The sequence below is a fragment of the Ixodes scapularis genome, unplaced genomic scaffold (genome assembly GCF_016920785.2).
Source record: "Ixodes scapularis isolate PalLabHiFi unplaced genomic scaffold, ASM1692078v2 PGA_scaffold1__304_contigs__length_218370807, whole genome shotgun sequence".
Lineage (NCBI taxonomy): Eukaryota > Metazoa > Arthropoda > Arachnida > Ixodida > Ixodidae > Ixodes > Ixodes scapularis.
In genome coordinates, this window is record NW_024609846.1 from 150,301,123 (window position 1) to 150,445,301 (window position 144,179).

The 144,179-nt window shown below is 47.2% G+C and overlaps 2 protein-coding genes and 1 non-coding gene across 3 annotated transcripts; 2 read left to right on the plus strand and 1 right to left on the minus strand.

Annotated features, from left to right (window-relative positions):
* Positions 1 to 6,483: 6,483 nt before the first annotated feature.
* LOC120846971 lies at positions 6,484 to 89,568 on the plus strand. The gene is made up of 2 exons (XM_040218884.1): positions 6,484 to 7,103; positions 88,549 to 89,568. The coding sequence occupies exons 1-2, from the start codon at positions 6,484 to 6,486 to the stop codon at positions 89,300 to 89,302; spliced, it is 1,374 nt and encodes a 457-aa protein (XP_040074818.1). The 3' UTR covers positions 89,303 to 89,568.
* Positions 89,569 to 127,768: 38,200 nt separating this feature from the next.
* On the plus strand, positions 127,769 to 128,971 carry LOC8033917. Its single transcript, XM_040218883.2, has 2 exons — positions 127,769 to 127,961; positions 128,374 to 128,971. Exons 1-2 carry the CDS (start codon positions 127,786 to 127,788, stop codon positions 128,969 to 128,971), a joined length of 774 nt encoding a protein of 257 aa, XP_040074817.1. The 5' UTR covers positions 127,769 to 127,785.
* Positions 128,972 to 142,966: 13,995 nt separating this feature from the next.
* LOC115330410 lies at positions 142,967 to 143,129 on the minus strand. Its single transcript, XR_003920273.2, has one exon. It is a non-coding gene; the product is annotated as a U1 spliceosomal RNA (small nuclear RNA).
* Positions 143,130 to 144,179: the final 1,050 nt, after the last annotated feature.

The window sequence follows — 144,179 nt, forward strand, 5'->3', positions numbered from 1 at the left end:
TTCCGACATGGTGCGAGTTCTTTCACCAGGGTCAGGTTTACGCGGGGGGGGGGGGGGGGGGGGGGACGTTTGCGTCGGGGGGTACCGTCAACTCTTGAGAGAAACCAGATGTGTGGAATGCCACGTGACGTGGTCAAGGAGCGTCAGTGTGCCTTTATGTGCCAGTCTTGAAAAAGGTCTGTCTCAGGCCGAAACGTCGACCAACTTTACCTATAATATGTTTTAAAAACTCCAACAACCGTCTCAGGTGCGTTTTCTTCCGTATATACATAGGTGAGGCAGAGTAGCTTGAGAACAATGGACCGGGAAAATGTAATAAGTCAGAGATCCGTACTTGCGGAGTTGCTATGCTAGGAGTTTATTGCATGTATTTCGACAGTTTCGCCGAGAGGCATGTATGACATGTATGCCATCTCCTGACGAAGCCGAGCCTCTCGGCGAAACTGTCGAAATACATGCAATAAACTCCTAGCATAGCAACTCCGCAAGTACGGATCTCTTACTTATATATATATATATATATATATATAGGGTGTTTTTTTAAGTTTAACGGAATTTTTGTTTTAAAACGATGAAGGCTAGATTAATGTGGTCTGCGCAGGTGAGTTATACGGCCAGGGGGACATAATATAGGGTACTAATCGTAACGATCAGTCGGGTAGTTGGTCAAAATTTGTTAATGAACTTTGTAATTAATGAAAATAGAGATATAGTTTCAATTAGAAACTTGCTCAGCGTCATTCAAAACCACTAAATCAGTAATTTTCCTTAAGACTTTGAGCGCGTGAGAGGCGTAGTAGTGAACCAAAGTTAGCACACGTGGAGCAGGTACAAAGCTAGCGGTTGCGGTAAGGCGCCCACGCAATTTCTCCGTCTCTTATCTAGCCCCAGCCTTGTACCTGCTCCACGAGCAGTAACTTTAGTGCACTACTACGCTTCTCACGCGTTCAAATTCTTTCTGAAAATTACTGATTTAGGGGTTTTCGATGCCACTGAGAAAGTTCCTAATTGGAACTATATGTCTATTTTCATTAATAGAAAAGTTAATAAACAAATCTTAACTAATTAGCCGACTGATCGTTATGATTAGCACCCTATACTATGTCCTCCTGGCCTATAACTCACCTGCGCAGACCGAATTAACCTAGCTTTCATGTTTGTTTTTTAAATTCTGTTAAGCTTAAAAAAACACCCTAGATATATATATATATATATAGGTGAAGTAAGGAAAATATAAAAACGGTGGACCAAGAAAAGTTAATAAAGTGAAAAATGCGTAAGGTCAAAGTTACTGATTCGAAGTTCATTACGGCATTTCGAGCGGGGACCGCTCTTCATCAGGTGAAGAGCGGTCCTAACTCGAAGTTTATTACGACGTTTCGAGTGGGTACCTCTCTTCATCAGCTGAAGAGCTGTCCCCGCTCGAAACGTCGTAATGAACTTCGACTTAGTAGCTCCAACAATACGCATTTTTCACTTTATATATATATATATATATACAGACTGTTTTTTTTATACATTTGTTTAAAAAGAAACGTGAAACCTACACTAATGCGGTTTGTGCAGGTGGGTTATGCGGCCAGGCGGAGATTATGGGGGTGGCTAATTTTTGCGATAAGTCGGCTAATTCATTCACATTTGTTAATTCACTTTTAATTAGTGAAAATAGACACATAGTTCCAATCAGAAACTTGCTGAACATCATCGAAAACCACTAAGTCAACTTTTTTTAAAAGGATATCACGCCGCGGCTGCATTTTATGGCATTCTGTCAAAACGCTCCATTTGGACGCGTTTCTAGATTTCAGTTTCTTATCGGAGCGCATCTTTGCAACCCCGGTCCTGCTCCCCGGGGATCGCGGCGCCAAGCCACCCCCTCGCCTCCCTTGCGTGGTGCTGCTTTGCCTGTCGTGTGTATATATAAGTTTACTTTTCCTGAATAAAACTAGTTGAAAGTTAGCGCCTGTCCTGTATACTTCTTGTCCTTGTCTTTTTTGCGCTATTTCATGTTTTACCAAGAATGGAGGGAAGTAGGGCGCACGTGTGTTGCGCGTCTCAGCCACTGGGGAGCAGGACCGCGGGCGCGGTTGATGCGCTTCAATAAGAAACCGAAATCTAGAAACACGTCCAAATGGAGCGTTTTTACAGAACACCGTAAAATGCTACTCCGGCGTTATGTCCTTCCAAAAGTAGTTGATTTAGTGGTTTTCGATGATGCTCTGCAAGTTTCATATTGAAACCATTGGCCTATTTTCAGTAATTCAAAAAGTTAATGAACGAATTTTGAGTAATTAGCAGACTTATCGCAAAGTTTAGGCACCCACATAATGTCCGCCTGGCCGTATAACCCACCTGCACAAACCGCAATAGTGTAACTTTCACGGTTTTCAAACAAATCTGTAAGAATAACAAAAAGACTGTATGTACATCTGTGTGTGTATGTGCTTGTGTGTGTCTGTGTGTGTGTGTGTGTTGACGCATTTTATTCAACTGCGGAAGCACATTTTACCTCCCTGAACACTCTAACCAATGCAAAGTGATTGATTATTATTATTGTTATTATTAATATGATTATTATTCATAGTATAGGATCATTATCTAAACATGCCAGCGGGAATTCCTGCTCTTCTTTCTGAAAATCTATAATAGACACTGATTAATTGATTTTTATTTTTGTTTTTCATGATTTGTGACAGATGCCAATCGGCCACTCCCGCAAATTTTGAGAACATCCGGTGTCTTTGTGAGTATTACACTTCGAACGTATTTCCAGCAACCCTACACTGTGGTTTTCCCCAGAAAGGCATCAGTTCGATTACCAGCTCGAAAAGTTTAAAAACCCACCTTCCTGTTTAGCTAGCAAATTCACTCGCTCAGCTGAGAGAATGTTCAGTTCAGTCACCATAATGGCGAACTAATATTTTTCAGTTTGTCCAGTTTTTATTATTATGAATATATATATATATATATATATATATATATATATATATATATATATTTTCTTTTTTTTTTTTTTTTTTTTTTTGCTTTTGAGCTATTTTGGCAGTTTCGCCGTCAGTTTTGCGAGTTACCTTTCTTAGTGTGTACATTTTGTTTTCGATTTTTACAAGTTCTATCAATTTGACTTCCAATTTGATCATTAAATAACAGCATGCAACATTAAAATTGTGCTATAACCAGTTAGAAGTTTTTCGATAGGGTATGCCGATGATTTTCAAAAGATTTCCAGCATGGTATATGTTAAAGAGATTGTCCGGTGATATTCAGAACTTACTAAGTTTTGGCGCTGTTCACGGAGAGGACGCCTCAATGCGGTAAGATATGGTATTTATATAACTAAAATAACCCACAATATTCGTTGCATAAATATGAACATCAAAACTAACCTTCACGCCAATTTTCGCAAGCATGCATAGCTGGTCGTGTCGTGACGTACTGTCAGAGATGGTAACGTCTGGGTCGTGGACGTTGACTTATTTCCTGTTTTGATCAACGTGGGTGCTGGTGCGTACAAAAATCATAGCCGAAGAATTAAGCCCCCCTCAATGCCGTAAATTTTGCATTTCTTGGAACGAAATCATATAATAGAGACATCAGCCAAGAGCTGTCGTGGCCTAAAGTCACTGGATCCTGGGAAAGTAGCGCCATTGCCTTCACACCTGCTAGCCGGACACAAACAGATACCAACATACAGACGACAACACCTCTCAAGGTGATTGGCTCACCGCTCTCGGTTGCCATGGCGATCGCCACTTAATTTGGACCCCTTTAAAGCTTCGAAGCTTCAAAAGGGTCGTCAAAACCAGTCGCACCAAGATCGCTGTGGAGCATCATCGCACTCAAAGCGTTCTTCGACCAAAGTGAGCGTCTTTGTCATTGTGCATGCAATGAACTCACCACTCATGCTTATTTCCCCAGATCTCTTATAATTATGTTGCGTGTTTCAAGACGCTAAAATTATTTTTTTAAAGCCTCCAAGCACTGACGTGGCGTGTGAAGGCGGTAGAAAGATGTACGTCATCACACGCGGCGTTGGTGCTTAGGCACATTAAAAAAAAAATTTACTGTCTTGAAACACGAAAGAAGAACAACACAATTATAAGAGATCAGGGAAAATAAGCATGAGTGATAAGTTCATTGATTGCACAGTGCCAGAGACACTCATATTGACCGAGGAACGCTTTCAGTATGATGGTGCTCCATGGCGATTTTGGTGCGACTGGTTTTAATGACCCTTACGAAGCTTCAAAACTTTGAAAGGGTCCCAAATGGCGAACACCATGGCAACTAACGACGACGAGGCAATCACGGTTTTGTCGGCTGTATGTTGCTATTTGTTTGTGTCCGGCTAGTACGTGGGAAGGCAATGGCGCTACTTTTCAATATCCAGTGCCTTTATCGTGGCCCTCTTTGCACGATGTTACGTCTGAGCTTCCGCTGCTGCCAACGAAAACGCTGTGTGCTTTACGTGTGCAATGTCAGCCATTGAATTCTGTTTAAAATTAAATTACTTGTGCGGCGGAAGATTAAAATTTTGATATTGTGAAGATGATATTCCTAAAAGGGGCAACGACAATATAATTTAATTGCTTTGAGAAAGACAAACTTTTACCGGTCAATCCCTTTAATAGAAGACTGTATAGCAGACGATTTAAAAATAATGCAATTTCCAATAGAAAACTTTTGCGATTGAAGTGAAGAGCTCCGAATTGCTGTTTTAAGTAGAGGAGACACCCGCACATAATGCCCAAGTCCTTGACGAAGTGGTAAACTTAAAAAAAAAGTGAAAGCCGTTTACAAATCCCTGTAACGCCGAATCGGAGCGCAGCTCTTGAGGAGGAGGAGTGAAGGGTACTGAGGGGAGGGTAGACCCCTCCTCCTCCCCTCATTCTTTAATATGCTCCGGGGGGGGGGCGGTCACGTGACCTCGGGGGGGGGGGGGGGGTGTCACGTGACCGGGGAGGGGGGTCACGTGACCTCGGGGGGTCACGTGACCTCAGAGGGGTCACGTAACCTCAGAGGGGTCACGTGACCTGGGGGTCACGTGGGGGTCACCTTGGGGTCACGTGACCTTGGGGGTCACGTGACCTTGGGGAGGAGACCACGTGACCTCGGGGGTCACGTGACTTGGGGGTCACGTGACCTTCAAAGGGTCACGTGGGGTCTTGGGGTTACGTGACCTTGAGATGACCTTGGGAGGGGTCACGTGACCTCGAGGGGTCACGTGACCTTGGGAGTCACGTGGGGTCACGTGACCTTGAGATGACCTTGGGAGGGGTCACGTGACCTGGAGGGGTCACGTGACCTTGGGGGTCACGTGACCTTGGGATGACCTTGGTTACGCCGACGGCGACGGCGACGCCGACGGCGACGGCGACGGCGACGGCGACGGCGACGGCGACGGCGACGCCGCTCAAGCCGGGAACGGGCCCCTAAGAGCTGCGCTCTAAAAACGTTTCCATCTATTCCGACATGTTTCACTGCAACATATCACATAGGGGGAACAGAGTCAAATCTTTGTTAAAAGAATGACTGTGAGGAGAGTTTATGTGGAACAAGATTTTAGTAAGTGGGAAAAAATTACGTGGAACGGGTGATTAGCCTGCTCCAAATTCAAGTGTTTAATGTAAAAAGCTAGTATAAAAACAAAAAAAAAAGTGTTCCATTTGAATTAATCCCATCGGCTGAAAATTTGCCTGGGCTCTGTCAAAGATGGTGCAACGCCAGTTAGCCTGATGCTGACATTAACTGGAATATAAGTTGCGCCACATTAAGAGTGTACCTACCATCAGCACACAACCCGGTGCTCCTCCCAGCGCGCGGTTTTTTTCGTGGAGGAGGGAGCGGGGCGGAGAGCTAGAAGAAGCTAAACTATAAATCAACTCTTTTGGATAAATATCTCAAAACTCGCTGCCTTTCCGCGAATTTTTACAAATTTGACGATGCCTGACTGGGCCAGGCAGTGCGGTCTATGTCCTCGATTTGGAATGTTGTCCCTGACCTTGACTCCGGCAGCGTGCCTGGCGTGGATTATCACAACTGGCGACGAGCGATAAAGAACGGTCGCTCACGTCTCACCTGTTAGTTCTGCATCAACTTCAGCAGCCATGCCTGTCATCGGGAAGGTGGAACCGTTCGACTCGGCTATGTCGGATTGGACCGAGTATCGCGAACGGGTAGAATCTTACTTCGCCGTGAACGACATGGCTGCAACGAAGAGGACTGCCGTGTTTCTGACGTGCTGCGGGTCAGAAACTTATTCACTGCTGCGGAGCCTGCTCGCCACCTACGAAACCTGCCGATGCAACATTGGCTGCGATTTTCGAAGCTTTGAACAAGCACTACTCGCCGAGGGTATCGTAAGTGCTGGCCAGCTTCAAGTTTTCTTCTCGGCATTGGCGGGACGAAGAGCCTGTAAACGATTACATCGCATCGCTGAAGAAGCTTGCCGAAGACTGCAAGTTCGCATCGTTTCGGGAGCGCATGCTACGGGACCAATTCGTGCGCGGACTCAACGACGTCGCGATGCAGACTCGCCTGCTGGAAACGGCCGAGTTGGACTTTGAGACCGCGAGGAACACTGTAATCGCCATGGAGGCTGCCAAGAAAGATTCCCGTGCATTACGTTCTCAGCTGGCTCAAGCGACACCTGTGCAGGCCGGGGAGTCTGCGAATGTTGTCAAAACTAAGCCCACCAAACAGCAGGCAAGTGGTTCTTGCTTCCGCTGTGGGGGTAATCATCTGGCACACAAATGTCATCACGTAGGCAGCGTCTGTTTCAAGTGTGAGCAGAGAGGGCGTTTGGCACGGGTATGCCGATCCAATGCATGTCAAACGGAAAAGGCGGGACCCAGGAGTGAATCGAGACCTGTCCACAACGTGGATGACGAGCTGGCAGCGCCGGAATCCAAATCAGGAACGCAGGAGGCGTACGACCTTTGGGCGCTTCAAGCGGCCGGTCCAGAGCCAATGAGAGTCGAAGTTGCCGTCAACGGAGTGACATTGAACATGGAGTTGGATACCGGTGCCAGCGTGTCAACCATTAGCGAAAGGAAGTTTACGGAGCTGTTTCCTTCGGCGACGCTGGAGCCATCGGACGTCCAGTTAGGAAGTTTTTTTTGGCGACATTAAGCTTGTGGCGGGCAAGCTTGAGGCAACCGTGAAGCTGGGTGAGAACGAGCGCGTTCTGCCCTTGTTCGTCGTAAAGGGCCCGTGTCCTACGCTTTTCGGAAGAAGCTGGATGAGGGAATTCAAACTAGGAATCGTCAAGCCAGAAGTCGTCAACGCTGTGACGTCCGTGGAGGAAGCGGTGAGTCAGTTCCGTGAAGTATTTTCGGAAGGACTGGGTACCTTTGATGGCGTGGCCGCCCAGATTAACGTACAGGAGGGTGCTAAACCAAGATTTTTCAAGCCGCGAGTCGTCCTGTTCGCGTTACGAGACAGAGTTACTGAGGAGTTACAGAGGATGGAGCGCGAGGACGTCATTCGACCAGTGAAGACGTCCGAGTGGGCGCCGCCCATCGTTCCCGTAGTGAAGCGGGGTGGCCGTGTTCGCCTGTGTGGCGACTTCAAGATAACAGTCAACCCTGTGACGTTGCACGAGTCGTACCCGATCCCTCGCATCGAGGAGCTGTTCGCAAGGCTAACGGGGGGAGTCAAGTTTAAGAAGCTCGATCTGAAAGATGCATACCAGCAGGTCAAGTTGCACGAAGACACGCAAAAGTTTGTTTCCATTAACACCCCGAAGGGTTTGTATCAATTTACCAGACTTCCGTTTGGGGTGTCGTCAGCTCCAGCTTTCTTTTAACGCGCAATGAAGAACCTCCTACACGACCTTGATCATGTCACACTATACTTTGACGATATACTCGTGACCGGCACTAATGACAGCAACCATTGGGCAAATGTGTGCCAGGTCTTGTAGCGAAAGAAGAAAGCTGGACTGCGGCTGAAGCTGTCCAAACGCGAGTTCATGGCGGCCAAGGTAAGGTATCTCGGGCACATCATCAGCTCAGCTGGTCTTCAGCCAAATCCAACCAAGACAGAAGCCGTGCTGCAGGCACCAGTGCCTCGGAATGTGAAGGAACTGCAAAGCTACTTGGGCTTGATCAACTTTTATAGAAGGTTCATGCCAAATCTGTCGGATGTGTTGTATCCTTTGAACTGCTTGCCCGGGGCAGGAGCCCGCTCGTGTTGGACATTTGAAGAGCAAGCATTTCAGAGAAGTAAAAAGCTGCTGGCATCCGCTGGAGTCTTAGCACATTTCGACACTGCAAGGCCGACGGTGCTGATCACGGATGCCTCACCGTGTGGACTCGGAGCCGTCTTGGCACAGCGAGAAGCGTCGGGGGAGGAGCGTCCCATTGCTTTTGCATCTCGAAGCCTTACAGCTGCGGAAAAAAACTACAGCCAGCTGGACAAAGAAGCGTTGAGCCTCGTGTTCGCAGTAACGAAATTCAGGCAATACCTGGGGGCCGACTATTTGCAGCCATCACAGATCATAAGCCACTACAGGGCCTCCTCGCGTCGGACAAGCCTATTCCAGAGTCGTGCTCTCCAAGGGTGCTGCGATGGGCCGTGCTGTTGTCTGGGTACCGCTATAAACTGAGCTACCGGCCTGGTAGCCATATCAGACATGCGAACGGACTGAGTCGTCTGCCACTGCCAACAACAGATTTTCCCGTGGACTGCCCTGCTGAAGTCTTCATGCTGGCAGGGTTGTACCCACGTGTGCTGTCGTCAACAGCTGTCGCTGAGGCCACCGCCCGGGACCCAGTGGTTTCACGAGTGAGAGAGGCCTTGTGGTCTGGCCGCCAGTCGGATTTGAGACCAGAGGAAAAGCCGTACGAGACGTGGTTCACAGAAAATGAGTGTACAAGGCAACTGTGTGCTCTGGCGCAACCGCGTGTTGGTTCCTGCATCTCTCCAACGCGACATCCTGAGGCTTCTTCACGAAAGCCACCCAGGGATATCCAAGATGAAGGCTGTAACGCGGAGCCACGTGTGGTGGCCTAAAATAGACGATGACATTGTTGCGGCTGTGCAAGTGTCCCACCTGTCAGGAGCAGCAGCGAGCATCACGGCCAATACCCGTCATGCCATGGCCGTTCCCAGGCAGACCCTGGTCGAGACTTCATGTCGACTACGCAGGGCCTTACCGCAACACTTATTTTTTTATTGCAGTTGATACATTTTCCAAGTCAATTGAGGTTTTTCCTGTTTCAACTCCGTTTGCGGAGGCCACCATCACGTGTCTGCGAGCGATGTTTGCAAACCAGGGTTTGCCGGACATTCTGGTGTCAGAAAATGGTCCAGCGTTTGTGAGCGACACATACGCCACATTTTCAAATAAGAATGAAGTAAGACGAATACTGGTACCGCCGTACCACCCAGCGTCTAATGGCGCTGCAGAGCGTGCAGTTCAGACTGTAAAAAGGAAGTTGCAGAAGGCTGGACCGGGGGACCTTCGTACACAAGTTGCGCGCATGTTGATCACTTACAGATCGACGCCTCACGAGGTCACGGGCTCCAGCCCCGCCGAGTTACTGCTGGGGCAAAAAAATGAAGACTGCGATAGACCTGCTTCAAACTGACCTGTGGATCACGATGCAGCAGAAGCAGCTTCAGTAGAAAATCAGATTTGACAAAAGAACAAAACCTCGGATTCAAGCACAGCCTGGTGATCAAGTATTCGCCAAGAACTTTCGTCCAGGCTCTGCATGGATGTTGGCTGTGGTCAAAGCCCAGGGAACATATTTATCGGACCTCCAGCTGGCTGACGGGCGACAGTGGACGTGCCACCATGATCATATCCGGCAGGCGAACCGGTTGCCGCAAGTTGACCACAGTAGACAGGCTGGAACAGCTGCTGACATTGAGAAGGACGCTGACATTCCAGGCACTGTTTCTGACATGTCCGAAATGGCAGAGCTTGTTCTGGCACCTGACCTCTCCTGCACAAGCCTGAACTCACCTGCCCAGAGGTTCCAGCTGATGAACAACAGCAGCTAAGTGCTGCAGAAAGCACAGCGTCTCCTCATCAAACGACTATCACCACACCTCCCCGTCGGGGCACCAGGGTGCGTCGGCCTGTGCAGCGCTACTCTCCGTAATCACTTAAGTGATTTGATTTTACTAACCTTTTCTTATATCTCTTAGTTTCCACTAACTTTCATTATTAGGGGTGGGAGGGGTGTGATATCTTGCGGTGTACACACGAGGGCGCCACCGCGGTGGTAAATAAACAGACGAGGAAGACGATGCCTGACTGGGCCAGTGAGTTCGGTCTATGTCCTCGATTGGGAATGTTGTCCCTGGCCTTGACTCCGGCAGCGTGCCTGGCGTGGATTATCACAAATAGAGCTTTACAATGGCTCCATTTGAAGCTGCGATTTCCAATATTGCCCATTTCACCATTACATAAGAAGTAATTCCTTTTTTTTTTGCTTCATTAGTCAACATAGCGCTACCGCTGTCTACTAGTCTAATGTCCGTTCGGGCCCACAAAGGCACAGTGCCTGCATCCACATATCTATAACCTCACTTTTTAGTCTGTTCAGCTGAAAAAGAGGGACAGACTGTGTTTTCCGGGAATACTTGAGCACCCTTCCCACACCCTTCCCCCACCCTTCCAGCACCCTACAGAATTTAAGCATCCTTCGCGATAAAGAGTGGCTTTGCGCAATATATATTCCCTGTGCGACATTTTGACCAGAAGCCCGGGAAATAGTCTTACAAAATTCGATACTTGAAGTCATAAACGATGATTGGAGCATGTGAAACGTTTATGTCTTGATAAAATAAGATGAAGCTATAATCTAAGCTGAACCCACATGTCTTAATTCAGCAAATGAAGGGGCGAATTACTATCGTTCCATGAAGCGTCTTTTACTGCGCTCCTTTTATTTTTTATTTAATATTTGTCAGGTATTTGAGGCGTATCTGACATTACAGGACACGCTCATCCGTCGTCTATAGATGTAAAAAAGCAAGTCCCAAAACAAAGTAAAAAATATCAATTTTCATTGCGGACAGCGTATCCAAGGCTCGGGAAGTCGCAGTCTCAAATCGTCGTAACTATCGCCAACCTGTGCCCTTTCCGCACGAGGCAACAGAATGGCGGCCCCCACAAATCAGGAAACGGAGTGTCGGTACTCTAGGCGCAGCTTACTTTTGTGGTTCTGGTGTAGTCACTGACAAAGTGAGAAGTGCAGAGAAGAGCTTCAGTTGTCCCTCCTCCAGCGCGGGCTTTTAGCTTCCACAAGGCGTCGAGGTCTCGTGCGAATTGAGCGTGCGCGTGCAGACGGGAGAACAGCGGATGACATGGAGCGCGTGCTGGGAGCCGGGTGTTCGAAAGGCGCGCCCTGCGGTTCTTATTCGGTCAGTGACAACAGTAAATATATTAAGATCTTTGCAAACAGGCTCAACATAACGTCACTAAATGTTCGTATTTGTCAGGGATCGACCCCTAGGGCAAAACAGCTGTATGTGTTTTTTTTACTTTTTACTTTTACGTTCGCAATTAGTTTATTGGATGGCGTCGAATAAGGGTGACAAGCGTCTGACATTGGACACTAAGCCTCTCAGATAGTTTCCGTGTTGTATGCTAGGCAATGATAAACTGCCCTCCCCCGAGGGAGAGTTTAGCACGCGCCCTGGAGGCAACTGGTGGGCCGCTGAAACAAATTCTACTGCTCAGGGATTCGATCATACGTGGTAAAGAGGGCATTGCCTAATAGGTAGGTAAACATAATTTGAAAGTGACATTAACTTTTGCACTTTTATGGGTCTATTATAAAAGACGACCTAAGTACTTAAGGTTTCTGATTTCAAATTTTTAAACAAAGTAATATCAAAAGGTGAGATTTTGTGTTTTTCTTATACAGAAACCCTTATAAACAAATACCCCTCACTTTTTGAGTGCGTGGGAATTGAACAGATTTTGCATTTATCAAAGCAGAATAGAAAAATTGGCGTGAATTCTTCAAAAATGAGAACACAGGCATGAATAATTCCTGTGTAGATGATTTCTAGAAATAAATAAATAATGGTCCAAGTGCCTTTACACTTTCGTGTGACCATTGTCACAGCGACAGCAAATCGGCGCTCGCACAGTTCGCTATCACTGTGGCGTCGTTGTGGTTTCTGCGCGTTCTCCTGAGAACGATTGTGATCATTTTTACGCCGGTTTCCTTTCCGGTCTCGATTCCATTTCCATGCCCGATCCGTACTATGTCTACAACGAGCGTCCTCAGCCAATGCCACCTAGAACGCAAGGCCTGCGCATGACGTTTGGTTAGGAGATCCCGAACCCGCCCCAAGCGGCAAGCACGCTGAAGCTTGACGATAGTATGGGTTACGTCACAACCGCATCCCATGCACTGGCGACCACAGCAGTGTGCCTGGCTGCTGAGCACGGGCATATAGCGCGCTTCCACAGTTCATTTGCATCGTGCAGGCGAAACCATCGAGCAGCCTATACTCCGTTTTATACCTAGCGTGCAACCCTGTCGAAGCTACTGGCGCGAGTGCGTGGCTTCATCTATAAATTATTTTGTTGGCGCGGGAACTCGTGCAAATGATCAACGAGATCAAGCCCCCTGCTCGCACCGGTAGCTTTGACAGCGTTGCACCACGTGCGTTGCACAAAAAGTATGAAACAGAGTATAGTAATGCGAGCTCGTGCGACACTATCAAGATTGCCGGTCTCAGCAGCGTACTAATGTAAGCTCCTTCTGGGCATGACCTCCACCCCCATGCCACATGAGGCCCAATAGGCCAGGGTATGGTTCACACAACGAGCTTGAGTAAACGCAGAGCGGTAAACCAGCGGCCAAAAACGGCACCCCCCCCCCCCCCCCCCCGGTTACCGCCATCTTGCCTGTTTGCCACATTAGTGATCACGTGACGTTAAGATGGCTGCGCCCAGAGGTGGGCCAGATCAGAATGGCCTGATCCCGGTCAGAAGGTGGGCATTCTGGGGCTGCGTTCCAATCTTCCTCGAATGGATCCCAGTTATTCTGGCGGATCAAGTCACGTGACAAGACAGACACAAAAATGCTGGACGCGGGTAGGTTTTCGAACGCAACGGGTAAAAGACCCGAGAGTGAGATAGAGTAAATTTTGGAACACGGCAGCCTGGATGTGGACCGAACGTAGCGAGCACGTGCGAGCTGGCCGAGCGCGGCTGGCGCGGCCGGCGCGGCCAGCGCGGCGACGGAGGTGCGAGAATTGAACCGCGATGATCGTGGTGTGGGGGAATGGTAAATTTCCATGTCTGCCCTAGGCAGACGGTGAACAAATAGGAGCGAGTATGCAAATATCGCACAAGATCTGGCCGGTATGGGCACCGACGCGTGGATCCTATCCGAGAAGGAATCCGTGAGAGCTCTTGCGCATTCCTTCTCGGCTTTCACTTGCAGATACTCTATATGCCCTGCGCCATGAACATTCCGCTGGTCGAGTGCAGGGAGGATGCAAAACTTTCATGCGAGATATCCACGCGATGTTTGACACATACGATCGATTCTCTTGGAGCGGTGCCCATACCCGGTCCCATTTGTTCATCGTCTGCCTAGCCAAACATGGCGCACATGGAGATTTACCATTCTCCCACAGCACGATCATCGCGGTGAAAGTGAAATCCGAGTCGCATCGCCGTCGCCGCGCCAGCCGCGCTCGGCCAGCTCGCACTTGCTCGCTCGGCTCGGTCGCTCGGTCGGCTCCGTCCCCATCCAGGCGGCCGTGCGGCCGTGTTCCAAAATGTACTCTATCTCACTCTCGGGTAAAGGTCTTGCACCCGTTGCGTTCGAAAACCTACCCGCGTTCAGCATCGCTGTATCTGTCAGTCACATGACTTCATCAGCTGGAATAACTCGCATCCATTTCAGTAAGATTGGAACACAACCCCAGATATCCCGTCTGCTGACCGTTATTTGGCCAATGTGATCTGGCTTAATCTGGCCCACCTCTGGGCGCAGGCATCTTAACGTCACGTGATCCCTAATGTGGCAAACAGGCAAGATGGCGGCCACCGGGGGGGGGGGGGGGTGCCATTTCGGCTGCAGGCCGTGGGTTTCGGTTTAGCGCTCTAAGGTAATACTCAAGCTCGTTGGGTTCACATAATAATTTTTCAATCAATCAGTCATAGCCTCGATGACACTCCAGATGATGCTACTCAAGAGGACGTGACGAATCCCCTATGTTTCGCACCGTACATGACCCAGACTGGGAGGTGATCCGTTGCAAGTAATGGAATTACTTGTGATTATTTACTTCTCTAGTAATTTTGTAATTAATTCGTTACTTTCTTGAAAATGTGATTTTTAATATAATTTCATTACTTTTTCAGTAAAGTGTTACTGAAATTACTCGTTACAATTCTTCCGCCCCGTCAAAGGTGGAAGAAGGGAGATGCAACGGCCTTAGCGCTTTCAGCTTGGTAACACAAGACGGGGGTTCGCTCGCGAAGAGAGTGCTGGCGATTGAAAGGAATTCACGGAAACCGCGACAGCCCAGCCAGAGCCCGTTTCTGGACTACTCGTTCGTACGGTCAGCCAGACTGGGAGGATTCGACTGTCTACATGAAGGCAACAAGCTTCGATTTGAAAACGAACAAGCTGCTTCGAGCGCACAAAAGAGCAGAAAACTAATGGCCCATAAAACCGTCGCGGGGGGTCGTGAAGAGTACGAACGTGGACACTGTGACCGTGGTGCATGTCCGCTGGCCCTCCCCCCCCCCCCCCCCCTTCCTTTCCGCCCAACACCCGGCGTGTTGTCCCCCAAAAACCAATTAGCATTTTTTTTTGTCACATGAGACCGTCCTTTGCTTGTCGATGTTCTGCCTACACACACCCACCCCGCAGACAAAAAAAAAAATATTGTAACAAAACCTTGACCCTGTTTTTTTTTTGACAGCGCTGTGAAAGCTAAATACTGGCTGGACCAAGCAGCTTTGTGGCTTCTGTCACTTGGCTTCGCACTGGCGGATGCGTAAGGCACAAACATAAGGGAAGTGATGGCAGCAGCTCATTGGAACAGAAAAAACATCTAGCAATAACACTTCTGTCAGTTCAAACAGCAAATTCCGACAGCAGGTGATAAGGTGGCCAGGGAGCACAGCCAAAATGGCTTGGGACTTCGAAGTTGAACCTATATTCCTAGAAACGAGAATGTTGGGGTTCTCGTCAGCGGATTGTGCCTACGGGAACTTACTTGGACATTTTAGGGAAAGGAAACACAGCCCGAGTTTTCTGAGAATAAACAGTGACTAACACAGGAGTTAAGGCAGCGTAAGGCGGCTGTAAACGCGTGAGATACATTGAAGCCTGCTGTTCACTGACAATCGTGTTTTTTTAATAATTTCTAAAAGAAAAAAGCCTGCTTAGCTAAACAATTGTGGATTAATATTTCGTGCTAAGTTTCGGTTTTGATTAGTTTGATGATCAAGAAAAAAGACCAAATGGGTCAAGGCCGGATAATAATCTTCCAACAAGCGGGACTCAGATATCTGCCCAAAGGCAAGTACCGCATGTAGGTCTCACAGCCAGTTGGCTTTAGTGGCTAAACCAGCCCCTATTTAGGCAATATGCAGCAACCATAGAAAAACCTCATCTTCGGGAGAATTGTGTTCTAAAGTTTGCCGATGCCATATTTCGAATGGTGTATGTGCCTCCGCCGCCCATGTGCATTCGTCGCATGTTCATGGGATTCAGTTCTGTCCCGGGCGAACAATGCTAGATTCGTTTATATCGGACAGCTGTTCCAGTCCTTTACAGCTTTATAGATCCGTCCTCCTAAAATTAGTATCCTCAAATAATCGGTAGATATAGTACTGAATCTGTTTTATTATTGATGGGGCCCAAAATTCTCCCCACAAACACGCAGTAGATATTGTAGGTATTTTGCGTGTTTCTTTGGAGTAACGCAAAAGTAATTGAGTAAAGTAACAAAGTAATTAATCAATTACTTTTTACGGGGAGTAATTTGTAACGGTAATCCACTACTTTTTAGGCGAAGGAATTGTAATTGTAATTAATTACTTTTTTGGAGAAAAACGGGCACAAGTCTGACATGACTACTGAAGCGGGCGATGGAGCCGCCGACGTCGCGGACGATGTAGCAGACGATGGTGTTCATCCGGGCTACCTAGAGGACGTTGAGGAGATCTACTAGTGATTAAGTTTAGAGGCGGAAACGCGCAGGCCTTGTCTTCTAGTTGGTATTGTCTCAGCGCGCCGTAACTGAAAGCCGTTTTGTTCGAACCCGCTACGGACTTTCTAAGATATTGTTATACAGCGTGAAAATTCGACCACGCGAGCCGGCACAACGGAGTGCCACAGCCACTTTGAAAGTGACAGCGGTAAGGCGTGTCTTTCGAATGCCTGACATCCAGCCATAGCCTCCTATATCCTGACAAATCCTGGCAGATTGCCACGAGAAGCGCCCGCCGAAATGAAAAAGGTGTGAGCGAAGAGAACGGATGAGTAAAGCCCTTTCATGTTTTAAAATAGCGCATGGTGCGTCGATGCACGAGGCACGTGCAACGTGCAGCCCTTGGGAACATCATGGCGGCACAGCACAGCACTGAGCAAGATTTCAGACGCCATGTTCTTCCCAGAAGTGGCGCGCGGCACGTGTCTCGAGCATTTCTAGAACAATGAATGGCGCCACGTTTCCCAGGATAGAGGGGCTTTACGGATGAGAGGAGAGCCACGTGACTGGCGCCCCACTGCTACGAGACGCCGAAACACACTTCTACCGTGCGAACAAGTGTGTTTCGGGTCCTCGCAGCGGCCAAAGCTGTGGGATGTCGTCTAGGTTCCCCGAGAAGTGGCTCTTTGATGCTCTCTGCCACGAGATCCTCGCGCTCCAAATCTGCGACCGGGCACTCTATGCACCGTCGTCGAACTGACACGCTTTGCGAATATAGAGGAGGCTATGCTCTCCCAAATAAACGTAGTTTTTTTGGTTTTTTTGCGTTTGGTTTTTAAGACATGTTCGTTGTTTTTGTTTTGTTGATCAACCGCGACACATCGATTGAACATGAGTGGCGAGTTGGCATTCGGTTACGACTCGTGGTCAGTCCGTGCTTCACCTATTGATTATCAATCCCAGCCAAAAGCAGATGCAGCAGTCATGTGCAATTTGTAAACTACGGCAAACTATGGTATGTGTAGTAAATTCAATACTATCTTGCTATTCAGGTGGTGCCCCTGCCCATCTCGATGTGTATGAGCATCGTACCAATGAGCGTTAGTGTATCACCAGGCTAGCAGTCATACATGCACTGGCTAGAATTCGCATGTACAACATAATCTATTGTTGCAATACCTCAAAGAGAAATAAACACACTGCCTAAGCACAAATGCCTAATTTGCCTTGCATTGGTAAAACAAAGTGGACAGTAGCCCCAGCTGCGAGTACAGAAGAGATCTAATGATGAAAAGTTACGATAAAGACGAATATCACAATCCTCTACTGCTAAGCAAATTCGTTTTATCTGTTACTAATAAATACAACAGCTATACATTGAATAGAGCTTCTTGTTCAGTCATTTTATTTAGGAATGCCATCACTTCTGCTAAAAGCGACTCGCATCTTCTGGGTGCTTTATTGGAGCATGTCAGCTTGCTTCAAAACCCAGCCGAAGCAGCTTCTATCGCTATGTGGCCTCTTCCTTTTCACTCTTGTCAGCTCAGCCTCAGCTGCACTCTGCTGCTCGTGCTGGCCTTTATACCACTGCTTCGTCGGCCTGTTCTTGAAGTCATGGTATCGTCACTGACATATCCACTCAAAAATATCATCAGTAACTCTCCTTTTTCATGCATTTTATTTTATATTTTTTACGTATAACAACTTTAAGTCTGCACTTTTCTTTCTTTTAAGCGATAACATCACTAACCTCTTTCTTCTCCTTCTTTATAAAATGTATTAAATGTAAGGTGTCAGTTTAGCGCCCTTCCTCTCTACATCGTCCTACCTTCCTTGTTGTTTTGCGCTATTTTATTTATGATAGCCACTGGTCTCGGGTATCTTGGGGTCAGTACCAGTGACGGCCCTGATGCTGGCTATTTCACGGTCACCGTCAAGCGCGCACAATTTTTTTATTGCTGCTTTTCTAGAGGGCACCTCACACAGGTAGCTTTCTGCAGTGCCTTTACACTGCTTGTATTCGTCTTCAGAATATAATTGTGCAGCAACTGCCTTCAATGTACATATGCATTACCCTATTAAACAATTTTTTGGGATGTTTTAGAATAAAATCGTACGCATAACATATTTCAAGGGATATGATGCTTAGATGTAGACGCACGTAGCATATTTAGCTTTGAGACAGCAGAAACATTCAAAGACTGATTTCATGCAGCATTTCTTTTTATTTGTTTTTGAAGAATGTCAATGGGAATGTAAAAGCAGGTCAAAGGTCACAATGGCGAGTACCTACGCTCTGTGTATTAAGACGGCAGACCCCTTAACAAGATTTTTACAACTTAAAAAATGATAACCTCGTTTTGACGTCTTGCATTCTTCCCAGTGCCTCTACCCGGCGGTTGTACATTTGATAAGGCACGTCAGCCAACCTTGGGAGCTGTTGCCTGAGCAACAAACGCAAAATTTAAAGCGCTGCTATGCGGAGATCGCTACTATGAACCACGACCAAGCTAACGCCCCTGAATAAAAATGGTAGCCCCTGACATCTTATCCCTCCTCCTCTAACGCGCACACGATTTATCTTTATGTTTTGCTTTTTTACACCCGCGCGTCGACTGTAGCGCCCCTGGCTTGACGCAACATAGCCAGACGGCCTTCCTATACTTGAGTCAGAGCCCAGTCAAAAGCCTGAAAGACACGCAAATACATACATACAGGCTAAAATCGCACTGTCACGGTCTACCAGCCTCGAAGGATGTGCTCAGGAAAGACGATGAAAGCCGTGACGTTGCACATTCGGCGTCAATCGATTGGTGACATGAGATCATAGCATGCACTGCAATCCGACATAATATTTTTCATATGTCATATCATATGTTTGGCGTTCTTATCGCCGCCAAAAACACAGTATCTTGTAATCAGGTAACAGTGCCTTCATCGTTGCAAATGGTTTGGGTGATTGTATCAACGATCTCATCAGGCCTTACTAGGCGTTTGCTATAGACCGCCAGATTATTCGCATGATTTTGTTACGGAACTTCATGACGCACTTTTTTTTCTTTTCGAAAAGTTTCCGAGAGCTAGTATGACACTTTTTGGTGATTTCAATTATCCACATATTGACTGGCTTTCTTGGTCGTCACGATATGCTACGTCACGTGCATTCATTGACACATGTTTAACCTTCAACTTAGTTCAAATGATAAACCAACCAACCAGGAAGGTTCTTCTTGCAGCACCCTTGATTTACGCTTATCGTCTCATCCAAGCAACATCAACAGCATTTCCTACCTTCCGGGGCTGAGTGATCATTTAGTAATACATTTTCGTTGGATCTTCCTACATCCCGAAAGTCTGCATATCATATATACATCAGGGATTATAACAAAACGAACTATGAGGAAATAAACGAGGGCTTAAAATTGTTTTACTGTTCGTTCATGTCCACCTTTGACCAGAATTCAATTAATGAAAACTGGGGCCGCTTTAAAATTATGATGTCTTCACTTTGGAATTCATACATACCACGAGTAAGAATACGATCAGATAACGTCAATCCATGGTTCACGAAAGCAATTAGTTGTATGAACAACAAAAAAAAACGACTATTTAAGAACGCAAAATCATCACCTTCGAATAACAGCCTTTGGGATAAATATGCAAGTCATGCAAAGGTATATAAAAATGCCGTCGCGCAAGCAAAATTAAAGTTTTTCAAACATGACTTCAAAAGCATTCTTACAAACAACCCAAATGAAAAATTATAAACCCGACACGTGCGACCGCATTGGCGTTTGTTGATGACGACGGTGTGAAATTAGAGGATGAAGAGAGCGCACAAAAGCTTAACACATTTTTTTTTTAAATTCCGTATTCACACAATAGGATCTTGACACCATACCTAACCTGAACACACTGGACCATGCGCCAATGAACCCAATCGATATTTCATATCCCGGCATCCTGAAAGCAATTGAAAATCTAAAAATTCTTTCTTGTGCTGGCGATGATTCGATTAACTCAAAGATTTTTAAAAATGCAAAGCAAACTGTGGCTCATTACGTGTGCAAAATATTTAGCGAATCATTAAGTTCGGGGAGGCTACCGGATGACTGAAAAGTAGGAAAAATTCTGCCGATTCACAAAACGGGGGACCGGAACCAAATAGCCAATTATCGCCCCATATCAATCACCAGTGTTCCTTGCAAGCTTCTCGAGCACATCATATATTCAAACGTAATTAACTACTTGGAATCTAATAACTTGCTATGTCCGAACCAGCATCGGTACCGCAAAACGTTTTTCTGTGAAACCCAGGTGTTACACTTTACACATGACCTCTTTTCTAACCTAGATAACAAACTCCAAACTGACGCCATATTCATCCATTTCTCAAAAGCATTTGATAGGGTATATCAACAATGCCTCATTAAAAACCTATCTTACCTTAAACTTTCTCCAAACATAATAGACTGGATCAGGGAGTTCCTTACAAATCGTACGCATTATACAGTCGTCAATAACAAAATGTCATGCAGGTCCTCTGTCACCTCAGGCGTCCCACAGGGAACCGTGCGAGGCCCATTATTATTCTTAGCATACAGCAATGACTTAACAAAGCTTCTATCATCCCCCGTGCGTCTCTTCGCAGACGACTGCGTCATTTATAGAGCTATCTAAACACCAGATGACCATAAAATACTTCAAAATGACCTCAATATAATTGAACAGTGGTGTAACGGTTGGCAGATGAGCCTAAACATGGAAAAGTGCACGTTACTAACATTCACTCGTCGAACCACCTCGTCTAATTTTGCTTACCAACTAGGTATCAATAACATTGGCCACTGCACATCATATAAGTACCTAGGACTTCACCTCACCAGCGATCTCGCATGGAGCAACCACGGTAACGAAGTTGTCCTAAAAGCTAACCACACACTTGGATACTTAAAACGTAACCTCAGACTCTGTTCGCCCGAAATTAAAAGGCTAGCCTACACAACTCGGGTTCGTTCCGAAATGAAATACGCATAATCGATTTGGTCACTGTTTCAAAATTATCTCTCTAACGAACTAGAAAAAATTCAAAACAGAGCACCAAGGTACATTCACTCCGACTACTCCTCCTACACTAGTATTACTTCACTTCCTAATCGATCTGATCTCCAAACACTTTCTCTTCGTCGAAGGCCTCTCCCGACTTTCCCTTCTTCATAAAATATATTATCACAATCCGCAGATGAAAATGGCCCTTCTCAGCGCCCCAGATCGAATTTCCGCTAGGGTTAACATTGTGTGTAAAATCAAATTCATTCGCTCTTCATCCTTGTTTTTCGCGAATTCCATGCTACCTGTTGCTATTGATTGTTGGAATTCGTTACTCAACGACATCGTACTAGAAATTAACATATCTAAGTTTTGTGAACTTGTTAGTGTTTTTTGTTGGATGAAATTAACGAGTTATAAATTTGCATAGTGATTTGTTTACTTGTTTTTGCCATTTAACATTCGTACCATGTTTTTTTTGTGGTTTTTACTTTTGTGTTCAAACAAGTGTCTTTTAACTTACCCACCCTTGTGTAATACCCGGACACGGGTCCTCAAGGTAAATAAATGAAATGAAATGAAATTAAATAGGCATTCCTTCTCCCTCCTCCTCTGACGCCCACACCTTTTATCTTTATGTTTCGCTTTTTTACACCCGCGTGTCGACGGTAGCGCCGCCTGGTTTGGCCCAAGATAGCAGGCGGCAGTCTTCAAAGGATGTCGCTACTTTTCCGTATAAATGGGCTTTAGGCCAAGCCAGTCGTGCAATGAACTCGCTCGAGGTACACAGTGCTGCGACGACCCCCACACACAAAACAAATACTAGGCGGCCGTCCTTTCCGCTAATTGCTTTGCGTGCTCCTGTTCACTTACGAGTTTACGCCCACCGTCAAAGTCATATCTTACCCAAACATGTTCCTTGGGTTTCGATGTTGTGATGGACTTCGACATATGCCTTGAGTGAACCAAGGGCTGACGCCCGTATGCCGGTGCAGAACCCGCCGTTCCGCTTCTGTTACCGAAGACATTCGAGGCGCTCGTCTGAGATGGCTCGAGTGCCGACGTCTCTCGGGTGGTGCAGTTGTTGGGTGGCCTTTTCTTCTCGGCTGACGCTCCTTCAGACATCGTAAAAACGCTTAAACGTGGAGCGCAGCTGGAACCATCGAACCGAGAACCGACCGAGGCGAGCACACGGCAGGTTTAGCGGTTCAGAGCCATTAGGCCTACTAGATAACTGAAGCCGTGAGTAGGTTAAACAATTAGGAATTTAAAGCGTGTGCGAAATATACGTGAAACAAAATTATTTCGTAATTAAAATGATGTTAAAATTGTTTCGGCAAATATATGCCTTCTTTCTTAAAAAAAAAAAAAAAAATTCGTAAGATGTGTTGAGTGCTGCCAACGAGAGTATGCTTTGCGAACTCAGTTTACCTGAAATTGCATTCAGAATAAATTCAACTTGAGTTGCCGTGTGGCAGTGCCTAAGTGACATATACACTGAATGTCATTTGGCGTAAATGCCATTTTAGCTGGGGTTTGACAGGGGTATAAGACGTGTACAAATATCTAGAAAAAACAAAAAAAGAAAAGAAATTCCCCATCCCCACGCACACGTACGCACGAAAAACATATATAGCAGTATTGACGTCGGAAGACACCTTTGAGTGACTGCAAAAAATGCTTTGATTTTGTGGTCTTGCGACGTATCAGAATAGAAGCATAATTCGAAACCAATTTTAATTCAAAATAGTTTCTGGACATAAATGCTGCGCTCAAATATTTCTAAATTAAAGCAATTATTGTGCCATATGTGTCTAATTCACGAACGTAAATACATTTTTGGGATTTTAGCTTTACTAGAAGCGTCTGGAATATGCTGTGATCTCTGCTCCGACATCTCAAAATCGATGCACATTTCGGAATTGTTCCAAAATCAAAGTATTTCTCACGGCGTAAATATAACGCAATTTTTTTTTTTTCAGTTGAATTGTATCATTTGAGGTGCGTTATGGATGCAAGAAATTAAAACAAAATGTACTAAAAAATGCGACTCCCCCCGAAAAAAACAAATATTGAAAGAACAACATATGGTTTCTATTCATCTCGCTGGCGAATCTGCAATCGAAACTAGTCATATCAATGAGAGTGACTTACCAAATGACCAAACCAAAAAGATCGCCAACTTCCTGCCCCGACATGAAGTGACTCACTTCCGCGTTCGATCAAACGAGGATGACTGGGAACAACGCTCTAACACGGAGCAGAGCATCAAGGCGCGTAGCCAGGATCGGTATGCAGATTACGCGGCAGCGAGAATCCAAGGACTAGGCGTTGCATTGCGCCACGGGCGCTAATTGGATGCTTTCTAGTCAGGCATCATGCGTGTGGGAGTGAGGCGGATGATCTCTGATCACAAAGGGTCGCATTTAACTAGCCATTATATTTCCCGGTGTTTATTTATAACAAAAATCGACAGAATTTTTTCAGCAGTCTCCGTTTTTTTTTTTTTATATTGATATATTTTGGTGATTTGTTTCGGAAGGATGTTTAAAGCGATTATTATCGGTGAATAAACCTTATGTTGCTTTTCTATTGGCCTGAACAATGTTCTGTAGTATTTGCATAATCAAACAGTACGACCCCCCGTTATTATTTTTTTTATGTTATTTGTAATATACTTGGAAGAGGCTTTCGGGATTATGGGAGCCTAAATACATACATAAGTGCAAGAAAAGTGAAAGTAACAGTCTAAAAGGGCAGAGTGTAAAAACAATAGTTCTAGCTGGAGCAGATATTTTTAGAAATTGGGGCTATACGCTTTTCATCGATTTAGTATATCTGACATCAACAGTTTATTAGTGATTTTCGGTTTTGACATAATTCGTATTTTTAATATTGGCGTATGTTTGTCGGTGTTCATTCTGTTAAAATCATAAAGCCTACGACCTACATATATCCTATTCCTCTCTTCGCCCTCTGCTCGACAGTGCAACGCATCTCCAGTAGACAAAGTCGTGTCTGATGGAAGCGACCGGGGTGCTTGAATTCAATGTTCTTCAAACCAGTGACATTGAGACATAGAAAATAGGCAGCATAACGCAGCTAAAGTTTAAATTATACCTTTTAAATACACTTCCGAGGTGGCCATTCAGACAGTAATCAACAGAATTTTAACGAAACTTTTGAAAACTCAAATAAAATAGGAAAAAAAAAAGAAGACATGAAAGAGAAGTCTCTAACTCACTTTTGTTTTGTGCACCTTGACTGATGCAGTTAAACACGACATTTTTGTCTGACGGTTTGAAATAACTTATTCTCCTTAGCTCGTAAGGAGAGCTTAATTCGTTAGGTTACATATGGAATATGTGTAAAAAAAAAAAGAACATTCTCAGGAACATGCCTGTGTAAATTTGCGTTCAAATCTACCCGCCATTCCGGGACGTGTATTCGGAAAGGTTTGTAGAGTAAGTCAGCGGGACAATTTCGGAGTTTTGACTGGCGTGTTTTCATGCACGAAACATCGTCTGTCTCGCGGTGGGAGAGAAAATAGTGGTGTCGAGGCTGACTTAAACACACTCTAGTGATTCTCACGTTAGCTTTTAGCCGGCTCCCATATTTTCTTTCGCCCATCGGGTGAGTAAATTTTGGAGCCAGTTACAGGGTAGTGCGTGAACAACTGAGGCGCGTTTAGGTAAGCCTCGGCCACCCTCCTCTTTTTTCTCGGTAAAGCAGGCAATATTACACTCATGAAAACGCCTCAGACAGTGCATAGACTGGCCTGCTGACGTAGTCCACAAGCTTTTCCGAATACGCCTTCGGGACCCCGTTTTTTTATTGCTTGCGAAGAGGATAAAACATTCAAATGCTTTGATCGTTCTTGAAGCAAAACGGATTTCAACGCCGCAAAACCGCACGACAGCCATCAACAAAACAAGCGTTCGAAACTCAGAGAATAATAAGTATAATTTAGTGCTAACCTACGCAAGTAACCTTCCCAACATCAACAACATCCTACGTAAAAATTTAATGTTCTCTCACAAAACCAGCGCCTCCAATCTGTCTTTCCGCAGGCTCCACGCGTCGTCTGCCGTCGAGGAAAAAGCCTTCAAGACATGCTGATCCAAAACCACACCTGAGGAGTTCCTGGGATCTCGGCCATGCCGGGTGCCGCGGTGCAAAGTGCGTAGCCACATGACGGAATCCGTGGAGGCAAAAAGTACAAATTCGGACTTCACCTTCAGGATAAACAGAAATTATAACTGTAACTCAGCTAATGTTGTCTATCTATTGCACTGCTGGGTACGCAACATGCAGTATATTGGACAGACCGATCTCCCCTTCTGTCTAAGATTGAAGCATCACGAATCCCATTTTAACACACTCCCCACTCCCCAAACTTCCGCTCTCCAAACATATGCGTTTCGATCAACACCACATAAACAAAATATTTGTAACTATACTTCAATCGGGATTCAGTACAGCACGCCAAAGGGAGCAAAGGGAATCGTACCTAATTAAAAAGTTTAACACGCTTCGAGCGGGCATTAACGAAAGCGCCGGCCTGCTTAGCTGCTTACATCTTGAACGGTTCACATCCTCGGAACCCCCGCGTAGACGGGAAAACGAACAGACGGAGTCTCCTGCCTAGAGCTCTCCCTGCACTGGACATCATTACGACCTCGAGGAATGACTTCGCTTTCGGGGGCGAGATGGGGAGGCGGGCGGTGAGAAAAATAATAATAAGAAAAATGGAAGAAGAAAGAAAAAAGTGTGTGTGTGTGGGGGGGGGGGGGGGGGGGGGGCGCGTGCTTTCACGTGAGTGTGTGGGTGTGCGGGGAGGGTGGGGGGGAATAGAGATGGGTGTTTGGGTGTGTAACAAGAACCATTGCGCGTCTCGGTTCGCGCCCGAGCTGCTCCTTTGTCTCTGCTGGCTCTTCTTGGCCATTCGGGCGCGCTTTTAGGCCCACTTGGTTTTGTTTTATTCCCTTGTTTCGTTCTGGACACTGCCGAGCCCCAACGGCTCCTAGCGGGAGGTTCTTTGGGGATGCATGCGGGCCCCCCTCCCTGGCCGCGGCCTTCGTCCACCCATGGTCGGTTCTGAGAAGTTCTTTCTCGCCTTCCTTCAATTTTTTTTTTTTTTTTTTTTTGCCGCCGTGTCAAAGTAGCGGGCTGCAAGCTTTTACTGCAACATTGGGACGTGATGAAGAGCGATCCCCGCTCCGTACGTCGTCCAATAAATATGTTTTAAAGCATTTACTTCCTTTGTACGATATATATATATACAACGGGCATGGTGGCGGGGGGCCGAAGTGGTGGGTATAACTGAAAAGAAAAGAAAACCCTTGGTGGCAACAGCAACAACGGACTGTTCATTCTTCGACGTTTTGGCCGGAGTCTGGCCTTCGTCAGGAAGAACTTTTACAGATGAATCGCAAAGGTAGCATGGCGGAACGCTATAATGATCTAGTCATCGGCGTTCCGCCATTGCTAGCTTTGCGCCTGCTTCACGTGTGGTAACTTTTGCGCGCCCCCGAGTTTCCCAAGAGCTTCAAGTCGTTCTAAAACGAGTTGATTTAGTGGTTTTCGACGACACTCAGTAAGATTCAAATTCGAGCCATGTGCCTATTTTTACGAATTAAAAAGTTAATTATCAAGTTTTAATGAATTAGCCAACTTAGTACAAAGATTTGCCACCCACATAATGTCCCCCTGGCCATATAACTCGATCGCACAAAACGCATAAGTGTAACTTTTACTGCGTTTTCCAAACAAATCTGAAAGCTTAAAAAAACAGCCTGTGTGTGTATATATGCATATACATATATTTTTGTTACTTTTTTATGTTGAATTTTTTTATTATTGTGTTCTTTCCCATACCTTATACCGGATCCACTAGTCTGGAGACAAGAGGAAAAAGAAAAAGAATATCTAGACGTTATATATACCTGTTGTTTCCGTTCACATTTATTCGTGACGCTTTTGCACTCCTTCTCTGTTTAGCTGAAGTCTACGGTTTCAAGAGGCTATACCGGCTTGATGCACTCTTTGTCTTACTCAAGGAATGAATTGCTTTTCTACTGCAGTGATGTCTCGTTAATATGGACACTACATTGTCCCAAGAAACATGGTTCATAATGCAAGTTGTACACGATAACGAACAAAAAAGGCATGCATTTTCCAACTTTATCGCCGAAAATAGTGTCCATGTAGCGGGGTATCTATATTAACGATGTTTATATTAATGAGGACTAACTGTATTTTAGATTTGATTTATTTTTCATACTTTTAAACGTACCTGATAACTTTCGTTTGTTCTGTCCTCAGTTCGTTGTAGTTTGGACTCTAGATTTTGTCTATATATAGAGCAACAGCTAAACCAGCACAAAGTACATTCAACAAAAACAGACCACAACAAAACCTCTTAAATAACAAATAAAAACTACCCAGGTCTGATCGTTGACCGACGTGGAAACACACACAAACACGAAAAACATTTTACGAGGTTGAGAAACAAGACAGGGGAGGAACCGGCGCATGCTTCATCGACTGGGAATTTCGCGCCTGAGTTGGAAGAGGTCAGAAAGAGTAGGCCACCGCTCCTTCATTATGGAAGGAAGGAACCCGGAGATGAGGTCGGTGTCCTGACAGGTAACCAGCTATGACAGCTCATCTCTTCGATAATCGCGAAATAGATGGCGACGTTATTTGATAACTTCCCTGCGTTTGCCGATATGAACCTTTAGGATTCATATACGTAGATATAGTAGTCTATTTTTATTTTCAGGGCAGTGGCACTTCACTACTAAAGATACCTAGAGTTATCTGAAGAAGGCTGGAATAACGGAATAAAAGTATTTTTACCCCATTCACTAGGCCAACATAAGACTTCTTGGTCCCTTTACATTCGGCAAATCAGCCCGCACTCTTGGGTAGCGGGCACAAGCAACGTACGGTTGATCGCAAACTGAATCAAAACATTTTTTTTATAGGCACCCTTATGCTCCTGTGAACGGTGTATCATCCAGGCGTTTACATCATAAATAAAACATCTAAAGGTGTACGCACACGAAATTTTTGCAATTTTATTTATTTGTTTTTATATGGGGATTTTTGTACCGGCCGCTCAGAAACACTAGCCTAGGGTTGCGTTTCTGGGCTGCAGTCAGAGAAGTCAAAAAAACTAATTTTAAAACGAATGAACAGATTTCAAAATCTGTGAAGCCCGGTGGATGATCCCGTCACGTTATGAGTTCCTAAGCAGCCGCGCAAGTTCGCGGCAGTAAAGATCTCTCGCGAGTTACTTTGTCCTGAATGTGACTTGGCGGAGAACACTCATAAGCTGAGACTGCAGCCAAAGCTTCAAGCGCGAGCTAGCCCGCGCTCCTGGCTTTGAGTCATGCATTTCCAGCGCGAGCGCTCGATCGTTCTGCGGAACAACGCTTCAAAGCAGCGATCTCGAGCTCTTATGGTTCTGGCATTGGCTGCAGTCTCAGCTGCACAGGGCTTCTCAAACGTCCATTCCACACCATCGAGATCGCCGTTTTTTGCACACGTTGGGTAAGAGCTTAATTTGAGGATGCGGAAACTTCTCTCAGGTCCGTTATTTCTACTTACTGGTTCCCTCGAGCCACAACTTCTGCGGTCTGAAACTAACACGGTAAAACAAACGCTCGTGTCACATAAAATACCTGCATGGCCGCAATTAATGTTACGGGCAAGCTATGTATAGGTCATGCACTCTAAGAAGAAAGGGAGGGAAAAGGTAGCAACGGCGCGTCTTCCTCCCTTCTACTGACGCGCCCCCAAGCGGACAAGAGAAAAAGGGAGGAACGAAACGTTTTCCTCCTTCTCCAGGCAGACGGGAGGAAGCTTTCGCCCTCCCGATTCATCTTCTTTCGGTTTCGTTTTTTGAGCACGTCGCGCACGTTGTTTTATAAATGTTGTTGAGTTGATTGAGCTTCAGCGGCAGCGAAGGCCGCCTGTAATTCCGTCTTCTAGTCCAAACGTCCAGAACATTTTGGTTGCATTGACTTTTTTTATCACTAACTTTATCAAACGAGCAAACGAAGCCGCTAGAAACTGCGAAGTTCCGGAGCAGTGCCACCAGCGCTACGTAGAGTGGGTAAGATGGCCGTCTCCGGATTGCGGGACCCACGCGGAACTATTTGTACCGGAACTACGCGGAACTGTTTCGACGTTTTCGACGTTATGGAAATCGCAGGGACTGCGTCCAAGACAGTCAGGTTTTGCTGCCGGCTGCCTGGGTGCCTTCCGTGGTGAATTCGGTTCTGTTTTCCGATGCCGAGTGCCAACTGGCGTTCAACGTGGTTCTGTATTTCTGCGTGTCAGCAACATAGCATCAACATCGTGATGGCAGTGTTCTGCGTTGTGAACAGAAGACTGGAATTATCGCCGATGTGACCGTGTGTTCGCGCATCAGTGGTGTACAACAAGATGAGATGACGTAAACTGTCGGGCATTGATGCCGCTGGTCGGGCCGCGATCGGAGGGGGCGGGGTGTCGCAGGTTTACATTCCGCTTTACACTAAAAAAGTTTAAGACCACTTGAGGGACTAGGTGCAATCGATCGACGTGCGGATACTCGTGTTGGAACGCTGCTCTGAGCAGTAATCTCCTATCGTATACAGTGGCCAATGTGACTGTTGGTTGTCTCCTCCCCGAGAGCGATTGCGCTCTGGGGAAAGGACTGAACAGTAAGAAATTATGACGGAGAGAACGTATATTTACAGTGTGGAATTTTAGCATTAAAAACAATAGTAGGTAAAATCGAAAAAAAAGAAGCTACCCTTTATTTTGCTGTTTAAATATACTACACTGTTAGCAAGTCCCGTGTATTTGGCGAATATTTGGGGTGAAAAACACGCTATTTACACAAATTACCATAAATTTACACGATGAGTAACGGATAATTCGTTCAGAAATTATGCGAGGTTGTAAAAAACTTGTTTTGGTTCGGTCATACACGCATAACCGTGTAGCCGACCTCGATAACACGCATCGCCCCCGGCGACGACCGCGGCATTGCCGGCTATCGAAGCACCGGAATGCTTGGGGACACACTTAGAAAGGACCGTCGAGAAAAATGCCGCGGAAAGAAACATGTCTCGGAGACAGATATGCACCAAAAGCAATTGCGCCATGTCGCAGGACGTTGGCGAAACCCGCGCTTACCGTGCTCGCCGCCATCTTCTGGTCGATGGCAATGCGGCTTCCCTCATGTCGCCCATGTTTGTATTTAGTTTAGGGGTCCTGATAACAGTTTCTTAGACACCACAAATAAAGTCATGGGTCTAATTATTCGTTCCAAACAGTTAAAATGAATATAAAAAGCGTGTCCTCGATGTGAACACGTGACATTGCAATTGGTTTCGTTTTTGCTTCAACCTTCGACTGCAAGCGATCTGGCCACAGCGCAAGCGCAACGCCGATGTATCCGCTGGAAGCAAGCGCCGGTTGGCTTTCGTTGTTTTTGTTGGACCGGAGAAAATCTGGCAAGTACGCATGGCGCCGCTACTGTTTTGGTTTGACGGGACGCGAGAAGCTTCGCATAGAGCTTCGGAGTTTGCGAGCACATAGTGAAGACGTGACCGGAGAAATGCCCCTGTGATGTTCCTGGAAAACGGAAAGTAGCATTCGTAATCGTCGTGTGTGCTTTGAAAGCGAAGGGAGTCACAGGGTTCACGAGTTCGCAACCACAAGCCAAGGTTCACGACAGCGCGGCGTTGACTTCGGCGATCTCGTTCTGTTTGGTGCAACCCGGCGATGCGAAAAAGAGCTGAAACATTCGTCGTGTGTGGTGCGGTGCTTTGTATTCCGGGTCTGTTTGAACCACGCTTTTAACACGGAGCGTAAATTGTTTGTTGCGTGGTGGAGGTTCAACGGGTACAGTCCCGTCGTCGTCAGCTGATCCGGTCCAGCTGGTCCGGGAGGACGCAGCGAGCGTTTTTAAAAGTAAATCTTCCTTCGTTCCGTTTCAAACTTTGGAAGTATCCCGACACATACCGTGAGTAAAAAGCAGCGGGCGTTTTCAACAAAATTACGTTGTTTTAATTGAATATTGGACTCCGGATTGTTGTCTTAAATCTGCCGTTTTTTATGCTTCGTGTTGGACTGCGTTTGCATAGCGACGCACACCGCTCGAGTAGATGATTCGGTCCTGCAACGAGTTTGTTGCGCCAATCATGCGGCGTGAATAAATTAGGGCAAGGTTTCCTACCTGCCCACAGATGCATGTACTGAGACCATTTTTTATGTTGTGAACGTAGTGCTCTTTCTTTATTTTGGAAGACGCGTTGGTGCATTTATTATGGTGCAATCACTTGAGAGTTGAGAAATTGGAGAGCGAGCAAGCTTTCTCAACTTTGTCTCTTTCTCTCTGGCACTGTCCTGTTTCAGTTTCAGTAGGCGTATCTACTAGCAGGTACAAACTGCTCTAAAGCAGGTAAAAAACGGGAAGCTTAGGACGGTGCGGACTCCGTGTTTCGCGCTTTTCGCAAGGTGACAGGGTAAATGCTTTTGTGAGATATGCGGAATATGCAAGCGATTTTGTTATGCCCGTCGTTTGCGTCTCTCCAGCAAAACGAATAAGATGATCTACTACAAAGGCGCAATCACAAGCCAAGATTTAATATAGCAGTCGTTTGCTTCGGTGATCCGTGTAGCTGTATTTTACCGTGCTCTCTGCAACACCGTGTCATGACGAAGAGCTGGAACGGTCACAGTTTGTGCTGGCCTCCCGGTTGACAGAAACCCGCGTCGCCCGCATCGGCACCGAGTGCGCTTGGGCTGTTGATCCTCAAGCCTTTCATCCGCGGCTTGTCGCCAGCTCATCCTGCTGCTCAACGGTGAGAAAGCGGCGAGAGTAACCTCGGAAGTGAATGTAAATCCTCGTTCATTCAGTTATCCGGTGTCAAAGTGTGGAAGATGTCCAACGTGTACTGAGGGCGGGAACTACGAGCGTTTTGCCTTGCTTTTATAACCGAAACCAGACCAACACGATAACTGTCTTGCGTACTCTAAAATGACGGAAGCAATAAGTTTCAACAGGTCGAGTACGTCACCGGGGATGTAGGCGAGACGGTGCACACTGTTTAAACGCTTGTAGTATCCATTAGTGGTACCAGGAAAGCGACGTCAACAGAGAAGGAGCTCGCGATTCAGCATAATGCACTGCTACGGGCCCGTGTATCTTCAAAGTTCGGGGTGGTGGCAGTATAAAAAAAAGACGCATCAGCGCCCCACACCAGTGTTCACGAATAACACCGGTCACAAACTCCCAAGCCCCACCGCTCTTCTCGACACCGACACGACATACGACAACAAACTTATCAAAAAGCCCCAAAAGTGAAGGCGTCTGCCCCCGTACTGCAACTGCTGCAACTAGCGGAAGTGAAGTGTTGGGCGGATGTCCGGATGTCCTTCACAAAAATATATAAAAAATGCTTTGCGAAAGGATCATTTTCATTTATTATTGTATACGTAATGACAAAATCCCAATAATTTGTTTTCCTATCGATTCAAGCTAGTCGGGCTGCTCATAACACTGGTCAAGCAAGAAAATAACAAAAATTTGAACTTTTTCATGACCGGTTTAAGATTTATTGTTAACATATCGTTATTTATTGCAACGGACTAACATTATAGATTTTGCCTCCATACTTTTTAATAGCAAACACTTCTAACACACGGCTGTCCATTGCGCCGTGTTTTGTGTATTCTTCCATAAATCTGTAATGGTCAGCGACCAAAGAGCTCACCCGCCAATGTCAAGCTTATATGCGCCGCGGGGAGAAATGGATATCGAGTAGGAAGTGTCGGGCGTAGTGTCGGTTGTTGTGTTTGTGTACATGTCGGTGCTGTGTAGCTGTGTGCTGTGTTGCCTGCGTTGTATGTAGGGTTGCTGTGTAGTCGTGGTCGTGCGCAGTGTTTACAGACTCGTCTTTTTTTTTAAAAACAGGCTGCTAGAAATCTCGATAGGTGGCGCAAGTTACCACCCGATTCTAAATAGTTTGCTCAAGTTATTTATCCATGTGAGTTCGGCATTCGTTTTTTTTTTTTTGTTTTTTTTTTTTGTTCAGCGGCTTGTTGAAGCTATTGACGCCGCCGACCGCCGACAACGCACGTACGTACCTTTGCAAGTAGCTACGTCCGCCGCTTGGAGACTTTACTGTGTATAAAAGACATCGAACGAGAGCTAACGCGCCCTGTGTGCTTTCAATTCGGCTGAAAGGCGCGCGGCTCGCTTGGCTCGTCTCTCGCCTGTTCTCGGCCGCTGGCCGCCATGTTTCATAAGGAACACGCTCGAAACGGTTTTGCGGAAGGCAGACACGGTGTAGCGTGTTAAGTTTACACAGCACCTCATGTGTTGACGAAAAACACAGATGGCCTCGTGTAAAACGAACACGTTTCGACGTGTCCGCTATGGGACAACGGTTTACACGTCTGGGCGTGTTATTGTTGCTAACAGTGTACGGTTCCTGGAGAAACTGCCCTCCAAGTTGCGCTGCTCGGCGTGTAACACAGTAGTACACGCCGAGCAGCGCCGACGACGAGGTTGACAGGGGCGCGCTCCTAGGGCTCAGCACAGTAGCTCCACGGTGTCGTCTACGCGCAAAATCTTCGCGGTGTGGCCGCCGCTCTTGCCACTGCAACTCTCGAGAACACTGTAATCTGCAGCGTGCGAAGCGGAGGCGTTACCACCGAGCTACGTCGCAGCGTTAACATCCCGCTTTATTCTAAGAATTTTTGCTGTACCCTATTCCCACTGAACACTCTCTGGGAGAAAAAAAAACAGCCAATAACAAAATGCCGTTGTACCCCTGCCACTACCAAGAGCTCGTGCGGGAGGCGCGCTATCACGCGCTCCGAAACAAAAAAAAAGAAACAAAAGCGTTCGGAACAAAACGGTCAGATGGCTGTTTAGTTCCGAGCGCTTTTGTTCACGTACCCCACAGTGCGTGAACGCGACGCCGATGCAAAAGGAGTTCGCCGTTTCGTGTCGCAGCTTTCGATGTGACTCTACTGCAAATTAGCACAGGAATGGATTTTTCTTTTCGCAGAACGCAATGACCGTTTTTTTTTTTTTTTTTTTGCGCTCCGTGACTTGGCATTTACAACCAAGATTGCGGCGTAAACAAGTTGTCGAGACGAAGAGTGAATTCGGCAGTAGCCCCTTTTCAGCTGAATAGCACTTAATTCAGCAGGTAAAGGATTTGATTTGTGAGACCACACGGCAATTACCGTTCCGGAAAAGGTTTGTTTGTGCGTCTCGCCTGTAAACTAATTAACGCGCCATCTATCGAACGGTAGCGTGCCTATAGCAGATCACAAGGAAAGTTGTTGAGATGACAGCACAGTCGGACGGCTTCGTTCTGAAGAAGGATATGCCCAGCGAATAAAAATGTATCGACTGGAAAGCCGAAACATTCGTCAGCGTCTTAAAAAAACGTTTGGTTGTACATACGCCTGAAAAAAAAAGTGAGTGCTATCTATTAAATGGTGATGTTACGGTAGCACATTGAGCGGCCTTTCCAGTAGCGTCTTGCAGGATCTGGTGCTGCAAGACGAAAGCGCGGGGCATCCATGAGAAGTTTGGCAGTGTCCTGCATTGCCAATTGAGTTCAAGACTGCTTTCTTTATTTGAAATCTGCGCTGAATGTAAGGTCACTAAATAGACCGGTTCGAATAACTTTCTGTGAACGTACTCGAAAGTGAGTCTTTAAACCTACCAGGGGAATTAAAATGTCTAAAGAGACTTGATATTCTCACAAGGTTTTTTTTTTTTCGCCAAACACGCTAACTTGTCACACAGGGCTTAATTAAATTAGCCTCAAAATAAATTAGGCTTCTAGACCATTTGTATCTACGAGATTCCACCGCATCCACAAGATACGGTCGGAAGTGGCGCTAGCGGCTCGCCGATAGTATGGATGTGTCACACTCTTGCAAGCTATGATGAGTTTTGTTGATGCGTTCGGAGTATGAAAGTCGGAGCGTTGGAGTAGGAGTAAAAAGTTCTGCCACGATACTTAATATGACTCCTTACGTGTGGGAATTCCAAAGCATTTGGCGTGTAATCTTCGCGTCGTCACAGTTCGGGTGGTGTTGGCGGTGGTGGGATGAGGTCGATTGAGAGGACCATTGCCCTGTGGTCGGTGAAGCACGTACACCTTTAGTCAGCCAGAAACGTGGAGCCGCCGTGGTTTCGGGGAAGCGTGTTCGTCTCGTACCCCGGAGTCCCGGTTTCGATTCCCGCCCCGACCAGAATGTACTGAATTTCTTTTAAAAGCTATTAATTGAGCTTGTTTACAGTAACCTCCTTGAAAGATTTGACGTCGATTCGAGCATTTTTGACGTGTATTTACCCTTTGCTCCGTCGGCCATTCTGGCTACCATCGCTCGGTCACGCCGCCGTCGACGACGGATCTTCGTGTAATGGAGCATATAATGCGCTCGCATTAAAAGCGTGGACTCAACACGCCCACTGACCGTCTAAAAATAGCAGGGGGTTGTACGTCTCGAGAGTCTTATTTTCGCTCCTCATCCCATAATTAACCGATTGGAACGTTGAATAATAAATCACAAAGCAAGAATTGTGAACGCCATTTGCTAAGCCCTGGGTTTTGTAAGTTGACAGTGACCTTGACGAGGAAAGCACGCTCCAGAAAACAGCCCCAATAAAAGCCAGTAAAAAAAAAAAAAAAATTTTGTAAAGGGTGCAAGTTGACGGCGCGCGCTAGCCACTGCGGCCAGCCAACAAATTATCGTGGGAAACGCATTAAGGGGTATTCACACGAGGGAGAAATCCCGGGGATTTCTCCCCGGCACGCGCATCCCACGACGAAAACGTCAGGCTTTGCGATGTGCAAAGGCCTCGCGTTTTCATCTCGTGATACGCGCGTGTCGGGGAGAAATCCCCGGGATTTCTCCCTCGTGTGAATACCCCTTAAAGACGCTTGTATGGCCCGTTCACACTTGCGGTTGAGCAGCGTTTGCGAAGCGTTTGCGGATGCGGTTCGAGAGCGGCCCGTGTTCCAACTTAGAGGAGCGTGGTTGGCGGTTTCTCGAAATACGCATCTCTTCGTGGCTTCGTCGTACGATGTACGACGAAAGGCGCTCTTTATGCGTAGCATTTATAGGGCTCCTTTGCATTCCTCCTTTTGCAGGCACAATAAGCGGGCCATGGAAGGACATGTCGCAATGGCTTTGTAAAAAATCGACCGCATCTCCACGTGGTGAATGATGTTGATTGAGGCGAAGCTCTGGTGGTGCTTGTCTGCGTAGACGCTGAGCCGCGGTATACCGAGCCTTTCGTTCGTTTTCATCCATGTCAGAAAGAGAATGTGTGGTATGGAACGTGGTTATATACGCATTTGAGCATTTGACCGCAGCGCCTCTCCTCTATAAACGTTGAGCCACTGCATGCAAAGTTTAACGCGATTATATATGCATTTGACCGCACCACCCTCTCCTGTATATACGTTGAGCGGCTACATGCAAGGTTTCATCCATGACATCCCCAGCTCTTGAGTTGCTAACATATCTCAGAGCCCCTACTCGTCCCGCTCACGTGGCCGAGTGGTTAAGGCGATGGACTAGAAATCCATCGGGGTCTCCCCGCATAGGTTCGAATTCTGTCGACTGCGCAAACATTTTTTTTTGCCTTGCACGAGCATGTGAGCACGTCCTCACGTGCTCGTGAGCACGTGAGCACGTGAGCTCACGAGCACAATCACGAGCACGAGTACCAGCAAGATCGATGTGAGCACGGACGCCGGACGGACAAGGAGATTCGCCCCTAAAACGAGCACCGCTCACCTCTCAACTCGCAGCCAGAACAAGCGGCCAAGTGATCTGGAGCCAATTATATGCCGTCAATGTTGATCATAGCCACGCGCTGGGGTTGGCAAAGCACAGGACACGCGAGAACTTGAGATCGGGCGAGTTGGTTGTTCATGTTTGTCGACGTTTAGCGCACTCAAAAAACTGTCATTCAAGCATTCACACACCCAAAGAACACTCCTTTCACACAGCGCTGTGTGAAAGGAGTTGCCATTGTCCCCACAGCTCCGTCATCAAATTTCGCGAAGGAGCAAAAGGTAGTTTTAGAAGGAGAGACTGAAAAAAAAACTCCGCTTTCATTCTTTGAATTCCGCCGTGACGAAGACGCTCCTTGGTCAGTGGTGTTCCGTTCGAGTACTTTTAAGTCCCACTAGTGCCAGGAAGTTGGTGTAAAGGAAGAAATATTCCTACCCAATGTCGTTGCACAGCCCCTTTAAGCTCTCACAACCCCAGCCATTTGGCACAACCGTTGAGTACCGCTGCACAGCACGTGAAATCGGACAGCCAAGACGTAATTATCAAAATACACGCCGTTCAAAATTACATCGCAGTCGAGCTATACCTGCAATCGACCACGGCGAAATTTCAGCACACACCTTAAATCGTGCTTCACAGGACAACCTATGGCATTCAGTGCCACGCACAACCAATACAAAGCTCGAGGAGTCATTCACGGTATAAAACAAACTATATACTATACATAGCGCGTTCTCGGGTTTTAGTTTTGTTATGGGCATGACACCACTGTTGTAAATAAAATTTTCTAAACTCCTGACCTCCTCCGTGTTCAAGGCCGTAAAATTCCTATTTTGTGACTACTGGGCGCCACGAACACCGTCAGAGTTACAGTACAAGGTCCGTACCTAACCAGGTACGCAGTCTTTTCCTTCACAATCCACCGCATGTACCCACCGAAAGATCGCATTTAACAATGCAAGCACTACTTCAGAATTGGCCACCAAGCTGATGAATGCTTGCACTAGCAGGCATACTGTTGCCGCAAACAATGTTGCCAACACTTCCCACCAAACCGGGACAACGCGGTCACCCAACACGAATGCACGCTCTGCTGCGTCAACTGCGGAGCCGACCACAGCGCAACCATGCCAACCTGCCCCACCCTACAAGCGAATCTCTAAGTGCGGCTCTTACACAAACGAAACTCGCACCAAAACAATAAGAGGCAACACCCTCCGCTCCGCTAAAACGATGCACACTGGCCTCGCCTGGAAACACGCAATCGTTTCACAGCATACACGAAGGAACTTATGAGCCAACAAGACTGTCAAAACTCATACTCGGCAAAGGAACCAATCAGCAACAACCCAACACGCCCAGCAGAAGCAACAGACAGAGCAACAAGCACCAAACAGTACTGGGTCCCACAAACCGACTCGATCCTCCCCCTCCACGCAGACCCCGCGGCCGCCACCAGCCTGGGCCAGCAGAAAGCAAAACTATGTAAGTGAGTGGCTCAGTTGCCCCTATCTCCTTCCCAACCCCATAAACACCCTACTCATAACCACCCTCACTAACACCACCAGTCATACACCCCCCAATGCTTCCCCACAGGCACAAAATACAAACGACGTGATAACACTCATACAAAAAAACAATCATGGATACGCCTTCCTCCCTCGCAGTCGCTCTTAGCGCCCAACTCCACTCCTTTATTGCTCATGAAATCAACCGCCAACTAGCCAATTTGAGCAACTCCCTCCGACGCAAAACATACAAACCGCATCTGATGAAATGCAACATGAAGAACATAAATAAATACCAAACAGCTGGCGATCATCCCACCATATGGCAATGGAACTGTCACTGATTTTGATAAAAAAAGCAGGTTTCCTCCAATATCTCCACCACCAAAAGTGTGCCCGGACATCATTCTTCTCAAGAATACAAATGGTATCTTCCCTTTACCGGGCTACGATCATTAACGTCAACCATCCATTTCTCGCAAATCATGCAAGCATCAAGCCGCTCCACAAGTGCTGGGCATTACTTTAAAGTGCGTGCGCAAACAAAACCCAACACTTTAACATGTGTGGGAACCGTGGCGTTCCCTCTATCCCTAGTCCTATCTAGGCCTAGCTTCAAGCAGGCCGCGGGAGTCGTCGTCACCAATGGCGTCGGCCTCCCGGATACAAGAAAACGAGGTCGAATACCCCGAAGGGGCCGGCCGCTCCCTTGCCCATTTTGGGTGAATGTGCCACTGGCGCACCCTTGAGAGTTATAATGGACGCGACTGCTAGCGGCCTCCTCGGGCGCATCCATTCTCCGAGGCTACATAAACTGGCCTCGAAGGAGGGCTAGGGCTCTCGTCGGCGGAGGCTCTGGCTCTACGGAGCTCGGTTTTTCTTTGTGGGCCTCCGACTTCCCGCGAATCTGTCTAATGCGGCAGGGCGGGAAACCGACCGGGTGATAGTGGCAAATTGCCACTATCACCCGGACCATCAGCCAGCGCCCAGACTTTTCTTGCCTAAGCGCGAAGCGTGTTGGCATTTCAGTCAATAAACACGTCTTTATCCGGACCCAAGAAACTTCTTTGTGTTTCTAAGTGGTACTACCCCCAAAGGGGACTACAAAGACAGCAGCATCAATCTCCTTTCGCTAAGATAGCGAACCAAGTCAATTTCCGCTCAAGGATCAAACAGGTGGACAAAGGGAGAGGCGAACGCCCGACACACGCTGCCACTCAACGGCTTAGTGGCGAAGTCGGCCACTCAAAGACACAATGAACAAGTGTTTCGGCCGAACGTCCTCCCAAACGGAGATGACTCAACGGTCGGAATGCATCCGAGGCATTCCCGTTCGGGACTATGTCAGCCTACTTTGCTGGGAAGAGCGCACATTCGCTTTTCGAGGTCAACCCCGTTCTCGAACAAAGAAGCAAGTGTAGCTTTGTGCCTTTGAGACGGCTCGCGGCGACCACCCAGAGTGGACATCCCGTCAGCGCACAAACTAAAAGCGTATCTCGGAGCGAGAAAATGCGCTGTGCCTACATCACCCACTGCTAGAGTATGCAGCGCGGGTGATTTCGAAAAACACCGGTCCCAGCCTAGCGAGGGTGCGGAGACCGCCGTTGGTGCCCTTCGTCGCCGCGTCGACGGACCAGTAGCCATCAGGTTGACCAAGCGACCCCCCGAACAAAGGGCCCCCAGGAAAACTGAGTGAGTCAAATTGATTTCCTTTTTACTCCGTCTTTCCTCCCGCTATCAAGGGACAGAGGATTGGCGTGAGCATGGTTTTCGGCTACTAGAATTTAGTATGTTCCGTTTACCCGCGATCGACTCGGGCCAAAAGTCAGTGAGCGTCGCATGCAACAATAACGTTAGGAACCTTTGAGGGCCACCTATCGAGTTGCAACCCCGTAAAAGCGACGTTAATTGTAAAAACGCCGCGGGGTCTGGGAGCAGTTCAATCGTGCTACCGGGCAGTGCAACAGGTTGAACAGCGTCCCGAGAGGATTGCGTGTCCGATTAAGGTGACCGCCATGCGGTCACTGGACGAGATCGTGAACCACGGCACTCGAAGTGTTCGTTGGCAATCGACGGTAGCACCGATGAGTTTTTGATGCTCAGCAGAACGATCCGGGTTGTAAATATGTAAATAGTTGTAAATATTTTTGCGGACGCTGCGGATTCGGGCTGTGCGTCCGCCGGGCGGTACGCTCGCCACTAACGTCGCTAAGCAACTTGCACTGATGCAGACGGGCTTTGGCAGCTGGGCAGCGTACTCGCCGGATCGAGCAACTCGTGTTGTTGCCGATCGGTGCCGTAAATAGTCTTGTAGTGCTATTGGCACGGGGTTTGTTTTTATTTGGGCTCGGTTTTTGTTCTTGCTGGTGCGGATAAACTCGTGCTACGGCGCTTGGCCTCTACGAACATTGCAGTTCAAGATGGCTGTCCTGCGCGGCTGGGAGGTGCATTCGGTGCTCTCCTTTGTTCGCGTTGGCCAAGGCAGCACGCGGCTCCAAGACTTTTCGAAGTTAGGTCACTGTGCTATACCTGGCCACAGGCATTTGTGTTTTAGCCAAAGGTAAAGGCTAACAGGTTTGAACAATAACTGTGTTGGCGAGCCTGCCCGATTGCAGCCCTGCATCGTTTCAATATCACAAGAAAGGACAGGGTGGCGTATTTGACATTTCTTTGCGCCCGCAAATCGAAGCGATTAGGCATCGTTAGCAAAAGCAGCTACAAAGAACTTTGCCTCGTCGAACTGTCACCAACAAACCCATTGTCCGGGGTGACGCGACTCAGCTTGGTATGTGGACATCCGTGTTCACATTAAGCGGAGTCGTGGAACATTTTCACAATAACTCCTCGAGCCAAGCCAGTGCGACGCACATGATTCAGGGCAGAAAAGGCACCTTTGTCTCTGCCTCTTTTTATCTCTGGGTCCTTGTGCACCCAGAGATTGGTCGAGTGTCCTCAGTTGGACGGCTCCACCTTGCTCGGAATTTCCGAAGCTTTCTCTTGGGAAACGGAACGGGAACGGGAGGGGGGGGGAAGGGGGGGGGGGGGGGGGGCAGAGCGCAGGCTGCATTCCAGGTCCCGGCGATTCCTGAGTCATGGGGCCACATCGAGGTGGCATCGACGCCAAGGAGCGTCATCGTCGCCGCAGCGTCGCCGGCCTGCATGTCCAGATCCAGCTCATCGGCTTCTGGCCAAGAGGGTGGCAGCCATCCGCCCGCTGCCTGGACTCGTCCCCAGGCCAGCAACACGTGCCATCCAGTCGCAGACCCAAGCTGTGGACCCGTGCCGACAATCAGCTCGCATCAAGTCATGGAGCCGGTGACGGTGCCCGTGCCACATGGTGCGTCCCCAAGGAGAGACGCCCAGCCGCCGTACTTTTCGTGATCCTTCGAACATTTCGTCATGGAGTGTCCGGGCTGTCCTTCCTGCGCAAGCCAGGCTACTACACGGACATTGCAACGCTACTCCCGGTAAGCCTGCCAAGGAGCGTGGGCTGCAGAGTTCGACTGCACCCGGGGTCCACTTGCAAGCAGCGAGCTAGTGTTCTTCAGCATGCACCGCGCTGATCGTTTTTTAGAGCGCAGCTCTTAGGGGCCCGTTTCCGGCTTGAGCGGCGTCGCCGTCGGCGCCGTCGCCGTCGGCGTCGGCGTAACCGCGCGGTGCATTATGGGTAAATTTCCCCGCCAAATCTAGCGGAAAAATTTCCCCGCTAGATTTAGCGGAAAAATTTCTCCGCTAAACCTAGCGTAAAAATTTTCCCCGCTAGATTTAGCGGAAAAAATTCCCCGCTAAATCTAGCGGAAATATTTCCCCGCTAAATCTAGCGGAAAAATTTCTCCGCTAAATTTAGCGGAAAAATTTCCCCGCTAAATCTAGCGGAAAAAATTTCCCCGCTAAATCTAGCGGAAAAATTTCCCCGTCAAATCTAGCGGAAACAATTTTCCCGCTAAATCTCGCGGAAAACTTTCCCCGCTAAATCTAGCGGAAAAAATTTCCCCGCTAAATCTAGCGGAAAAAATTTCCCCGCTAAATCTAGCGGAAAATTTTCCCCGTCGAATATAGCGGAAAAAATTTTCCCGCTAAATCTAGCGGAAAACTTTCCCCGCTAAATCCTAGCGGAAAAAATTTCCCCGCTAAATGTAGCGGAAAAAATTTCCCCGCTAAATCTAGCGGAAAACTTTCCCCGCTAAATCTAGCGGAAAAAATTTTCCCGCTAAATCTAGCGGAAAAATTTCCCCGCTAAATCTAGCGGAAAAAAATTCCCCGCTAAATCTAGCGGAAAAAATTTCCCCGCTAAATCTAGCGGAAAACTGTCCGCGCTAAATCTAGCGGAAAAAATTTCCCCGCTAAATCTAGCGGAAAAATTTTGGTCACGTGACCCGGGGGGTCACGTGACCTGGGGAGTCACGTGACCCCCTCCCGAGGTCACGTGACCTCTGAGGGGGCACGTGTTTGCCCCCACGTGACCCCACCAAGGTCACGTGCCCTCGGGGGGGGTCACGTGACCCCCCCCCCGAGAACACGTGGCCCTCAGTACCCTCCCCTCCTCCTCCTCAAGAGCTGCGCTCCAATTCGGCGTTACAGGGAGTGGTAAACGACTTTCACTTTTTTTTTTTTAAATTTCTTTGTGTATTTCTTAGCGGCATGCTCTTTTCGCTCTGGCGTTTTGTTTTTTTATTTTGTCTTTGAGAGCCGGTAGGCTATTTTATTTTTTTAGGCCTACCTTAGCCTTGAGAAGAAGGGGAGTGTGGGAACCATGGGGTTCCCCTATCCCTATCTAGGCCTAGCTTCAAGCAGGCCGTGGGAGTCGTCGTCACCAATGGCGTCGGCCTCCCGAATACAAGGAAACGAGGCCGAATTCCCCTAAGGGGCCGGCGCTCCCTTGCCCATTTTGGGTGAATGTGCCACTGGTGCACCCTTGAGAGTTATAATGGACGCGACTGCTAGCGGCCTCCTCTGGCGCGTCCATTCTCCGAGGCTACATAAGCTGGCCCCGAATGAGGGCTAGGGGCTCTCGTCGGTGGAGGCCCTGGCTCTACGGAGCTCGGTTTTTCTTTGTGGGCCTCCGACTTCCCGTGAACCTGTCTAATGCGGCAGAGTGGGAAACCGACCGGGTGATACTGACAATTGAGCCGGCGCCCAGACCTTTCTTGTCTAAGTGCGAAGCGTGTTGGCATTTCAGTCAATAAACACGTCTTTATCCGGACCCAAGGAACTTCTTTGTGTTTCTAAGTGGTACAACCCGCAAAGGGGAATCCCACACATGGTACCTTCCAAGTCAACACCACCTACATTGAAGAGATGGAAACAGCAAGCCTCATTAATGGCGTAAATGTGCGCGTAACCAACAGATACTGGCCTCTATCAAAACAATCTGACCAACTTTTCTTATGGAACAGGAATTTTCAAAAATGGCACTTTCCCAGCGAACACTTCTTTATATAAGGGGCTGCTAGCACCCCAAACGTTGCCTGGAACTACGACAGAACCGAACCAAAAGGCCGCAAACTCGGGATATTCATGCAACAGGAAGCTTTCACCCCTCTCAGTGACTTCACGTTTTTGACAAGAACAGGCACCAGGAAAAGAAGCAGACACCAATTCGTACATTACGTTGCACAATAGAACGGAGGAGACGCACTGAGAAAATGCCGAAGAATCGCACGGAAGCTGCCATAACATCTTTCAACATAACATTTTTCTATAGTATCAAAGTGTATTAATCATTTGTAACCATTGTTTTTTTGTTTTGTTTTTTCTTTCGTGTATGCTTTCCCAATTATTATTCCATTTTACTTATTGTATTTGCTGTACCACTCCCCTCTATAATGCTTCATGCCTTGAGGGTATTTATAAATAAAAAATAATAAAAAATCACCCTACCAGAGGGCCAAACAAAGACGTCACGTGGGTGCATCCGACAAAACCACATCACTGACTGCCATAAAGCAAACCACTCCCTGGATAGTTTACCAACTACCTTGTGCTATGTAGAATGGTTATCCTCCATCCAAATTATTCTTGAAGCCAATACAAAGCATGTTAACTCTACGGACGACTACCCTGTGAAATATTCTCACCTGATCTCCCTTTAGACGCGCCGGCATAGTCTACTCCGAAAGTGGAAAAAGCAGAAAGATGACATCAACCTTACAGTATAATCCCAGAACTAAATGCCGACATTGCTTCTTATGCAAAGCAGATCGCAACAAACCATTGTTTTTTTATTGCGAGAATCTCTCCAAGTAACTACACAACAGGAGAGTATAGAGCATACTCCGCTCCCCCCTAGTAAACGGCGCTCAACGGAACCACCTTGCCAAAACAAGAATGAAATAACTACACCAAAACCCAACTCACCAAGATGCTTCGGGATAATTGATATTCAGAACATAACCCGCAACCACTCTCACCAAAGCCAGAAGCTCCTGAAAGGCATGAAGGTATACAGTCTAAATTTACCCTAATGAGACACAAGGCAGCTCTTAAACAACTGCGGAAGCACTACTCCTGGACCAGACAATATTACATACGCTGTAGTTCAAAACCTTTCCTCTAAGGCAACCAGAAACCTCCTCCAACATATCAACGAAGCCAGAAGCACGGTGACCCTTCCTTCGGAATGGAAGAAAGCTAAGGTTACCTTTCTCTACAAGCCGAGTAAATACCCCACTATCGCCACTAACCTCCGTCCCGTTTCCACGATCTCCTATGTAGGAAAGGTCATGGAAAAGATTGTGCTCACTAGACTAGAATAGCACATTGACCACACTTACCCCCTACCGTCTACCCAAATAGGCTTCTAATGGCAGATGAGGGCGCAAGATATCACGCTTTGTTCACGAGCAGCAACTCAGGAGTACTCAACATCTGTACAAATACGTACTACCGTAGCAGTCGATATATAAAAAAAAAGGTTTTGATAACGTCGAGCATGCCTGCATGCTCCAAAACCTCCAACTACTCGGGATTTCCGGCAGATTATAAACTGCGTTGAAGCCTTCCTTACGGAAATACCTATACGCATCCTAGACGGTGAAGGACAACTATCAGATCCTTACCCTTTCCTTATCACCAGTGGCACGCCACAGAGATCTATCATATGACCAATGTTATTCAACATCGCCATGATGAACCTCCCCTACAACCTCAGCCACATAACTTATATCCGTCAGGCTTCATGCGCAGATGATATCACCACTTGGTGCCGCACAGGCAATCCTCAGGAGTAGAAGATTGCACTCCAAGATGCCTTTGATATATACGCCAACGGAGTCGGCCTATCATGTGCAACCCAAAAATCGGAATATATCGTTATCACCGATGAGCGAGTAAAAGCAAAACCTCGAAAACAACGAGAGCTTATCGCACTTCTCCTCAACAGCACCACTATTCGCGACTCCAACTAACTATAGGTGGCGCCACTCATTTTCCAAGATGGCGGGTTTAGTGAGGGTCAGAGATGCGTGCCGCTGTTGAGGTTGTCTAGTGTGCTGGGTTCACTGAGCGACATAAATTATTTTTGGTAATACGAGGAAGCTAATGTTTTATGAGCGCAGGTCACCTCTTTAACCTGAAAACGAGAACGGTGTTTAGCGTATTAATTACGGAAGGACGCGCGTTTTAATTCTGGAGCGAAACCGAAACTTACCTTATTTTGGATTTAATTTCTCGATATAGGTCTTAATTTCGAATTCTTTCGTGACTCAAGATGTGTCTCACATTGTAATTATTTACTTAGATAAGTCGCTCGCGGAAACTTTACTTTGTGACATACTGTTCGATCCAGGCTGATATTTGTATTTGTTGAAAAAATCAGTGCTGATATCTGTGCGTTTTCGCTGCTTTTTTCTCGCTCAGATAATTGCCATGGGAAATAATGGCAATTATCCCAGCACAAGAATAAGAGATTAATTCAAATATTTACAATATGTCCACGAAACGCATAAAGTAATAAACGCTGCTCTCACTGCAACAACCCAAAGACGGAATCCGAGTCAGACAGCTGAAGTGTGTGTGTGTGTGTTTTTATAGCACCGCGTGACGCGTAGGACTTCATATTACATCCAATGTTCGACTGTTTGTCTATCTTGATAACTATGTCAGAGTTTTTCATATGCTAAAAAGAAAACAGAATTGTACCTTTCTGGAAAGACTATTATGGTTAAATAGCGTATTCTCTTGATCTTGGCATTAATTGGAGGCATACATTGCCGTGATTTCTATTATTAATAATCATATTAAAATTCACATATTTGAATAAGTAATTCTTCAAGCTTTAATATAATTTGTTGTTTATGATCTAATCTTAAACGCGCGAAGAAATATGACAATAAGAACTGATAATTATCATCACTGGTTCCAATTGCTGCATTTTAATTACCAATAAAATAAAAATAGTCTAAAATCAATGAAAACATTTTAGCTAATGTGAGAAATCCATGTAAAATTACATCAATTGTGGATCAAGTATATTGTGCTATCAAAGTCGCGACTTTCGACAATCGGCGAAACGTCCAGAGTCGCCGCCAATATGCTTCCAGACCAAATGCCCAAAAGTAATAAAAAAAAAGCATTTTCTTTTTAATTATTAGTTTTTTTATAACATTTATTTACTTTTGTATTTGCTCGCCGCTGTTTTGCCAATCTCAACCTTTCCAGTTCGAAGGAACGCCAACCCGCTTGCACGTCTGCTCACTGCAGCAAGGTTCGTTGGCGTTGGAAGCCGGTGAAACAGTAGTGAGTTTTAATATCGCATATACGAGCGAACTCAAGCCCTGTGTGTTTGCGTTAGCTTTGCGTGTTCCACACTGCGCGTGCGCGGAGCCCGAAATTGCGGTCTTGGATGGCGCATGGCGATGAGGCGCACGCACAATGTGGGGCACGCAACTCTAACGCAAACGCACACCGCTTGCGTTTGCTTCTATGCGCAATCCTAAAAATCTCCAGTAAGGTACAATCCCATACCGGCTGCAGCACTACGTTGGGACCGTGAAAAGTGTTGTTTGCATTCGGAAACGACATTTCGCGAGCCATGATCGCGAGCAGTTCCGCCATGCCCGCTGAGCAGGAGAATCGGGGGACCCTCACTATAGCGCTTCCCGTTTCCGCCGCGGGAGGGCGAGCGTCGAGCTGGAGACGCGAATACCCCGCAAGGCACGTATCCGCGTCTTTGGCTTCCTCTGGCAAGAAGACAATCGAAACATGGCATCGCTACACAACACCATCCGCGCTATTCATCAAATTAAGAACATTCTTCAGTGTATCACCCACCAAAACAGAAGAATGAGTGAATCAGGCATCCGACAAACAGCAGAGGCCCTAATCTGCATCCGCGTACTGTATGGCTTACCATATGTCCGTTTGACAACCACAGGACACAAAAAGTTGGCAGCAGCACTTTGTATTTGTCTCAGAATCAATTTAGGAGTGCCCAACTACGCACAAGATCACCTCATAGAACCTACGGCAGTTCACAATCACCGTAATGACCAAGTTGCCTTCAACCCTGAGGCACAACATACTCACCTCAGAACCACGGCGCAAGGAAGAGCCCTCCTCCAGGATTTGGGCCCTACATTGTACCCGAAATGTCCTTTTCACAAAAACTTTCACCATGGAAACAAATTCCATGACTCACGGTTGTTCCAATACCATAGAACATAGGACATAGAACATAGTTTTATTTGAAGAAAATACATTTTTGAAAGTACAATAGCGATCCGGAGAGTTCAAACATAAGAGCCCCGCCTGCCATTGTTACAGTCGCCAGGTGAGAGCTAACTACTACGGCCCTGGCGTATACTACACTCACGCAAGTATTTAGGAGGGCACGGCATTAACAGCTGTCTACAGTACAATGAAAACGACCAACCACAAACATACCCACACCCCCACGGCAACATATGCGGAAAAACAGGCAGTTCTTGAAGCCATCCCTACTGAAAAAACCTGTACAAATGTATACCGGCCTATACCGGTTCACACCGGAGTCCTGTATTCTCATATCGGTAACCGGTAGCTCTGTACCGGAGACCTGTAACCACGTACTGGCGAAGCCGATACGCCGTACCGGCTGCCCATACCATGTACAGGCGGCCGGTAAACACGTACGGGAACAGCCGGTAGGCCACACCGGTAACCGGTAACCACGTACCGGCGAAGCCGATACGCCGTACCGGTTGCCCATATCATGTACATGCGGCGAGTGAACACGTACAGGCGAAGCCGGTACGCCACACTGGTGGGCCGTAATAACGTACCGGTGGCCAGTAATCGATGCGCGGCTAACAGCAACCACGTATCGGAGCGACCGGTAACGCCTTACCGGCGCCGGCACCTAAACCGGCGGTCGGTAACCTTGTACAGGCTCTACCGGTATACACAATAGACCGATCTCACTAAGCGTTGGGCGCATGCGTAAAGCCGCCATAACTTTAGTTCACAGGAGGCAGACGGCCGTGCACGCGAGGGCTCGTGCTTTCTCGTGCTCTGCACGCGAAGAGCTCCAGCGAGGTTGTCGCACGTGCCCAAAGACTAGAGTTCCCTCGCTGCATTGCGGCAGTGGTGGCGTAGTCAAACTAACCGGTGAGATCGGTCTATTTAACGCGACCAGAAATTATCAGACCTCGACGGGAACGCGCTCACCGCGAAACTAAACTGTGATATTTTTTTCAATAAAGAAGTTTAATCAGAAAATCACATATTAGGTCATTTCAGTTTAACAGTTTCAGCTATCAAACTCAACCATTTTATGACATGCATATTTAAAGTCATAAAATGAGAAAACCAAATCCATGGGAAGCGAGGCCGAGATAAACGAGAGTTTGCTTCATAGCTTTGAGCCCTGTACCGCGGTAGTTTCGGTTTCGGTTTATTGACGTCGGATTGGATTGGATTTCGTAGCTGCAAGCCAGAGTGCAGAAAAACAACCAACGACGGACAAACAATGTTTTTCTTAACAATAAATAAACTTAATATGGTAAGTTTCTATGCTTTTAAATGTTCTAAAACTATTTTGAGTAATAATAGTATTAATATAAACTAAGGCAGATTATTTATTTAATCCAATCCAATCCTTACATACCAGCGCCGCTGGCCAGCCGGCCAGCCAGTGCTGTGAACTTTACTGTGAACCAAAGCCGCATTGACGTTAGGCCTATCTCGATCGGTGTGTATCGGTGTCGATATGTACTAAGCGTACGTGATTTATATTGATGGCGCGTAGGCAATAGTCAGCGTGGTGAACCGTATCAAGAAGTTCACACCGGCGAGCGTTGGCGACTTCGACCCCGACGTGCCGAAAAGCGTCTACTGGGAGACTGTTGGAGCGTGCGCCGGGGAACGGTAAGTTGTTGTCTACGCATCAGGGGTTCGAAGCACAACGTATACTGCAAACCGTTAATAGGGAGTTTTCGTAGATCGTTTTCGCTGTCCCGCAACGCCCTCCGCAACTCGCTATATACCCGGAACTCTACACTCAAGACTATCCGCGGGCAGGCACATCTTCGTTGCGGAGGGGGAAACGCGGTCTACGAACACTCCCTAATGTTCGCCAGCCCCCGATTTTTTGCAAATTCCACGCGTCCAGAAATTAGCGAAATTTAAGGACACGTGGAAAGCGGAGATTTCGTGGGCCCCCGTTCCGACGTCCCCCGTTCCGGCGTCTAAAATTCGCGAAATGTGGTGGGCACGAATATGTCCTTGCGCACGATTCGGTCCTTGCGCCCGATTTGTGAAGAACTTGGCGGCAAGAGCAAAGGGTTTTACGTTGTTTAACTACAGGGCGCTCCAGACGGTAGCCACGAAACTCAAAATAAATCGCAACAAATCGGCTTTGTAAGCTCGACAAATTTACCACATAAGTTCGACTAGGTGGTGCATTTATGGTGTAAAAATATCGAAAAAAATAATTTTTGAAACAACGGTTATAGCGCAGGCTGGCTGGTGAACGGTTATATTTATAAACCCCGATACAAGAAGGGAAAGGGAGACGAACACGACGACTTTGAGATGTAATTCAGTGTGCATGTTTTGTTTTACAGAGACACGAGCTGAGCTGGTTGCTGCTTTGAAAAAGAAGCACGTGGCCATCCCTATGGTATTGAACTCAAGGTTCGAGGTTTATGTGTGCCTTTAGGCTGTTTTTCTTACCTCATCTTCGACTCTGTTCAGAAGGAGGGGGTTCGTCTTTTGTTTCCCTTTTTCAAATCAGCAGCATACTTCACTTCCGTTACCAGTGGGCAGTAATTGTAGGTAACATTGAACGGTTAGGCTAAAGAATATCTTGCATTTTGTTCGCTTTATGAGTAATTGTGTCCATTCATTATGGCTGGTCAGGACTATTTGTACAGACACTTTTTAAATTGCTTGCTATTCTGGTTCACAGATCCGGTGGGTAGAACGCTCTATGAAAGTGGACCACAAGCCGCACTTTAACACATAAAGTGCCGCAGCTTGGCCACTCCTGGTCTCGACTGTGCTGTAGCTGTAGTTGTCCCTCTTCAATTTCAAGAGACACTCTCCTGCTCGTTTCTCGACCGCATTAAATCTGAATTCGACATTCTTCAGTCTTTATGAGATGTGCTCACCTGCTCTACTCAAGTCACAATCTCGCTGTACACGAAGTTATATCTCTTCTCCACTATCGCAAGACGTCCTCATTTGTTTGGCGTCCTGCTTGCGTTGCAGCCGAAGTTTCCTGTCTTTAATCTTTTCATCCGCTTCAATGGTCCTGTTGCTACTTGCCTCTCCAGCTTTCAACAAACATGTTTTATGTTGTTCCGAAGTACCCTAGGCACTTTGCTTTCACTGTGCCTCAGCACGCTTGCGTAATATTCCTCTGGTGAGACCTGCTTTCGCATACCGACAACGAAAGATGATACTCAAGTCTGGTTCACAGAGCTCTCCTCAGATGTGGCTATGTGCGACTGCGACCAGATGCGGCGCACATTGCTATGGCAACAACGACGTTGAGTCACTGGCACGTGCATCAACGCAGCTCTTGCCTGCAACCAGTAGCTCTTTCGCAAATGCTTACCCATGTATGCTCGTAGTGAAGCGGATACGATGCCCGGCTTAGACTCCAACAGTTGTGGGTTTAAGGCGCGGTGCCGGCGGCATGTTTTTCTTTTCTGAATTATAATGTGCCGGCACATGCTGTTTTCAAAAGCAGTTACAAATCCTCGGACCAACAGACGCCTAAAGTGCATATGCTTTGCTTATAGATGATATCGTATTTAAAAGCACTGAATTGCAAGTACAAAGCAACTGAGAATTTACGTTCCTCATAGAAAGTACGCTGGGTGCAAAGTAGAATTATCATATTTTACTTTCTAACTGACTTAGAAGTACATTTTAACACAATATTTTATCATACTATTTCGTTTACCTACACAGTGTTTTCTGACAACGGGTATCGTCCTTTACACACTAGAGTATGTAAAGGACGATATACCACTTATTTCCTGTACTGACAGTGAATACCGGATATCTTGTCAGGGGCGTCTGGAAGCATTTCTTCAGGGAGGGGGCAATCACAGGTATAGGGCTGAACCTGCACCCAAAAAATAAAGGGGGGGAGCAATTTAATGTGAACAATGTGTGTCCCAATTATCTGTTGGAGTTTATATTAAATAAATATTTCAACACCTGGACCTTTTTCTTTTCCAGATTTTGATGTCGCCATCCCCTGCAGTGGGTGGCAAGTACAAGAAGAAAAAAAAAAGACAGACGACAGGACGTCCGCTGTGTCGCTTGGGGAGCATGCCCGACTGGTTGAAAAGCTGAGGTCGGCAAAGCAGAGGGTGCTGAACCTGGAGGAGGAGCCCCAGATAGAGAGGACGCTATCAAGAGACAGCTGCTGGCACTACTAGGTAAGCGTGGAGGCACTTTCAGTTGCTTACCTCACACACTACACATTATGTGCTCACACTGTATCTGAGGGATCAAAAGTAATTTTAATTTTTTTTTTTGGTCGCAAACAGAAGTAAGCATATACTACAGGGGTGCCTCAATGTATCAATGAGTTTAAGAGGTGTCTATAATTCTCTTTTCTTCTTTTAGGGTGCAAATGGAGCTTTGAGAGTTTGTTTCTTGTTGCTGATGGCGATGAGCCCGTTTTGCTCGGCAGCACTTTTGCTTTGATTGAAGAAATATTTTTCTGGTTCTGCAGTATGTCAAACAATTATGTCATTTGGAGCCGGCACGCTTGGCGACATGCAGCTAACACTACTGTTGTTCACGCAGGTTCTTACGTCCCTCAGAGCAACTGCTCCGCTCGGCGCGGTCACTAAAGGGGATGCTTTTCCGTACGTACCCGAACCTTCTACGACGGTTATCACCGGACTGCACGTGCCGCCGGGCATCGCCGAAGAGGATCTGCCAGTCATCACCGACTGCGACGGCTCCTTCGATAAGTCGATCGTCGTACTGGATTTGCCAATCTTCTTCGAGCAAGGGACACCACGTGTCTTCGTCGATGGCTACATAGGCGCACGGCACTTTGACTGCGTGGGATTTGGAGCCGGCACGCTTGGCGACATGCAGCTAACACTACTGTTGTTCACGCAGGTTAGTCCTTACAGTCCTATCTGTGTTCGAAAGTCCCTGTTTGCGTTGCCGGCTCCTCCCACGTCAGGTGCTGATACCTTCTGTGGCAGACGATTGAGACTGCGTATATCTCGCAAATATTTTCGCCTCTTTGCACATCGAGTACTTTACCTGTTTCTCTTGTTGCTACTTTCCGGGGATGTAGAACTTAACCCTGGCCCCCTTGACGCAGTAGAAATTGACCTTCTTAAAAGTTTGCAGAGCGGTCAGGCTTCCATTATGAGTAAGCTGGACGCTATCGACAGTAGGTTTAAGAAGCATGAAAACATGATCGAGGAAATAAATAAGAAGTTTGTTGGTACGGAGGGGAAAATCGGGGTCGTTAATCAATTAGTAACAGAACAAGCAAAGCTAATTGAGCTTTTGGCAAGACAAATTAACGAATTGGAAAACAGGAATGTTGATCTAGAAAACAGAAGTCGTAGGCAAAACCTTGTTTTCTATGGTGTGGATGACACGAATAACAAAGAAACATGGAATGAATCTGAAAATCTCATTAAAAGTATCTGTAAAGACAAGCTCGGTGTGGACCTAAAAACGGTGCAAAGGGCGCACCGTGTAGGTCGCTGTAATGAGAACTTTAAACGACCAATCATCGTTAATTTTGCCTCCTACAAGGAAAAACAGGATATTCTGTCTAACGCCAAAAAGTTCAAGGGATCAAACTACAGTGTAGACCAAGATTACTCGCCGAAAACCCGGGAAATTCGAAAGAAACTTTGGGAATATGCTAAAACAAAAAAAGCGGATAGTGGCAACCGTGTAAAGCTAAACTTTGATAAGCTCATCGTAAATGATAAAGTGTTTACATGGGATACGGAAATAGAACAAGTTGTTCCTGTCAAAAAAGACTGACGCCCCACGAAAAAAGGAAAAAAAGAAAAGCGCGTTCATCGTGACCTAGTTGCTGTTGTAATAAACTGTAGAAGCATCGTAAATAAAGTTGACGAATTGGCAGGCTTAATCGACTCAGTAAAGGCTGATATCGTGTTCGGAACCGAATCATGGCTAGACGCTTCCATAAGTGATAGCGAAGTCTTTCCGAAAGGGTTTGTTTCTTATCGAAAAGATAGGTCACGCCTCGGCGGGGGCGTTTTCTTGTTGGTTCATTCATCGCTGAGATCATCCCCACTCGAACTTGGTCATGACGCTATTGAATCAATCTGGTGTACAGTCACGTTACCTGGTAGCTCTTCCTATGTTCTTGGATCGTATTACCGACCACCGAATTCGGATCTTAGTATAATCCGATCGCTATACGACATTGTTTCTGAGGCCTCAAACCAAATTATTCTCCTTGCGGGAGACTTTATTTTGCCTGACTTAGAGTGGAGGGATGGCACTTGTGTATGCACGATTGGTAGCCGAAATAATCTTGAAATGAAAAACATTGTGGATACGTTTGGGCTTCAGCAGTATGTGAGTGAACCAACAAGGAATAATCACATTTTATACCTCTTGTTTTGTAGCTCTCTCTATCTTATTAACACCGTTAATATTATCCCTGGTATCAGTGACCATCACGCTGTTGTGGCAAATATCCAAAGTGAAATCAAACGAGTAAATTCATGCGAATCGAGGAAAGTCTTTTTCTTTGAGAAGGGCAATTACTCTGGGTTTTCTGAAGAGCTTCTTGACCGCCTTCCCGTATTTGAGTGTCTTTCTGAGGAATATGATGTCCATAATTTATGGGATGTTTTCAAGAAAATGTTGCTTCAATTAACGGATAAATATGTTCCCTGCATAGATTCTAGAAAGCTAAAAAAACGAAGAAAACCATGGGTAACTTCAAGTACTCTTAGGATAATTAAAAAGCGAAGGAGAGCATTTGATAGATATAAGAAGACCAAAAGTAGTAATCACCTTGAAAAACTGGCTTAGCTTACGCGTGAATATAAAAGGAGCATAAAGGGTGCTAAGGAACAATATCTTAATACACTCAATGACAGATTAAAACCCAACCCCAAGCTTTTCTGGAAGAATTTAAAGGGATGTGGATCGGATGCAGTAGGAATAAGTGAAATTACATATAATCAACAGACAGTTTCGGATGATACAGAAAAAGCAACGTGCTTCAATAATTACTTTCGGTCTGTCTTTTTGCCCAAACACAACTATGTTAATCCATCCACTGTTAGTACGGTGGAATTAATGCAGCCAGTTGAGCTTGGCATGAGTGGTATTGAGAAGGCGTTAAAGAACATAGATGAAACAAAAGCAACTGGACCGGATGGCATTTCTCCGCGTGTACTAAAGCGATGTGCTTACCCAATTTCGGTTTACCTTTAATTAATTTTTTCCAAGTCACTGGACACAGGACTTTTGCCAGATGACTAGAAGGTAGCTCATGTCGTCCCTATCCATAAGGGGGGGCCAAAAAAAGACGTCGTAAATTATAGGCCCATTTCATTAACTTCCGTCTCATGCAAAGTCATCGAACATATTTTATATTCAGAGGTAATCGGTCATATGATAGGAAACAACTTGCTGATTAATGAACAACATGGTTTTCGTAAGGGGTTTTCATGTACTACGCAACTTGTTGAATTTTATCATGACCTTGCATCTGATGTCGATGAGGGAGGGCAAATAGATTGTATATTCTTGGATTTTAGAAAAGCGTTTGACACGGTCTCACACTCACTTCTTCTCAACAAACTAAGAATGTTAAATCTAGACTCGGCAGTGCTTAGATGGATAGAAAATTACTTGTTCCAGCGTCGTCAATGTGTAGTACTGAATGGCAAGAAATCTGATTACGTTGATGTAACATCAGGAGTTCCACAGGGCTCTGTCCTGGGTCCACTTTTGTTTTTAATTTATATTAATGATATTTCTGTTGGAATTTCCTCTTGTATTCGACTTTTTGCTGATGATTGTGTAATGTATAGAAAGATTAAGAGTTCAGATGATGTCGCCCAGTTGCAAGCAGACCTTGATCGTATTCAAAGTTGGTGCTCTACGTGGAAAATGAATTTAAATCACAAAAAGTGTGTTAACCTTTGTTTTACAAAGAAAAGGAAACAAATTGAATCTCAGTATTTTATAAATAATAACCCTATAACCAAGGAACTTACTTACAAATACTTGGGTGTCATATTGTCATCTGACTGTTCATGGAATGCCCACATAGAGGAAGTAGTCTTAAAAGCTGGCAGGGCAATGAATTTTATCCAACGCAACTTAAATTGCTCACAACCTAACTCAAAGACAACTGCTTATTTACCATGTGTTAGACCCATTTTAGAGTATGCATGTGCTGTCTGGGATCCAGCCCAAAAAACGTTGATAGATAAGCTGTAGAAAATACAAAACAGGGCGGCTAGGTTTGTTATTGGACGATACGGGAGGAAAGAAAGTTGTACAGAAATGAAAAAAATGTTAAACTGGGAACCACTTTCCGTACGTCGGGAAAAACTGCGACTAAAATTTTTATACTCAATAGTTAAAAATAAAACGGGAATAAATAGCGAGACTTACTTAAAAGAACCCTATTATGTTTCTAGTCGTAATGATCATAGTCTTAAAATTAGAGAGTACCGCGCTAGGACATGCAGGTTTGCAAACTCCTTTTTTGTACGAACAATTGCACAGTGGAATCGGCTGTCTGAAGAGCAAGTGTGCTGTTTAAATGAAGACGTGTTCTTTTCATCCTTGTAACCCCCCCTGCTGTAACGCCCTCGGGCACTGCGGGGTAATCATTGAATAAAGAATAAAGAATACCAAGACACCATGGTCTGTGCGCATAGATGAGGCTTGAAGGGAAAGTTTGTTCTGTCAGTCAAAACATTTTAAATATGCGCTTTCTGATGAGCCCGGCCAGCACACATCCTTTCGTCATTGGGGAGAAAGGAGTTCTTTTTGTTGAGGAGGAGGGAGTGAGGAAGCTGGTCGTAGGCATGACCACAGCACCAACAAGGCTGAACTTGAATCGGGCGGCAGATTGTGCCTAGCGACGCAACTGTGCAACTGGTTAAAAGGTGAGCAGACGATCTGCTACAGCATTGGATTTCGTCATAAAGATTGAGCTTATATCTCGCAAACCGTTGGAAATGCTTGGCATGAATATTCATTAGCTATTCACCGGTATTTTTTTTTGTAAACTAAACAACCTCTCTGCCGCCCACTGCCGGCGAACTTGAGCGCATTTCTTTTCTTCCTCTTTTTCTTCTTTGGTTTTGTTTCTCATCCTTTTGTTTTGTGTCCTGCTCGCGCTACTTTTCCAGTCCCGGTGTGTTACGGAAAAACAAATAAGCACACTGCCGGTAGCCTTCTGTGGCATGAAGTACTATGAAGCCCTCATGCCATCAACGAACCAGGAAAGTGCTGAAGTCCGAATAATCAAGCTTGTCTGAATTTTTGGCGTCCGAAAAATCGGTTGACTCCTGTACCGTGTCTTGTTTCTAAAGAGTGTTTTATTATGTTGCAGCGGACAATGTCCCGTCTGGCGGTGTTGGGTCAGCTCCTCCAGCTTGCCCAGCAGTGGTTCCTGCAGCTGGCGCTCCTGCTTCAATTCCCGTAGTGCGAGCTGGTGTGGATCACGCTCGACCTGTACCGGCCGCTGATGCTGCTGTTCCAGCAGCGGATCTTGTAGCAGGCCCGCCAGAGGCATTTCCCGAGTGTGTGCCAGTGCTTGCAGAGGCTGATGACGTGGTAAGTTCAGAATTTCATGGAATATTCATTCCAGATATTGGGCAAGTGACTAAATTTTATTGTTTCCACAGCTCCTTGAATGAGGTTATTTATATGCTTCCTTAAATTGAACCATCGGGCTGCTTCAAAATGCTGATGAATGTAAAGAGTAGGGCCGGGCATTGATAAGATATTTCTTCCCAATTAATTGGCACTTTTCTAGAACGTTTTCTACCTAGTGTCCTTGTCTTATTTCGAGCTTTTTCATAAATCATGTACCAAGTAGCCCAATTAAAATTGTGTTATAATTGGTACCCTTCTTTCGCTTTCTATCTTTACTCTGAACTCACTTAAACGGACACTTACACCCCCCAATAAAAGTTTTCATTTTTTGCCAGCCGATTTTTAATGGTGTCGAAAGACTACCAAATTAATATTTTGCAACAGCCACATATATTTTTATTAAAGCCAAAAAACGCAACTGCTCAGAACCGAAACTGAAACCCGCGCACGGAGTTCGGAGAAGTGGAGAGGAGAGAGTGAGTGGGCGGAAGTCACGTGGCTACACCCGACCGTGAGCTTTTCTGTTTTTCCCTCCGTGTTTTTTTTTTGTGTGCATTGCAGACGACATGCGTGGCTGGAACTGTTTGCTATGCGATTCTTTTGCAGTTATGTTTGTTCCACTCTCTGTTCTGTACTTCAAGATGAGGTGTTCTTTACATTGAGAAGTTGGAGACGAGTAGTGAGTGCCCGTGGTGAATTTCCGTGATTGGCTTTCAAAAGAATACCCCCAAGATGTTGCGTGAAGAGCTGCCTTGCATGTCCTGCGTCCGAAAAAAAGTGGCATTGTGCGGCAGACGTCTGCACAAGTTTCCGAAAGATCAATGAGATCGGGACCAATGGCTGGCTGCATTTCCTGTAGAGCATTTCTATCTATTTCTAGGTTCACCTTTGCCATGGTGTCTTGGTGGAAAAGGACAAACTGTTCTACGTGAGGGGAGCCCGGGGAGACTCCATGTTCGTTAAAGAGGCCACGAAGTTGATCTTCGGCAGGGAGAACCTGCATGGGCGGAGTGTGACTGGGGTGCTATGCCGGCGCTTCAAGGGCGCTGTCGCCGAGAGGGCCCTGACTCCAGTCAAGTTGGCAGCAGTAAGTGCCCACTTCTCACAGATGTCTCATACTTGGTGAGTCACTCAAACCTTATGGCTTCTGAAGTTCCAACCTGCTACGACAAAATTAATGTGATAAAATATTCCAAGGCTTTCAGAACTTTCAGTGTTATAGGCTGTTGAAAGGTCACGGTTCGACTAGTTTGAGCTTTAGGAACGTGAAGCTCTGAGCGCAAAACCGAAATGAAGAAGCCCTATCTCCCTCTTTGTTTTTAATATATGAAGAAAAGTAAAGTGACCTTGTCACGGTCATCTAGGTCCCTTGGTGCTTTCTGATGTATTCGCACTCAGGAGGTTTTACAGTAACATGCTCCGCATTGCAAATATCTGCTAATCCCTGCAAGTTTTTTTGGGGGGGGGTTCATGATATCAGTGGCCTGCTTGCAGGACCTTCTGCTGAGGCACTTATTTTTTTCTTTTGAACGAAAAGCTGGCACTAGCAAAGTTGTGAAAGTGAGTCTGTTTGTTCACTAGAACTGCTACAACCGAACTATGTTTGGCTCTGTCCTTTGAGTACTGCCCATTCTTTCTGAAACGCCTTCTCACCGTGGGTGTTCCTCCTTTCTAGTGCTCAGTTTTCTTACCAGGGAACTATCTCGTATGAATAGACCATTGAAGGGTCGTAACACGGATATTAAATTAGTTAAATGGTTCTTGATATCAAATCTGTGTTGTCAATTTATATACATGGCCAGAACAACAATTGCAGGTCAAAATCTTTCTTTCGCACTAAAACTGCCGGTCGAGAATTGTGTGTTCAGTGTTCCTTTTACTTGTTCCCATGGTGACATTGTTGGGCATGAAATAAGTTAGAGGTTGTAGGCAATCAGAGGCCCATGTTCATAATTGAAAATACATATTTAGATTTATAGAACATACTTTTACTTCAGTTAACAGGCAGGCGAGCTGGTTAAGGATGGACGTGGTTACCCGGGAACGTGGGGAAAAAAAGGGACAGGCAGACACGAAGCTCTGGAGCTTCGTGTCTTTCCGTTCCTTTTTGTCCCCTGCTCCAAGGTCTATAATTTTCATAAACACTGAAATGCTAGGAACACACTGTTGCAAGCAAACTTTAAGTGCATAGTTGTGGAAAGTCACACTAGGTCTTTTCGATTTGCTTGAACTGGCCGATTTAGTTCAAATAGTGTAAGAACTGACTCATTAGATTCAACCGGAAGTTGCATGGACGCTGAACTGGCCTGTTCGATTTATTCCAGTGCTGCACGAGCTCAGCCTCAGTTCCACAGAATCTTGCGCTGGCCGAAGTCAGTTCAGCGTTCATGCAGTAACAGATGGCAACTCTTCAGTCTTTCGGAAACCAATTACAGGGTCGTTTGTAACGCTGCAGCTTAAGTTCACGCAGCCGCAGCCCGACTTGCGCACTGCTTCTGCACTCCTCTGAACTCGGTCTGAACTGGTTCAAAACTTTCGGGCCGAATCATGCATGCCCTACCAAAAAAAAAAACGGTTTAAAAATAAATCGGAATGAATCCGGAATTTTAATCCGTCATATGGGCCCCTAAGCAAACCGGATTTCTAGAAACCGTAAATGAACCGGAAATACCCAGTCCGGAAACCCAACCGTAATTGGTCGAAGCGGAAGCTGAACCGTATCTGGCCAATCCGTAGAGCTTCACCGGAGTGGGTCTAACCGTATATTAAACCATATCAGGCAACACCTGAATATAATAGAAGTAGTTTAATAGAGTGACACACCTACTGTTTCACCTTCCGATGTACTGCAGCTGATGCTACAAGCCATACCTTACAAAAATGTCATATTGTCACGGGTGGTGACCAAACAAAAACCCACTCCCCCGCATCGACGACACTCTAGACCGGTCTACCCACTCCCCCGCATCGACGACACTCTAGACCGGCTGCGCCACTCTCGATACTTTTCGTCGATGGACCTGAAGAGCGGCTACTGGCAAATCGAGGTCGACGAACGGGACCGAGAGAAGACAGCCTTCGTCACGCCGGATGGACTGTACGAGTTCAAGGTGATGCCCTTCGGACTATGCACAGCGCCAGCAACTTTCCAGCGTGTCATGGACACCGTACTGGCAGGGCTGAAGTGGCAGAGTTGTCTCGTCTACCTTGACGACGTCGTAGTATTTTCAGCTGACTTCGACGAGCACTTGAGACGACTCCGAGCTGTTCTTCAAGCCATTCAGACCGCCGGACTCACACTCAAGCCGTCAAAGTGCCGGTTCGCCTATGACGAACTGAAGTTCCTTGGCCACGTGGTTAGTAACGAAGGCGTCCGCCCAGACCCCGAGAAGACTCGCGCCGTCGCGGCATTTCCAGCGCCGACAGATAAGAAGGCCGTGCGAAGATTCCTTGGACTTTGTGCCTATTATCGACGCTTCGTTCGGGATTTCGCAAGGATTTCCGCACCACTTACGAATCTCACGAAGGACGCCAAGAAGTTCGAATGGGCCGAGGAGCAACAGCAGGCATTCGACGAACTGAAACGACGACTCCAGACTCCTCCTGTGCTTGGACATTTCGACCAGGATGCGGAAACAGAAATTCACACGGACGCAAGTAACGCGGGACTGGGCGCAGTACTAGTCCAAGTGCAAGAAGGCATCGAGCGAGTCATCGCCTACGCAAGTCGGTCATTGTCCAAGGCGGAGAAAAATTACTCCACAACTGAGAAAGAATGCCTTGCGGTCGTCTGGGCAATAACGAAGTTTCGTCCGTACTTGTACGGCAGCCCGTTCCGTGTAGTCACGGACCACCACTCGCTCTGCTGGCTTGCGAAGCTGAAGGACCCGTCAGGACGCCTCGCTCGATGGAGTCTTCGACTACAAGAGTTCAACATGACAGTGGTTTATAAGTCAGGCCGCAAGCACAGCGACGCCGACTGCCTGTCCAGAGCCCCCGTCGAAACCCCTTCCGGCTGCAGCGACGACAATGACGACGAGTGCTTTCTAGGAGCAGTGAACACCGACGATATGGCACGACGTCAACGGGACGATCCTGAGCTGCGCGCATTAATCGAGCACCTGGAAGGGGGCAGGAGTACCGTGCCACGTGTCTTCTCACGAGTACTGCCGACCTTCGCCATCCGACAAGGTGTACTCTACAAAGAGAACTTCGGCAACAACAACACACCTTGGTTGCTGGTAATCCCGAGTGACCTTCGAGAGGAGATCTTCCAAGCCTGCCACGACGACCCGACATCCGGACACCTTGGTTACAGCCGGACACTGGCCCGTATTCGTGAAAAGTATTACTGGCCGAAGCTCCCCAAGACCGTCCACCTATACACACGATCATGCCACGAGTGCCAGCGACGCAAGAAACCGCCGACGAGGCCGGCCGGACTTCTGCAGCCCATTTCTCCTCCAACTACACCCTTCCAGCAGATCGGAATGGATCTACTTGGTCCTTTTCCGCCTTCGACGTCGGGGAACCGCTGGATCATCGTCGCCACAGATTATCTCACGCGGTACGCCGAAACGAAAGCTCTTCCTTCAGGGACTGCTGTGGAAGTCGCCAAGTTTTTCATCGAGTCCATCGTCCTCCGGCACGGCGCTCCCGAGGTTCTGATTACAGATCGCGGATCTTCGTTCATGGCCCAGCTGACGCAAGAGATCCTTCGTCTCAGTGGCACCGGCCATCGTCGAACCACTGCATACCACCCGCAGACCAACGGACTGACCGAGCGACTCAACAAGACAATCGCCGATATGATCTCTATGTACGTCGACGTAGAGCACAAGACGTGGGACGAGGTGCTGCCCTACGTCACGTTCGCCTACAATACGGCGGTTCAAGAGACCACTGGATTCACCCCTTTCCAGCTGGTACATGGTCGGAAGGTAACGACCATGCTGGACGCCATGCTGCCCCATGAGCCATCTGACAACGAGAGCGACGACGCCCAGGCGGTTGCTCAACGCGCCGAAGAAGTTCGCCAGCTCGCCCGACTCCTAATTCAAGACCAGCAACGCGTCGACGCCGGCCGCTACAACCTTCGTCGCAGGGACGTCCACTTCCAGCCCGGAGATAGGGTGTGGGTATGGACGCCCATCCGTCGCCGCGGCCTCAGTGAGAAATTGCTGAAACGATACTTTGGACCCTACAAAGTGCTTCGTCGACTCGGGGATCTGAACTACGAGGTGATGCCCGACGGAACACGAACATCGTCACGTCGCCCACCACGACCTGAGGTCGTCCACGTCGTGCGCCTGAAGCCGTACTACGCTCGATAGGACTGTGGACCTTTTGTGCTCCAAAAGACTCTTTAGTTTGTCGTTCTTTTTTATTTTGATTTGTTTTACACTGCATCGGGGCGATGCACTTTTAAAGGGGGGAGTAATGCCGCGCGCAAGGCTGAGAAAGCAACGCTCGGTCACGGTCCTCCAGAAAGTTCCCGTTTATTCATGTACCGCACGTAACTTCTATCATTTATCCCTGCTTTTGTTTTCTAGAAAGTGCGTGTTCATTCTCGCCCCGATCACGCGGCGCTCGAACCGCTTTCGCCGAATCTTCGAGATAGCGGAGCACTCTAGATAAGAGGCCGCCCGCGACCTTGTCGAGTCAGTCTCGCCCCAGCGCTCGATTCTGCTGACACGCCGACTTCGACGCCCGCGACGCTCTGCTTTCTTCTGTTTCCTTCTTTATTTTTTGGCACAAGTTCGCCACATTAAACGTTTATTTCTTTCTGTTTATTTCCTGTTTTTTGTTTGGTCACCACCCGTGACAATATCTAGACTTATAATGAAAATACAGATATGGGTATATAAGAAATTGGGCAGATATGACATCTGCCAAATTCCTTATATACCATATATAGACTGCTTTATATTACCCCGTGTTTGGGCCTGGCAAATAGGGTACCCACCTCATATAAAGCAATTTTCATGGGATGCTCCTTCTAGCATCACATTAAAATTATTGCCATGGGGCAGGTACCATACTTTTAGGTCCAGACATGGGATCATATAATGCATTTCTATGAATATCCACAAAATATACATTTTACTGCTATCCCACACTGCCAAACGTGTGTTTACGTAGATACATCGGCAGAATAGGCCACTGACCAATCTTTAGTGGCCTGGTTGGAAATTTGTAATTCCGACAAATATGTATGCTACAAAAATCAAATGCAGGCGATCGCTAGTTAGCAAACACTGTAACATATCATTCGACGTCTGAAAGTCACAGCCCTTTGGCGGGATTGGTTGTCGAGGGAGCAGACAGATATGGTTTGCAAAAAAAGTTTTATACATAAAAGCGCCAAAATTCCAAACAAGCACTTCCGCCGTTCAAGAAAAAATAATAGTAATATCACACGAACAACCATTAAAATAAACTAAAAATGTAATAGCACACAGACTCCTATTAAAATAAAACAAAAGGAAGGCGACAATTAAGCTGTAAACTATACGAAAGTTCCAAAGTCGTTGATCCTTACTCACAGGGTAAAGTTCTGATTCAACTCTGCGGTCGAGCACAGCAGTTTTGACATGGGCTTGCTTGCTAGCCTCGTCGTTGAAGTCCTTCCTTGCACCGTGCGATGTTCAAAGTCCCCCAGTCGCTCCTCGCTGGCCTTGTTTTTCCGTTCAGTCCCGAAATCATCCCTTGTGACCAGCACGTCGCACACACACACACGCACAGACACCATTGTTCGCCGGAAGCAATACAAGATGAAAAGTTAATTACTGCTCCTTGAACACGACGAGGTCACCACCGTTTCCCGGACTGGAAAATGACGAGGGCATCATATTTTTAACTAAAACTTAATAAAGAAAAAAATTAATAAATAATGAACACATAAGTAACAGAAACCCGGACTAAATCATAAGAAAAAGTGAAACAACGAACACACAAATAAAAAAAAAAAGAGTAAAAACACAAAGGACTTACACAGAAAGTTTTTTGTCGGGTCCAGCTCTCCGCATGCAATGGCGTCGTCGGCTTTAGGGAGGCAATCCTCCCCCATCCGCTTTGACCCCCACCCCCGCACCCCCCGTCTCCCAAAGAGTTCCGCCGCTACTGATGAACCTTGAGCGAGTAGTCTCTGCATCGGGGAAAAAAGAAGAAAAACAGCCTTGCATAACACCATTCACGCACAATTAATAATACTGGTAAAAGCAAGCGATCTACAGACAATAACAAGCTTTCTGAACACAGGAAATAAGCTAGCCCTAACGAACAAAGAAACAAACTTACTTCGGTTCCCGTACCATGATCTTCGCTGTTGAGCCGATTTGACGAAGTTCCACTTCTCACAGTCGCTTCCGTCTTTTTCGGACACGTTTGAAACTAAAGCAAACTCCACGCATCACGACTAATCGGGAAATTTAACCGTTATCCGGTCGCGAACGCAGGCATTCAAACGCACACGGCCGATACGGCCGGCAAACCGTGCGAAACATAGGCTGTTGATTCGATGAGATTGTTTTCGTATCTTCAAAACGTTTCAAATAAAAGGATAAGCAAACCGCATTATAAAGCTCATATAAGACACAGCAATAATAAATTATTGCAGACGTCATTATTGCCATAATATTATGAATAAGTCCTGTATACGTAGAAAATATTAAATACGAAAGTAAGTACAACGGTTCCAAGCGACTTCAGCAGACATGTATCTTTCCAGAAAACACACTTGGATAACCGGGCAACTTTAGCTTAATTCGCTAACGCGCTATCTTGCAGAGCGTGCGGACGTTGGTTCGAATCCCGGAAAACACTCTTTTCCTATGTTTTTTTTTTGTATTGGTTTTCATTATTTTAAATCTTTTTTTACCTTTTGTATTAGTTTTTATTACTTTAAATATTTTTTTTCTCGCCTACTTGTGTTAGTTTTTATTATTTCTAATATTTTTTTTCTCGCCTTTTTGCATTAGTTTTTATTATTTAAAATATTGTTTCTCACCTTCTTGTATTAGTTTTTATATTTTTTAATATTTTTTTTTCTCACCTTTCTGTATTAGATTTTATTATTTTAAATATTTTCTATATTTTTTGCAGTCGTCGGCACCGTTCTTTAGGGTAATAATCACGGACAAGGTGAAAACAAAAAGTGCGAGCCTAAGTTTGAATTGTTGCAAAGCACAAACCGTGGCCCTCTTGTTTTGCCGGGATAATTCATAACCGTAGGCAAACAGCACAAGCCCTTTCAAAGAAGAAAGAAATGTAATAATAATGAGCATATTGCGAGCAAAATGGGAAAATGTGTAAGTGGTAAAACTGCCACAGTAACGCAGCTGAAGTTTGTCTGAAAGCGGCCATCTTCACCCGCTGTCGAATCAAAAATACCGTCATTTTAAGGCAGTAATTTAGCTGAGCTCATAGCGCGCTACGTATTAATTAAGCACATCTCTTAATATTCTGACTTCCGGAAAGTAGTATTTAATTTGTTCTCGTAGATCAGTGCTATCCCCCGCGTGCCGCCAGGTTTTATTTATACAGGTTGCGCTCCGCAGTTTTACTTTTTTATTAGGCCTAGACACGTTTTTATTCCTGAGATTCAAGTGCAGCACGGATAATTAAACTATCTTTCAGAAACGGCATCGTTCAACGTTGTAACAATTATTTTTCGTAGCGTCAAGGGGTCACATTCACAAACCCGGCAGTGTGAACATCCACAATGCAGTGGTGTTTCTCGCTTTTTTGCGTTAAAGAAATAAGTTTTTATATTCGCGATCCTCTGGAGCGGTATGTCGTATAACATAATTTATCAAAGCAACAGATATCGTTTGGCTATGGGAACGTTCGAAATATTTCTGTTAGATAATCGTAACTACCACAGAAAGCAGTTGATTCCTGTCTGAAATAGCATATTTTCGCACTCAATTTCGTAGCGTCATAAGCAATAAACACATCTCTTACTTTTCTAGTCTCTGGAAAGTAATGTTTATTATTGTTTTTGTAACTCAAAGCGCGTGCTCAATCATGCCACGTTTTTTTTTTCTTCATTTTTAGGCTCCGTTATACCGTTTTTAGTTTTTATCAGGGCCAAACACCTGCGTATACCACCGGACCCTAAGTATAGTACATCAAATTAAACTAGCTTCCTGAAAAAAGTGATGTTCAGCGTTGTAAAATTTATTTTTCGTGGCGTAGGCGGTCACATTCTCAAATCCTCTGCAGCTAATTTTCTTCACCGTATTGTTTATTCTTGCGTTTTCGCGATAAAACACGTCAGCCTTGCCATGCTGGGATAAAATACCCTAGCGTCGGCAGTCATTTAGGAAGGATTGATCACCGCAAACATTTCCACTCGCTATCCATGAATTGCCACAGTTTGTCAGAATCTCAATGACTTGACTTCATAGTGAAAAGGACGAAAAAAAAACAAAAAACGATGCCGGTCAGTAAACGGATCTTCGATGACGGGGCTCGCCAGCTTGAACACCAAAGCGCCGATGCCGGCCAGTCACTGAACTTCCATGTAAATACTGGCCATCAAAGGATATATTAGCTTTCACTTCACAAAATAATTTTTAATTTTTGTGATTGTTTTCTGTTCAGATAAATTCTGGATCACGGTTAATATGAAACATACACTTAACGCCAATGTCAAACCGGTCACATTGTTTTTTTCTTTCTGTGTTGTCTCAAAATCGTTACTAGCGACGTTTCAGACTAAATGAATACTATGTTTTCTTTTCCGCCAGCTCTGCATGACAGTCAATTTACCTCGTTTCTTCATATTGGCTACTGCATGTGAGGAACATTGGTGGTTTTGATAGAACCGAATTGGATGGACATCTGAAAATTCTAACTTATTAGTTATTACACTGAAGGCGACACGTACTGACACATGTAGCGATGTAGGAGCGTCATAGATTTAGAAATAGACTTTTTTTATTATAAGCACGACTAATGATTCCAACCAAGTATCCTTAATCCTAAAGTTAGATTGAACGGAAATCGTATTACCAGATGCACCACTCGCTGAAAGTAACTCTGTCAAATTGCCACAATATTTCAAGATCCGTCCTCCAAGTCATACATGAGAAATTTTTTTATTTTTTATTTTTCGGCTAATATTGGTTAAAACCAATTACCGGTAAGTATTTTACGGTTACGCTTACGGTTACGTGTTTTTTTTTTTTAAATTTCAAATAACAATTTTGTTTCTGTTACGGTTACTGAAAATTTTCGTTCCTAAATGGTTTTCGGTTTCGGTTACGGTTTAAATCCCTGCTTTGCGTACCTAAATTGATAAAAGCCCCTAAAATTGCCTGCATGTGCACCATAATAGAATGTTCAGCATGCAGGCGTAAACAAGGAGACCGCAGGAAAGCTGTCAAAGATACTGAAATGACACTTCCCGATTGTGTGTACATCTAGCTGTGGCATCGAATTAGTTCTTGTTTTTGTTTGTTTTTATGTGGAGAAAATTATATAAAAAAATTATTTGACAGTTATCAAGCAATTATTTAAAAAATAACTAAAAAATACCAAAACGTTGTTTAAGCATAATAATGAATAAGTATTGCAGAGTGCATAAAAATTCTAGATGGAATCAGATGGCAATGACTTGCACAAAAATCGCCGTTATGTCTCCTTTTTGGCACCGCATATCAGCTGGCTGTCTTCTGCGGTCTGAGCTTTGATCGACGCAGCAGCCCGTACGTACGGTATCGGGATGGATTGTTTGCAACTTGATATTTCAACCATACGCTTGAAAGTCTTCGGCATCAGGCGGCTGATCCGATTTTCTTTGGAACAAGATATGGCAAAGTATGGTTTGTGCAAAGCAGATATTTTCAGTCTAGACTTTGTCCAATTTGTTTGTTAACCGAATTTGACAAAAATGGTTTGTTCGAACCGCATATTGTGTGTCTGGAATTCCTTCAATTGTACTTTGAACCGGACTCCAAAAATCACGGTTTGTTCGAACCAATTAGGAAAATCACGGTTTGTGTGAACCGGAATTTGACTGTCTGGAATTCCTTCAATTTGACTTTGAAGCGGATTGGGAAAATCACGGTTTGTGCGAACTGGAATCTGTCTGTCCGGAATTCCTCCAATTTGACTTTGAACCGGATTAGGAAATTCACGGTTTAGAGCGAACCGGAATTTGCGTGTCCGGAATTCCTCCACTTTGACTTTGAACCGGATTAGGAAAATCACGGTATGAGCGAACCGAAATTCGCCTCTCCGGAATTCCTCCAATTTGACTTTGAACCGGATATGAAAATTCACGGTTTGTGCGAACCGGAAGCCACCTCTCCGGTGTGACTCCGGTTTGATCTTAGTCCGGATTTCACTTTCCGGACTGATTTCAAACCGTTATTTTTGCTAGGGTGCCTGCTGTTTTAAGCAGACTGCATAATCGTAAGAAGTTACTCTTGGGGTCTACATGGTATCACAAGATATTAACAAAGCATAAATTGTAGCGGAAATTGCTTACTTATAATTGCAGGAAGTAAAATATTAAATTTTTCAGGAAACTGTAGATATACATGACTTATTGTTGTATTCTTTTCCCCTGCAGATGCCTTCAGCGAGTACCTATGGAGGCATCCTCGAGAGGCCTCTCCAGGGAAGAGGACAGCTCGGGTGAATCTACTGCAGTATGCAAATTTGTTAATATCCTACTGCAGGATATTAACTAGAAGTTTGACTTCTAAGCTTGCTTAGAGGTTAAGCTTCTTGTTGGTGTTCTGCAGATGCCAATTTTTGTTCACTAAATACACGTATAACCTGAAATGACCTGGCTCATGCTCATTCTTTGCATGACAAATGCATGCGAATTGTTAAACCTGCAAAGATCCGTCCATCCGTTTGCAAACGTTGGACACCATGTTGATTCCTATTACTGCGTCAGAACGGATAAACCTTTAAAGATATAGGTTTCCCTATCTGAACAGATGAACATGCATAAATATTGGTTCCTATATCTAAATGGGTCAACCTGTAAGGTACGGGTTCTTATATCTAAACGGGTCGACCCGTACAGGCACGGTTTCCCTTACCTAAACGGGTCAACCCGTACAGGTACGGGCCCCGTATCTGAACGGGTTCCTGTATCTGAATGGGTCAACCTGTACAGGTACGGGTTCCCAGTATCATACGGGAGACCCGTATCCCATAACACCGTATGAGATATACGGGTCAACCAGTAGGAATTTTTATACGGGTTTTTTCAGTAGGGATTATGCTGCATACACACCCGCCTACGAGCATCATAATCCGCGCGGGCAGCCAGGAGGCCCTGCGAGATTTTGAATTCAGCGCCCTATCCACGGCAAAACAACAACTGTGTCTACACCACAATCTTCTCACCCACATTTCGGTTGGAATGGATACCAGGACATCAAGACATCACGGGGAATGAAGTGGCTCATTCCGCGACCCAAGATAACACAGATCCTGGTCCCGCCGGATATCGGCTCCAGGCTTTAATAATTCAAGAACTGACACCCCAACACAAGAAAGAACGACATAATCGTCTACGCGTGCTGCGGCACGAGGTTCGATCGCTACCTCTCATCACAAACACAACGTCCAGAGAGGACTCAGCCCTTCTCAGACAGGCACAAACCAATTCCTTAACTTGTGACCTTTTCCATCATCAGATCACCCAACCGCTAGGCTACCGCCCTTCTCAGGTCTGCGGAGGCTATTCCACCCCTGCACACACTTATTGGACATGCCAGCGAGCAACTACTCGTTCTTAATCATATCCTTTCGCCCTTACACACCATATCGCTCCTCCCGACAGAGCTTCAAGCCATCTACTGGCCACGACTCTTGTTGCATACACTCTAAGCCCGGTCCCACTTAGTAAGAGGGACATTTCTTCGATTTTTTCCCACTTAACTTTAAGGGGGGCGACAGACCTTTTAATATTACATGGGGATGCTCCCTCTTAATTAAGTGAGACACCACCCCTCTTAAAGTAAGCGATAAGGCGTCTCCCTTAAATTCGAGGTCAGTCCCACTTTGTAAGAGGGACATTTTTGAGATATTTTCTCCCTTAAATTCGGAGGGACGGTGGCCCGCTTAATATGCAGGGGTATAGTCCCCCTTAAGTCGGGGTCACGCTGCTTATACATCATACAAAATACATTCTGCAGACATGTTCCGGAACGAGTCGCCGCGACATCCGTGCCTCGTACGCCACAGGCAACCAAATCAAGAGGTTGCTTTGTCACGTGGCATACAAAGCACGGATGTCGCGGTGACTCGTATCGGAACATGTCTGCAGAATGTATTTTGTATGATGTATAAGCAGCGTGACCCCGGCTTTAGGTTATCTCTCTTATTGTATCGTAGAATTTCTGCTCCTTCGTGTTTGGACTGTCGGGTGACATGCTGCACTGCAGTGATATAGTTCTCGCACTTTCGCTGATATTGTTTAACCAAAGTTATTCTGTGCTGCGTAACACAATTGAAATAAAACAGTGACAATTTTTAAGAGTAAACACGTGTTTTATTTGCCATGACACAAGAAAATATTTTGAAATGTCTTTATCAAAATAGTAATTTTATACCGATGTTCTGGTAGCTTTTACGGAAAAAAAAAAAGACGTTAGAATGACGCCAGAAATCGGCGTTTCTCGGAAACTATCACACAAAAAATTCCGTGCTGCAAAGTGACTCCTTTTGCCTATCATAAACAAAAGCATAACAATCGTGTTGAATTTTTTTTTTTAGCTGAAACATAAAAAAAAAAGAAATAAGTATAGATTTTTTTCCGCACAACACATGGAAAGAAAATCAGCATAACTCTCGGAGGCAGCTCAGCGAACGTAGATGCCGAAACATATGATATTATAAAAAAAAAAAAAAAATGAATTGCGACACTAAGCACAACAAGCGTGACGCTTTGCATTGCTTAATGTCACAACTCAGACTGGGTTTTGTGGTCTAATCTTATGTTTCGGCATCGTGATTCGCTCAGCAGCTTCCGTGAGTTAAGGTGATTGACTTTCCAAGTGCTGTTCCGGAAAGTAGATTCCTGTGCTTTTTTTAGAGCGTAGTTACCTACTTCATAGCATTAAAAACAAATTATTCGGCGTGTCTTGCCATCAGTAGAAGCTCAGAATTTGTTGTTTTTGAACGGCCATGAGCAATTGTCTGAGCTTCTCTGACATAAACTGAATCGAAACACTTTATTTTTAACGAGCAGACCCTAGAGGAGTCCAAGGGTTTGTCCATGTGCCATAGGGTAGGAGAGCCCCGTTATTTAATACACCCATAAGCACATGACTAGTGCCCCCTCCATAGTCGTGCTAGCGGAGAGTTTCACTGACCCGTTCCCAGAAACGATCCGTTTCTCCGAACCGAAGAAAGTCTTGGGTTCTGGAACATCTTCGTCAGGGGTAAAATCGTCCTGCAAGCAGCAACTGTTAAAAAAAAAATATAAAAAAAAATGCGTCAGCGTCAAACTTACATTTCTATTTTTGCATTCGCTTTTTCACATAACATAGGTGATGAGAGAACTCCTGGCCAATCGAGACCGGAGGATGGTCTTAACGTTCAAGAATGTTGTCGGGTTGTCTCCGCAAAAGGCGCCTTTTACCTCCTCCAGTTTTCCCAGTATGGTGACGATCGTGTTATGGAACCGAAGCTGTGCATCCACCTTTATCTGAATGAAAGATCATATTGTTTTCCTTTAGATACAGAGAGTGGGAATTAGAATGAAGGTAATGAAGCGCTCTCACCTGTTTTCAAGCAGTCGGTAGGAAACAAATGCGAAAATAAAGTGCAAACAGCTCAAAGATTCGGAGCCCAATCTGTATACGATGAAATAGCGAGTGACATTAGCTTATGACGTAACTTCTACTACTATTAATATTTGGTACGAGAATAGACAGCTGTTTTAAGTAATTTACGCGAATCGTTTTTGTATTACCAAGACAAAACGAAAACGCATTTAGAAGTAGATGAACATTAGAAGCCCCGTGTGCTTTGGAAAGCATGGATTGCATTTGCGGCTCGAAGCTGCAGAAGAGATGTAAGCATGTTTTAGAAAGCAACATAATCAAATAAGAAAATATATTTCTGTAGACATTTCGGCGCAAGCCATTCATTTATTTATTTTTTTTCAGAAGCAACGCATATGCCAACAGAAGGTGAATAGAGCCTACCTACATACCAGAATACAAAAAAGTTCATAATTACCGAGTTCGTTGTGGGCCGTGTGCGGGTGGCCGCAGTAAGCTCAGCACTCAGGGTAGTGCGTTCCACCGTGCAGGGGGTCCTGCTAGAGCTCTTTACACGAGCAATCCGAGCAAAACCCCCGTCTGAATTCCTTCGTGTCAACGTTCGTTTCCATTGCTTCACTCTGAAAGAAGACTTTTAACTGTCAGTCATTTAACGCCTATAGTCAACATAGCCCTAAAGCGCCTAAGAAAAGAAAAAAAACAAAAAAAAACAGAAAAAAAAGTTCTGTTGATATATTTTTCGCAGATGTACCCCGCAGAAAAAAAAAATATTCAAGCAGCTACAGAAAACAAAGAGCATAATAGACATCATGAATAAAACCTCCAAAAACAAAAGCATGGTCAACGCCGAAAAAAAAAAAAAAAACGGTAGCTTTGCCGGCGCGACCGTCAAAATATAACGAACAAGAGTACGCCAAAGAAATAAAAAAAAAAAAAAAAATGTACTCCCGGGTTACCGCTCCACCCTTCCCCTCTTTCCGCAGACGCCGCGACGCCGACGCAACTCGAACGCGGGATACAAAAAAACCATTTCCTTTCTTTTTTGTTTTTGTGGGATTTGAATTAGAAGCTCGTCCACTTACCCCCCTCCCCCCCCCCCCCCCCCCGTTTTCACATACGTACACACACATTATGGGTTTTTGCTCGCCTCCCACTTGAGAAAAAGTTCATAATCACTGCAACGCTAACGATGTCTACAACATAACGTTGCAGTGTAAATTGCTGTAATGAACTCTGAAGGCAAACAAACGCAAAATCGCCAACATTGTTTCCGTCAATCAACGCTCTCGGGCGGTCAACCTCAAGCATTTAGAGTGCACACCGAGAAACAAATCGGCGAGCCAAGCTTACAAACACTGACAGCCCCAGCTAGGGTGCCTTTATGTTGGCTTTGCCTTAGGGAGGGCGATGCCATCCTTTGTAGTACCCGATGCCGACAGTGTACGCTCACGGATAAAATAAAAGGAAATTGCCGGTAATAAAATGCCGGCGTAGCAGTGCCAAAGCTAGCAGCTCGAGCTGGGAGAAGAACGAACGCGCGTTCAATATTAAAAAGTGGACAAAAGCGTCGGACAGAAAATGGTGTGATATCACCAGTCTAGGACATACGCGTACCAATGGGACACCCTAGCCTGCTAAAAGTGTTTTGTACGGAAGACAGCCCTGCGGCTCACGGCAGGGCAAACGATTAGCGACGCTTTGTCCTTAGCTGAACGAGCAGATCCAGGAAGCGACCGCATCCGCGGACTACAGCTGAACACTCTCTCTCTACATGCAAAGGTCGTGCATCTCACAGCCAGCGTGAAAATATTGATGGCTCGTTATTCCCACCCGCAATGCACCCAAAACAAAAGCGTCAATATGACAGGATTACTCACCCGAACGAAGTCAAACGAGCAGCATGACGCTTGCGGCTCTCCGGCAACGACCGTTTCCAGCTCTCCGTGAATTGGCGCGAAGCCTCAGCACCATCCGAACTCTTTGCCGTGGATTAGTGCGCCTGCCCCTGTCCTCCTGACCGAACTACATTGGTCCAGTTAAGAGGGACTAGTACCCTTTTAATATGAAGGGAGACGCGTGAATCTTTCTGTCGGTCTTTCCTGTTCAGAGGGACTAACGAAACGGTTTCCTTGGTCTCTCTTAATACGTTGGTGTCCCTCTAGATGTTGCTATTTTATTTTTCAATTTCCCTCTTAAAAAGAGCTGTCCCCCTGAAAGCATTGTTGTCCCCTCTAAAATCAGAGGGACAGCGTTTTTTATGAGAGACCGGTTTTAGAGTGTATCAAAGCCATCCAGGGCATGAGTGGTTAACGTCCTGAGGACATCAGGAATCGGGGATCAACTTTATAGCAAGAAACTATTCTGTCCTTTTCTCACTCTTTCTTTTCGTCTTTCTATCTCTCTTTCTCTTTTGTTTCTGTTATACTTCGATGTTGAGCGCAGTAAACCCGGTGTAGCGCAGTAAAGATACTGATTGGTCGCAGATATAGAGTTCATGCTCGCCGGCCATAAAAGGCCCACGTTCTGCGCTGCGCTACGCCCGCTGCGCTCAAAGTCAAAGTATAACAGAGCCGTAAGGTTTTTTTTTTTTTTTTTTGTATTCTGTCATGTTATTGACGAGCGCACGCGCCCAATCGCGTTGGCCGATGCTGCCTGCGAAAGGCAGCATCGGCCAACATACAAGGCATACATGCGTCGTCTTCCGCAACGTGAAATGGCCCAGCGTAGCCCAGCGCGCGTCGGCGTGGCTCGCGACGGAATGGAGCACGCTCTTTTGGCGGCGTCGACGATCACACACCGACGACAGTGGCTACCTGGCAGAAGCCCTCGCGGGAACACCAAATTCGGGAATCCGGGTGTCGGGGTCAGTCAAAATATGTTAAATGCTCATTTCTGCGATCTGGACCTAGCGGTCATACCGTGTGTCGTGTGCTGTTCTTGTGCTCCTGTGTTGGTGTGTGTGATGATGTGACTTAGTGTGCAAAAGAAGAAGGGTGTGTCAACCCATGGATTCGCTCGGAGGGACAAGGGAAGACGACAAAGGAGAGAAGAGATTGAAAGTGCGTGCACGGAGAGCGTGCGAAGGACTGGCCGAGAGAACGTGCTGGGTCCGAAAAACACGATCGGCCAGAGCAATCTGCTGCTCGCTCCTGCTGTCTGGCCAGCAGCCTTGTACCAGCGAGGGCAGCGCATAGAAATCTATGCTGCCCGGTTTCCTACTGGGAGAGCACATGGTACGCTGATTCATGGATCATCGACGGAAGCCAACCGCTGCCGCTCCTGACTGCCAGTTAAAGCCGTGGCCCGACAACCACAGCTCCAGACACCAGACACCCTGTTGCGCATGGTTGTTCGAAGACATGGTGACTGTTGCGTTCCACTTACTTTCATTTCTTTAACTAAGTTTTCTTCCTCTTTTAGGTTAAGCATATGAAATCTTAATTTCTTTGGTAAATACATGTTTTAAGAAAAACGAAGAATATGGGTATCTTGTCTATTGGCGACGTGCGCGACCGAAAGCGTCGCTGTGGTCGGCCTTCCCCGATTGGCCGAACGCTGACTATGACGTAGGAAAGGGGATTTATCATCGACGGAAATAAGAAGAATGAAAGAACTTTAATTTTGACGGTGTTGGAAGTGTTCCTTTGATTTCAAGCTTCCACCATGCTATTTACAAACACCATCGAACTTGTTGTTCGCAAGGTAATGACGTCACAAAGGGGAACTGTAGGAGGGCGCCACCAAAAACATCTCGCCGCTAATATTCAACCTAAAGAGCCTTGCTGCATTGTGTATATTTAACAATCGTGCGCTCGGCTAGACCGGTGTGTGCGTGGACGTGGACTGCTCAGAGGATGCGCTACCCCTGAGAAGCTTAGTTGGCATAAGGAGCCGGACGTACGTGCACGGGGTGCCGGCAAAATCTCTAAGATCTATGAAGCGTCAATGGTCAAATAATTTAAAGATTTCCTAATGTGTGTTTTATATATGAGAATGTGCTAGTCGCACTTATGGCGGGTAGCTCTGGGCTAGCGGCACGTAACGTGGGAAGAAGCGGCCAACCACCGTGAGACCCATGACATCAGTGACATTTGTGTCGGCCTTAGGCGGCCCACACCAACCATAGAATGTCCATGCACGCGCCCCTGGCCCGGGATGCCTTCAGTGAGGCACGGCTCGTTGTACTGCGTCACGTCGCTTGTGCACATGCACTCACTAGAGCACTCACTGCCAGCCGTTCCCAACTGAAAAAAACAAGCGCCATTGAATGCTCGGGAGCGGTGGACCCAGTGAAACATGTGAACTACAGTAATGCCTCGTAGGCTCGAACACGACTATATTGAAATGGCGGTTAAGTCGTAAAATGTCCTTGTCACGGAATGAGCTCCCATAGGCACAGTGCATTTTGTCCTCGCTTATCTCGAAAGGTTTTCATGACAGACTTTGGATATCTCAATATCTCGTCAGCGAAAATCGTAAAAAAAGACAATAAAAAACAAAAACTGGCGCAAAAAAAAAAAAAAAAATATGCGCGGCGCGCGCGCAAAAAAAAAAAAATACGCGGAAGCGCAGGAAAACAATTAAAAATATAACTGCGTGTGCGGTGTACGGGAGACGCGGAGAGATGTGCGACTCAAAAACGTTGTTTCCTTTTTTTTGTGTTTGTTTTGTTTTTACGATTTCCATTTGGACAAGCTAATTGCTCGCAAGCCGGGATGCCTGGCATTCGGTGCCCCCTTTCCCTTGAGCGTTTTGTTCCGCTCGGTCTTTCGTTTTCTCTTTGCTCCTGGAATCTTCCGTTTCCTTTCCCGGCCCGGTCGTCGGTCGCCGTGTTTTGTGTTTCCCAGAGCTGTCGCGTTCGTTTCGAGTGTCGCTGCTCTTTGTTGCTTGTCCGTCATTTTGTCTCCGGGTGTTTCGATCGTCTTGCGGTGCCACACAACCAAGGGTGCAGTGTTCAATTCGGTCATCGGTTGTGAATTCCATGATGTTGTTGGTGCGTGACTCGATTGACCGTGAAGATGGCGGAGCCCAAACAGTGCAAATCCCTGACGCTTGAAAGGAAAGTTGCTCTCATCAGAGAAGTTGATGTTGCCGCGATTGTTAGAAGTTTTATTTAGAACATCGCGCGATCAGAGGTAAAAATATTTCGGTACTTTGCTTGTGTCGAAATTTCGCTTATCTCGAATTTTTTCACAGTTTTTATGACTTCGGGTTAACGAAGTATTACTGTCAATAGCCGGCCAGAAATTTCCAACTGGGTCTCTCAGCTCGTAAACAATTGTAGCGGTACACGATACAAATGGGAATGAACCCTGTAGCGTGTTGCATCACCTCCGTAAAGTGTGCTGCAATTTGGAACGCGTACAATGCATACTTTAAGCATCATTCGCTCTCTTCGGTGTCAGTTTCTCGAGTCAACGTTAAAGTATACTATGACGATAACACATTAGTCACCCATCAGGAAGAGGTCGCTGTGGAATATCGAGTGCATCGATTATATCCAAGTCTCCCGGGAGAATCACTGGAGTCGCTTGGCACGACTCCGGCGAACCGACGAAGTGGCTAGCTTCGGAGGACGCGATATTGTGATTTTTTTTTTTTTTTGTCAACAATTGTGTGACATTTCGGAAAATATAAATTCGGGTTTGCACTCGTTATCTACATTATTTGCTTGTATTCGAACTGCTAACAATTGCTCCGAATCGTTGTTTTGAAGCTTGACTACACGACGTGGACGAATCACACCTACTGATTACATGTTGGTACCGACTAGGAAGCAGAAATACGGTGTAGAGACGATGCGGTTTCCACGAAGGCGCGCATGCGAAAAATGAGGCAGTACTTTGGTGCGCGCTTCACCGCGCCGGTCTACGTCGGACTGTAAACACGATCGTTCGGGCGCTTCTTGACGTGGCGTGTCACGGTGTAATGGCCAACGAACGTCGGTCGGCGCTGGCGAGTGTTGCGTTCGTGAATGTTGGAGTATAAAGAGCCCTCAAGTCTCTGTTATACTCCGTCCTCGAGCGTAGCAAACGCGGTGTATTGAAATGCACACAGATTCTGATTGGCTGCTTACGCTCTACGCTCTACGCTGCTTTCGCTACGCTCAACGTCGGAATGAAACAGGGCCTTTAGCAATAACAGCGCGTTGTGCGTCCCGAGAATCGTATTTTCGCTCCTCAGGCCATCATTAATGTGTAAGAACGCCACCAAAAAATCACAAATCAAGAATTGTGAAAGTAATTTTCTAAGCGCGGGGTTTTGCAAGCTGACAGTGACCATAGCGAGGACAACACGTGCCAAAAAGAAACGCCATGAGTTACCGCTACCAAAAAACTTCTGTAAAACGGTGAAAGCTGTCAGCGCGAGGTAGCCATGGTGGCCAGCCGGAAAATGCTCGTCCAATACGCATAAACGTAGCAATAAACGCGTCCTTAGATGTTTTTCTTTTCTTTCTTTTTTTTTTTGTGGAATGATGTATAACAAATCCCTAGTTGCCTGAACGCAATCTGCGCTCGCACTTGGACGGTCCTATTAGCGGCGAGACGCTTCGGTGGCGCCCTCGTTCGGTTACCATTCGTGACGTCATTCCCTTGTGAACAACAAGTTGGATGGTGTTTGTAATAGGCATGGTGGAAGCCTGAAATCATAGCAATCTCAAAGCAACACTGCCATCACCGTCAAAATGTAAATTCTTACATTCCTCTTATTTGCGTCGATTTTATATCTTTTACTGACGTCATAGTCAGCATTCGGCCAATTGTGGTGGGCCGACCACAGCAACGCTTTTGATCGCTCACGTCGCCAATAGTGCTACGCAGAGAATGCCGGGAACATAGATACAGATTATGCACGGTCTGGAGTCTGCAGCATTACATGTATGAAATAAAAAAAGGCATTTTGCACCTGCGCGCAACAAAGCCTTATCTTGATTATTTGCATCAAATATTTTATACTATGGGAGCTGAGTGCGTGCAGCGTGTGCACCTACGTTCCCAGCATTCTTTATGCTGCTTCGGTAATTTAGCGAAACTTGTGGGGTACAATGAGCGGCAGAGCACGCGGAGGGACGGCGCCAAGAGCGGCGACGAGGAGGAAGGAAGTGTGTGCGCGAGGACAGAGGAGTTCGAAGGGCGGTGGACCAACGGAAGGGACGGTGCTCAGGAGCCCACAAAGAGCCGGACCTCAGGAGCCCAGGAAACACCCGGACCTCAGCGAGCCCAGGAAAGACCCGAACCACAGCGAGCCCATGAGTATCAATTAAACCTTGCTTAATGATAGCGGTACCTGTGTGACTGCCTCGGGGCGAATGGAATTCGGCCTGATCGGGCAATATTAACAGGCGACCCACATAACTGGCGCCCAACGTGGGGCTCGATCAGTCTGCTGTTTTTTTTTTTTCGCTCCCAGGGAGTCCCACGATTCGCGATTTCTAGATTTAGAATTCTTTTGTTCTACCATTTGAATTTTTTTTTGTTACTCCGCTGGACATCAGTGTTTAACGTTCTGCCGCCATGTCAAGGTTACGGAATAAGGCCGCCCATCCCGCGGCCTCAACCCAGTCAGTGGCGGATATCGAATCGGACGTGGGAGAAGGCACGAGTGGGCAAGCGAGCGTTGCGGCAACGCTAGAGCCCCCAATTCCAGCGATGAACACGGGAGACGTCAGCGAACTAATGCACGCCATGACGGCAATGTTCGCGACGTTTTCTAGACAGATGGGTTTGGCCCCAGGGGTGGTGAATCCCGCGCCTACGCCCGTGCCTCGCCCACGGTTGAGCGTGCCGACGCCGACCTATTCGGTCTACTCCGACGCAGCATCGGTTCACGACTTCCTGCAGGATCTAGACGCGTACATTAACGCGTTAGGCGCGTCGGATGGAACGGCCCTGATACAGATCGTCCTAATCGCGTTGACGGGCGACGCAGCGCGTTGGAGACGAATGCAGAGGCCGTTCCTTTCGATGGCAGATTTCCGGGCACGATTCAGAGAGGAATTTCTGCCTCCCGACTATGAGATGCGGATCAGAGATGAGCTAGCAAGCCGTACTCAACATCCGGACGAGAGCCTCGTAGAATACATCCGCGCTCTCCAGGAGCTCTACTCTAGAGCCGAACCTACAGCGTCAGACGCGGAGATGGTAGCTAGGGCGACCCCCAGTGTCACCCTAGATTTAAAGCCTATTTGCGCGGACGTGATTTTGCTGATCTGGAAGCACTTGCCAGAGAGGCGCGCATCGTTCAGGCGAGCTTGCTCGCCGAGTTGACGTATCGTCCCCCTCCACGCGCAGAGGAATCTCCGGAGCCGGATTGCGCCTGGACAGGACGAGGCGCGGGAGCTTGCGACGACCCACATACGCCATACGTGGCCGTTACAGGACATAAGAGTGGCGAAACTGCTGTGCCCCGCGCCTTAGATCCCTTCGCTTTTGAACAGAGGCGCAGAGCAGCTAACGCGGGCTCTTCCAGGGCGCATCCCCGTAGGGGAGGCGGCGCAGCCGACCACCGCGGAGTCGCGAATCATTACGAGGGTCGCGGGAACTACACTGACCCTCGGCGCGACACTGCATCCCGTGATGGTAGCGGCGGACGCTCAGCACACAATGACAGGGTACAGGTCAGGTGCTATGAATGCCATCAGCTTGGGCATATCAAGCGTCAGTGCACATGGACGGCAGCTCCCCCCCATGGGTCTCAGGGAAACGGGAGAGGCCGGCGCCACTAATTGGACTTCCCGACTCACGGTTGCAGGCCGCTGCCGAGGCCCCTCATTAGTCTGCTAACGGGGCTGGAGTTGCGGTCAGCGACAGGTTGGTGTTTGCCCCGTCGGCATGTCGGACTCAGGGTTTGAAATCTGAGAAGGGGCGTACGCGCGCGTCGAGATCGGTGGTAACATTTACAACGCACTAATTGACACCGGTTCGACCCTTTCCCTAATCGGCGACAGAGTCTACGAAGACTGTCGCCGAAGAGCACTCCAAGCGCGGGATGTTTCCACCACGCTGCGTTTAGCAGCAGGATCGGATAGGGCACAAAGCGCAATACGCCTTCTCCTTAGCCTCGACGGCAGACGAAGGAGGCAGCGTTTTCTCTATCTGCCAGGCATGAAAATCCCAATGATCTTAGGACAGGACTCCGTCTGTCGGGAGGGGATTATCATAGACTTGAAGAATAACGGGTACCACTATAATCCGTTACTCCCCTTATCCCCTTTGCAGTCCCACCGAGTTTCGGTCAGGACATAGAACGCTCACTCGCCGGATCACGAGAGGAGCAAACATTAGAGAGTTTTAGTAGACCGTTTTTATCTTCCGCTCCGCTCTGAGGGTGCCAAACTGCGCATGCGCGGCCCGCTTCGCGGGAATGGAAAGCGGAGCTCCAAAAACGCGTTTTAGTAGAGCGTTTTTCTTCAGCGTAAGAGCGTTTTGAGCGGGTTCGAAAAATTTGCTTGCGTAGCCCCACAAGTGGACGTTTATAGTACTAGTAAGACAAAAAAAACCTAAGCGTTAACACCAAGAGAGTAAAAGGGAGCGTGATTGTAGAGGTAGTAAAAACGAAGGCGACAATAATGAACACAAAAGAGTAGGCACACACCTGAAGAAATATTAAGCTATAAAATATAAATATAATCGTTCCACCTTGTGTGCGAGTGAAGCCGAGGGTATAAGCATGAGCATGTTGCTCTAAACGGTACTTGCACTGCACGAGCGCGCGTGCTTATCAAGGACGCTGAAAGGCCGGCACTCGCTCTTGTAGATTCTGCTCCACTCGAATTAAAACTGAAACAGATTTACTTATTCGAAGTAGAAAAATAAGAGAAAAGGACGAAGTTTGCGCGTTGCGAGTACATCCCACTGATCTCAATGACAATTGCTGGATCGCGCTTGCCGCTCCCGCAAGTGAAGCCACCGGACGCAACCCCGCTGGGATACGATTTCCCGTTTTGCTAGCCTTTTGCTGCGGTTTTCCAGCGTGCTGTAGACACGTTTTCTACTCGTTCGTCGTCGTTCGCCCAGGAAGTTTTTTGAGACTCTGTGTATTGTTGAGACTTGCCGTTGTGAACACGTGGAAAATTTTACGAAAGTGCACTGTCGCAGGAAAAAGGCACAACGCGTCGAAAGGAAGGGCTGGCGGCGTTTTCAAAGCTTCCTTGGCACGCCGAAGTGCCGTGTCTCTGTGCCTTCGCGCGCTTGGATACCGACCAAGAACCGACGCCGTGTGGATGTGTTTTGCGAGTGCAATGTGCGTGAAGCCGTATCAAAAGGTACAACTCGTCGAAAACAAGTGTCGCCGGTGTCCCGGCGTGATCAAAGCTTCCTTGGCACGCCGAGTGATGCATCTTTGTGCCTTCCCACGCTTGGATACCGGTCAAGAATTGACGCCGCGCCAAAGTTCTGAACGTGTGTCGCGCGTAGATGCCTTTAGATTACTTATATATATCGGCCACGGACTTCTGGATCGTCCAGCTGTTCCGGTGAGTTGCTATCAATAAAAGGGGGTATCTGTACGTGTTCTTATGTACTATTAACCATGGCTATGTCCCAAATCTACTCTAATAGATTCCGTGGGAGCACGAATAGGGCAACGTCGTGGAGCCAGGGGGGTTTTCAAAAACAAAAGTACAAGATGGCGAGAATGAAGATCTTTGAAGCGCGGCCGATATGGTCGTGTGCAATCTGTTGACCAATTACAATTAGGTGAGCCGCGCTCAAACGTCAAGTGCAATTAAGTAGGTTGATAATAAGCCAGCACTGATCAGTGATGAGGAGCTGTTGTGCACGGTATTGTGTAAATCGTCTAAGGACGAAAAAAAGACGTACCTTCCCCCCATCTTCCGTCGCTAGTGGACGCTAGATTAAGCTCGTTCCTAAACCGCGAGGGGAAAAGACGCTGATCCAGAGGCACGAACAGCTTCACGCACATTGCACTCGCTAAACACATACACACGGCGTCGGTTCTTGGTCGGTATCCAAGCGTGCGAAGGCACAGAGACACGGCACTTCGGCGTGCCAAGGAAGCTTTGAACACGCCGCCAGCCCTTCCTTTCGACGCGTTGTGCCTTTTTCCTGCGACACTGCACTTTCGTAAAATTTTCCACGTGTTCACAACTGCAAGTCTCAACAATACACAGAGTCTTCAAAAAACTTCTTCGGCGAATGACGACGAACGAGTAGAAAACGTGTCTACAGCACGCTGGAAAACCGCAGCAAAGGCTAGCAAAAACGGCAAATCGTATCCCAAGCGAGTGAAAACCGGTGGCTTCACTTGCGCTGCAACGAACAAGCGGGGAAGAGCGATCCAGCAATTGTCATAGAGATCAGTGGTACATCCGTTTGCGTAGTACGAGTACAGTGTTGCTCAAGGCTAGCAAGGCATCTGCGCGATGAATCCCCGCTGTTCTCAAGGAAGGAGACTTCTACTAACGAGATTAAGCTGGCGAGACATCAAATCTATGATTCGTATCCCTCGTGCCATCAAGCGCCAAAGCTTCCTTTCCGAACGCGGTTTGCTGGATATTTCCAACGTAGAAAAGAAACCCTTTAGGAAGCTATCCTGCTTAAAGAAGGACCTGGCTGTTCTGCATGCGTCCTCCAAATACCAGCACCCGACAGATCGGCGCAGGGTCTGCGCCGATCTGTCGGGTGCTGGTATTTGGTGCAAAGCGTCTGCGCCGACAGATCGGCGCAGACGCTTTGCATGGCTCTTACTCGACTGGCCTATCCCAACCGTCTGTTCGTACTTGGATGAGCGTTTGGACGGAACTTGTCGGTGTTCTTCAGTTCTGTGAACCTCATCGTGGGTCACATCAACGAGAGGTTCGGCCACCTGCTCGCTGACATGAACAAACATAGGTGGTTGACCCTGGCGAAACTATAAGCTGTGCTCACAGGTGAGACCCTGCATGGTTTGTGTAAATTTCGCGTTTGCATTGTTTTGTAGCACAGCTGCTCTGTCTGGTGAAAAGTTACTTTTTTCTATACGCCAAAGGTGTACATGGGCAGTGTCAGGACAAGTCACGACGAGCGCGTTCGTAATATATGAGTATTAGTGGGCCACTTTTATGAGCCCTCTTTGCTCTACTTTACGCTCTGCGAGAAGCATCGTCCCCACCGCGCGTGCGTGGCCCGCTCTGAGTTGGAGCGTATAGACGCTTTGCAGCAGCTGTGCATAGACGCCGTCATAACTGACCTTCAGTTTTTGTTTCCTCTTATTTCGTTTATTTCACTTAATCATTACCACAGCAGGCCAGTTTATTGCGATATTAGATTCAACTGTGTCCTTTTCTAAAGCATCGGCCTTTGTAGAGGATCGTCAACTACCGTTTCAGTTGCTCGGCATCTCGGTAAGACAAGAGAAGGTCAGTAATGGCGGCGGTAATTTTGCGCGTGTGCAAAGCGTCTATAGTTAGCGGAGTGAGCGTGCGCTCCGCTTCACAAGTTGTAGAGCGGACTTCCCTCAGCGTCCCTAGCGTCATCGCTTAGATCTCAAGATTGCTGCACTTACTCAATACGCGTCGATGTTTTTGACCGTGACCTCAGCTTGAAAGAGGTCGAATCAAGAAGTAAAGCGTACGCCCCGCGCGTAAAAAGTAAACCATTCGATTTGAGTTCTATGTAACACAAAACAGCATAATCAAACGAAGTGAACGAGTATCACTTTGCAACCAGCACGGCGTCGGTAAAGTTGTCGGGTTTTGTGGACGTCCTATGGCTATGCAGTCAGATGTACGGGTGCGCGTGCTTCAACGCCGATTATATTTGTGCATGCGCCCTCCTGTCGAAAATGCCACTGAAAGCTGACCACGAGCACGGCCACTCGATTAGGACTCCCCTTGGGAGCGGCCTGCCGTATGCCTCACTCCGCCGGTGAGAGCGATAGTTCTACTTTACCCCGCAGCGCCAGCTGTGGCGCTCGTTATCGGTGAGAGATAGAGTTCCTTTCGGGGGAGCATATCGAGGAACTTTATATTTCGTTTCACGTTAGTATGCACTTGTTAGCCGCGCGTGCTAAAAGCGCGATATAGTTGCTTCGAAGGAAGCCTCGGCGGCTGCATGAGCGCTCGTGCAGCGTGTGCTGCAGTCAAGGCAGTAAAGGCTAGCCGTTCGCGCTAGCACAGCGTTCGCGGTTAGTCCATGCTAAGGTAAGACGAAATATAGTGAGAAAGGAGCAGTAGGCCCGGCCCGGTGTGGCTATTTAGATTTTTTTTTTCGTGAAGCCGCAAGTCTCAATTGAAACGAGTGCCAGATTGCATGAATGATGTGACAAATCTGTGTAGAATAAAAGCACATGATTCTTTCTGCGAAAAGCTCACTCAGCTACAGGCTGCGCGTTAAATCTGCATTCTGGTGGCAGTATTAGCGAATTGTCGTTTTCTTGTTCCCGTAACTGTTGCCCCGTTTCTATTACCACTGTAATATAGGAGTTATAGTTGGATATAGCTAGGCCGTATGATTTCCGGTTTTAACCGACGCTCGAGCTCGCGCGAGCTGTGCCATTTATTCATCTGTGAAGGACAACATAAAATCGTATTCCGCGTGCATAACTTCAGCAATCTAAACTTCATCGTTCACAAAAAACAGACCAAAGCAGTCATATAGTTCACAAGCGGAGTACCTTTCGGGAAAGAGGCTTCCGCGAAAGCCTCAATATATTCTCTAGTGGGCTGTTTAGGTCTCCAGCCCAGTTTGCCAAAAAAGGTCTGAGGAGTTTTTTGAGAAAGAGCTCGCAGAGCTCTTTGCTGTGGCAGGGGTCTCGGTAGTTAACACACCACATCAGCGGGCAGTCGATAAGGTGTGGAAGCACAGCGCTCGAGAGGACCTTGCAAAACCTTTCACAACCACGAATCTCTGCTGACTAGCCCTCTCGACAAAGGTGCAGACGAGCTTGCACAGCCAGACAGCTTGAGGTCGTAGATAGCTGAGACCTCCTTGGTCAAGGCTAAACATGGACCGCTATGCTCCGTCATGCGATGCATTTCCCTTAAGTTGCGCTTGCATTCAGGACACGTCACGTGCAAAGTTTAGCGGGTTCTACACATTAGCCTTCCTTGCTTTCACAGAGAAATTCTTATTGCTTTGCTAGGGTTGAATATGTCAGCTAATTACTTTAAAATTATGACAATTTCTACAAATAAAAATGGTCACCTTTTGTTCGCAGTCGAGGGCCAAGTAGCCAGCCATGTAAGTCAGCGGTGCGAACTCAAGTTCGGAAGAGACTTCATTGTATTTATCAACTGCAGGATTTCCGGTTTCACGAGTGGAGTTGGCACATTTCATCGCCGTCTGGCACTCAGAACTAGAACACGCACCTATATTTCCGGCAGCTTCCAAAATGCCAACACAAACCACACACGCGAGCGCAGAGTGACACTACGATATTTTCGCCGAGCACAGCGGTGCATAGGTGGGGGAAAGCGAGTTTTGCTGCCTTCTGCAACCGCGGCAGCGCCTCGGTATCGGCGAAGCCAATGACAGGCAGATATTTTATCTGGGTAGCGGAGCAAGAGCGCGTTGGGCGCCTTCTCTATACTCCGTTTCACCTTATGTTGTACCGCAGCGAAGGCTGGAAGCCCGAGCTCATAGCGTTGACAGCTGCCCTTACAGCACGAGAGCTCGTGCCGCCGAGATCTTCCCCAGAGCAAGGAGCTCGCGTTTACAGCCTTTCCTGTGGTACAACATAAGGTAAAACAGAGTACTTTCAGCTCACAAGACCGCTCACCAGAGCCGTATAGACGCTTTCAGGCAGCTGTGCATGGGCGCCGCCATAACCGACCTTCAGTTTTTGTTCCCTCTTATTCCGTTCGCTCCACTGCATCATTACCACAGCAGGACAGGTTATTGCCATTTTAAATGTTACTGTGTCCTTCTCCCCAGCATTGGCCTCTATGGAGGCTCGTCAACGCCCGCTTCAGTGGCTCGGCATCTCGGTAAGACAAGAGAAGGTCGGCTATGGCGGCTCAATTTGGCGCGCGCTGAAAGCGTCTATATGTAGAGAGTTTGGTCAATGGGAGGCGCGGGCAGAGTCAGGGCGTGCGGCAGTGTCGGAAAGAGGGCTTGGCATGCTCTCTTGACCAACCAGAAGCCGAAAGGTATCCCCTAGCGGTGGTAGCGGCAAACAGTTCTGATCAAAAGTCTATGTTCGTATATGGTTTTAATAAGCGCGTGAGAGTGAAGCGTAGTAACTCTTTGTGGTTGAAAATAGGGTGCACGTGTTGTTTTGATCATGATCATGCAGAAAGACGTAAGAAACGAATGCGACACGCAACTCTGTTTTGCGCGGACAGAGTGTGACCGTTCGGACGGCAGATTCCTGGTCCTGGGCGCTTGGCGTACGGATCATGTCGATCGTTCCGCTAGTCGCACTCTTCCACCATCATTTTGGATGAGCGTGATTGAAACATCACGTGTACCATATTTTCAGCCATTGAGAGTTACTCCAATGCAGTTATCAGGTTTGTTTCTCGCGACCACCGCCAGGGCATTATTTCCGGCTTCTGGTTGGTCACATTCAAATTTCTGAAGACGCCCTGGAACACGCCCAGCCCGCTTTCGGCCAATGGCGCTTCTTCATTGGTCTCCTATACTTCCCAACGAATGGCCAAACTCTCTACATTTAAGGGCTCTGCCGCTCACCGATGTGCAGCGCCCCCACGGTAGATGGGAGAAGTTCTCCTCTCACGCGCGCTCTTTTGTTTTCGAAAAAACATCGGCAGGCCGCACCAACAGGGGGGATCGAGTGGCCGTGCCACGAGCATAGCGCTCGCAAGCTGCACCAAAAAAACCATTCCCCCCTCTCAGCTTTATTTATTCACACTCGCTCGCAACTTTTGAATTGTTTAACTTTCCTCAAGAAATGTTTGCATTGGATTTCCTTGGTAGATTTAGAAAATAATAGAAACTTGAATGCAGCCTTTTTAAAAGTGCAACCCATGGTGCCGCTAGTCTTCGAGTGCTGTGCGGTGACGTTGAATTAAATCCCGGCCCTCTTTCTGCCGCGCAAGAAAATCAGCTAGTTGAAGCAATGCAACTAATTCCTAGTATGCACGAAGGACAAAAGACTGTAATAAACGAACTGAAAGCCATCAAAGATTTGCAAACCACATTCGAAAGAAAACTGGAGGGCTTATTTTCTCGTATAGCCATAATTGAGAGCGATGTGGCTGCAATTAAACCACTGAGGGGAGAATTTGAAGAACTTAAAGCGTCAAATCGGGAACTTGATACGCAGCTTAGAACAACAGCTTTACGTCAAGAAGAACTGGAAAATCAATCTCGGAGAAACAACCTGCTCATCTACGGTTTGCCCGACGTGGCGGCTGAAACCTGGGAAGCTTCAGAGGCTAAGGCTTTATCTTTTTTCGCCGATAAGCTCGATATACACCTTGAAGCTACTAGCATTGAACGAGCGCACAGGATTGGCCGCTTTGCTGCTGATAAAAACCGCCCTTTGATTTCGAAGTTCCTGTCATTTAAAGACAAGCAAAGGGTTCTTTCCAAGGCCTTCAAACTAAAACGAAGTGGCTTTTCTATAAGCGACGATTTTTCCCCTGCAGTACAGTTTGCAAGACGCAGACTTCTAGATTACGCCAGTGAGCAGAACGCGCAATTTAAATTGCGATACAACAAGTTAACTATAGGCAACAAAACGTATATGTACGATCCAAATAATGACACTGTGTTCGAAAGTGCCCGGTAACCACCAAAGCATACAAGCGGAAATGGAGAACTTAGCTTTCAAAAACTAGTCTTCATAACTGTCAACTGCAGAAGTGTTAAAAACAAAAAAGACGAACTTGCCTTTCTTCTGAATTCAACACAGGCTGATGTGGTTATTGGTACGGAGTCGTGGCTTGATGGTTCTATAGACAGTTCTGAAATATTTCCAGCTAACTATGAGGTCTACCGCAAAGATAGAAATCTAAGGGGCGGGGGTGTGTTCTTACTTGTGTCTACAGACCTACCAAGCACAGCCCTTGAATTTCCCGACTGTATTTGCGAATCTGTTTGGTGTAAAATCAAACTGCGAGGCTCGAAATTTCTCACAGTCGGCTCATTTTATAGACCACCGGGTAATAATGCACTGGATCCCCTTTTGTGTTTATCTAATACTTTGTCAGCAATAACCCCTGATGACGTCATACTTAGTGGAGACTTTAATCTTCCCGATATAGAATGGGTGGAAAATATACCTAATTTGCGTAATTCACTCTCTCTTTATACCACGTTTGACGAACTGATAAACACTCATGAGTTGCAACAGTTCGTGTCCCTTCCAACAAGATATAGTGCACGGGAATCTATTCTAGATCTTTTTTTTACAAATCGTCCTTCTTGTGTGTCCTCAGTAATGACGACACCGGGCCTCAGTGACCATGAAGTTGTAGTTACACAAATAACTTGTAGGCGCGATGTCATCATCAAGTCACGCCCCAAAAAAGTGTATGTTTTCGTTCGGGGTGATTATGATAACTTGTCTTTTGACCTGTTGGCTTTCCTCCCCGAGTTTGAATGCTCATGTACGTCACTTGACATTGAAGATTTGTGGTTGTTGTTTAAAAGTGTACTTATGGCTCTTATCGATAAATATGTTCCCTGTAAAATGTTATCAGGAAGGCGTAGACACGATAAACCATGGATAAACAAAAGCTTGCGTTGCCTCCTAAATAAGAAACGACGTCTGTTTCTTAAGTATAAAAAAACAAAAAACCCGGCAACGAAAAATGAACTAAAATGCCTCGATTACGCCTTTAAAAAAGAGGTTAAGGAAGCTAAACTGCATTTCTTCTCTACCCTGGGTCCCAGGTTGCTTAACAACCCAAAAGAATTATGGAAAATTGTGAAAAGAACGGGTAATAACGAAAGCATAGGTATACCCCCAATACTTCAGAACAATGAATTGACTTCGGACGACTTAGAGAGAGCGGTTTGCTTCAATAATTTTTTTCAGTCTGTTTTTTCTAGTCCAGCAGAGACAGACGAATTGGCCCCATCTATGTCAGAACTTAATGGGATGCCAGAATTTGTAATTGAGGATAATGGTGTACTTAAACTTCTTTGTAATTTAAAACCTCATTCAGCCACAGGACCCGATGGAATCCCTAACCACGTGTTAAAATCGTGTGCTACCGCGATTACGTCCTTCCTAGTTATATTGTTTAACAAATCGCTTTTCTCGAGCAAGCTGCCGTCGGATTGGAAGACTGCTAATATTGCACCCGTCCATAAGGCAGGTCTTAAACGCGAGGTATCTAATTACAGGCCAATATCGCTGACTAGTGTTTGTTCCAAACTGCTAGAACACATCATATACTCAAATATTGTATCTCATCTAGAGTTAAATAATTATTTTACCCCGCAGCAGCATGGTTTTCGCTCGGGTCTGTCGTGCTCTACGCAGTTGATTGAATTTGTCCATGATATTTCTCTCTCATTCGATAAAAATATACAAACTGACTGCTTGCTTTTAGACTTCCAAAAAGCTTTTGACAAAGTGCCCCACTCCCTTCTTATGCACAAATTGTCATCCTTGGGGTTACCTGGTTATCTTATCAAGTGGCTGAAAGATTATTTAACTGATCGTACTCAGTGTGTAGTTGTCAATGGTGTTAAATCCCCGTACGCAGCGGTTACGTCAGGAGTTCCCCAGGGGAGCGTACTTGGACCTCTTCTCTTTTTAATTTATATTAATGACGTTCCTCAAAACTTAACATCTAGTATTCGTTTATACGCGGATGATTGCGTTATCTACCGGCAAGTTTGCAACGACGATCATTCCTACTTACTCCAGACTGACCTTGAAACAGTGGCGGCGTGGTGTAACAGGTGGGGAATGTGCCTAAACATTAATAAATGCAATTATATTCGGTTTACCAAAAAACGCAACCCTTTTCTATCAAGGTACAAGCTAAACGGCACTGACCCTAAAGAGGTTACGGAGGTAAAGTATTTAGGGGTCTATTTTAGCAGCACTCTTTCCTGGGCCAAACACATGGACACAGTAACACTTAAGGCGAACCGTGTCCTAAACTTTATAAAAAGGAATTTTAAAATGGCTCCTGAAGATATAAAAGCTTTGCTATACACTACTAACGTTAGGCCTATCTTAGAGTACGCGTGTTCAGCGTGGGACCCTCATTTCCTGAACTTGTCCTCAAAAATTGAACGCGTACAAAATAGAGCTTCGCGCTTCGTTACAAATACCTACGCCTTTCGGTCAAGCGTCACCAAACTTAAAGAGCAACTTAACTGGCACTTGCTGGCTTCACGACGAAAGTGCTTGCGATTAAAACTTTTTAGAAGTATTTTCCTACAGAACACACGCATTAACAAGGATAAGTATCTCCATAGTCCTGATTACATTTCCTCAAGGGTAGATCATTCGCTTAAAATAAAAGAAATTAGATGTAGAACAGAACTGTTTAAACATTCCTTTTTTCCAAAGAGCATTCATGAGTGGAATGCCCTTCCTGAACTTGTGGTGACAGAAACCTCAGATGCCAGCTTTTCTTCTCTCCTATTGGACCTATAAAACTCCCTCAGTGTTCAATATCCTGTATTGTGTTTATTAGTTATACTTGTATCGTGTTTTCTGTTACTAATGTGCTTGCTGATTGTATTCCTTTTTTCTTGCAACAGATCTTTTATGTTTTTTGCATTTTTTTGTGTATTGGTGCTTTCAAGCACTATGTTTTACTTGCGTTTAACAAGTGTGATGCAACCATCTTTTATCTATTTTAACCCCCCTACTGTAATGCCCTCTGGGCGATGTAGGTACTGCATAAATAAATAAATAAAAGTGTGTAGGGAGCAAGAGAGCTACGTCATTGTTTGTCGCGGATGCGAGTCTAAATGTATTAGACACGAATGCCGCGTCAATACTGGACATGAAATGGGTTCTAGTCACAAGTCTCGCACTAAAAGCGATGCCCAAAATATGGTGGCCGAATATGTTACCCGGTGGTGTTTTGAAAAGAGTTACCAATAACGGTCGAAAGAATATTCCACGTCAATTTTTTGTCTGGTGAAAACCAGACAGGCATAAACAATGCAAAATTTAGCAAACACAACCCTGAACTTCTAAGCAATTGTGGTAGATTAGAACAGTTTTCAGAAGTTTCGTTTTTAATTCCGGCGTAGCGGGCCTCGCATGCGCAGTTTGACGGCCTCAAACCTTAGCAGAATTAAGGAACAACTATATATACAGGGTCTGTCCCAAAAGTTCCCGGAATTGTTTTTTTATAAATCATCTATTCAATATCAGTTTACAATCTTTTCAGAACTTTTCAAAGTAATCTCCCCCTGCTTCGATGCACTGTTGCCAACGCTGAACCCAATCACTGAAGGCGCCCTGGAAGCCGTCAACAGGAACCTCCTTTAGTGAGGTCGTCGCAGCTGCTTTTGCCGTCTCCAGCGTCCCATGCCGAGTTCCTTTCAGGGTTCTTTTGATTCTTGGGAATAAAAAGAAGTCCGGTGGTGCCAGATCGGGGCTGTACGGTGGCTGGGGCAGCGTTGGCACACACATTTTGGCCAGCAACTCGGAGACAATGAGCGCGGTGTGGCTTGACGCATTGTCATGGTGCAAGATCCAGTTGTCGCAAATTTCTTTTCGGACTCGTCGAACCCTGTTTCGCAACCGTTTGAGCACTTCACAGTAAAACTCCTTGTTGACTGTTTGTCCCTGTGGCACGAATTCACTGTGAACCACACCTTTTCTGTCAAAAAACACAATGAGCATTGCCTTGATTCGCGATTTGCTCATCCTTGCTTTTTTCGGGCGAGGAGACTCCGTGGTGTGCCACTCGCTGCTCTGACGCTTTGATTCGGGATCGTACTCGAAAATCCACGTCTCATCCCCTGTGATCACTCTGTCCAAAAATTCTGGGTCTGTTTCGAAGCGTTCGTGCAATTCCTGGCACTTCAACAAACGCTCTTCCTTCATCTCACTCGTCAGGACCTTTGGCACCATTTTCGCGCAGACTTTCCTCATTTGGAGATCCTCTGCTAAAATGCGATGAACGATTGTTTTGGGTATTCCACACTCATCTGCGACCATTCGAACGCTTAATCGCCGGTCCTTGTCCAAAACGTGACGCACTTTTTGCACCGAGTCATCCGTTTGTGATGTCGACGGGCGTCCCGAGTGGTCGTCGTCGCTGACGGACTCCCGACCTTCCCGGAACCTCTTGTGCCACATGAAAGTTTGGCTTTTTTTTCATCGCGTCGTCGCCCTAGGCTTTCCGAAGCATTTCGAGCGTCTCCGCCCCGTTTTTACCTAGTTGCACACAAAACTTGATTGCATAACGTTGCTCCAAAAACTGGTCCATTTTTTTTCTCGACGAGGGTGCAGTAGATGCCTCTGCGCGGAGCGTGACCTGCCTCAGCAACTGATAGCAGACAACTGAGACCGGTCTCGTTTCGAAGCTTATATCCCCCACTAACTTCTCCACCTGAAGCCCCACCCCGCGAGGTGGCGTTGCCGACCACAAAAAATCATTCCGGGAAGTTTTGGGACAGACCCTGTATATATATATTAATTTACGATACCCAGTTTTTTACAACCCTACAATGGAAATACGCTTTATCTTAGAGGAGTAACAAGTCCCATATCACATGTTTTGGTAGTGTTTAAATACTGCCGTGTTAAGAGTGTTTTTCTTTGTCTTTTTTATTAGGCCGTCAAGGACAAGGGAACACCCCTGAACAACTGTTGGGGTTTTGTTGACCACACAGCATGTCCATATGCCATCCATCAAAAAAATTAGAAGAAGACCACAAGAGGGTGCTCGTCGTGAAGCACCAGGCAGTGATGTGTGCAGACGGCATAATTTGACGGCTGGACGAAACCTACAAAGACCATGGGCATTTTTTTTTGTTTTTTTAATATTAGAGTGCATAAAATTATCACAGCGAATCATGTTCAAGCTTTTGCACCGAGCGAAATACCTGTCCAACTGGGCTGAAAGGCATCTAGAAATATTTTAATAAAAAACGTTTACTAACGACTCCCATTTTACTTCTCAGATGTGCGTGTAAATATTGCATCTAACCAAACTACAGTGTTACTGTTGCATTCAGCATTGTAAAAGTAGACAATGTTGCGTGGCCTTCTATTGCAAGAAAAGACCGTAGCACAAGTGAGGAAGAAACTGGGCAGGAGCTTAAGCTGAAAAACGCACTTTCATAAACACACAAAAGAAATTAAAAGAAGTGTATAGTCAAGCAAAGTGTTTTCATGTCAGCCCCCAAGGCAGATACATACACTGCGCTCCACTGTTAATACGAACACGAAAAAAATCGTTTTATTTGCAGTTTATTTCTATGACAGCTATTGAAAAAGCTGAAAATTTGTTGCTCAGATTAGTGCCCTAAACGAGCGCTTTATTCCACATCAATAGGCAAATGTCAGCCCCTCGAATTTAAGGTGAAAAATGAAAACAGGATAAGGAATGCTCCCGCTAACAGTGTCGCGCAGTGTACATAAACACCAAGGCACCATATCACAAACCGAAGCATACGAAGAAGAAAAGACTCATTTCATTGGGGAAAAAAAGTAGCAATATAAATGGAGCACTCGCTTTCGCTAATTTTCACTGTCTTGCTGCCTGAAGTAACCAAACAAAATATCTGTCCGTTTGCCGACTGCTTTAGTTTTTGGTCTTTAACCTTTAATTTTTTGGCTCTGGAGAGCCGCGGCACCGCGGAAAGCAGCAGCCCGTACCACCGAGGCCCGCGGTGCCGCGTCTAGGGAACATGGTAATGTGATGAGTATATATGTGCAAGATGACGACGACATGGGTTGTTGGTATTGGGGAGGGTGGCAGTCCGATTCGCAGAAGTCCAGACTTCGTGGAGGCGGGTTGGGCGGGTGAGCAGCGAGCTATGAGGATCTTGCACGCCGTTGGATCAGTGCATGAAGGAGCACCAGGAACATGATGGCGCTATTGCTCACTGGGGTCCACTGGGGTCAAAGAATCATGAAGTAGAAGCTGCCGCCTCCGAGGAACCGAGGCCCAGGGCTCAGATTGAGACACCGCCGTCGCCCGGTGTGTCATCCTCTCAACGTCGTCGTCGTCATCTCGCATAGAAAAATCGAGCCCGCTGGCTTAGACAAGGCAGCACCTGTTCCCACCGTTCAGGGGCCGTGAAAGGATTGCGGCCAGCGATTTCTCGAAGCAGCCAGAGGTTCTTGACCACCGTGAAACGCTTTCTGGGGGACGCCTTCTCAAACAAAGTCTGCGCAGCCATCTTAGTGCAGCGAGGTTTAAAAAAATTGGGTTGTGTGTGTGTTTATACAGCCTAGAACTTGGTCTGCCCCACAGGGGCGACGAGTCTCCCAGCTGTAGATGAGAAATTTAGCCAGTGCAGTACAGCCGCTAGCCTGGGGTCTTTAACGTGCATCACGCAGTAGTGATACACGACCGCACGCCGGTACGATGCTCATCCAGATCGAAACGGGCAGGGGTGGGGCTCGAACCCAGGATCCCTGGGTTCTGCAGCGCGAGCTTTCGCTCCACGTGCTCCGAGCTGGTGTGCGCTAGACCACTCGGCCACCGATCCCCCCTGCAGCGAGGTTCATAACGGTCAAGCGCGCTCCCAAGCATGATTTCAAATAGCGAGCACCCACCTCTCCAGAAAAGCACCATTTACTGAACCTTTACTGAGAGTGGAACGTACTTCTTAAAATGGCGACGATAGCGGAGCTGACGCTACACGCTCAAATCCCAGAGCGGGTCGCGCATGCGCGATGGCGACTCCGCTTTCCATAGAGCGGAGCGGGAAACCGAAAACGGTCTTCTAAAACTCTCTATTAGCTGCGCGAGTCGTATCGGGAAACGTTGAAGCGATTGTCGTTTTTTACAACGGGCCGGTAGAACAACGGCGTAGGTTAGCAGACGCCTTGCATCGACATGCAGCTATGTTTACCGAGAGGCCGGGCCTTACAAACATTTTACAACATAGAATTGACACAGGCGATGCCAGACCATAGGGTGGTAATCCCAGACCGCTGAGTGCGCACAAGCGAGCTCTCCTAGATAAGGCTCTCGATGAGATGATAGACACAGGGGCCGTGAGGCCGTCACAAAGCCCCTGGGCTTTTCCGGTAGTCTCAGCGCCAAAAAAAGACGGTACCGCTCGCCTCTGCGTTGACTACCGCCGACCGAGATGACACGAAGGGATCCATATCCCTTTTCATCTATTGAGTCCATCATGTCTTCGTTGGGTAGCGTGAGGGTTTTCACTACCTTGGATTGGAGCAGAGGTTTTTTGCAGATCCAGGTAGCACCATACGATGTCCAGAAGACGGCGTTCACCTGTCACAGGGGTCTGTTTGAATTTATCCGCCTTCCGTTCGGATTGTCTAACTCGCCATCGGGTTTCCAACGGCTTATGGACATCGTGCTGGGGGACGCGAAGTTCAACTTTGCCATGGCATACATGGGTGATGTCGTCGTATTTTCAAAGTCATTCGAGGAGCACCTAGCACACCTTGAGATTATCTTAAGCAGAATGAGCTAAGCGGGGTTTACGATTAATCCAAAGAAGGTACAGCTCGCGGCCTCAAGGGTCAACGTCTTGGGTTTTACCGTGGATGATGGTACCTTGAGGCCGAACGAGGATAAGTTGAGGGCCATTCTTGATTACCCACCGCCGCGCGACGCGAGGAGCCTAAAAGGTTCCTTGGAATGGTCAAGTTTCTATCGGCAGTTCATTCTAGGGTGCGCTGGACTCACACGGCCGCTGAGCCTGCTGCTCCACAAAGGCTCGAGATGGGCCTGGGGCCGAGAACAAGAAGTAGCTTTCTCTTCCCTCACGAAGGCGATAGCAGCCACGGCTAGCCTGTGCCTGCCAGACCTTAACCGTCTGTTCGTGGTACAGACAGACGCGAGCGACTACGGCGTCGGTGCGGTGTTATTGCAAGAGCATGACGGACAGCTGCGCCCGGAGGCATTCGCCAGCCGAACCCTTACAGCGCATAGAGTGCAATTACAGCGTGACGGAAAAGGGGGGGCTGGCCGTCGTGTTTGCTCTAAAGAAATTCAACCTGTATTTAGACGGGACCACCTTCGTCATTCAGACAGACCACGCCGCTCTAACCTCGATTCAAAGGTTGAAAGAGCCGGCGGGGAGGTTAGCTCGGTGGGCATTCACTTTGCAGCGATACTCCTATACTCTCGAGTACCGAAAGGGCTCCACCAACAAGGTTGCAGACGCACTTTCTCGGGAGCCCCAGGATAGTGGTCGGGAGGAGACGCAACCAGGGGATTGCGAGAGACAAGCTTCCCGCGCGGCCGTTCATAAGCGAGACAGTGGGGAGGGATCGATGCAACAGGAGCTCGTCACAGTGTTAGGAAGCCGCACGAGGGAACAAAGGATCGTGGCTTGGGGTGAAGCGGTGAGCAAGGAAGAGCTTGTCGAGGCCCAAAAGGCAGTTGGTTTTTGTCAGCGGGTGTTGGGGAGAATTGCGGAAATGGCAAGCAACACCGGGGACGCTGGCGGTCAAGTCAACGAACATATTGATTCAGATTTGGGCACATTGATATTTTAGACCCATGTCCGGTCTAAAAACATGCTTTTCGTGCAAGGCTCGTCAAATTATGAGGCGCTGGAGAAATGCAGCCTTCTGCGTTAACTCCTTATTTCGAACTCTTTTTGTTCGCCTTCCGCCCATTGAAAAGCATGCGGCAAGGGCCTTAGAACGCACCTGGTATCGCTGCGCCGCAGCGTTCGTCCACAACATAAAGTTCGTCTGCTTTCCTCGCCGTCACCATGGCAACGAACGCCGAATGAATAGAAGCACGCATGGTATGCCGCGTGAAGCCAGCAACAGCTGACGCCATTTTACGAACGCCGTCTGCTAGCCAAAGCCGAACGCGGTTTGGCAGATCAACCGCCCCCGCCGGTGCGCCGCTAGCAAAGACGACGAAGCTGAGACACGCCGACAGCGATCGAGCAAGCAACAACACCACGGGACGACTGCAACGGCGGCATTTATTCGGATCAAAGGCCGCCTTCGCCGGTGCGCCGCTAGCAAAGACAACGAAGCTGAGGCACGCCGACGGCGAATCGGGGAGCAACAGCACCGCGGGACGACTGCAACGGCGGCATTTTTTGGAATCAAAGGCACGAAATAAGCAAGAACAATTTTTATTTGTATCATAACACACGATATCCAAGTTGGGGACCACATACCTTTGCTGGGTCTTTCCTGTGAACTTTGTACAGAGACACGGGGTGCTACATTCAAAACACGGCTCCGTTTGCAAAATATGGGGGCCCTGAGAAGGGCCGTTTAGACCGCTACCAGAACCTATAACTGACGTAACGAGCACTTGACGAGCGGTTGGCGCATAAGTCGTCTTTATGCACGCAGGCGGGCGACGGGCTCAGCGCAGTGGATCACTCGAAGTCACCCCAGACAACACTTGGACATCCCCAGGATGTCCTCAGGACAACCTTTTGAGGACATTATAATGTCCTTAGGATGTCCTCAAATGATCCTGGAAACATCCTAAAAACGTCCTATTGTCCGGCCTCAGGACATCCTCAGAACGGCCTCAGGAGGGCAGCCAAGGATTTTTCTAGTACATTTTTAGGACAATGCACTGCAGGTGCAGCTGTTCACTGAGCTGTTAGGATGCTTCCTTTTTATTGTTTCTAGGTTTTCTCCAACTGGAGTTTGAACGTGAACATGCCTGCAAGAGCTGCCTGCAGAAAGAAATTCATTGTTGTGTACTATTTTAAAGTGAAATTCCCACACTAATTCTAGAGTACTAGCCAGTGAGAGGCTAGGAACACAGGGCCAAGGGAAAGGGGGAAGAAAGCTAACGGAATGCTGAAGAGGAAAAAAAAAACCTCTTCCCTCCAGCATCCCGTCTGCTTTCTCCTCTGCTTCTTTCCTTGCCCTATTTTCTTAGCCTGTAACTATGAGCTTGATCATGCCATTCGTTATTGCAAACAGAGGTTACTGTTCAAGAAATGCTTTATTGGAGAGCAAAAGCTATACATGACTTTTTTCAATGTCTGCACCAGACATGCAGTCTGGCTTCGCATCTTGGCCAGCGCTAGTCCGAATAGTCAGCGGGATCTAGAAAAAAAATCAATTCCATGAGCATTAATAATAAAAGCAGGTAATGTGAGAAACTTACCATCATATCGAACATCTCCGGCTTTTGACTGCAGCTTTTTCAGTTTCTCTCCAACGTGGCGCAGTCACACTTTGATGATGGTTTGCACACTCAACATTGGCTTTCACTATCCCTGAAACATTGATTTGTGATGATAGTCACAGCAGAGAACTAAGATTGTCTAAAAAAACCTCAGTTAATGTCAATAAAAATAGATGTTCAAGAAAATTATGTTACTTAGTGCTAACGCGCAACTATACATGGCTATCTGACCCACACAGCAAAAGTTTTACCTATTTAGACAGAACTATGTTCAGAAAATAGTATCATTCTCCCACTCCTGAGTCAGGTTAGTTTGTCGGTTTTCATGTAAAATCACTCTTACTTAATTTTACCATCAGGGCAAGAATATTCAATGCAATCTGCATTTGACGATAGCCCCGAACCCGGCAAGGCCCTTGTGCAATATTTTACATAACTAGTTTAGTAACTCGCACACGACAAACAAAAGTGTCTTATTGTAAATGATGTCTGCCACATTGAGATCCCGAAACTTTCCTTTGCCCTTCTGGCCTACCCAGCTGAAATTGACAGCCACTTTCTGACTAAGCAGGACCTCCAAGATGTTCCTGGTAGCAGACCCCATAGATCTGCCACCAAGGCCAGTGAGCTGATGCAGCTGAAAAGAATATATTGGATCACACAGACTCTCTTATTTTAGGAAATATAACAAGATTGAGAATCCTTCATACCACAAGCGTTCTTTTCTTTTCATCCGAAGATAGACTGGAGTCAAACTCCAGAAATGCCTCCAAGTCGGCGAACGGCTTCTTCAATACTTCTTTAAAAAATATAACATTCGTCACTGCCTTGCATTGCTGCCATCGTCAATTTGAATGGAACAGCGCAGATATAGACGCTTTACACACGCGCCAAATTGAGCCGCCATAGCCGCCCTTCTCTTGTCTTACCGAGGTGCCGAGCCACTGAAGCGGGCGTTGACGAGTCTCCACAAGGGCCTATGCTGGGGAGAAGGACACAGCAGCATTTAAAGTGACAATAACCTGGCCTGCTGTGGCAATGGTGAAGTGAAGCGAACGGAATAAAAGGAAACAAAAATTGAAGGTCAGTTATGGCGGCGCCCATGCACAGCTGCTGCAAAGCGTCTATACAGACTCGCAGTGCTGACTAACAACTCAGTGATATATTTCATCTTCCTCAAATCGTCATCTTTTTCTCCTTCGCCGTTAATGAGAACATTTGAAATTTTTAAACACCAGAAACCAAAGAGCCAATAAACATTAATAAGTAAATAATAAATAAATAAATGACAACTAAAAATAAATAAAGCTAAAAACAGAAAAAATTGAAAATAGAATTTAAAGAAAATATTTTTTTTAATAAATTATAATTAAAAAATTAAACTTAAAATTTTTATTTTTAAAATGTTTCTTTTATTTTTTTTATTTATTTTTAGTTGTCATTCATTTATGTATTTATTGTTTATTTATTAATATTTATTGGCTATTTATTTTCTGGTGTTTAAAAATTTAAAATGTTCCCATTAACGGCGAAGGAGAAGAGGATGACGATTTGAGGAAGGAGAAATATATCACTGACTTGTTAGTCAGCGCTGCAAGTCTGTTTCCTTTTTCTGTGCCTGTGAGTGTGACTGTATCCGCGCTGTTCCATCCAAGCATGAATTACTAACTAGCCCAAGCATCCACATCATTAAGCCATCATCAACCTCAAGGCTGTTTCTGTTTCTTTCCTGTCGTGGCTTAGCTTGCTTGGGTCTCTCGGATGGGTGAATAATTGCAATCACGGTACGCCTTGTAGTAGGCGGCAGCTTGCGCCACCTAGATTGAATGTAGCCAATGGAACTGAATTCCAAAATACTGCCCCAATACAAAAGTAATGATAATTGTAGTGCGTCCTGGTTTTATTGAAGAATTGTTTGATCAAAGTTATATTTAAAAGATGTCCTAAGCTTACACAACTACATGTAATGATTTGTATGTGAAATTTAGTTAAGCAGTAAACATAAACTGCGTATACTACCGCCATTTCATTCATTTGTTTGTTTAAAAACGCAATCAACTTGAGGAGGTATATATTACCTCTAACTTTGTATCCTTCGTCCTCAATAGGTTCTCGGAAGGATGTTTTTAGGATGATCCAGCGACTGACGTTCTCAGGATGTCCTGTGGATGTCTTGAAAACCGTGAGGACGTTTGTACCTTTTGAGGACGTCCTGAGGATGTCGGGTGTTGTCTGGAACCGGGGCCGTCAGAATCCTCGTCCTCCGCACTATAGGGGAGGTTCCTGTCTGCGTCGGGGCTGTAGATTTTGGCGGCCGCGGCGACGAACGACTGGAATCTATCAGTGTTTCCGCGCCCCTCCTTTCTCCTCCAAAACATGAACTTTGCAAGGTGACCTGTGAAATGGTGGCTCTCGCGCCGTCCAGATCGAAGAGAGTTTTTGACGTGGGCGCCCCGGTGCCCTCCACCGTATTGGTGTGCGCACCAGTGTTCGGGTCGACAAAGTGCAGCTTGTGGTTAACGGTGAGGTGCGTGAAGCGAACGTCATCTGCAAGCTTGCGATAGCCAGCCCAACAATCTGTCATTACTCTTGTTCCAGGGCGGACCCACTTGGCTATTAGCCCCAGCAGGGTTTTAGCGTCACGGGTCTCCACGGGAACAAGAAAGCAGCACCCGCTGCCACGCTCCACACCGCCGAAAACACACTGACCAGGCCTTAAATACCCGCGATGGTACTTTCGCCGCCCGAACATACTCTCGTCTAGTTCTACAGTCACGCCTTCGCCGCCAATCATCTCTGAATGCGTAAAGACGGCATTTACCACAACCTCCCGACAAAGGCCCGTCCAATCAGTTATTGTCCTACTTGCGACATCAGTCTCCCGCTGAATGATGGCGCACGGTAGGTTCTGGCACCAGAGGTAGATGATCTTCATGAGTCGGGGAAGCGTCAGGTGCGAGCCCTCGAAAAAAAAAAAAAACGCTCCGCACCGAGACCTCGCCCCGGCACTGAACCTTGACCGGCTTCCTTTTGGGCACCTCACGAGTCATCCATACACCGCATCTCCACGAATACTCATCCGCAGATCTAGCGCGGACTTGCAGCGTCATCGCAGCTTCGCACTCTGGGCACTCACGAGAAGCCAGGAGCAGGCTCATGCCCTGAAGCAAATTAATTGCTTGAAGAGGGTGTTTCATGGCGTCATGAAGACGGCAGAAGTTAAACACCTTGGCACTGCGACGCTCGCCTCCGGAAGAATAAAGCGCCGAGGGGGCTAAACGTGCAGAACTGCGCGCTTCTTTGCATTTATTATTTTTGTTTGATCCGCCATTTTATACCTCGTGACACCATTCTAACAAACTGATTGGTTAATCGGTCGGGCCATCCCTTAGCGAAAAACCGGGGCTCTTAATGTAGACTTTATTTGCACTTCCAAAAGTATGCTTGATGCTCTAAATTGGCCGGTGTTTAGTATACTTCTGACCTACTTCAAAAGTAACATTCCGCCATACTTTTAAGATCCTTCTGGCATACTTTTAGGCGGCATTTTAGTATACTTCCGACATACTTCAAAGTAACATTTTGCCATCCTTTTAGGATCCTTCTGACGTACTTCAGAAGTAACATTTCCCCATACTTTTAGGATTCTTCTATCGTACTTGTAAGAGGCGATTTAGTATGCTTTTAGGAATTCTTTCAGGACACTTCTGATCAGCATTTTAGTATGCTTTTAAGTAGGCCTTTAGTAATTATAATGTGTACCAGAGATTAAACTTGGAAGCAGGCTTCCAAATCTAATCGGGGGTACACTTAGTGGAGCTTTTAAAGTGTTTGACCTATTCCAGATGAGGTTATATATGAAATTATATTGATTTAGCAATTGTTTGCACTTATCGCAACTAAAGTGCGTAACGGCTTTAATGTAGACGAAGAGTTCAAAGTGATGACAGATTAAAGAACGTTTTTATTAAACAAACAATTTTCAATAGAATGAACACATATTGGCTCCGACAAATACACTTACAATGTAACAAAAACATAATACTTGTATTGGCTTTCAAATATCACAGATGCACTTTAAGGGAAGCTAAAGAGATTCTTGGAAAAAAAAAACGAGTTAGAGGTGAATTCTAGACAGTTTTATCTCGCGAACATGAATATCACGTTTGTTTTTCCCAAAGATGCAACTAAACATGAAAACTTTCCGACCAGTCGTTACATCATACACAGGCCTTTCACAAGCGCCAGGCACGTTCATGTAGACAGCGTGTCCAATTGCAAGCTTGCCAGGAATATTCCCTCGCACCGACACCAGTCACATCTTTTTCTGACGTTTTTGAAAATAGCAAGAGTTTGCGTACGTAGCCTTGATAGGCACCAAAGACGTGTGAGAGCGGAGATTCCGAAAACTGTATACGACGTCAAACTCTGGAAAGGATCTTCAACGGTGCTTTAAAAACTATTTTCTGCAGCTTCCGCGCAAAAAATTGAAAAATAATCTCAATATTCGTGATTCTGGAGGCTAAAGAAAAAATGATTTAAGCGTTTTTTCTCAAATACAGAAGCGCTTCAGTTTCCCTCTAAAGCTTTAAAGGTGCTGTTTAGAAAAAAATAAAATAATTACAAACCAATATACTGAAGAGAAACGAATAAAAAAGGTATTGCATTTGTTAAAATGAAACCTGCAATAATTACCGTCTACGATGACTGAAGTAACATTCCCTTCACGAGTGAAGTAAAATAAATGGAAAAAAGGTATTGCACCTGTTAAAATAAAACCTACAATAATTACCATCTACAATGACCAAAGTAACATTCCCGTCACGAGTGAAGTAAAATAAATGGAAAAAAAGGTGTTGCACCTGTTCAAATAAAACCCACAATAATTACCATCTATCATGACTGAAGTAACATTCCCTTCATGGCTAAAGTAAAATAAATGGAAAAAAAGGTATTGCACCCGTTCAAATAAAACCTACGATAATTATTACCTACTATGACTAAAGTAATATTATTTCCATGATTAAAGTAAAATTAATAAAAAAAATTATCGCTCTTGTCAAAATAAAATCTAAAATATTAATAATCCATCAGATTGAAGGGGAAAAAAAGCCAATGCACAAAATAAGTAAAAAACGAGAGCCAATTTCTTCCTTCTGCCGTTTTCTTCACTGTCTTCGAAGCTTTCTTTTGAGTGTAGGAAGTGTTGCTACACTTCCTACGCAAATATTCTGTCACCGACTTCTGTGTTTCCCCGGGGAACTTGTCAATAACAAAAGCTGAAAAGAGAAGACAACAGACGATTAAAAAACTTGCCCTTACTACTTAATTATACTTCATGTCCACATAATTTTAGCAAATTTCAATAAGAGGAACCAGCAAATAAAAAGCTAATCATCTAAGTATATTGAGCACGGGGACCAATGACAATGTTTATTGGCAACTGTGAAATATTGCTGCGGTGAAATAATCTAGAACAGGGGTTGCCAAGCTGACCCGGCCTAAAAGCTGTAAACAAATCCACAAAACATCCAAGAGCCGCGGGGGGGGGGGGGGGGGGGGGGGCAAACTTGTGTTTAGGGCAATAAACGATGCTTGAACTACTTTCAATCTATCCCAGTCAAAAGCAGTCCAACTGAACGTAAGGTAGCAGTAGCACAAGACTGCCAAACCGGAACCTGTCTTTTGATTTAAAACACATTCCATTTCTTTTTTTTGGGGTGGGGGAAGTGCTCGTGTGAGCTGGAGGGAGACGGGGAGTGTGTGTGTGCGTGAGAGGGGGGGAGGTAAGGGAAGGAGCGGCGAGCCGCACTTTAACACGCGAAGAGCCGCATGCGGCTCGCGAGGCGCAGCTTGGCCACCCCTGATCTAGAACAAGGCACCTCGTCAATTTGCAATGCATTAATTAAAGGGATCATGAAACAATTTCACTGCTGAAAGAGTCTGGAGCTTGTTACTTTTATTTCCTTTACCTTATCACAAGTATGAGAAAACACACCACGATCCCGGGAAATGTTGCGAGCGCGCTGCACAATCAGAAAGGGAAAAAAGCTAAATTTTCCATCATGCAGCTTATGGTGGCCACATGAACTACTGGCATGACGCCAATAGTGGTTGAGTTTGTGAGTTGAGCAGGTATCCGCCCAACCTGAAGCTAATGTTTTCATAAATGTTGTCATTCACACAAAAATAAATACATCAAAAAATGTATTTTTGTTTTACACAAAGTTTTAGTGGTGCAATCTACTCAAAGTCAACAAGGACTGGATGTCTCCAGCTCCCCCATCTGGCCCCCCATTCATGTCACATGCACGTGACCTGGAAAGGATTTTAAAGGTTGAGGGGCTTTAAAACTTTAGTCTATTTTAGTTTTCTAAATAATAACTAGTGCATCTTGGCAAAAATTGTTTGGTGGTCTTCACTGTACGTGTGACGGAGAGCCAATGCCGCACTTATTTGGCCGAAGTCTAAAGATTTCATGACCCCTTTGAGAGCCTGCAAACATACATTTTTTTGCAACAGGAACTTTCAAACTTTCTGATATCAGCGAACACAAATTTTTTGTTATTGTTCGCCATGGAGCCCCTTCCACTCTTGGCGTTGTTGCAATTGAGCAGTGCAGAAGCCTAGAGGTCTTCTAAACAATAATTTGCAAACTATGGAGTGTTTGGCACTGGTGTAGGAACAGGAACCCCGTTTGAGAACCTATGCTTCAGGATATTTGGCTAGAAAGTCAGAGAAAGCATAGGCTAGACAATCATTTTGAGCACACAGCTGACCACATTTTTAAATCTTGATTCTGCCATCTATTTAATACAATAATTCAGGGTTACTGATGCAAAACCAACTGAGGCCATACTGTACTAAACAACAATTTAAAAAAATGAAAGCCGTTTACAATTCCCTGTAACGCCGGTTAGAGCGCAGCTCTTGAGGAGGAAGATGGAAGCGTACTGAGGGATAGGTGACTCCTTGAGGTCACGTGACCTCAAGGGGGTCACGTGACTTCAGGGGGTCACGTAACCTCCGGGGGTCACGCGACGTGACCCCATGAGTTCACGTAGGGGCTCACGTGACCTTTGGGGGTCACGTGACCTGAAGGGTCACATGACCTTAGGGGGTCACGTGACCTCAAGGCGATCACGTGACCTAAGGGGGTCACGTGACCTCAAGAGGGTCACGTGACTTCAGGGTGTCACGTGACTTCTGGGGGTCACGTGACTTCTGGGGGTCACGTGACCTAAGGGGGTCACGTGACCTAGGGGTGTCACGTGACCTGGGTGGGTCACGTGACCTCGGGGGGTCACGTGACCTCGCGGTTACGCCGACGGCGACGCCGCTCAAGCCGGAAACGGCCCCTAAGAGCTGCGCTCTAAAATGAAAGCCGTTTACAACTCCCTGTAACGCCGAATTAGAGCGCAGCTCTTGAGGAGGAGGGAAGGGTACTGAGGTTCACGTGTTATCGGGGGGGAGCGGTGGTCACGTGACCTTGGAGGGGTCACATGACCCCCTCGCTAAGGTCACGTGGGGGTCACGTGGCCTGGGGGTGTCACGTGACCTCGGGGGGTCACCTGACCTGAAGAGAAATTTTAGCGGGGAAATGTTTCCGCTAGATTTAGCGGGGAAATGTTTCCGCTAGATTTAGCGGGGAAATTTTTCCGCTAGATTTAGCAGGGAAATTATTCCGCTAGATTTAGCGGGGAAATGTTTCCGCTAGATATGCGGGGAAATTATTTCGCTATATTTAGCGGGGAAATATTTCCGCTAGATTTAGCGGGGAAATTATCCCGCTAGATTTAGCGGGAAAATTTTTCTGCTAGATTTAGCGGGAAATTTTTCCGCTAAATTTTGCGGGGAACTTTTTCCGCTAGATTTAGCGGGGAAATTTACCCATAATGCACCGCGCGGTTACGCCGACGGCGACGGCGACGGCGACGGCGACGCCGACGCCGCTCAAGCCGGAAACGGGCGCCTAAGAGCTGCGCTCTAAAACAACTAAACGAGCTGATGGTTTCTAAATAATCAGCAGCCTAAAGCTTGGACAAAAAGTCAGCTGTCTTCAGAAAATTATACACAAGAAAACAATACTGAAGGTTCATTAAATTTGATCGCTGATATACACAGCAATCAAACTTAAAGGAATAGTGCAACAATTTCGATGTTGAAAGAATTGGCAGTTTGTATTTTTTATACATTGTTTATCCAAGCAAAAGTGACCAAAACATGTCACCTGGTCCCAAGAAACTGCTATTCCGCTGCATAATCACAAAGGAAAAACCAATTATTTGCGATCTGCAGCCTGGCGGTTACAGGAACTACGGTGACAGCGCCTCTGGGGGACACGCGGAAGTCAACAAAAACCTGTCCCCCTCCGCTGCTATAGCCCGTTCCATTAGAAGGGAGGGTAATAGAGAAACAAGAAATGCCCTTCCCCTCTCACCCCCCTGTCGTCTGCTCCGCCGAGTTGGATGTACCTAGCATCCGGCTGGCATGCAAACTCTGTTTAAAATCGTGTCAATTTGGAAATTTCAAGCGCAGATTTTAGTATGCCAGTTGTCGTCTAATACTATGCTAGATAAACAGGGTCCGATTGCGCTGTGACCTGCGTGCAAATAAAAAAAAAAAATGGGAAAACTATGTAAGATTGGCCGGTCTTCTCCGGCGAAAAGTGAATTCGGCTGCTGTACCTTTTTTTACTATACAAAGTTTGTGCTAGTGTCGGCCTTTAGCAAGCATGAGTGGAGGTCTGAAATAATAAATAAAAACGTGCTCTCCTGCCGCAATAGACGCACTAGTTGAGGGTAATACTGCCGGCTGACTCAGCTGCTATTTATTTAAGTAACGGAAATAAGATATGCTAGTTGACAATTTACCAAAATAGAATAACAGAGAGCTATAGGCTGATTTTGGAGCAGCCATAACTATTCTAAGAACGCGAACCACTTCACAGCGGCAGCCACGAGCGAGAGTTTGATGTTCCCTACAGCCCGCCGGTACAGCCCAAAGATGGAGAATGGCAACTTCCTGGTTTGTTGTCTGCTAGCGGAGTCAAGTGCATGCCCTGTCCTTCGTTTTACCCGCCGAACTTCCCGGATGTACGGAGAGGGCACTGCTGTTGAACAAAATGCTGCCGCCCAGAGAGCGCTAATGGAATGGTCTATACTCGCCGAAAGCTCCGTGGCAAAACCACTTTTGTATTCATCGCTCGCCACGACCTTCGACGATGCTAATCCTTTGAAAGCGGCTGGGGTCTCCGAAGAGAGTACACAAGGGGAAACCACGTGATCCCCCAGAGTATGTCACTCGAAAGGCTATGTGGAGAGTTAAGAAGCCCTTCGACTGTCGATTTGTTTCATTATTTTTAAATAAAAACTAGAGCTCGCAAGAAATTACGGTTTTCTGTTCGTTCTATAGGTGACACAGATTAGTTTCCGCAGTATATTGGCCATAGTCCAAAAATCGTTGCACAGCCCCTTTAAGCCGATTGAACATAAGAGTGATTTTTAATCTGGGCAAAAATTGAAGTGTGCTAAAGCTGGGGCAGATTACCGGAAACCGAAGGTCTAGCACAGACATAATGACACATAAAGAAGACATACCTGAACATTAGCTAAAAAGCCATCCATGAGCACCGAGACAAATCCAATATGTGTCAAGAGTATAACCTTAGCAGTTGTTCCAGTTAAGCTTGATTGCGATAGCGCCTTGCCATTTCTACTTTACAGCAATTTACTTACCTATCAAGTCCCTAACTCCCTCTTCGGGAAGCCTCCCCTTCACCGCAGAGCCAGTAAGGCAGCATTTGGTCAGGGCCTCCGTCCCAAAGACAACGACCGCAAGGTCCTGTGTGAAAATTGATGGCTGCTTGGAGTCCACAAGTTTCAGTCTTGCCTCAGGGACAATGATGTCTCCAAAGGATGTCTGAAACATAAAAATAGCACCGAATGTGTTAATTACATCGATTTGAAAGCTTTTCAGATGAGGACATAAGCATAAATGGCTGTGACATGCTGGTGGTGAAGAAACACTTGATGAACAGAGCTAGCTAACAGAAAGTGGTTAATTGGGCCAGCTGGTACATTGTATTAAATGTTTAAAAGCGCCGAAAACAACAAGGACTAAGACAAAGCTAGACAACGCAGGGCACACTTGCAAGAGCTGGTTATTCGGCCAGCCTAGTCACCTTCACTTCGAGTAAAGCATTTTTGTTTAATAGGGTGATTGATGCCTCACCTATACACACTCTTTTCCTTTTACCAAGTTTTCGTATGCCTCGTACAGTTCTCTGCTTGCCTTGTCATTGTATCTAGCAAGAATTTTAACATCATGTACCACCGGGGAGCAGGAGCACCTACTACAGTGAATGGCAAGGTGGCCAGCTGGGCTAGCCACATTGCAGCAGCGTGCTCACGGGCATGGTCATTCACACGCCTGCCCCTCTGGCCAATATCCACTGCTCCTCACAAAAGTGGTATCTGATACACAATGCTCGATGTACACTCAGAAAATTGATTCTTGTGTTTTATGCTGCAAGGCTCAGATGGCTGCTCGGGGCTCTTGACTCTGTGGCAGAGCCGAACCATCTTACGAAGAGCCAAGAACATGGCAGGAATGCGGTAGCACTGACCAACTTTCTTTTTATGGGTGAGTGTAAGTATTGTGCCACAGCTGGTCTCACGAGCATGTTTGCTTATGCCTCTAAACTTTTTTAACAGGCTTTTGGAGACCTGAATTAAGCGCCGTTCACACACTTGCAACCGAGTACGAACGAGATAAAAGACCGGTTTTTAAGCCTCTTGCGATGGCGTAGGACGCGATGCACTGCTGCGGAGCAGGTTGTACGCCGTCGCAAGAGGCTTAAAAACCGGACTTGTCTCTCTCGGTCGTACTCAGGTGCAAGGGTGTAAACGGCGCTTTAGAGACATCAGCGGATAACCTGCTTTATCAGTCGTGCAATCTGTAGCGCAAAGCTATCTTGTACAGAGTGGCCACAAAATTTCTTGAGAGAGGTCTCGAAACACGTTAACACTGCCACTTTTCTTTTTCTTTTTTTAAGGGGCACTGCCAATGTTTTTGGAGGCCTCTCTCAAGCAATCTTGTGGCCATTCTGTACGGAATAGATTGCACGACAGAGAAAAGCAGCCTACACGCAGATATGTCTAATTCGGATCGCCGAAAGCCTGTTAAAAAAGTTTAAAGGCGTAAACAAACCCGCTCGCGGGAAGTCCAAGGTGAGGCCAGCTGTGACACCATACTGTCGAGAGAGGTTATAACGAAGTCGGTTATAAAAAAATAGCGGCTACAGCGAAGGAATCACGGTTTCCCCACTCCCTTTTGCACTTTGATAACTGAATTTAGTTTAAAGGATATAGCGGATATAGCAGAGTGATTTCCGATTCCCATTGTCTTTATTATAACCGGTCTCGACAGTACTTACATTCAGTATCACACAATTAAGGAAAGTTGGTCAGCGCCACCGCATTCCTGTGGTGTCCTCAACACTCGATAAGATGGTTCGGCTCTGCCACAGAATCAACAGCCCCAAGCAGCCATCTGAGCCTTGCAGCATAAAACACAAGAATAAATTTGCTGAGTATGTCTTAGGCATCGTGTATCAGATACCAATATTGTGACGAGCAGTGTATATTGGCCAGATGGGCAGGTGTGTGAATGACCGTGCCCATGAGCGCGCGGCTGCCATGCGCCATTCCCTGCAATAGATGCCAGTGTTCCCCGGTGTTGTATGATGTTAAGATTCTTGCTAGATACAATGACAAGACAAGCAGCGAACTGCAGGAGGCATACGAAATTTGGGCAAAAGGAAAAGGGCGTAAGTGAGGCACCAATCGCCCAATTAAACAAAAATGCTTTGCACGACGTGTCAATGACTACGCTGACCGATGGGGCCAAGTAAGGAGCTATGGTTCTAATAGTTGCAAATCTCTAACAGGCACATTTTTTGCTAGAACCTGTGGCTTATTCACACTTCTAAAAAGCTCTATAGCTGCCGATTGAATTTGCTCGTCAAAAAAAGACTTATCAACTGTTCAGGCTTGTTACCCCGCCGTGCCCGTGCAATGTACTCGGAAAATCCGTTTCCCAAGTACAACCCTGTTATATACCAGTGCTCGTCGGCGGATTAGAAAACCAGCTTTTAACAAATGCCGTGCCTTATTTTGAGTAGGTTACTTCTGCACATTGCTTGGCAAAGACCAAGAAATATGTGAGCATCGAACGGAAACTGTTCATAGCCCCGGGGTCCGATTTTCGTCTCGGCGAGAGTAAAGGAGCTAAAAGACTCTTTGCAAACACGTTGCTTTCCAGTTCGAGAAAAAGAAGAGTTTGGGGAGTCAATGCCACCCAGATACAAAGACTTAGCACTTAATTTTCTGTCACCAAAAAGGGGACCACCCAGAGCACAGATTGAAAATGAGTGAAGCATCACCGTTCAGGCGCGACTCATATTCTCACTTAATGGGCAGTCAAGGCTGACATGACACTCGTGTTCAATCCGTGCATCGCACCAACTCCTTTTAGGAGGCATAAGAAATCGGTGGTAAGGCCTCGAGTTCGTCTAGGTTGTGTTGGTTTCGTCCGCCATGAAGTGTCAATCCCCGACAAAAACAAAACAAAAGACGTTGATGTGTCATCTGCTAAGTGAGATTTAAGAAGCTGCACCTGCCTCCACTGGTGCCAAAAGGCAGCGTGCTGTCGCAAACCGGCTGTAGCTTACGACAGAAAGAGGGCAAGCGAGAGAAGGGAGGCAAGCGGCAAGGCCATTGCAATCCGAGGAGGCATGCGACAGAGCTTTGGACGAGATTTCCTCAAGTTTCTGAACAAGTCCTGTTGACTTGCCGTGCTTTGTTTAGAAACGCCAAAATTTGTTTTCCTATTGTAGGTAAGCTGATATTCTCTGGTGTGACATCTGGCAATGCAATTCCTGCCTTCTGTTATGATTAGGAAATTTTCTCCAGCAGAAAAAAAAAAATATCTCAGACCAATCTGCTCGCCATCGGATATTTCACACACTTCTGATGCGCGGCGTCAAAAGCCTATGGTTGTGGTCCGAGCGTCGAAATAATCTGCTCAAAATTTGGCACCCAGAGTCAAAATTTAGGCAGATTATTGTGTAGACCCGCAGGTGTGATTGAGCCATTAGGGTTAGGAACAAGACAAAATAAAAGATGCACATGTTTAACTGCGATGCGAAGAGAGGAAATCGTTACATACCGTGTTCTCCACAACACTCCCTTGAACCACAGGGCCCGTCGCTCCACGAGCCTCCAGAGCTGCGACGAGGGTTGGCACACCTGCAAGTAGGAAGCATTCATCCCAATGACATTACAATTAGGTATTCAAATTATGAAAAAAATTAATGGTTAACAACCGTCAACACTGGCATCATTGCCCCTTCAAAGCTACACATAAGTTACACCTGGTTTAACATTAAGAAAAATTGAGAGAAAGTGCACACGATTAAAGCAGACACTGCGCCTAACTTGCTCCTAGACTTCAAATTTTTTTTAAATGAATGGTGAAAAAGCAGGAAGCTCTGAAATCCACGCCTACAATCCCATGCTTGACATGTGTACGCTCACCATAAAAATACCATTTTTGAAATAATCCGAGCACTTTTAACTCACGCTAGAAATATCATGGGAACATATTTTCGTCTTCAGGCTGCTCTCCCTTCAGTCAGCTTCGCACCCCAATAGACCTTTTGCTACACTCCCGAGCGCCTCCGCCCGCACTCAAGGAATCATGAAAATGGTGTTCCTTCAGCTCCTTAGTGATTGCTAATTTCAACCAATTCCATGGTTAGACAGGCTTTTGGAGCATAATTCGGAGTCACCCTGAACAAGCGACTGATACACCCCGAGGACCTGTCATATTACTTTTAAGCTTTATTGTCAATGTCAACATTATTGATACGGCGCATGCAGTCCACCTTTCAACCTGGCTAAACTGCAGAAATCTCTTACAATGTTACCACTCTCATGATTGTTGTTTTAGCAGGAATTGCTTAAAATGCAGAATTTACAACAACAAAAACCAGGATTTAGCTCGGAGTCAGCGGGGCTGTTTATAGCATTTTTAGCGTTTGGAACTTAATATCAGCGTCTTCGAAGCTGTACGAGAATGATAATAATGTAAGGGATTTCTGCAGCTCATCCAGGTTGAAGGGTGGACAGCACGCACAGTATCAGAAACATTGAGGAGAATTTTTAAAAGCGACACAATAGGTCCTTGGTGTATATCAGGCGCTTCTTCAGAGTGACTCCAAATTATGCTCAAAAGCTATGTAACCATGGATTGGGTCGAAATTACCGATCACTAAGGAGCTTAAGGAACACCGTTCCCACGATTTCTCTAGCACGGGCCGGGGCGCTTGGGGGATCATGCAAATGGTCTATACCCCTCAAGTCTCATTTCCTGACCTTAGTCAGCTCACTTATCTACTTCAGTGGCTGTCACTTTTGTCGTCAACATTGCACTTCTAGCGCTCATTCAGTTTTTTTGTGCATATTTCACTGCTTTCGACACGGGCACTCACTGTCAAGATGCCGCTTCACAAACAGTTCCCGAATTGAGACAGATCACTGCGGCCACTCCATATCACACGTTGAGCGGCCTCATTTCACCTATGTATAGCAGCAAGTTTACACAGTGATGCACATGCTAGTCCTGTATGCAGAGCAGCAAATTAAAACATGTAAGTTGGCACTGTGAGTCCAAACACAAGAAGGGTCGGCTCTCCCATCGCAATTCAATGCTTCACCGTCACGGATATCTCCTACCCTGATGTCGAAAAAGTATTTCCTGTATCTGCATTTAGTTGAAATGAAAACAACTTATGGAATGACAGAAAATAGTAGTAGCAGTAGTACTTATTTCGGGATATGAAGCAGCTTGGTAACATTTTAACGCAAAAAATTAAGAGAATGCGTCCTTTAAAAAGTTTTTTGTTTTGTTTTGCACACATGTTTGCAAGAGTGGCCTCCGGCACCACCATCTTGCTTTCTGGGGTGCACGTAAGTGCGCTGTGGGTCGTCCCATAATCCGATTACGCCTTCTCAAGGCATCATACCGTAATCATATTATGGCGCAGCCCACGTGCTCCCCAGCAAAGAAAATAGCGGCGCGCAGAGGACATACCCTCAAACGTGTATATGTAATCAATTACTAAAGTCTCTTTTGGTGCAAATGGACTCCTAAACAAAAATAAAATATGCCGCGAATTTGCAACATCGGGCAGTTAGGCCTGGACAAATAGGTTAGGCACGTCGAAGCAAAAAAAAAAAAAGGGGTTTTAAGAAAAACTTTTTGCAATAATGAGAAAAAAAAATTCTTATTAGTTTGGTGCAACTTGAAAATATAAAAACTTTGAAAAGATAAGCCCACTGCTTTGATTCAGTTCCATGCGCGCTATGGCTGGCGGAGCTTTCTAAAGAAGGGGGGGTGTCGTGGCAAGCTACAGCCCTGGGTGCCGCTGACCCTTGTGAAGCCACTGCGCCTCAACCTTATGGTAATCACAACAATTGGGAATATTCCACTCCATAGTTGGTGACAGGTCAAGAACAACGTGGAAGTTCCTCCGACCTCTTTCCACTTTAACAAAGCGAATGGTGGAGAGGAGGCAACCTACCCTCCAGCATTCGCTCTGCTCAACTGGAAAGAGGACGGAGGAACTTCCACTTTGTTCTTGACCTGTCACCATCTATAGCTAATCATAAGAGGGCTGATGTAACCTGGGATTTTCCAGATATTTGTAAATTCAGTCATACGTTCCAAAGCAGGGAGAAGGTCGTCCAGCATGAAAGCCATCTGTGCTTTTACCTCGACGACCTTCGTCTCGGCCTCCTCCACTCTGGCCTCGGCCTCCTCCGCCCTGGCCTCGGCCTCCTCCGCCCTGGTCGTGGCCTCCTCCGCTCTGGCCACGGCCACCTCGGCCCTGGCCTCCGCGTCCTCAGCCTTTGAAGTCCCTGGTCTGGAATCGGCCCCTGAGGCCCTGGCTTCAGCCTCGAAGGCCCTGGCTTCGGCCTCGAAGGCCCTGGCTTCGGCCTCGGAAACCCTGGCTTCGGCCTCGGAGGCCCTGGCTTCGGCTTTGGAGGCCCTGGCTTCGGCTTCGGAGGCCCTTGCTTTGGCCTCGCTGGCCATGGTCTGGGCCTCGCTGGCCCTGGTCTGGGCCTCGCTGGCCCTGGTCTCGGCCTCGCTGGCCCTCGTCTCGGCATCGCTAGCCCTGGTCTTGTCCTCGGCTCCAGGCATGGTCTTTTCAGCAGGGCAGGCCAGGACAGGTACCACGAGATGAGCTTCTGGCGCGTGCCCAGAAGACGCACCGAGCTATAAACAGCAAATATAAGCAGCAATGATAGATTATCAGAGTTGCACAACAAAGTCTAACATTGGAATTCCTAAGCAACTGCTCCCCAGAAGTGACCTCTGACAAACTCACAAAGTTGCATTCCTGCTGCCCACTGACTTTTTCTAATGCTTAGGGCAGTGGTTCTTAACTATCGGTGTTTCACGGACTCCTTCTGGATCGGCGGAGATGATGGGTGACCCCGTTCGTGGTGAATGGAAGGGAAAGTTTAGGTTGATGATGAAAGTAATTTAATAAACGAATATAACTGATGGCTAGTGTAAAGTGGACTTCTCTTACTGACACATACACGAGAAAACTAACCCGAAACTGTGAAAGGTTCTCCCCAATCTGAGGAAAGACCAGTTGTATTTCAGGGCTTGACTGATGAGGCTGGGCTTCGCGGACCCCTAGAATGCCTTCGTGGACGCCAAAAGGTCGGCGGACCCCAAATCGTCCGTGGACCCCTATTTGAGAACCGCTGGCTTAGAAAAACAACAACGTATGTCATATGCCTTCACAGTGCAGAGGTCACTGAGCCAGTAAATCTATAATCTCCAGTTACCTCAGTGGTCTGAACAGCTTGTAGTGGGCCTGAATGAACAAATGACCAGTATACTTGAAAAAAAAAATTAATGACATTAAGAAAAATAAGTCTAACCAAACACCAGAACGGCAAGATCATATGAATACTGATATGCCATCAATAAAACTAACACTTTTATAACAAAAAGGTTTTTATACGTACTCCCCGACCTTTAATTTCCTGCCGCAGCCTTTTCAGCAACTTGTCCTCCACACAGTTCTTCCTCTTTCAGGACTGCTTCTTCTGCGACGAGTGATATCAAGAAGAAAATCAGTAAGCTTTAGCAAAATTCAAAACATAAATGGAAAGTTCAGAACTTGCTCTTGAATTTCTCATTGTTTTCACTTTTAACTAATATTTTCTGCACTTAATTTTTTTTACACCGTCCCACTGATTTCGAAGAAAGCGAACTAAATAAAAGTTAATATTAAATTTTCTTATCTTAGTTAAGGCTCATGGGCCATGCATCCCACGTGCACAAAATATATTTAGAGATAAGACATTGTTCAGCAGTTTTAAAAATATTATAAAGCCCTGCTATGCAGATGTAGTCTGGTGGACCTTGTTATAAGCCATTTCCAAGAGCAACCAGAAATTTTCCACGAGGTTTGGATGCTAAAACAGCTCCTCAGTATACTATGTGTCTTTATGCAGCGGTTCCTCCTTAGAGTAGACGTAGAAGCTGGACTTTGGACTGATCATGTTACTCTGGCATTGCGGCACCATGCAGCTCAGAAGCTGCTTAAGCAGATGAGGAAGCACAAAAAAAATAGTAAAAAAAGTAATGGATTCTGCAGAGAGCAAAACAAGACGGAATATCCGGCCTCGTCATTTAATCCTGAACCCTATGTCAGAATCGACAGATCAGCGCTCCCATCAGTTGCGCTCAAAGCCAGTGGTGCACAGCCAAAAGGGCATTGTAAAGCCTACAGGTACCGTTCCCCAAAATTTGCTTACCTCAGTGTCCTTTGAAGTGCCGTTCCGCTGATTCACATACTTGTCGAGCAATTCCTTCAGCTCGGCCCGGCAGTCTGAACAGCCACAAAATCAAATGTACCAAAATACAAGTTACAGCTAATTTCAACACCTGAAACACTTGACAGCCTATAGAGCTATAAAGCAGTACGTAAAGCAGTCAGCCCAAACCTAGCAAGCCCGCCCCGCTAACAGAAACTTTGGAATAAACATAAAAAGAGAATAACCTATCTCCAAAACGGACGATCTGCGCTGGGTGCAGAGTCGTGGTTCCCGTAGCCCGACCGGCTTTGTCTGAATTTTGCCAATCGACCTTCACCCAATGTTTCAGGGCTCCCTCCTTGTACTTCGGCCAAGCTTTTGAGTTGTGTGTTGCAGGGTCGTAACCTCTAATTAGCTTCACCGTCTCAACCGCCATTGAGCCATCGTCAAAGCTAAATAGTGCTAGATTTTCCATCGCACTGTTGTGAGCGTTCTGAACCTTGTCGCGACCGGCCATCTTGCCTCTCGGTCTCTCGGTTTCGGATCTGGATCTGGATGTTACCTTCAAACCGAAACTGTCTAACGGCTTCTTGACTTTCTTGGTTTAGTTGAATGCAAGAAAACGGCTGACGGCCATCGGCCATCTTCGAAGAAACACGGAACATGCAAACCATGAAGAATACCCGAAGCTGTGAAGCATGCCAAGTACAAATGTTAACAAAATTGCCGAAGTGTGGCTTTTCTGCCATTTCGTAGGAACTGAAAACAAGGCTGTGTTGGTTCCTGAGCACCATATATGTTAATCAATATACTCCTGTAATCATTGTTTTGCGACTGTTTTCCACTTAATGAAAAAGAACGCGATTTTGTTTTGTGATTTCGATGGTCAGGTGGGCTAGCGCACCACATAGTTGGTTCAGTGCTGCCAAAGCTTCTTACGAGTCGCGGCAGGCGCAGCTCGAGCTTCGACAGTTACCTGTCCGTTACGTGCAAAGGAAGAAAGAAAAAAAAAGGATGAAAAAAACATCTGTGACCAACATGCTCAGTTTATCTTTCAGAAATACTAAGGAGTTTCATATAAGCATATATCAATAAAGCCTGCGGTGCTGCCAAGGGGCGCGGCTTACAAACGAAACCCCTTGCTCTTTTTCAGCAATATATGATATGTGCACTATGGGAGTGATTAAAAAAAATACTGATGGATAAGTTATGCAACCTGACCTAAAAGTCGGCCAAGGAAAAAAAGGAAGAGGAGAAGAAATAATTGCATTTATTGGACCCAGTTTACTGATCACTAGCGGTCTCTCTAGCATGCCATCAAAGGTCAATCGTCTACAAGCTAGAAATTCGCCTTAGTAATAAAAATCCAGTCATATTTTCGACACATCATTCCGTTAGTCACGAAAGTCTGGATGCAAAGCAGTTCGTGTTAATGATATTCCCATATCCTAATCGTCTATAGAGGAGACGTCTATGTCAAACCTCGCTGTAAGCATCACATTGTTTTAACACATATTCGCAGATTAGAGAATACCAGTCATTCACCACTCATCTTGATGACCGTGATAACGCTGCCGACAACTCATCAAGTGTTATATTATCCACCGAAACCATTTTACTCGAGCACTTTGGGCGCGCACTAAGGGCGCGCACTAAGGGCGCTCGCATGGACCAATTTCAACGCATCTGTGAACAAACACATAAGCCTGAAGGAGAGATACAACAGGCGTCTTTCGTTCTTCTGTAGCCCGTCACTAACACAGCCAACTTCATGTATGCTGAACATACCTTTCAGAATTAAAAGTGAACACCACGCCGTGCTGAGATGCCTAAAACATCCTGTTGATGCGACCAGCTTTGTGCATCTTTTTCTCGCTACATATCTGAAACGCAGGGGCAAACGGGTGCATAAAAATAATGGGGATCGTAGGTGCAAGCTGGGAGGTCAAGACCTTCCTTTGTCATTTCATGCGCCCGAACTGTTTGCAGTGGCTTTTTGTTGGGAAATAAGTAACACTAGCGGATTTTGTTGCCACGTCGAAGATGGCGAAACTGGAGAGAAAATAGGGATTGAGTCATCGCAACCACACGCACCACAGTGTGATCTCAACAACGCGGTCGTCGAAAACGAAGGCTACACTTGGGTTTATGCCCCGCAAGGCATCCGCGCGCCTCCCTCCCTCCTTTGGCCACGAGCAACAGATCGCCTCCGCTTTGTGTGAATAGTGACCACGAGTTTGGCCACAGACAACTTTTGCGAATCACGTCAGCATATTCGCTGCGCTGCGATCCCAACCGGCAGTGCAAGTGGATCTTCGAGGCAAGCGCGACTAATATGCACCCATTGTGAGCGAACGCATTGTGCAACGGACAGACGTACGGGCCCTGCTTTTAAGCGAAGTGCTCTTATGTCTTCTAAGTACAAACGCTATCTCGAAGAAGATGTGCCGCTACCACCGCGAACGGCTAGAAGAAAAAGATCTCAAGCTTCTCAGGTAAGATATCACCTTGGACAAAATACAAGAAACACTAGCTATACTGAGAACTTTCCTCGGCCGGCGGTTGCGGTTTGGACTGCATGCTGCTCCTGGTTTTCGGGTGCGTGGTTCGCGGGGGAATAGAAAGGAGGGGGTGGGGGCGCAGGGTTGGGTTAGGCCCGGTCTCAACTTCAGTTGTGCCACGTGCTGCGCGCAACACGTGGCACGCAAACCTGAACCGAGCCGAGCCTGACACCCGCGCACCTCCCCTCCTCTCTCTCCCCGAGTGAAGCGTGCGGCGTCCGAAATCCACGAGAGGTAAGTTAGTCAAAGGCCTGGATCCCCCCAAAACCCCGCTAGACAAACCGGCCAATGCGGCAAAGCCCACCCCACAGGGAATAACTCCCGACCAGCAACAACAATACCAGGGGGGGGGGGGGGGGGGGGGGCTTGGCTTATGAAGCTTCGCCCCCCCCCCCCCCCGCTCCCCCCCTCTGCACGCCATGAACAACATCCCAGCCACCTCAGCACCCCCCCCCCCTCCCCCCGAAAAGATTCCTGGCTACGCTGATCAATACCAAACTTTTTCGGTTCTTCGACCAAAAAGAAAATCACTCAAAACCTATCTTTTATTCCTGCTTAAATTTGTTTCGCACAAACAGCATAACTTGTGTGCTGCAGAAAGCTGACAAGCGCCAGAACGCGTATGCAAACTTGTTGGCATAAAAAATATTGCTACTCGTTCCTAGTAAAACAATTATATACTGCATCAACAAGTGAATAACTCGGTGCTCACTGCTTGCCAAAGACCAAATGCACTGTGCATGTCGGATGGCGAAGGAGGCACCTCCATCGAAGACTCGATCGAAGGTATTGCAATATTGCAGTTTTGTCAATTCCAAATATTTTATTTCTCTGAGCTCTGCATCGAAAGGAATCCCCAGGAATTAAAATTAGGGCGGGGGGGGGGGGGGGGGGGGGGGGGTAGGCATATTAGAGTATAGGAGTAGTTGCGAATGAATCCCTTTCGTAGAAACATCGGTTCGAGAGTAAATGGTTCCAGTACCCTCTCTTGCTTCCTTCTGGCCAAGCAGGGAGGGAAGGTGGTTTCTTTGTGTCGACTTCAGGGCAGAAGTTTATGCATGATGGGAATGAAGGCGAGTTTGGGGGAGACGTTAGGTCACAACACCTCATTGGGAGAACAGGATGTAGCCGACGTTTTGGGTGTAGAATGGGTTGGAGAGGCCTTGCGCGCGCATTGTTTTCTCGCCACTTAGTCTCAAACCCAGTCGCGTGTCTAGGTCGCGGCACATATTTGTCAGAAGGTCCATTAAGGTTGTGCCTTCAGAAAAACAAGAGGGGTACGTACACCCACCCTGCAGGGTGTGTAGGGAAATCACTGCCTACACTGCAAAGTTATTCCTGCCTTCAATGTACTAAATCTGGTTGACACATAACCTGCCAGAAAATCTGGGCAATTGGAGCGGGTTTCAAACGGTGTTTTGACAGTATTGAAACGTATCGAAACATTAATGGAGGCGGAGCTTAATTGCTCTTCTGATGTTGGGAAATACCTTCCAATTTGATGCAGGGCTCACAGCGACTGCTGGGCGTCTCTCAGATGCCACAGCCAACTACAGTACCCCTGTTGGAAGGCATCGATGACCCATCCATCGAAGACGCTGCTGCTCCACAGGTGAGCCTTTGCACGCGTCCTTAAGCCTGGCTGACATGTTAGCGAGCTTCCCTGTCCCAAAATCTAAGCAATTGCAGGGGACGTTTCTGACGGTGTTTGTAGGGATGACTGCATTCAAATGCGATCGAAACATTAATGAGTGTGGCGTTGCTCGTCTAATTTTAGGGAATAACTTCCAATCCGATGCAGGGCTTACAGCGACTGCTGCGCGTCTCTCAGATGCCACAGCCAACTCCAGTACCCCTGTTGGAAGGCATCGATGACCCATCCATCGAAGACGCTGCTGCTCCATAGGTGAGCCTTTGCACCGGTCCTTAAGCCTGGCTGACATGTTAGCGAGCTTCCCTGTCCCAAAATCTAAGCAACTGCAGGGGACGTTTCTGACGGTTTTTGTAGGGATGACTGCATTCAAATGCCCCGAAACATTAATGAGTGTGGCGTTGCTCGTCTAATTTTAGGGAATAACTTCTAATCCGATGCAGGGCTCACAGCGACTGCTGGGCGTCTTTCAGATGCCACAGCCAACCACAGTGAACCTGTTGGAAGGCATCGATGACCCATCCATCGAAGACGCTGCTCCTCCACAGGTGAGCCTTTGAACCGGTCCTTAAGTCTTGCTGACACGTTAGCGAGCTTCCCCGTCTCAAAATCTAAGCAATTGCAGGGGGTTTCCGACGGTGTTTGTAAGAATGACTGCATTCAAATGCCTTGAAACATTAATGGGGGTGATCTTGCTCTCCTAAAGTCGAGAATACCTTCCAATCCATGCAGGGCTCACAGCGACTGCTGGGTGACTCTCCGGTGCCGCAGCCAACTGCAGCGCCCCTGTTGGATCGTATCGAAGGCACATCAGTCGGAGATGGCCCGTCTTCACAGGTGAGCCTTGCGTCCATTCCCAAGCATGTCTGACACATTGGACAGCTTCCCTGCCAGAAAATCTAATCGCAGGGGGGTTTCTAACTGTGTTTGGAAGCATGATGGGATTCAAATGTCTTAAAGTAATATTGGGGGATGTCTTGCGATTCTCAATCTTGGGGGATTTCTATCAGCTTCCAGTTCCCCTCTCAATAGTTCTATGTCGAAAATATCAATGTTAGGATATAAAATATAGTTAGGTCGGCTAGCAATTTAATAATTTTATTTTTCTAGTGAACCGAAAACTTCCGAATCTTATCTTGAAATTGAGGTTCTAGGGGGGGGGGAACAATATGATTGTTCACTGAATGTCAGATAAAAATAACTTAATTTCCATTCTTGTAAATTTCACGGTGCAAAACCAATAAATGAAAAACATAGCGAAATCAAAGATATATATATATATATATTGTGGCAAGCGACATGCGGAGTGTGCAGTAGCGCGGCAGTGGCCGATACAAACCGTGGGCACGGGGCGCGAGCTCGAGCGTCTTGTGCGTGGCTCACGAGGGGCTCGGCGTGGCAGACTCGAAGGGACCGGAACGAAGTAAAGGTGTGTTTTTGCTATGTCCTGACTTGCGTGTCTTTCTTGCGGGCGAGCAGTGGCACCGAACCCTACATCATTTGGCGCCCAACGTGGGGCCTACTGCTCTCCCGTGGGATGGACAGCAGGCCTTTTAGCCCGTTTTAGGCGTTTTTAGCCGGGTTTTTCCCGTTTTGACTTTGCCCTGCCCGTTAGGCCTACGTGGCCGTTCGACTAGGCTTCGGCCACCGGACGCCACCTTTGCCATCGCGGCTTGGCCCTCGTCTCTACTGTGCATAGTGTATATTAGGTATTCTTTTTCTGTTCCTTTGTGTTCTTTCTTGTTCGGTTTTTGTGTTTTTTCCTTTTCGCGGCCACTTTCGCGATGAGCCGCCGCAGAGCCGCCGCTGACCAAGCCGAGAGCGGAGACGAGCCGGACGCGGAAGGCCTTATGGCTCGGGTGGCCAACCTATGTGACACGGTCACACAACGTCTGCTGCTGACTGACCCGGGACTTCAAGGTCGTGGCCCGCGTCCCCAGGTGCCGGTCCCAACCTACACCGGCTACGACGACCGGAAGTCCGTGGCCGACTTCCTCGCAGAGCTGGCGGCCTACAAGCTTGCTGCGGGCGCCTCGGACGAATACGTCCTCGCGCGCGTTTTGCCCGTTGCGTTGCAGGCGAGTGCAGCCCGCTGGTGGCGCATCGTGGCCCCGTTCCTGTCCTGGGAAGACTTTCGGCGGAGGTTCCAGGACGAATTTCTTCCGCCTGGGTACCAGTCCCGAGTCCAGCGAGAACTGGAGCGCCGAACCCAGCACCCGGACGAGACCCTGGTCGAATACGTCCGGGTGATGCAGGAGCTCTTCGATAGGGCCTGCCCAACGACACCGGAGTCGGACAGGGTTGCTCGGGTCGTACAGCAGAGCCATCCGAGATTCCGACCCTACCTACATGGCCGCACCTACGAGACCCTTGAGCACCTGGCCCGGGACGCTCGCGGCATCCAAGAGACGCTTCTGGCAGAGCTCCAGTACCGGCCGCCACCGTCGCCCGAGGAAGCTCTCGAACCGTCCTGTGCCTGGTCAGCTCCCGGGCCCAGAGGAGGTCCGACTCAGCGCCAACCCCAGGAGTATGGCGCGGTCCTTCCCCCCCGCGCGCTGGACCCCTACGCCTTTGGACAGCGGGAGCGCGGGAGAGCACCACCCGGTGGCTTGGACCCCCGGCCTAGTGCCTGGCCGGCTGGATCGAGACTACGGCAGGGTGAAAGCCGTTTAAGGTCCTTCCCCCGTGATTCGCTCCGGGGCGCGGATCGCTGGCCCAACGAGGGAAGCAACAGGCCACAACGACAGGCTCCAGGCAGCCAGACACGCGACACTGACCGCCGCATTTCGGTGCGCTGCTTTGGCTGCGGCCGACAAGGTCACTTCCGCCGAGACTGCCCGGATTTGGTGGGCAACCGCCCTGCGGTCTCGGAAAACCAGCACGGCCGACGGCGTTGACCCCTGAGCGCCCGCCGGCCGCGGTGACCATGGACAACCCGGCAGCACTACCATCGGTATGTCGAATCCAGCCTGACCCTGAGCTAATTGAGCCTCGTATGACAGTTACAGTGCTCGGAATAGCTGTGGCAGCGCTGATTGATACCGGTGCGAGTCTGTCACTTATTGGGGACTACCTGATTGAACGCTGCAAAGAGCAGAAAGCTAACCTGCGTGAGACTAACGTGCGCTTACAGCTAGCGTCAGGACCAGAAATGCTCGCGAGTCAAGCCGTGAGGTTACAGATCGAGTTCAACGAGAAAAAACGCCGTCAGCGTTTCGTTTGCTTACCTGGTCTCACGGTACCGATTATTTTGGGACGAGATTTCATTTTCGGGGAGAACCTGGTTCTGGACTTTCCGAACAAAGGCTACCGGTTAGGTAGTGACTCGGAACTGATCCCATTTACCAGACGAGAAGATTGTATCGTCAGTGTCGATAACGTTGGCGTTAGAACGCCTGCTTTGCGACTCCCATGTGCGGTAAGCGATTCTTTGCAGAAGTGTCCTGCTACGGACCAGCAAAAGCGGCGTTTCCAAAGACTCCTGGAGGAGTTTTCGCCGATGTTCACGGAGAACCCCGGCAGAACCGGTGTCCTGAAGCATTCAATTGACACCGGGAATACCCGGCCCCTACGCTGCAACCCTCGACCAATCAGCGTACACAAGCGAGCCCTGCTGGACAAGGCGCTCCAAGAGATGATCGACACGGGTGCCGTACGTGAGTCGCAGAGCCCTTGGGCCTTCCCGATCGTCCTTGCCCCCAAGAAGGATGGAACGGCTCGGCTTTGCGTCGACTATCGACGCCTGAATGCGGTAACCGTTCGTGACGCGTACCCGTACCCGTCGATTGAGTCGATCATGTACAACTTGGGAAACGCGAGCTTTTTCACGACTCTTGACTGCAGTCGCGGTTTCCTCCAGATAGAGGTCGAACCCGCTGACATCGAGAAAACCGCATTCACGTGCTACAGAGGATTGTACGAGTTTGTGCGCATGCCTTTCGGCTTGAGCAACTCTCCTGCCACATTCCAGCGTCTTATGGACATTGTGCTTGGAGACGCACGACACAACTACGCCATGGCGTATATGGATGATGTAGTAGTCTTCTCACGCTCGTTCGAAGAACATCTTGTGCACCTTCGGACTATACTCGAACGCATGCAGAATGCTGGTTTGACAGTTCACCCGGGAAAAATGCAACTGGCAACCTCCAAGATTAACCTGCTCGGTTTTGTAATCGACGATGGATCGCTTCGCCCTAACAAAGATAAGCTGAGGGCCATAACTGAGTTTCCTCCCCCCCATGATGCAAAGAGTTTGCAGCGATTTCTGGGAATGGTTGGATTTTATCGCCAGTTTATCCCCCACTGTGCAGAGATAACGCGGCCTCTGAACGAACTGCTGCGCAAAGGCGTCAAGTGGCATTGGGCGGAGGCACAGCAAAATGCCTTCCTTCAACTGTCCAGAGCTATTGCTGAGACACCATCTTTGAAGCTCCCAGACCTCAACCGTCCGTTTGTGCTGCAAACCGACGCGAGCGGCTACGGTTTAGGTGCTGTGCTGCTTCAAGACATTGATGGTGTCTTACGACCCGTAGCGTTTGCGAGCCATACGTTGACACCAGCTCAGCGGAATTACAACGTTTGCGAGCTTGAGTGCCTAGCCATCATATTCGCCCTGCAGAAATTCAATATGTATCTTGATGGCGCGCGCTTTGTGATCCAGTCGGATAATGCAGCCTTGTCCTGGCTTCAGCGTTTGGAAAATCCCGCAGGTCGATTAGCACGCTGGGCGCTGACGCTTCAAAAATATGACTATACCATTGTGCACAAGCCAGGCTCACAAAACAAAGTTGCAGACGCTTTGTCGCGCGCTCCGCTCGGCGAAGAGCACGTGCCCGAGGATGCCAATGTCGTGGCTGCGATAGATGCTGGCTCGCGCTGGGGTACTTTGATTAGCAGAGATGAGCTCCGGGCTGCACAGCAGAACGATGGACTTTGTCGCAGGGTCTCTGAGTGGTTGTCTTCACGTGACCGACGTGGCAACAGAGACGCTGACATGGGTTTCGACTCGTACTTACTGGCCGAAGACGGTCTGCTGCTCCGGTACATACCTCAGATCGACGACGAGGAGTGTGGCTCCACAGATACTCCATTTAGAGCCGTGATACCTCGCCGACTTCGCACGTCATTCATTAGATACTACCATGACTCCGCTTTGGCTGGTCACAGTAGTGGCTGCAAGACTTTTGAAAAGTTAAGCCGTACTGCAACTTGGCCAGGAATTCGTCAAAACGTGCTGAGGTACGCTCGTTCATGCCCGGTTTGTCAGAAAGCCAAACCGCGCGGTGGTAAGCCCCCTGGTCTAATGCAGCCAGTCGTAAGTCGATCCCCATGGGAATGCGTCGCTGTCGACGTCATGGGCCCTTTCCCACGCAGTCCGCGTGGCAACCAGTACCTGTTGGTTGTCACGGATCATTTTAACAAGTGGGTGGAGCTATTTGCATTGCGATCGCTGACGTCCAAGAAAATCTGGTCGTGTCTGATGGAGACGTTCACACGCTTCGGATTTCCGGCAAAATTGATTAGCGACAACGCTACTTACTTTGCCAGCAAAGTGTTCCGAGACTCATGTGCTGCATTGGGCATACAACACAAGCGGACGTCTCCCTATCACCCACAGGCAAATATTACCGAACGGGTAAACCGAAATTTGAAGTCGATGTTGATCGCTCACACCGAGCGCCACCGGGATTGGGATGCGAAGCTTCCAGAACTTGCGTTCGCAACCCGAACCACGGTTAACCGATCTACAGGTTTCACACCCGCGCGCCTTAATTTTGGCAAAGAGCTGACTTTCCCGCTCGAAAATAGTTATTCTGTCGACGATCCGGGTGCTTCTCACTCCTATGGCCAGTTTGCAAGCAATCTACGACTGAGACTCAGGGACATCGTTCGTGATGCCCGGGAGAGCTTGGACGTCGCCCGACTGCAACAGGCTGAGCAGTACAACCGAGGTCACCGGGACGTGCAATTCCACGTTGGAGACTTGGTGCTGCGCCGGACACACCCACTTAGTAACGCAGCCAGAGGTTTCACGGCATCCCTGGCTGATAGGTGGGACGGTCCATATAGAGTACGTGAGAAAGCTTCACGCCTCACGTACACGCAAGTCGACTGTGAGTCTGGGCGACTCACGGGACCTGTTCATGTCACCGACCTCAAGCAGTATTATGATTCGGCTGATGAACTTCTCTCGCAGGTGGGAAGTGTTGCTGATCTGGCTGGTACTTAGTTTACCGCCTACACTCTCGAAGACTTCAACGTCGGTGACGAAGACGAAGATTATAGAAAGAAGATTACAATGGGTTTAGCCGAGAACCAGCATTTTACCGCCTATTTTGATTGATTGCGCGCGACTTTGAGCGGTATACATTTGACTGTTCTCGCGAGCTTAGCTCACCTGTTCTTGCGTTTACGTAGAAGACGTTTGCTTTTTTTGTAATGGACATTACTGACATCCTCTTTTTTTATTACTGATTTCCAAGCATGCCGCGAGTCAATCAGGCTGCCAGACGGTCCCCATCACCACCCCGGCACTGGCGACCCAGACGCTACTACCAGCCCAGGGGACGAGACAACCCGAACAACCACCACCGCCGGGGATCCAGACGATCGCACCAGCGGTCTACGGCCACCTGGGGCACCCTCGACAACCACGGACACCCAGTGGCCTGGTCGTCCAGCCTCGCTTGGCACGACCAGCCGCGCCCTTTGACGGTTGACATGGACGCCCAGGTGCCTGAACCTTTCAGAGGCTTCACGCTGAACACCCACCGCCCGGCGAACCCACCACAAAGTTACACGGAAGACGAGCGCCGACTCCTGTGCCCGCTCTGCGAGGTGCCAGAAATCCACCGCCGTACCCACAGAGCTGGAGCACTTCATCGCTCGCGGGAGTCAGCAGCCGCCGCAAGGGCAGCCATCTTACACCTCGAAAGGATGAGGGACGACGATCTAGCTCGCGCCATCGCCGTTATCAGGAGGCTCCGTCCTGCTCTCCTCCGCCCCCCATCCCACGCAGACCCGTCACCACCAGGTGCTGCGGAGATCGCGATAAACATTGATGACGACGAGCAACTCTGAGAACAGTTCCTAACGCCGCGGGCTGGGGGAGGGGAGGGGGGGATGTGTGTGGCAAGCGACATGCGGAGTGTGCAGTAGCGCGGCAGTGGCCGATACAAACCGTGGGCACGGGGCGCGAGCTCGAGCGTCTTGTGCGTGGCTCACGAGGGGCTCGGCGTGGCAGACTCGAAGGGACCGGAACGAAGTAAAGGTGTGTTTTTGCTATGTCCTGACTTGCGTGTCTTTCTTGCGGGCGAGCAGTGGCACCGAACCCTACAATATATATATATATATTTCTATTTCTTCTATAGGGATCGCAGCAAGACCTATCTGCAAATAGCGAAGAGGAGTCGGATGATGCAGCCGAGTTAGCTGCCCTTGTCATGTCGTACATACTGCGCCACAAAGACGGTGACAAGGCAACTGCTGACATTCTGAGGATGATTAACATCATTTCCCCTGGAAAGTACCCCAGTCAAAGTACTTGTTACAGAAAGCTGTAGATGCTCATGCGGTAGAAGCAGAAAAACATCACTACTGCCCTGTCCTGCCAAGGGTACTTGGGTCTTCCTGGCGACATCTCAAAATGTGAGAATTGTGAGACTGAGCCGGATCCCGAGTCATGTCCGTTCTTTTTAGTGTTGCCGATAAAACAGCAGCTGCAGCGGATTCTTGTGCAGCCAGATCTTAAGTGGATGGCAGCAACACCAACAGGGCCCGATATATCAGACATTGTTGACGGTCAAGAACATGCAAGACTATGCAGCGACTTTTCAAGTGACGACTTGTCACTCATCTGGAACACAGATGGCATTAGAGTGTTTGAAAAGTCGACGTACAATATTTGGCCCATACAGTGCCAAATACTCCAACTGGACCCAACCATACGCAAACAAAACATGCTAATGCCAGCTATTTAGTTTGGGTTTACCAAGCCAAATATGACAACACTGCTAACACCATTCGCAAGGGAGCTGCAGGAACTAGAAGCCGGGTTTCCTCGCATCAGAGATGGAAAAACAGTAAACATGCGTGTGTTTGCTGTGGTTTGCTCTGTGGATGCTGTCGCAAGATCGGCAGTAAAAAACTGCAAACAGTTTAATGGATTTTTTGGATGTGGATGGTGTTATCACCCAGGGGGTTCCCATTACCCGTACCTAGACCCTGCACCTGAGAAGCGCTCAGAGAATGCCCACATGATAGAAGCAGTGGAGGGAACTCCTGAAACACCAGTTCATGGCGTGAAGGGTCCCTCAATCATCATGACCATTCCACGGTTTAACCCTGTTGATGGGTTTATCCCAGACTACCAACCCTGCGTTTGTCTCGGTGTTATGCGGCAGCTGCTGAAGCTGTGGCTTGACACCGAGAACCATGATCAGCCATGGTATGCTGGGACTAAACTAGTGACCATGAATGCCATTCTCCTGGGCATCCTGCCACCCACAGAGGTCACCCGCACACCCAGGAGGTTTGAGGACAGAGCCTTCTGGAAGGCTTCAGAGTTTAGGATGTTACTTCTTTTTTATAACTGTGTTGTTCTCAAGGTGTTTTGCTAGCACCGTACTTCCAGCACTTTACATTGTTGGCATATGCCACATACCTGCTACTAAAACAGAGCGTATCAACCTCCGACATCTGTGAAGCTCAGGTTCTGCTGAGCAAGTTTGTGTTACAAATGGGAAGACTGTACGGTGCAGAACACATGTCATACAATGTGCACCAGCTTCTGCATCTGGCAGATGCAGTTGCTGCGTAGGGACCTCTGTGGGCAAACTCTTGCTTCCCATTTGAGGGAAGGAACGCAGTTCTGCTTAGTTACTTCTCGGGCACACAGTGTGTGGGCCAGCAGATTGCAAGGACTTTTCTTCAGTGGCAGCAGCTGGCCCCATTGATAACCAGGATGAGCCTCCCACAGGGAGTAGTGTTTTTTGAAGAAATGATGGGCCGAAAGAGCATGGGGCGCACAGGTACCCAAATTCCAGGCGACGTAGTCGTGTACACACGCCACAACACAAGTGCCCAGAACGTAAGATTTGAGGTGGCAGTAGAGAGGGCTTTAGATGCACCGCCAAGGCTGACTTATTACCACCGCTTCCAGTGCAATGGCATTGTCTGGAACTCTGAGTCCTACCCAATGCCAAAAAGAGCCAACTGTGTTGCTCAACTCAGTGATGGATCTTTTGGCATTGTGCAGGCACTTGCAGTGTTTAAGCTTGCAACTACTACGTCTGACATCCAACACATTGTGCTTATGGAGAAACTGCAGCTGACTCCTACGGTAGTTTTTAAAGACGTACAGCTAGGACTGCCATTTTTGTCCGTGCGTGAAGGTGCAAGATCGGGTGTTGTCACTGCATGCAGTTCCAAGCAGCTAATGACCAAATGTGTCATTATGAACCGCACCGAAGACACTTTCCTTCTTGTGCCCCTACCGAACAAGGTAGAGTGCGATTAAGCTCAGGCTCAATCATACTCAGTCCTTATTTGCTCCATTTTTAGTTCTTTTTCTCTTGGCTTGATGCCATGGCATGGATTTGGATGGCATATCGAACCTGCCTTGGCTGTCATATGTCGTTTTGTATCCTCTTGTTCAATGAGAACAAGTCGCCATCGCCGAGTGTATGTGGATCTGATATTCGGATGTCTAGTGCATAAATGCCTGTTAATGCGAACACTTCTCCCACCACCACTTTTGTGTGTGATCACGGGCTGTGGCAGTGCTCCAACATCGTACTCTGCCATTTATGATTCTGTTGGTTTCGGCGCTTAGCACAGGCGGAAGATCCGTTTGTGTCCCGTGTGCGGCAATCCCTTCAACCTCAAATCTGTCTGCCTCGCTCGTTCTAGCGGAGGTGATGCTCTCTCACCGGTGGCCCACTTGTGTGTTGCTCGTGCCCGTTGTACAACTTTTTGTCAACCTCCTGCCGAGTCCTGATTTGTGGATGACCACCAGCACCCTTTTATTTGGGTTGTGGTGCCAAAGAATAAAAATATAAAAGCGCTTAGAGACAAGGACTAACATGAAGTGAGAGAACACAAGACGCACTCGCAACTGTTGTCTATCGGAAAGTACATGCAAATAGAGGCCTCAACAGCCCGTCAGACTTTAATGTGTTGGTGCAACGCTTGGTCTAATATATTCTAACTCTTTCTTTGATAGAGCGACTGATGCTTCACTTATGCAATCTGCACCGTTATCCTGAATTTCATATGCCTCATGCACCTCTCTCTTAGTTTTATCCTACGCGCCAAAATCGAGCATAAGTGAAGCGTCAATCACCCTATCAAAGAAAAAGTTTTGATATATAAGGGTGTTGCACCGACACATTGGTGACCGACAGGTTGTTGGGGCCTATATGATGCATGTACTTTCCAATAAACAACAGTTGCGAGTGCGTCTTGATTTGTCTCTTTTCATCTTGGTCCTTATGTGATATCGGCGCTTTTATATTTTTAAACTATGAACCAACTGGCCCAAAAAACGACTTTGGAGCCAAAGAATCGTATATCCATACCTCATTGATGAGCTGGGCACTAGCAACACCATAAAGGAATAGCTTGAAAAACGGCTTATATCTTGACACCAAGGGCTTCATAAAGGGGGCAGTCTTGTCATCGTGCACTGCACCAGAGAACTGTTCCCAAAAACTCCGCCATTCTGCAATGAAGCTTGACTTCATGGGGCGGTCTTCCTCTGTTCTAAACTGCTGAATGCATCGGCATCGGTGGTGTACTTCTAGAATATGTGCATTTTTATGGGCAAAAGAGTTCTAAGTTTTGAGCATCTCAGTGTCTGTAAGAGACCCAATAGCATTGAATACTTGAAGCTATTTTTTGTTAACTTTTAGTGGTGAATTGGTATATTGTATTTAGATATTTTGTAGTTTTTGTCTAATTTAAGAAAAAAAAGAAGCCGCGCTTTGTATTCTGTATTTCCTTTTTTTCTGTTTATATTTAACTGAGCATCTGTATACAGATGTTATAGTTGCTGTCCAATGCATGAAGTAACATATTTTTCTCTTATCCTACTTTGTTTTGGAAGAGCACATTGTAAATACTATGAATGTCAATGTACCGGAATCGAGACCCTGCTGTTGTTTCTGAGCATCGATATAAACAAGTCTTGATTTGTATATTCTTGGCTGTTCTTATTACTATTAAAACATCACACCGTCGCAACCTCCGACTTTTTAAAATAAATTTTCCAGAGAACAGCACCACACAGATTATTACACATTATTTTGTTATTCCAAGCTTTGATTTATACCAGGCATGGCTGCATTTAAAACAAATTTTGAGTGCAATGGCAAAAAAACGTTCTACCGTTCGATCAAGCGTTTTAGCACCTTGTCCTGTTCCAAATAACCAGAAGTATTGTTAAAAAAAAAAAATTTGCCCGTTAGGAACCTGTTCTGACAAATTTACATGCAGACAAGGGAAGCCGATCCGTCTAGGGGAGCCGACATGTATTAATTTTTTTCCTACATAAGTAAGTGATGAAATGATTTTCAGCGAGTTAACTGCATTTTCCCCAGCCGACACGGGACAACTTGGATTTACATTTAGGGCAGGCAACAGAGAGTCGACACAGCTACAATACCTTCTAGAGTACTGACAATTAATCACTTTCGGCTGCAATAACAGTTGTAGAAGAGGGCAGTGAAGGGAAAGAGTCGAGTGTGCCATTTTCTCTTAGTCTTCGACACAAATTTCTGGAAATAATGTGGCAACTGCGACTGCTTTGGTGCCAGCCTTCATTGCCTCGCACATTATATCAACCAATGGTGTTCCTATGTCTGGCATACCCCTCATTCCCCAATCATAGTTCGCCGCTTGTATCACCTAGGCGTGACTGGGGAATAAGGGTAGGCATAGGATGGACATAGATGCCAATAAAGACAAGATCTGTAAACTGACCGGTGACAACAGTAGCAGGTTGCAGAACTGAGATAGGATTACAGGTGCACAACAAAGCAACAACAAAAAAGTACATTTAGGAGTCTGTGAGTATGTTTGCCCATCAAGAGACCGAAATTCCGGCTTCCAGAAATCACAAGAGTTAGTTGCTGCGAATATGTGCCTTGTGCTCCATTTGCGCACCAGGCCAACGAAAATAAACTAGAGGAGTCTGCTCGATCCAAGCAGGCAAGTCTCAATTTAATCATGACGCCAAGAGACACATCACTGCCTGCACCGTACACAAGTCAAGCGCGGACTCGAATCGCAGCGATGTGCTTTCTTTCTTTTTCTGCGCTAAAGTTTAATAGGGATCCCGTACACCAATAAACAAACTGCATAGCGTCATATACACATAGACATGAGGAGGATTACGCTCCACCGTACATTGCTCGTCGATGCATATGTAGCATGGTTGGCACCATATTTGGCATTTAGAATCACGCGCTGTAATCGCAAAGGTGGTCGGTCACGCTCACAACTGATAGAAATGGCAAGAACTCCATGAAAAACTTCACGAAAGCACAGCCTCCAAATCATTCAAATTTTAACACTGCAACGAATCCGCTCGGAGCTCGCTCACACATCACGTGTGCACTGGTACATGGAGACCACACTCAGACGCAGGCACGATAAAGCTTCTTTTTCCTGCGACGACGAAGCTCAGGAGCACCAATTTCGCGACCCGTTGCATCAATACACAAACCGCACTGAGTAATCCGTCAATGAACTGAAGATCCATGGGCAGGACACACGGCTCGTCGATGTTTGTGGGGCCAATAACATATCTAGCACCGATGATTACACGATGGAATCACGGACGTAGTCAGTCGTGCTAGCCACTGATACAAATGCCGAGAACTCGATGAAAAGCTGGCGAATGGGGCACAAGATAACAGAGCTCCCAGATCAAGCACCGCCTAGACCGCCATTTCGTGAAAACTCGTGCCCAATGTTGTTTTCCTTTCATGTCGAGCCAGCGCTGGTCGAATGCATTTGAAGACGATCGGCGAACACTTGGAACGTCCTTCTAGCGTACTTTTCTAAACCACTTTTCGTGTACTAAAAGGGATCTAGGAAAGACTTCTGATAGGACGCTTCAGGTGTACTTAAATCTACTTTATACATGGTTAGTACGCTAAAAGTATTCTACTATGGCACCTACTTCAAGCATACTCTGAAAGGATACTTGTAGTAAGCGGATACTTCAAAACAGCATCCTTGTAGGATGCTTTTATTAACCTCGTCTCAAATTAGTATCTTAAAAGTTCAAAAAGTATACTCGAAGGATACTGGTTTTCGCTAAGGGATGTCATCGCGTGACAAAACAAACGCCAATCGTATGACCAGAACGGTTGCCACGGTCGGCATCGTTACAAAGAAGAGAACAGTCGGACCCAACAACAAAATAAAGTAACAAAGTGAATAAAAAAAAAAAAAAAGAAGGGAGCCGTTCTTGGGCGGCGTGTTCTTTGATGAAAGGTGTTGCTCGCAATGGTTACTTGTTTGTTTTCTTTTTTGTTTCTTTACCCTAGAGGATGCCACGTCCCTCATTTGAAGCTGATTTGTTAATTCAATAATAAACAACGCGTTGAAACGAAGGAGGGAGGGAGTCTTGGCGTCAGAATTCTTGAAAAGAAAAGTAAGAGTGCAGAATATATACCGTACTGCAAGACCGTTATACTCTGCACTTGGCGAGGCCTCATGACGCCGCCGACGACCGTTAGTCTATTTATTTTGTTTCTTTAGACTTTTATCGCGACCACTACTCCACCGTACCTCAGATTTTCCAGCGAAAGTCCGGCAGTTTTTGATAATTATTACTGTTGTCGTTTGAAGGGCACTATTTTTATGCTGCTTCATCTTCCTTCCTGACGCCATAAAAATATGGGCGGGAAAAGTTTGCCCCACGTATAAAAAAAAAGTTTAGTTCAAGGTCGGATTGGTTTGTGGATACAATTAGTCCAATAATTAATTAGCCCAATTATTCATATTTCTTATTAGCATCTTTTGTGTGCATGCGTGAAATACAGCACCCAACGATAAGACATGAGAAGAACGCTGCAAGTGCTGGACCGTAGACCATTTAATGTCACCAAAATCCAGGGCCGGAGAACACATGGAGGTATTAGTGTATCGTTTTAAAAGCGCTACAAAAATACGTCGGGGACACTGAACTTCTAGACCAACTTTGAGTGGGTGAGCGTGTGATGTGTGTGTATGCCATTCTTTATTTTTAGATTGTAGGCACGAAAAATTCACACGGACTAGGGCCTGAGTAATGCAGAGTCTAGGCCAACATCTGGGTGCTGTTACTCATTCCCTTGTCAGTGCGGATTTTTCGCGCCTAGAATTTAAAAAGAAAGAATACTTTTATGGCGTCAGGAACGAAGCAGCATAGAAAGAGTGCCCTTCAAACGACAATAATAATAATTATTAACAACTGCCGGACCCTCGCTGGAAAATCTGTGGCACGGTGGAGTAGTGGTCGCGATAAAAGTCTAAAGAAACAAAATAAATAGCCTAACGGTCATCGGCGGCGTCATGAGGCCTCGCCGAGTGCGGAGTATAACGGTCTTGCAGTACGGTATATATTGTGCACTCTTACTTTTTTTTTCAAGAATTCTGACGCCCAAGACTCCCTCCCTCCTTCGTTTCGACGCGTTGTTTGTTATTGAATTAACAAATCAGCTTTAAATGAGGGACCTGGCATCCTCTGGGGTAAAGAAACAAAAAAGAAAACAAACAAGTAACCATTGCGAGCAGCACCTTTCATCAAAGAACACGCCGCCCGAAAACGGCTCCCTTCTTTTTTTTCATTCACTTTGTTACTTTATTTTGTTGTTGGGTTCGACTGTTCTCTTCTTTGTAACGATGCCGACCGTGGCAACCGTTCTGGTCATACGATTGGCGCTTGTTTTGTCACGCGATGACATGGCCCGACCGATTAACCAATCAGTTTGTTAGAATGGTGTCACGAGGTATAAAATGGCGGATCAAATAAAAATAATAAATGCAAAGAAGCGCGCAGTTCTGCTCGTTTAGCCCCCTCGGCGCTTTATTCTTCCAGAGGTGAGCGTCGGAGTGCCATGGCGTTTAACTTGTGCCATCTTCATGGCGCCATGAAAGACCCTCTTGAAGCAATTAATTTGCTTCAGGGCATGGGCCTGCTCCTGGCTTCTCGTGCGTGCCCAGAGTGCAAAGCTGAGATGACGCTCCAAGTCCGCGCTAGATCTGCGGATCGGTATTCGTGGAAATGCGGTGTGTGGATGACTCGTGAGGTGCCCAAGAGGAAGCCGGTTAATGTTCAGTGCCAAGGCGAGGTCTCGGTACGGAGCGTTTTTTTTTTTTCGAGGGATCGCACCTGACGCTTCCCCAACTCATGAAGATCATCTACCTCTGGTGCCAGAACCTACCGTGCGCCATCATTCAGCGGGAGACTGATGTCGCAAGTAAGACAATAACTGATTGGACGAGCCTTTGTCGGGAGGTTGTGGTAAATGCCGTCTTTACGCATTCAGAGATGATTGGCGGCGAAGGCGTGACTGTAGAACTAGACGAGAATATGTTCGGGCGGCGAAAGTACCATCGCGGGTATTTAAGGCCTGGCCAGTGGGTTTTCGGCGGTGTGGAGCGTGGCAGCGGGTGCTGCTTTCTTGTTCCCGTGGAGACCCGTGACGCTAAAACCCTGCTAGGGCTAACAGCCAAGTGGGTCCGCCCTGGAACAAGAATAGTCACAGATTGTTGGGCTGGCTATCCCAAGCTTGCAGATGACGCTCTCTTCACGCACCTCACCGTTAACCACAAGCTGCACTTTGTCGACCCAAACACTGGTGCGCACACCAATACGGTGGAGGGCACCTGGGCCCACGTCAAAAACTCTCTTCCATCTGGACGGCGCGAGAGCCACCATTTCACTGGTCACCTTGCAAGGTTCATGTTTTGGAGGAGAGAGAAGGCGCGCGGAAACACTGATAGATTGCAGTCGTTCGTCGCCGCGGCCGCCAAAATCTACAGCCCCGACGCAGACAGGAACCTCCCCTATAGTGCGGAGGACGAGGAGTCTGACGGCCCCGGTGACTTCGAGTGATCCGCTGCGCTGAGCCCGTTGCCCGCCTGCGTGCATAAAGACGACTTATGAGCCAACCGCTAGTCAAGTGCTTGTTACGTCAGTTATTGGTTCTGGTAGCGGTCTAAACGGCCCTTCTGAGGGCCCCCCTATTTTGCAAACGCAGCCGTGTTTTGAATGTGGCACCCCGTGTCTCTGTAAAAAGTTCACAGGAAAGACCCAGCAAAGATATGTGGTCCTCAACTTGGATATCGCGTGTTATGATTCAAATAAAAATTGTTCTTGCTTATTTCGCGCCTTTGATCCCAATAAATGTCGCCGTTGCAGTCGTCCCGCGGTGCTGTTGCTCCCCCATTCGCCGTCGGCGTGCCTCAGCTTCGTTGTCTTTGCTAGCGGCGCACCGGCGAAGGCGGCCTTTGATCCGAATAAATGCCGCCGCTGCAGTCGTCCCGTGGTGTTGTTGCTTGCTCGATCGCTGTCGGCGTGTCTCAGCTTCGTCGTCTTTGCTAGCGGCGCACCGGCGGGGGCGGTTGATCTGCCAAACCGCGTTCGGCTTTGGCTAGCAGACGGCGTTCGTAAAATGGCGTCAGCTGTTGCTGGCTTCACGCGGCGGTACCATGCGTGCTTCTATTCATTCGGCGTTTGTTGCCATGGTGACGGCGAGGAATGCAGACGAACTTTATGTTGCGGAAGAACGCTGCGGCGCAGCGATACCAGGTGCGTTCTAAGGCCCTTGCCGCATGTTTTTCAATGGGCGGAAGGCGAACAAAAAGAGTTCGAAATAAGGACTTAACGCAGAAGGCTGCATATCTCCAGCGCCTTATGATTTGACGAGCCTTAAACCAAAAGCATGTTTTTTTGGCCATCCCGCTTCCTGTTTTTTTTATCCGTAACATGGGTCTAAAGTATCAAACTGCCCATATTTGCTGGGTCAAGACGGCTTATTGCTCCGATACATCCCAACAATCGATGACGAGGAGGGGAACGACTCTCCGTTCAGGGTGGTGATTCCTAGGAGGCTACGGAGGCGGTTCATCGGATACTTCCACGACTCGGCTCTGGCTGGTCATGGCAGCGGCAGCAAGACTTTTCATAAGTTATGTTGCGTCGCGACCTGGCCGGGGATGAGACAGGACGCACTCCGACACGCCCGAAGCTGCCCAGCCTGCCAGAAAGCAAAGCCGCGAGGGGGAAAGCCCCCAGACCTGATGCAGCCTGTAGTGAGTCACTATCCGTGGGAGATGGTTGCTTGCGACATCATCGGCCCACTACCAAAAAGTCCCCGTGGGAACCAGTATTTATTGGCAATAACTGATCATTTCTCAAAATGGGTGGAGTTACACCCGCTGAGGAAGCTGGTCTCGGAGAGCATCTGGGAGAAGTTGTTGGAAACTTTCATGCGCTTCGATACACCCAAGTGTCTCATCAGCGATAATGCTAGCTATTTTACCAGCAGAGTGTTCACTTACTCCTGCTTGGCGCTAAACATAAAGCACAAAAGGACGACACCATACCATCCTCAGGCTAACATCACTGAGAGACTGACCCGAAACTAGAAGGGCATGCTGATCACACTAACGGAGAGACACAGGGACTGGGACGAACACATTGTCGAGATGGGTTTTGCAATCCAGACGACCGCGAGCAGATCGACTGGGTTAACGCCTGCGCTTCTCAACTTGGGTAAGGAGCTATCGTCTCCGCTGGAGAACGGGTTACGAAATAACCAAGGTTCGACAGAACGCCCACTCTCTAAATACGCGGCGGAGTTGAAAGTTCGCCTTTCGAATGCGTTGCACGACGCGAGAGAGAACCTCGACGCAGCAAGAATCGAACAGGCGGCCCAGTACAATAAGAGTCATCGTCACCTGGAGTACAAGGTGGGGGACTTTGTCCTTAGGAGAACCCATCCTTTGAGTAATGCAGCGAGCGGATTCGCTGCCTCACTTGCTCCGAAGTGGGAAGGGCCCTACGTGGTAAAGGCACGACTGTCACGTCTTACCTACAGGCTCGCTCAGGAAAATGCGAGCGAGGAGTCTGGCCCGGTCCACATCACAGACCTGGAAAAGTACCATCTTCGTGATCGGGATGACGATGAACGAGAACAAAACAAGGAATCCTCCTTTCCACGTGACTCTCGCGCGCGACCGGCAACGCGGCCTATGCGCGGCAGCCGAACAGTGCGCGAACCCGTCGGTGAGAGATCTAATAGGGGCTCTGCGCGGCGCTATAATCTGCGGCCTAGAACTTGATCTAATCTTTACCAGATGTTAATAGAGCTTGTTCTGTCCAGAAATGCCCCCCCCCCCCCCCCCCCCCCCGGAGGGACCAGAATGGGCGGCGCCATCCAGGAGGGCGACCTTCCACCTCCCGGGGTACCGGCGGAGCCAGCCAGACCAGCCGAAAGGGCGGCCAACCCGTTCGGCAGGAGACCGGCCAGACCAGCCGCCAGGGTGGTCAACCCCTTCGGCAGGAGAGCGGCCAGACCAACCGACAGGGTGGTCAACCCGGTTGGCGAAGAACAAGGCGGACCAACCAACAGGGTGGTCAACCCGGTTGGCAGAGGCGGGGTGATCAACCCTGGCCTCGATCACATCAACAGAGGCAGGGTGGCACAGACGTGGAGCACCGGAGATCCTCGAGTGACCAGGCTGGCAGACGAGACTCCACCCCACGAGGAGAAGCGGTCTCGACGGCGGCTCGAGAACCAGCCCGGCGCAAGCTACCTCGCCACACCGTGGCCACCTGGACGGCCCAGGACGGCCAAGAGGCCGTCCACTTCGTGTTCAGGGTGCGATGGAGGAACCAGCCACGTCCAAACCCTTCCCAGCTGCCCGCCCAGATCCCGCAGCCCTTCCGGGGGCATATGCTGCCCCGTTTTTCGCTACCCGACGACCACCCAGACGCCTGTTGGCTGTGCCAGGTCCCGGTGGTCCACCAGGACAAGCACGAGGCCAGCCGCCGAAACACTGACCTCCTGAAAAACATGGGCCGCCCAGCCGGCGTCGCAGCAGCAGTACAACTGCTTCGCCGGGATCGGCCAGAGCCCCTCGCTCCGGCGGCTCTCGGCCTCAGCCAAGCTACGGGAAGCCAGAGTCCTACCCCCGACCAACTCCTCGTCGACGGAGTCGTCGCCGAAGACCCGGCGCTAGGCCCCTTCCCCGAACACACACCGGTCCCACCAGTGCCGGCCCCCGTTCGAAGGCTGCGGCACCATCCGCGTCCACCACCACCAGCGACGCGGAGATGGGCGACCTAGAAGAGTGTTTAGCGGACGGTCCATTGACTCATGATCCTTCGGACCCCCCCGGAGTTGGAGACTTGAGGGAAGGGGAGTGGGGGGACAATGAGCCGCACAGCACGCGGAGGGACGGCGACAAGAGCGGCGACGAGGAGGAAGGGGCGAGGCTCGTGGTGTGTGCATGAGGACAGAGGAGTTCGAAGGGCGGTGGACAAACGGAAGGGACTGTGCTCAGGCTGTGGCTCAAAAGCCCACAAAGAGCCGGACCTCAGGAGCCCAGGAAACACCCGGACCTCAGCGAGCCCAGGAAAGACCCGAACCACAGCGAGCCCATGAGCATCAATTAAACCTTGCTTAATGATAGCGCTCCCTGTGTGTCTTCCTCGGGGCGAATGGAACTCGGCCTGATCGGGCAATATTGACAGGCGACCCACAAACTTCTTTTGGCGGCGAGATGTTTTGGCAGCGCCTTCCAATGATAACCTTAACTGACGGCATTGCCTTGAGAACACCATTGAGATGGTGTTTGTAATTACCATGGTAGAAGCTTGAAATGATTTCACGCTGAAAGCAACGCTGCAAACGCCGTCAAAATTGAAGTTTTTACATTGGTCTTATTTCTGTCAACGAAATATTCATTGCTGGCGTCGTAGTCAGCATTCGGCCAATTGTAGCGGACTGAGCAACGCAATTGATAACTTGCATCGCCAATGGCCTTATTTGTGTTCAGAGTGATCTAAAACACAAAAACGAGAAGATCACCGGGAAAAGCGCTCGCTGTACAGAACGTGCTCTGTAATACAAACAAAGTGGCATCGTTCAGCAATGATGAGTCGGTGTTATCCCGGTAGCGGCTGTCCGTTTGGCTACTTTGGACCTGGACGCCACATACATGAATCCGTAAAAACAAAATTTAAAGGTGCAATGAAGCGATTTTTTTTCTTTCGCTAAATCATTCCTGAACATTATTAACTGGATAAACTTGCCGTGGTTTTTCTTTCTAAGCAATTACTGTCGGCAAATGAATACAAGAAATATGAGCATCGTTCGTGCCCTCAACTCGGAGCCAAAACAAGTGGCCACATCACCTTGTCCTTATGCTATGCCGCCAACGTTAATCAAAGTCACGCGCGGGGGCGGTAAAGTAGAAAACGCGTGCTGACCTTCAGCCCTTGTTAAAGATAACCTATTCTCATCACCGTAGTGGTTGGACACGAGCCACTACCCGAGTGCCCGCCGAGGCATTGATTGTTACGAGCCCAAGTCCACGGCTCACGCAGTTCTCGCGTCCAATGCATGAGCCGCGCGTTACTGTCGCCAGGCGGGTGGTTTCGATCCATCGTTACTATACTCCGTTTCACCTTATGTTGTACCGCAGCGAAGGCTAGATGCGCGAGCTCATAGCGTTGGCAGCTGCCCTTAATGCACGAGAGCTTGTGCCGCCGAGATCTGTCCTAGAGCAAGGAGCTCGCGCTTGTAGCCTTTCCTGCGGTACATGATAAGGTGAAATAGAGTCTAGATCCCCTCAGTTGTGGAACTCCCGCGGAAGGGGGTACCTCTTCCTCACTTACTTCAGTCCACTTTCGTCGTTTGAAGCCCCATTTATATTTTGGTTTTATAACTGCGTGTTTCATAGAGTACGATGGATTGCCATCTAGACGCTGTGCTTCGAAACGTACGTTTTCCATAGAATACACTTTAGTTACCATTGCGACCAACCGACATTCTCTTTTTGGATTGCGATAGGAGGGGGATGGCGCGCACGCCGCTCCCCCACTACCAAAAATTGCATGCCCCAGCTATCCCAGTTTGGGAAAGTGGCAGGTTTCAGCCAACCGAAGTGCAATGGAAGGCCCCCGCCCGGGGCGCCCCCCTCACTGATCAGGGGCCGCCCAGCACCAGGTAAGTATGCTCTGCCGAGGCATGATAATGCGAGTCCTTCAAGACGCGCACCCTAAACTGGGCAGTGACACGGGTTACTGGAGCGTTATTCGTCTCGTTTTCGCAAAGCCTGCCCAAGGTAGAAGGAAACAATCTGTGCGACCAGCATGAATTCGATATATCTCTAACATTCAGTATGCTTTTGAAAAAATGTTATTTTTTATATTAAACATTCATATACCTGAAACGTAAAGGGAACTGACTGAGTGCTTGATATTAGCGCAGTCCTATAGTAGGCTTTGGTTTGCGCGTGTCTACTGCTCGTGTACTGGAGTTTGCAGTAGATTCACTGCCTCCAGCACGAGCTTTCAACCTTATTTATCACGTCGACGCACGCGCAGCCAAACGCAACGGGCGGCTACAAGCACGTGCGGGTGTATTCCTTTGTTTTCTGTACAGTCATAAAATGAGCAGTGCTTTGAATATCGGCACTCCGCTCCCCGACATTGCTGTTGGGCGCCGCCATTTTGGTACGTATGCAGAGCAGACGCAACTTCCGATCGTCATGATTAAAAAGTGCAACTTCATCAGCCTTAGATCCGGTGTTAGGAAGGTCATGTAATATTACTTTCCTCTGATAGACGTGCTGCGCTGCGAAGTTCTAGAGAACAAACGCGTGACTAAAAATTGAAATGAAAAGGATGAGTTTACATTGAGATGAGGAGAAACACAACGAACACAAATGGGCGCAGACTAACAACTGTTTATTCTTTTCTTTTTCCTGCATGAGTTTCCCAATGCGTGAATTCGAAAAGGAGCGAACGCTATGAAATAATGATAAATGTCTTCATGAAGATGTGTGGACTTTCGATTTTTGTGGTGTTTTTCCCGTTTTCTGATAAACGTTCGGTTTGTGTGGTGTGAGAGGGGAACTTGAAGCTGGTGCTGGTGTCCGCCTCGTTATGCTATGTATTGTCTCAGCAGTTCAATTTCCTTTTTGTTCAGTGCAATGGAAGGATCACTGACACACGTGCCGTGCTTCCCTGGTGCCATGTGGAAGGCTTCTATGATTTTTGTTT

Excerpts from the sequence above, each read along its gene's own strand:
- LOC120846971 (XM_040218884.1), top strand. The coding sequence starts at position 6,484 with ATGCTACGGGACCAATTCGTGCGCGGACTCAACGACGTCGCGATGCAG. Across the intron at positions 7,104-88,548 it reads CTGGAGCCATCGGACGTCCA|TCTTCGAGTGCTGTGCGGTG; the intron begins GTTAGGAAGTTT and ends TGGTGCCGCTAG.
- LOC8033917 (XM_040218883.2), top strand. The coding sequence starts at position 127,786 with ATGCCCGGGAGAGCTTGGACGTCGCCCGACTGCAACAGGCTGAGCAGT. Across the intron at positions 127,962-128,373 it reads GGTGGGACGGTCCATATAGA|CATGCCGCGAGTCAATCAGG; the intron begins GTACGTGAGAAA and ends CTGATTTCCAAG.